Here is a 144,179-nt window from a genome sequence, read left to right on the forward strand (position 1 = left end):
ATTGTTTTTGCAAAATCGACGAATAATTTGATTCAGGCGTAACCTAAAAGTTATTTATGAGCTACAAATTATTTTTAACTTAAAAGATTTTACAATAACTTAAGTTCATCTAACTATTCGCAATTTGATTTTTATAAAGTTCATTAAAAGTTATTCAACTTTTTACTGCAAAAACTTAATGAGGCCACTTTGGATTTCAATGTGCACTTTTGCAAAATCTGCGAACTTTTAATTTGCTATTATTTCTAAGTCTCCGAGTACGTGACTTGTGATGCCAATTATGTTCTACTCCTTCGAGAACTTTCCATATTCTTTTATTTTGGCCAGAGACTAGAAGGTTTTAATAAAGTACTAATTAAAACGTTATAATCAAACTATGTTAAACATTATGACATAATTTATTAATATTTACAAAATTTACATTTTAAAATCAGGTGGAAATATTTTCTAGACGACTTTTTCAGACTTATTTTGGATTTCTGAAAAAATTAAACAAAAAATATATATTAGTCATATTATGTACAATTTTAACTTAAAAATTACCGATATCTTTAAAAGAAGTCCAAAACCGTAGTTTACAACCCGATACTTTAAGTTAATTATCTTAAAACTTACCAGGAACATCATCATCAGGGACCTCGTTCCAGGGCTGTCTCTCGCTGGTGCCGAAGATGATGAAGAACGTGTTGGAGACGACGTAGATAGCCGACGACAAGTAGAATACAGTCCGCCATTGTACCGGGTCAGTCTGGAAGCAAGGGTTCTTATTAAGTACCTGGATAATATAACTTTCCTTTTATTCTACTTTAGTCAGTGACATTGATAATTATTTTAGAAATGGGCTAAACCGAGTTTGATTTTCGACACCGATGCCATTTTGTCTTCTAGTGCTAAGAGACTCCGGTTAGGTTCAAAAGTATTTCTGAGCACCCGATACCTCTAGTATTAAGGTAAAATAAATCCATACTAAAATGTTGATAATACACTAGATTCTTCTTCTCGTTGGAGTGGTCGTAGTCGCGAGATGTATGATGGGTCTAAAAATTCTTCGAGGATTGTTTTCTTAGCAATTTCCCTTCATTTTTGTCAATGTCAATAACCAAAACCAAACTGATAACCAAAATAATTTGAAATAAATAATAAAAATAAAAGTACAACATGCATCTAATTCAATGGACTTAAAGTTATAGAAGATACAAATCAATCAAAGATTTTGAAAGTCTTGGAAACCAATTTATTCAGAGAACTCCAAAAAATCGCGGAATGACAGAAATTTGAAACATGGGATTCGTAAATAGTAAGGATTTCATATCTAGGAGAAAAGTGGATGGAGCAACAAGCAATTCCAGGAGGAGCAATGATGTGCATCAGTCTAACTTATTGCCTGTGCATATCAGAATTATCAGAAAATTACATATTAAAACAGTTGCTGGAATTTAGACCTGCAACTATATGCATAATAATTCAATCTTTGAAACCCTAGTTCACATAAATACATAGACCTTTATTTAGTCCTAGCTACCGCATTAGGTTAAGTAACCTGTAATGGTAGATTAGTGTAATAATTAAATAAATAAATAAATAAATAAATAAATTTTCGCCAGTTAGAGCTGTGAGTATATTGGACTAGGGTATCAATCATAGCTTTCTTATCAGATCTGAAGTCGCACTAAATAATTTTGGGTTTTATTTGTGACCTCACCTCGTCCTGCAGTATGAGTCCAGCAGCAAGAGGGGCGATGATGGAGATGATGTTGGCGAAGCAGTTGGTGATGCCCATCATGGTGCCCGCGAAGTTAGGGGCCATGTCTATATGCACCAGCTGGTGGACAAACATATTTAAATTAGTGGATTCATTCTATGAGGCAAGGTATTGGGAAAATATTAGTTTAGGTAATACTAGTTCATCATTTTAGTTAAGTTCAAATTTGTTTAAATAGGTTTAGGTCAAAATTATTTCCATTATTGTTTTGGTTAAAATTGAAAATAATTAGCTACATACACGCAATGCAGTCGTATGCAAGAACAAAATTCAGATGAAAGTTATTTGACAATGTCTAATTTTTCGTGCATTCCATTTGTAGCAACAGTTGAAAACAACAGCTACGTTCCTTTTAATGGATACTCAAAATAAATGTATAGTTCAGTTAGTATCCCTCACCATGTACCCGCTGATGTGCCCGGCGTTGAGTCCGACGACGAGCGTGAGCATGGTGACGGCCAGCGTGACGTCACCGGCCGGCACGTACGAGAGCCCGATCAGCGCCAGCGCGGGGCCGTACTCACCTGGGGGGGGGGGAGGGGTTTAATACTCCCTAGAAATGATACGGAAGAGGCCGCGAGCAACAATTTTAGTATGAAGACGTAGAGGATGGATTAAGAAGCTTAAAATTAAGTTATTGGGATAAGACTAACTTTGGAAAAAAACCATCTTATTGAAAAAACCGCAATATAGCATTATAGTAAATTTCCTAAATGAGATTTATTACAGAAATATGACCAGGAAAATAAGTCTTAATCAGCTGCAAAAATAAGAACTTAATTTTTTGTATTAAGTATTTGCGGGCTTGGGTTACATAAACAGTTATACGAGAAATAAGTAAACTTATAACTTCATTATAAAAGGTTGTTATTTGGAACTTACCAAAAGAGTTACTAAGTTTTCTGCATGTACTGATGGTAACCCATTTCTTCTTCAGCGCATAATCTGACAAGAAACCGAACGGGAAGCTCAGAGTGTACATCGCCAGGTAAGGAAGCGCTGACATTACACCATTCTGGGAATAAATGATAAATACGACATGATGCATGGTTTTGAAATAAATCAGTATCATTTAACATCTACCATTTTAAACTCATAATTGACGTATTAAAATGTTGTAAACATGCAGTGGTGGATTTCTTTTCATTCAAGACATAATAACCACATAACATATTCCCTTAATTTTTAAAAGCTAATAGCTATTTTTAATAGGGTTTAAATATGATAGAAAATCTAACAGGAATCATCCTTGTTTAGAGTAGATGGGCAAGTTCCCAGACTGCCAAAAACCTATGATTCTTACCGATTTGATGTCAACGCCTAAAACTTGCTTCATGTATGAGGGCATCTCCGTCATGAGAGTCCAGAATCCCCAGTTATGTCCGCAGTGCATGATGATCAGAGAAATGAACGACAAGCTTGTTGCTATCTTCTTCCATGGCGTTTTCAATTTCTGTAGGAAAAGAAATTGGATTTTTTTATAATATTTTCTGTACTTAAAAGGAACATAAACTATTACTATGGGCATATTAGTCAATTATGCATGGAGAAACTACACTAAAGATATTTTCGGATCCATAAAATCAAGATCAAAGCTCTATTTATCATAAGCGATAAAGCTTTGAATCCTGTCAAGAGACCGTCGATTATTTTAGAGAAAGGGTTTATTTTCGTGAAACTATAAATTTTAACCTAAAGACGTTGTGATGGCAGTCAAATACCCTTGTTATCTTTGTAACAGGGTCAATAGAACGTTCTGGATAATTTATAGAGATGGCAATAAACCTCAAAGGTGGTTAATGCCGATTTAGACAAGAATATTGCTTCAACATTTCCGCATTACTATCTCGTCTAAATTTTAATAGCCATCAAATGAATTGTGTAATAAATTTGTTTATCCTATTTCGGACTTAAAATTGGAGTGTTTTAGGATTTGCGTGCATAAGCTTCTTATGCACCTGAATCCACAAAAATAAAGAGATGGATCATTCCTTTTAATTAGTTAGACGGTTAAGTTCAGAATATAGAACAACGTTAAGCGTTCACGAGTTCTTGATGCATAAAAATAATGAAACTAACCCTTTGTGCACCAAGCTGACCTAATGAAGTCTGGATGTATCGTTTTTCATCTTCTCCAATCATTTTGGAGTCTGCAGGCGAGGCCGAGCCCAGGAACACGTAGAAGACGACCCAAATAGCCCCGAGCGTGCCGTTGACGTAGAAGATGGCCGGCCAGCCCCAGTACTCCGCTATGAAGCCGGACGCCATCAGCTGCAGGGCGGTCCCTAGCTGGGCGCCTGGAAGGGGTGCGAAGAAAAATTATCGAGAGCTAGCACACATGACCAGTTAGTAAACAGTAGTAATTTGAGCAGTTTCACAAACATGCGAAAAAGAACAAATACAAATATTTCGAAACATATTGCACATAGTGCTCAATTGGGGTAGGGGTATTCATTAATCAGTAGTTCGTTCTGTTCAATTAACGTTATAATTGTAAAAATGTTGTTAAAATATACTAGTTTGTCACGTCATGACTACTCATTTTCGGAATGTATAGGTATTTAAATAAAAAAACAATTCAACAATTTCATTTTTTGCAATCACGTACTACCACTAATTTGATAGCATATACTACAAGGTCAATCACACGTGATCAATAAACAGCAATCTCTTTTACGTTTAGCACGTGAACAACTTATCTAATCAGTCACAGATCTAATCGAAGTGATTATCAGACACCTCTTCAACATAAAAGATAGGATTATCTGCTCTTACGCTTTTTGAAGTTATCTGGCCATATTATATTCACGAGATTTAGATAGCTTAACTTATATACATGATACTGATAGAAAAAAATGATAGTCATGAAAAATTTATGACATAACATTTGTTTTGCTTTGGCATAATTATAATAAAATCGGAGCATAGTGAAGCATTAGGACAATTTAAAATGAACGACGTGTCTTCTTCTTCGTAGTACCTCCATTAAAAATCCGAACCACCAGAACAGACAATAACATAGCCACTACATTTTCGGACCTTTACCAAATTATCGCAACAAAATACAGTTCCCCATCGCGTGAACCTCTGCCCAATCATGCGGTCATCAGAATATTTCCGGGGTTCGATCCTAACCTCATTACGATCGGAAATATTTTTTGCCACGTCACGGTTTGTTCCTCCTTAACCTCCATACAAAGTACAACAGTTATAGTTTTTCGTAGATTTATGAGGAAACTGTATGGTATAATTGGAAATACCTTGTATTTCTTTAGTGAATGTTTGTCGAGATATTAATTAATGTCACATTTGGATTAGTATTGTTAATTTCCTTTACCATTTCTGCTTTTGTTTTTTGTTACTGATGTTTCTTTCCCCTGTACTAGTATTTTTTCCTGAGCAATCACCGTGATCAACATTTATATACCGGAATAATTTAAAAACATTTGATTTAAAAAAAAACTGCCATATCACTGTTGACTTTGAATAAATTAAATATGAAAATGGTAACTATGAATAGCAAGTACCTTGTACCCAATATGTACCTAAAATTTCAGATAAAACTAATCTGAAATATTGACAAGCTATAGATCAGTATCGATAGCATAAAGTATTACGTAGGCCAGCATTTTGATAAAACATGTCCATTGAAAATATCAAATTCATCATCCAACCAATAAATAAATGTCAAAAACAATAGGACATTAGAAATAGATTTTACGATTAAAGTAGGAGCGTCTAGCGAAGGATACTCAATTGTGTTTTGAAATGACATGAAATAAGCATCAACATTTTCATAATTATTTTGTTGTTTGTAATTAAATTGTAGGTTTATTGAGTAAATATCCAGTGATTTGCTGCAAGCATCGAATCAACTGACTAGTATTGGAATGCAACCAATACATGTATAGTTTCATACTCTATGACGACTGTACTGCTCCTCAAATTCTCTTTTCTTCATATCATTTTCCTTTTTCTGGACATAAACATGCTCTTATTCGTACCAAAATAAGCTTATAACGACGTCCTTGCGACCAGTAATCTTCTATACGCAAGCCATTGACAAAACTCAAAGGCTACCGAAAGGTCTTTAATTTCCGCTTATCATGAAACCTTACCTCCATATATCATAGTTCCGAGACGGCTCTTTTCCTCCAACGGAACCCATTTGCCAATAAGGTTGTGCATCGATGGGTACACACAGCCTTGAGACAGGCCCTGGATCACACGACACGCGCATAACGCTTTCCAACCTCCCTGAAAAAAAGATTAAAATTTATACTATTACGGGTATTTTGAACTAGGATAGAGGGTTTGGAAGGATGTGTCTTTAGCTCTTGGATTGAAGAGCCTCGATAGACGTTTCATAATTTATTTATATATAATAGTTTTCGAATGGATGATTCGTACTTAAAATAATATTTATCGAAGACATTGGAGTCGGGTTCGACTTACGGCCTACTGTGTCAGCTCATGATTAAGGACTCCGGTTGGGTCCGAGCAAGTAAGATACCGCGATAAATAAGTGTGAGTATACCGCTGCATATTTTAAGTTTCGTATTATACCAATACATCGTTAATGTATTAAAAACGAAACGGGCTAGGCAAACTGTTAAAACGAAAGTTTTTAAACAATTAGAGAAATACATTACAAATGCGTTTTCAATTCTATGGATTTCGGAACATTTCTAACAGCCGAAAACTTATCTCATCTACAAGGTTTGCGGCTTGAATATTAAATTTATTTTCCAAGTTATTCCTCTTTGAGACCTTTACGCAATGCCTTAGTTAGTCTTAAGAATTCCAACTTCTTAACAATCAATTATGTTATTTGATGCAGTTCAAGCAGAAGAAATGAAAGAATTGGATAAAGGCAGACCGAAAATAATTAAGATAAGAATTATAAAAAAATATATGATTGGACACTAAAATTTTTAGAACATCATTCGCATGAGATCAAATACCGTTTTCAGCAAAGGTGTTGTAAGCAATTACTATCATGGTATTCTTCACCGTGTTATGAGAACAGAATGATCATCTTAATATTATACATAAAGAATCCATTGAAAACATCACATCTCATCAAATAATCAATTAATCGTTATAGTTATGGTTTCCCTCCCACCATTGTCATAACAAATGCGAGATTATGTTTACACGTCACAAGATAGTTACCTAATAAACCGGTGACCAAAATATTTATACTTCGTATTGATTACACTTCAGACTGTCTCCTCAATAGACTCATTGTCATCATGTGGCTGATTTACTCAACGCAACAAGGAAAATGTTTAGTATTAATTGTTTTTCTAAAAAACTGTTTGACGTTTTCATATCGTTAATCTCCAATTAACACAGAATAACACTTTTATTTCTAAATAGAAGTCAGCGCTGGTAGAGATTTCTTACAAATTAAGCAGCACTCCTGTACACATTTTTGTTTTGTTCTGATACATAATCAATTTCAAAGTCAAATGGTGAACTGAACCTGGTGATTGTTAGAATGAGACAAAGCTAGGCAGAGAAAGGACTTACATAATACGCTGCGATAGGTATGAGCAGTGTGACGGCGGAGTTGATGGCGATGCAGCCTGTCATCAGGATCTTGCCTCCGAACTTGGCCGCGGCTTCCCCGCTCGGGATCTGCAGCACCACGTACCCCCAGAAGAACGAGGACAGGATCACGCTCTGGGTTTGCATGCTCCAGTCGAACGACTGAAAAACGATGAAAGGAAATTAAGTAACTGTGTAATGAACGATCAACACTTCATAATGTTGGGCTACTTGGGAATATTGTTTGATTGACTTTATTCTAAGGACCAATTTTTTATACGAGTTTGGAACTTTATTATAGAATAGGTATTTTTACGACTACCGCACTAAGCAATTAAATCCTTGTATCCCGGCGAGAGTTTCACCTACATTAAACTCACCTGCACAAAGATACCCAGATTCAGAACAAGCGTTCGTCGATGTCACAAACTCTTGTCCTACGCGGGGATCGAACCCGCGACACACACACCCGCACCCTTGGACCTGACGTGGTGGGCTCATCCACTGGGCTAAACGTGCAGTCGAGGTATAGAGGTAAAATTGAACATAATGTGATGAATAATAATGAGCACACCGGAATACTGGTAGCTTATTACATGATTATGCAAAACTGTTTAATATTTTAACTAGTGCATAATTCAGTTAGCGTCAGTTCAAAGTTTGACACTAGCTCCAGTTAGGTAAACGTATGCAGTAATCAACTTAATAATTCAAATAATATAGCTCTTTTATTTCAACTCAATGTCAATATTAATATGTTTATCAATCTGTCTGTAGAGTATTCTGCCCTCGTGTAGAAGGACAATGGCCTAAGAAAAATAATCTCAAGAGGATTCCCATCCTCGTGGATAAATATATAAGTCCATCAAATAAATATTAATTGTTTACCGATGATATACTGAGAAATATTTCTGAATACCAAAGGATCGCGTGTTCATAGAAATAATGTTCTACGAAAATTAACTTTATTGCAATACACGAAAGTTCATGTTTGGATACAGTATCACAACGTGTGCTTTTTATGATGGTGAGTGATATTTTAACATACACGAAAACAAGTGAATGTTAATTTCAAGTTTTATTTAACGTTTTTGTTGAAATCGTATACTTAGGTTTTATTCATATTTCTAATTTACATCAATAAACTTATCTTGATTAAGTATTTCATTCAGTATCCCGTGTGCTCAGTTCTGAGACCAAATGACTCGTGGATTTTTCATAAATCAAAACGAAGTACTTATGATAGTAGTATGCACGTCATAAAGTCAAGATAAGTATTTATTTTTAAGGTTCCGAACCCAAAGAGTAGAAAAGTTGCTGTTTTTTCCACCAAGTTCTTATTTCATAGAAAAGAGTTTAATTTTATGTCAAATAAACTTTTTATTTTTTAGAATAGAATATTCTTTATTGCTGACGTTGGTCTGAAAGCTGCCCATTTAAAATGGGAATGGGCCGGCCACGTTTGTCGTTTGCCCGAAAACTCCTGGGCCAAAGTCTGTACCCTCTGGGTCCCATCAAACATAAAACGGCGACGAGGACGGCCTCGAATGAGATGGCGCGACGAACTGGATGCGTACCACAAACAGTGGATGGCAAAAGCAATAGACCGGACAGAGTGGAAGAACCTAAGGGAGGCCTTTGCCCTGCAGTGGGAAAGTAATGGCTGAAAAAAAAAAAAATTCTTTATTGCATATCATATAAGAACAGGATTGGATACAAGTCAATAGTTAAATGGTGCCACAAAGGGTGAAGTTATCGCTAAAAGCCGTGGTAGCCAGATAAAATTTGAGCTTCTATATTGTTGTTAAAAAAGAACAAGATTTATTAACTGTTGATATGCCATAATTTCATGATTGACCATTTTTCACCCAATGTTGCAACCCCCATTATTGACCGTTGACCTTGACCGTTTTTTAATATAATCCAATGGTGTTGCTGTATATTATTATACTAAGACTATGTCTCAAATCTGAGTGTTCTTAGTTTACCTATCTGGTTTGAATATTGGTTTTTTACGACCCGTTTGTGATTGTTTTGCCTTTTCTCAAGTAGGAGTCTTAACGAAAGTTTTGTGTTTGTTGATCTGGGATTTTCCTCCATATTTTGAAGCAAAACCCAAGGTGACACATGGTTGATTTATGGTTTTAGAGATATACACTTAAACATGTCCGATAAACTTTTTTTGAAGAGAGACTGTCGAGATTGAAATCAAATAGTGAACAACCGACGAAAACTGGATAAGATTTGATTTGGACCAGATTATGAGAATAGCTACGAGATCTTGATATTGACCAATTTTTCTTTGGCAGATTTGAAATGTCTGATATATTGGCCTGTTCGACAGGTGACATAGTTATGTTAGTGTGTAAGTAAATAGGCAGAATCAGACTTGTCAAAAAGTCAAGTGTATAAATCTATGAGATTTCTGTTAATGTTGACGCTCGTAAAAGTGTCAGTTGCCTTAGAGATAAATGTCATTGATTGTGAGAGAAAAAGATAGTTGTCACGTTTACACGTCCACATGTAGGAATGAATACACTAGGCGTGTTTTTTTAAATCTGTATAGGGCAGAGAAAAAATTACCTAAAACTTTTTATTCACTTTTTTAATTCAATAGAAATTATTTTTGTTCGTTTACTTATTAAAAACGGTAATCTCAAGAATTGGAAGATATTTTTATGTTGGAAAGCCAAATTTTTTTAAGTTTTAGTCTTCTAAAAGCCAGACATTTTTTTACCAGACGATTTCGGCATACAAGTTAGCGTAAGGCAGGAAGTAGCGTTGCAAGATCATTGAATTGAATGAATATGATCTTCCTTTTAATAATGATATTATACGAAAAGATCCGGTGAAGTGTAATCAAATGACCCTAGGCTAAATGAAAGCAAATTGCTAAAAATTGGTAATTATATAACCTTCCCTAACCACATTTATTTTACAACACATGTCATGATCTGTGAAAATTTTACCGTCGAGCTGTCACGGTAGCTATCACATAAGATACAACCTGGTGTTAGACGGCCGGACAAGACAGAAAGCGGAGTTTTAGTAATATGATTACGATTTTACCTTATGGTACGATAAAGAAAGGACATGATATGGCAGTAGAATGCCATATACTGCAAACAAATGCAATTACTATAATGTTATTTTATTTGACACCGTCAGTTGTGTGACAATCAACAACCAAATCTATACTAATACATAAAGCTGAAGAGTTTGTTTGTTTGAACGCTCTAATCTCAGGAACTACTGGTCCAAATTGAAAAAATATTTTTGTGTTGAAAAGACCATTCATCGAGGAAGACTTTAGGCTATAAACCATTACGCTGCGACTAATAGGAGCGAAGATACAATGGAAAATGTGAAAAAAACAGGGCAGGTATAAATCATAACTAATAATCTTCTACCCACGGGGACGAAGTCGCGGGCAACAGCTAGTTTTGTATAAACTGTATAGCTGAATTACTTGATCGATTATTATTATTTTTGCTTCGGTCAATGACATATTTATAACAATAACATACTGTTTTGAATAAGTTCCGATTATATTTAGGCAACATTAATTAGAATATCGATTACACGTCGTATTGTACGGGGACCTTGGTATCGGCTCCCAGTCTCCTAAGTATTGTTGTTTGTTAAACTAATTTCGTGTTCAATTGGAACCGTTGTGAAATGTGAAATCAGATATTAGTTTATTTGAGGCACATGTAGAGCGTTCCGTTGTGAACAATCGACTTAATTATTCTCAAGAGGATATACGTGAATGTGGTCTCGTTCTGTGACTGAATCAATTTGCGCATAGTATTAGGTTCAAATTAAAGCTAACCTCAACGTTTGAATCTATTAATATATTAATTTGCACTTCTTATACCACATATGTAGAATGACGGACTTAATGCCTGAGGCTTTCTCTACCAGTCAACAAAAGGGTTATGCAGAGATATCAAGAAGTAGGTGTAGAAAATAAAAGTCAACTTTGATTTAGATCTAAAATTGGACTTTCTGCAAGAGTCTCAATCACAGCTTTTCATTTATGTCAAGAAGTCAAGCTAAATTTTATTCGTATCGAAAATATATGATAATTAATATATTAAAGAACACCATATTTTTACTACTGCAAAAATAGAAACAGATATTTTTAATAACATTTCGCCAGAATACATTACAGTGTATCCAAACAAACAATTGCAATACACAAAAATACTTTCGTATTTGTTTCCCAGCGATAGCTCTCACAATTAGATCCTTTTCCAACATTTGCATATTATACGCTTAAAAATAATATTAAAATGTACCCAGCGTGTTTTTAATGGTGATCATGTGGAAAATAATGTTATTTCAGGTAAAATATGGGTCACTTTCACCCTGTTAAATGCACATACATTATTTCGCTCCTGGATAAATATTTATAACGAAAAATTCATATTCCTACAAAATATTTGCTTTTATTATTACTAAAGTGTTTCAAATAAAAATAATTTGTGATATCAGTTTTTCTTTAAGTATTTCGCTTGGAAACCTTGCGCTTTTTTATAGAATTTAATTACCATTGCTATAAAATAATAAACACTCGTAATTACGAATTATTATTACTACTTGTATTTAATGCTCTTTCCTACACCTTAATCATGGATAATGCGCAAATTTATCGTTGTCTTGAAGCTATACATCTAAGTTCAAGAACTCGATTTGAATCCAATATTGATCAATCTAGCCAATATTTTGATTGCTTTTTTATATAAGAAGATCTACATAATAAACTACTTTTATTTACTTGTCTTCTTGATACAAGGCGTCAATACAAATATTCGAAGATTACAACGTTTTTATCATTCTAAAACAATGTAAACTTTACGAGGAGCAACAGGGGAGGCCAAGGATTATCTTACAAACGTTCGAGTGTTTTATCTCTGAAGCACGTTCCGAACGTCAAGACTAATCTTTATTCGTATCAATATTGTTGTTTAGAGATATCGATGACAAATATTTACACATTTTTTTCCATAATACATATTATAACCTTGTTACAGAAATGTCAGTATAAGACCTTCTTGGTTAACAATGTTTTCTTTTTTTTAATAGCTTTACTGAACCGAAATTCGAGTCATTCCAAATTCAAATTTAAGATTTATAATAGGCCAGAACTTCTGTCATTAAAAAACATTACTTTAAACTTCGAATACTTAGTTCAACTATAAGATGAATTGAATAATCTGTGTTGTAAGTTCAATAACTATATTGCTCTTGCTAAAAGAGGGTTTTGCTCACTTATTATAAAAAGTGAAGGGCCTTTTCAACGGCTGAGTGAATCGCATTTACTCTCGCTAGTAAATCAATATTGATTCGTGATTGGATGCGCCCACGGGATCTTTGAGCATACTGTAATGTGGGTGGAAGAATACGGTGCTATTAAGGCAATGAGAAAATTAAAGAAAACTGTTGAAAAATCTGACTTGAATAATTCGATTTCTCTTAACTTAAGCTAGAAAGAAACCTCATTGGGAATTACTGAGTTTGATTAAGTCGTTGAATAAACTCGAACACGAAAAACTGTTTTTCTTCAATAAACTTTAAAATACAGTTCTTTTTCGTGTTCAGAGGATTCATTTATTTTATAAAAGTATATTCAGTATTCAATATAGTACGAGTATACTTACTAATATTGAGTAAAAGACGTCTAACTTTATTTTAAGAAGATTAAGATTTAAATTCAAATGACAATAATTATTTAGACAAACTGACCAGTTGTTAAGGGTTTCGATTAACAAGAGGCATCCAGCGGTTAAGTCAAAGGGAGCAAATACCAATTATCCAATTAATTGAGTGAGGTTAAGTTGTGGTTTTGGGGAGTTAAGACGGGAGCAATGGGCACTATAGTATTGAGGGTTAAGATATTCATGGCAACTACGTCATGAATATGTCGTTTTCAATGTAAGGCAGGCTTTTCTTTTTGACTTGATAAGAAAACATAATTTTGTCCAGTCCGATGTAAGCAACTGTCTTTTAGCACCTCTTAGATTCTAGTAAACGTTAGTTTTAGTTGAAATTATCCATCTTAACCCGTTATAATATCTCGTTTATTCCTAACTTAGACCTATATAGGCATTGAGGAACCATCACCACCCTTTCAAAGTTAGACTGCTGTGGTAGACAAAACGCGATGGTACAATAAACAGCGTGGAGCGCCGTCTCTCTATCGCAGTCAAGGGTTTTACTGTCATAATTGGTGGTGGGACTTCTAAAGCCATGGCAACTAAAACTCAGAAGCAAATAAGAAGATAAGCTCAAAATTGTATTTTCAGATTTAAGCTGCTAGATAATGTAATAGAGGTCAACTTAATTGGTAACTAATGCATTGACCCATAAGTGGCAGCATCGAGTCAAGGCCGATATTCAAATGTTTCCATTGTATTTAATTGTCAATATTGTCCGCTTCGCTACACTTCCCGTGTATTCAATAATACAGATATGTAGGTAGTACTTACATTTTCATCGTCTTTATCAGTCATGGCGACTATAGCCATGCTGACGTTGACTCTCATGGCGAAGGCGAGCACGATGGAGAAAAACAGCATCAGAGCCTGCAGGTGCCGGACACCCAGCATCGGGCCTGGAACCAGATATGGAAATCAACATCATCATCATCAGCCCTCATTCGTCCACTGCTGGACATATTACTTATTATTTATTTATTAAAAAGGTACATGGTAAAAACATTAAATCTGGTGCAATGTCCAACAAAACTGTCGACATAGTTTGTCTGTTGGATCTTAGGCCATCTCATAGGCCTCCCCAATTGCACGCCATCGAGATCTATCTTTAGCTGCTCGCATCCAGCTCCAGCAAGAATTTGTTATATACCACCACAATGTGACGCTCTGGTACCGTACTAAAAGTACGCATAAACATGGAGGTCTAGATACAATTTGTAAAGTCATGAATTTGATTGGTGAACAGTTTTTGTTGCAAATATGTATTTATCCAGCCTAAAAATACGGAACCCTCAGTTTTGAGAGTCGCACTTGACCTGTTTTTTTATAGTTAGTCCAGCTAAGTTTAACACGAATAATGATGATAACATAATTTCGTATAAAACCTGTAATTACATATCTACGTCATGCCAATCAATGTTAACAACCGAATAATTAATCAAAATAGACCTATTAGTAACAGCAGGTTTCTGAAACGATCTCGGATTGGCGAAACCAAAAATAATTTGAATGTTTGTCTCGCCAGCGGTTTGCTAGCGTAATTTCAGGTTGCGTCGATTGATTGGGATTGTACTAAACACGTGAATTGTGAAGAAAACAGGTAATATGAATTAAACAAAAATAAAAATATATCTGTTACTTCTTTTTTTCACTTGTTATTATTACTTTCAACAAAAAAAAAAGATTGATGACTAAGATTCTATTATGACACTTCATTAATTACTAAGTATCCGACCTACACCATATTTATTTACACTTGGCAATAAATCATAGAACGAGCCACGCTACTTCGAGTTCCCACCAAAATCCATTTGACATCAAAAGTTAATTAAGTTCGATTCTTAATTAAATCGACTCCATACCGACGCTGTATTAATGAGGTTTTGCGATTTCTGCATAATATTGTTGGAAACTCCAAGGAGGAAGTATTCGTATGACATTTGCGGTTTCTTGTTTGTAATTATTAATTATTTGATCGCGGCGCTGATGATTTTGAAAGGTGAAACTGTTTAACGAGAAAGTGTAATAACTTAAGTGGTTAGTTTAACAAATTTAACAATAAGATCTACTACAATCATTCTTGCTTTTAAAAACAATATATATTTCAGTCCATTCTTTGTATTTGCTGAACTACTGTCTGTGGGAATATTGCTGATAGGTACAATCTAGTGATTATGTCATTGCTTTGTTCTTTTTACCGTAACGACAAACCCAATGCTCGCGACATGTAGATTCGACCCCCATATAGGACAAGTATTTATGTGATCCACGAATGCTTGTGCTGAGTGTGGGCGTCGAGTGCATGTGAAAGTATTGAATTTCTTAGAGCGAGAGTTGTTAGAAAAAATCATACCCTGTTTAATTCTTGTGCGATACCTATGCGTTATTGGTTTTTAAATGTGCTTTAATTTAGTTTCTCTACGCATATAAGTGTTTTCTTAAATATTAGTAGTCGTTTCACTTGCACTTTAAATTCAACCTTTTGTTTACTATACATGTATTTAAGTGTTATAATGTGTTGCTTCATTCGGTTTAATTGTCTTTAGATGTGAGGCCATATCTTCTTAAGCCATAACAAATTGATGAATCGACTAATATGTAGTACAATTTATATAAAATTTGCAACAAAACTGTTTACATCCAAGCTTCTGGTATTTCAGCCATTGCTTGATTTGAAACGGTAATTACATTTGTAATACTTTGTTAAAGAAAATTATACGCTGAATACCATATTTTAAACTGTATCAAAGCTAATTTGGCATGATATTATTCATTATTGTTTGTTTTTCTTAATCTATAGTACCTACACTTGATTGTACTCATAACTAAATAATGCGTAATAGAGCCACAAATTGAACAACTCCTAGATATTTATAAACTTTTACATTAATTCATATAGCATGTGAGAAAATCACAAAAATAATAAGCCGTGTGTTTTCATTCCATAGTAGGTTATTAAATCTAACGACATCGTTACTGGCATTCCATTCCGATGTCTGATAATGCGAATATAATCACTGGCATCTGTTAACATATACATAGCTATGAGTACACATATTTTATCTAAAGTATGTGTGACATTACGGTCATATAGGCTCTTGTTTATTTATTATAACATGTTTTTTTTGTTGCCTTCAATGGATATGGATGTGGTCTAAAATCAATCTTTTTATAAGTGTCTACGACATATTCATTCAAGCATCATTCGTCTTTCACTCTAACGTCTTCACTTTTTTCACTGTCAAATATTTTCTATATTTCAATTCTTTTACATACGTCAAATTTGTAAAAAAAACATCAGTAAATCTATTTTCTGTAAATGAGTCTTTGTTTGTTTTGTTCGAAACTTTTTTGTATGCACGGCACAAATACAAAGAAGTTTGCTTAAGTGCTTGGCTGTTAGTCAATCTTGTTCACAACGTCCTAACCTAGATAGAGTTTCGTCGGTTCTTCTCCGTGGCAGTGACACTTTGTAACGTGCACGTGGAGTCATTGAACTATAAGTTAATAACGTTTCTAAAGCCTTTCTTAGGACTAATAAAAAAAAACCTTTTCATGATGGATTCTAAACTAATGCCGGGTGATGTCAATCACCCATTTTACTTATTGTCTGATAGGAAAAATACAACATTCTCTGCGATATAAAATAGAAAACTCAAAAAAAAATGTCATCACAAAGCAATTTAGATCACCTGATGATTATTTTGGAAAGGAAAATCATTTCTTCCTGTTTTACTTGAAGAAACTATTAATTTCCACGCAAAGTAATTGTGTTACACACATAAGTAAATTAATAAAATAACATACATGTTAAATTAGTTGTGAGGTAAATACGCATCCTTAGAGCTGTGTTGTAACATAGATGCATAACTGACCGGTTGTGGGTTTGAAGTCATTACTGATAATACAAACAGCCGGTAATAACCAATCTCGTAACGAGTTTATCTTCACGCTCTAGTAACCGGGTGAGGTAAGCTGATTTACAGCTCAAATTAATAAGATTATTCAAAAATCTGTTTTTATTCATATCTTTTTTGATATAATTATATTATACTAGCTGTTGCTTCCGGGTTGGCCTGCCTTAACGTCTTGATCATCAAAATTGGTTTAACCTTTTGGGAATACAGAGGTAACAAACATACACACATACTGAGTATACTTTCGCATTTATAATATTAGTGCAATGATTATTGTGACGTCAAAATGTATTCCCATTGTAACTATTGTGTTAGTAATACAACCTTAGGTATTGTCTTCAAAATACATTCTACGTAAACATAAGATATAATATAATTGAAAATTGAACACTTTTATAGTATATTATTGTTATAGTCTGACAATAACACTCGTTTTACAAAAAGAAAACAAAAAATCACCAACGTCTTTTAAAAATAAGTGTTTTATATGATACATCATCATTTACCTTTATTCAGGCTTCACCTCTTGCAGTAAACAGTGTGAGAGAGATAACGTACTACACATTGTAAAGTGCCATCTCTTTTCTACAAATCTAACATTACTTCCTTGCTAGGTTGGTTGAGAACTGCTATTAAGAATTTAATGGTCGCGTTAGCCATTACCTACTGCAGTCGTTAGTTTTAAGAACAATGCACTAAGAAAAAACACGTGCGAACAAACCAGCCAGTATCATAAACGTGTGTATCTACTGTCAAATAATAAAACATATATTTTTTAAATAAGATATTAATTCACACAATTCTCTGAGTTTATTCATGTTTTGTTTCAGTTTTTTTCTTTACAAAAATACTCTTGCAGTAAGGAATAAAAAATAAAAAAAAAGCAAGTGTTCTAGGCGGGAATCTGAATTGTGGTTCTAGCCAACTATTAAGTAAAAAATTTATATTAAACTAGCTGTTGCCCGCGACTTCGTCCCCGTGGATAAAAGATATAAGTTATGATTTAGCCCGCCTGCCCGGTTTTTTTTTCACATTTTCCATTGTACCTTAGCTCCTATTAGTCGCAGCGTGATGGTTTATAGCCTAAAGCCTTCCCCAATTAATGGTCTATTCAACACAAAAAGATTTTTTCAATTTGGACCAGTAGTTCCTGAGATTAGCGCGTTCAAACAAACAAACAAACTCTTCAGCTTTATATATTAGTATAGATTAGTAAATGGAGAATGCTGTGCTACACGGTTAATAGTTCTTTTCCCGAACTATTACCTACTTCAAGAGATCGTGACAAGCCCTATTTATTTCTTTATACTATAGACTCCGTTTAACTTAAACACATTATCAGTTAACAAGCTATTAAATTCTCATAATCGTTGATAGGTAGTAAATAAAGTATTAAAAATAATAATCTATTGGCCAGTCAAGGAAAACCCTCGTCAGAACAACAAGAGGTTTCCTTATTCAAGAATGCGTTAATTACGATTGTCTGCAGTCTTAACATCGAATTCGTAAGACGTCGTATTCGTCCATAAACTCAATTTCTGTGGACTAAATTTTAAGAGGTAAAAAATACTTATAGTTGTATTAGCTTATTACTACAGACAGGTAGATGCAAGTTGTCGTGGTCAATAGTATAGAAGGCCTTTCAATTGTAAATATTTTCTATCAAATTTTATTAAAAACAGTTGAATCAGTCATTCTTGAAAATAAAGTGAGACAGACTGAACCTCAAACATTTATTTTGAATTTAAAATGTTGGAAAATAATGGCATGGAATAGAATATACTTTATTTCAGGTACACCTTGGTGTTAGGTAACAGTTTTTGCTGACTCACGAAGTTTATTTGTAAACAGTGGAATTAGTTACATTTTATAGAGCAAAGGTAGAAGGGTTGATCAATAGCGACATCTTCGGGAAATTTTAGATAGATATATAGAGGTCGGTGTTTGATGCATTCATACTGGTTAAGGAAACTTCTTTTTTAAGAAAAAATGTTTCGTGTGTTGATAGAGCTGTTTGGGTGTCCGGTGGATTGAAGTGACAACTTAAACCCAAGTGTTCCTATGAAATCAAGCATCGTGAATGTATGTCATTGAAGAATTGGAAACGAGATACATGGAAGTAGAAGGATTAAATAAAGTACTGAAGAGTAATCTATACTAATATATAAAGTTGGAGAGTTTGTTTGTTTGTTTGTCTGTTTGAACGCGCTAATCTCAGGAACAACGGGTCCAAATTGAAAAAATATTTTTGTGTTGAATAGACCATTCATCGAAGAAGGCTTTAGGCTATAAACCATCACGGTGCGACTAATAAGAGCGAAAATACAATGGAAAATGTGAAAAAACAGGGCAGGTATAAATATAACTTATATTTTCTACCCACGGGGACGAAGTCGCGGGCAACAGCTAGTGACAAATAGAGAGCCATTTGAGCTGCGAATACGAGTCTAATGCATAAGATCTGAAGACCCTCGAATTAAGCTGCCCCTCATTATCATCAAGATAGTTCACATCAATGTAATCAAGGATTATTTTGCAGCTCTACATTTTGTTTATATTGATATCTACATTTATGACACACACAGTCTCATGTAAACCTGTTTGATGTGCCCGTAGTATCTATTTCCTTTTATTATCGAGTTTCTGAATTATTATTGCATAGGTATCTCATGATATCTGATCTTTAAGATAAATGGATGACAGTCCGGTAATCGCATTAGAATTTTACGTATACGTCCTTGACTTGTAGTAAATATTATATTTCATAATATTGCGATGAAAAAAGCTTTTAGTAAGAGCAGACAAGTATAAGAAAACTTCAAGCGAGAGGTTGAAGTTTTTTCCATAACTGCAACTAAGCTTTTGGATGAAAATCGTATTAATTTTTATAATTTCATTTATTAAAGTCGAAAGTTAGAAATGGAAGAATGCTCTCAATATAAAAAATAGTTTCTCAAGTTCTTCGAATGTATTTTGCCGGCCCAAAATTTCTCTGTAACAGAGTTAATAGGTCGCAGTAACAGATTGAGAAGAATCCAGCCAAATTTCATCTACAGAGGAGAAGTGGTAATTCATCATATAATACCGTTAGAGTAAAAAACTCTTTGGAAACTTGGAAGAAGTTAGAAGAGCGTGATTGGAACGTATGCACCCATTGTATAGTCCTAACCTCACATCTTCAGAAATTTATCTCTTTAGGTCTATACAAAATTATTAGGATAGTCTTAGGTCTTAGGACCTCACAAGTCACTAATTAACCGTCAAACATTATTGGTTAAAAATAAGAATATCTACTAAAAATGAAATTATTTTACGAGATGGCTACGAGACTTTAATTCAAATAGCACATAGTAATAAGATATTGTTACATAAAATACTTGAACTGTAGAAAATTTATTGAAATTTTTCGAAAAGTCATCGAATTTCTTTTTTTCCTGGTCTAGTAGATAGCAAATAAGTTATGAGTACGGTCATACGTTAAAATACATATAAATATAAAACAATTGATTGATGAAACAACTGAACAAAACGGTGAGGTTGACCGCAAACGCTAATGTTGACAATAAAGTTCGCATTGTCAATGTTATTGCTATTATTTATTGACTAAATTACTTTGGCTATAAATCTAGGTTTAAGTTGATCGTTTGATGTCATATTTAAAATAAATATCTAATTGAATACAAAGATAAAAAAGAACTAGGTTTAATAATAAAAAAAAAACAATTTTAAATAATAATGCATTCAAAGAAGAGCAGATGCGTCATTTGGTTTAACATTTTTGAATATGAATTGTTTATTAAATGTTTTCAAAAGTCAAAGATAGGTATCTTGTTACGGAATTAATTTTGCCTTGACCTCGAAGGAGAAAAGTAAATGTATTCAAATTAATCAATTGTAACATTTACCTCAATAAATGATAATAACTCGATCAAAAGTAATATGTACATATCAATTACGGTCCTACATTATGACAGCAGCTTGTTATACGAATACAAAAATAAACAAAAGGAACACCTGGTACTACAGTCGTAAACTATTTTGTTATTTCCAGTTTTAACACAACAACATTAGCCTTTTAAGTTATTTATTTTATTTGCAAATTGAATAAAAATAACATACCTTTTTTTAGTTCTTCAACACCCATTTTTATATTAAAATAACACGATGAAGTCACAATTCAGTAATAATAATAACTTATTTAATTTAAAACTTAATAGAATTTATATAATATAAATTTAATTCAATTTCGTATTTCGAATCAGGCACGCGGACCGCGTTCGGCGCGGGTTTTGCGCGCGCGCTACGTTGATAGAGTCAATCGTTTTTTTTCTTTAATCATAGGCTAAGGCATCGCTGTCAATGCCACGGACGAGTTATGCAACAAAGAAATCAATGTCGTTCGCATTGTTTATGGCATGGATATTTGCACAGATTATAATCATTATGCAATTCGTCTATGATTAATTTTTACACAATTTATGACCAAGAATAATGGATCCGTTTAAAGTTGTGAGGTGTTTATTTAAAACTTTATGCAATTCACTTTGGCTTGACAAATATTTGTATGTTTAAATGTTTCTGTAAGCAACAAAAGTAATTAAAGGTCATTGTTTGTCTTTGTCAATGTCATGTTTGAACACATTGAAAAAGGTAAGAAATGTTTTTCAAAATTATACTTATTTTTCATTTGATCAAAACCAAGTTGATTACACGGCTACATTGTTTTAAATTAGGTTCACGGTCAAGAAACCTCTTAATAATTTTCACTAGAAATTATTGTTTTAACTTGGATGGAAAGTTTCAATTAACAGGTATTGGTAAAATAATACACCGATACAGCCAATCGCACATCAAAAGTATCAAAAAAGCTTTGGAAATATTATTATGGCTATCAAATTAAGTTGCGTATTGATGATAGTAAAGTGCGGTCAACTGTATTTTTATTTTATAACGTGGAAAACATTTATTTACATCACATAATTAAACTTTAACCTAAATGTATGACATAACTTAAGTCTTTAAACTTTTTTGTCAGCATTTTTCGTGTCTGAAACAAAGAATTAAACATTAGTATTCTGTCATACACAATTACTTCACTCAGTACCTATTTAAAAAAATTAGAAATAATGTAAATTCATGTGATACGGAATATTTGAAAAAGTTATTGCTGTTGCAAAAATAAGTAGGAATAAGAATAAGTCATTTACAATTTGAGGTCCTTAGTCCTACCCTATTTCCAGATATCAAAATAAGATTTTCAGTCTTTATTAAAAACTTGATGTGTTAAACACGGCCCTTTTATGTGATGGGGTTGGTGATGGTAAGAGTTGAGGCCTCTTATAACAATCATCAGTAACCCCAAAATTAATTTCCACTAGTAGGTACTTTATAGTGGCAATATTAAAGTAAAAAGATACTTACCAGTATCATTAATTTCAGTCTCTTGAGGTGGATAGTTCCATGTTTGTATCTCACTGGTACCAAATACAAGGAACAACGTGTTCGTCACCACGTATATCGCGGATGTTGTATAAAATACTTTCTTCCAGTCGCTAGGGTTCGTCTGAAAACGTTAACATTGTTAAAACATTGGCTATTGACGATAGCTCTGCGTAAATCTACAGTGGACTTCCAGGAATATTTCAAAACCAAAATCTGTTTAGCCGATCTTCAAGTTCTATCGAAACTAACAAACTAATTTAATTTTATAAATAAAGGTCGTATTTCAAAATCTATTTCTGGACATATACATTCTTAACGTTACCAATATTTTCAACCTTTTCTGGACTATATGCATGTTCCATATTATTATGTTCCATAGTTTCAAGTCCAGTTGAACTGTAGCTAATGTCTGAAAGATCTGCAGGTTCTGTATCCATTTAGATATCTATTTTAAGTACTTCTACTTACCTCGTCTTGCAACATGAAGCCTGCAGCGAGCGTAGCCAATATAGATACGATGTTCGACAACATATTGCTTATCCCGAATAGAGTTGCGACGAAATTCGGTCCCATGTCTAAGTGCACCATCTGAAGGAGCAATAATAATGCTTAAAGATTAGAAGAAAGAGGCCATAGACACAAAAATAGACATGTCAACTTTTGAGATTGAAAACCGACTGGCAATCAACCAAAAGTAATCCTAGATTGTAGATTCCAATTTTCATTTTCACAAAAAAATAATAAACGACTCCCGCAGCAAGGACTTTAATCCTTGTGTCGCAGGGGTTTTACAAACATACATAATATATCACATGCACAAGATACCCAGACTCAGAACAAGCATTGGTGGATCACACAAGTGCTTGTCCTACGCGGTAATCGTACCCGCAACGGTTTTGGGATTCTACGATCGAGGGTAAATTTTTGTTTTTTACATACATACCATAACACCGGTTATATGCCCCACGTTGAGACCAACCACGATTGTTAAGACTGCCACCGCAAGAGTGATGTTACCAGCAGGCACGTATGACAAAACTATAAGAGCAATGGCCGGCCCATAGTGTCCTGAAAGAAAGAGACCACAGATTCAATTAGATTCAAAAAATGGTAATCGACACAAATTAGTTATCATGGAAAACTATTTCCTTAAACAATAAAAGTTATCCTTCATGTTAGTATAACAATAAAATTGTCCTTCCTCAAAAATTGACGCGTTATACGCGCATTTTGATTATTACGTCAAAGGCCTCTGGGAAAGTACAAAACATTATTTGTTAACAAGTTTGAACTTACCTATAGAGCTAGACAGTTTCCTTGTAGCTGTCACACTAAGTATCTTGTGATTCGGTAGATAATCAGAGATGTAACCGAAGGGAAAACTCAGGATGTAAACAGCCAGGTACGGCACAGCTGACATGACTCCATTCTAGGAAAAACAAATTTTGACTATGATGCTTTATTGCATTTTTTTCATTCATTTTACTACTTGCTCTCCTTGAAGACAGGCAGGTGTCTCTGTCTTTCATTTTGTCACAAATGTAATATGTGTTCTTGTATAAACTTACTGCTTTAATGTCAACATTGAGTATCTTGTTCATATAAGACGGCATTTCAGTCATTAGAGTATAGTAGCCCCAATTTTGACCACTGTGGAGTATTATCAAGGAAATGAATGGTATTGACGTGAAGATTGCCTTCCAAGGAGTTTTTAGTTTCTTCTGAAACAAAAGTGCAAATTAAACTAATATTAAAATGAAAAAATAGTCCACTGTTATTCTGTTTACATGTCATTGAACTAAATGCAGTTTCGTCGTTACTTAATAGGTTATGCCCAAGTCTAAGTCTTGTCAAGTAGTTCTGCAAATTAACTTCATAAGCCGTGGCAGAAACACTGCTTTGGATATAGAACTTGGAGCATTCACGAATGTTAAACTAGTTTAGTATACAAGCGCCCTTGATCTCATGCTTAATTAGTTTAGCTCTAGAAGCTAAATGTAAAGCATTTGAAGATGACGTAGAAGGAAGCATTTAGAACGATTTGCAAACTAGAAAGTATTAAATTAATGCTTCAAGTTGGTTCAATCTGATTTTCTCCTCGTAAGAGAGTGCATTGTGTGTTTTATTTTTGTACCTTTTCCTCACCAACATGTCCCAACGATGTTTGTACGTACAATCTTTCTTCTTTGCTAATAAACTTGGACTTTTGCGGAGAGTCAGATCCGAGTATGGAGTACGCGACCAACCAAATGATTCCTAGTGCTCCGTTGACGTAGAAAATGGCTGGCCAGCCCCACGAGCCCGCTATGAACCCTGACACTATCAGCTGGAAGGCAATCCCGAGGTGCGCACCTGAAGATAACAATCATTCAAACAGTAATATAGGATGAATCTACTACATATAGATTAGTCGTAGATTTGTACTCACACTTTTCTCTAAATAGGAGAAACAGTTAATACCTGCATTAATCATAGACCCCATTCGGCTCTTTTCTTCTATGGGCGCCCATTTTCCAATTAAATTGTAAACCGAAGGTGTGAGGAACCCTTGAGATAATCCCTGCACGATGCGACAGCCGCAGACCAGTTGCCAGCCACCCTAAAAAATAGCAAATGTTTTTATTTGAAAAAAAACTGATGGTAAAAGACACTTCTTGGCTAGATGACTAGAATATACAACCGTTACTAGTTGAAGACATCACTAAAATGTATGAAACTGATAAATATTACAGCCAAGTACGACGCTGAGCTAATACCGCTCCTAGGTGCTGTGTTGTCTTTTTTATATACAACCGTTAGAGACTTATAGAAAATTTATCATCTCACTTGAAAGCAAATTTATTCGCATTGCAAAAGCAAAGGCGTTTATATTAAATACAATCTACTAGAAAAAAAATGTTCTTATAAAATTTGCCTTTAAATTTTGTTATATGACAAACTATTGTAAATAAGACACAATTAGTGATAACTAGTATGCTTATACGCGGTTGAAATTTAAATTGAAAAAATAAATCCAATTCTCTCAAATACAAATAAAATATTTCATAAGTCGGCCATGCGTCTGTCGGCTTAATATGAGATTGTGGAAGTCAACGGAGCGTCGCCTATCAGGCTGATATATGAGCGACTAAGTAAACTCAATGCCTAGCTTATTACTCCTTATGAAGGCAAGATGAAGTGCACGAGATGCAGCAAAAAGGACGAGTGTAGAGTGTCACTCGATGAGATTTCCCATTCGTTGGTTGATAAGATTTTAAATGTTTTTTGGACTGAAATATGAAATTTCATCGAAATTATTGGTATAGTTAAACATTAATTGAAAATATAGCATGGATAGACGCGATCCATTTGTCAGTGTCTCCTTTGTTTTAATTTTCAAAAGTTATCTTTCAGCTATTGTGTCTCACGCAACACAACTAGGATCTAAATTTAATTTAAAATACTAAAAATAAAATCACACATGAAGACGTCCATAAAATGTTTGAACTATTTTTTTATATGAGTTATCGTAACCTTAACATAAATAAAATTGAGAAACAACTAACATTATTCGTATGCTGTTTTTTTCCAGGTAAGTACAAAATAACAAGTAATTGTTTTCACAACCTTGAATACCCCAAGGGTAAAACAAAAACTACATCAAAATAATTAAATTAAAAGGCGACATTACTACAAACACATACTCACATAGTACGCACACAACGGCAACAGTAACGAGATTACGGAGTTGATGATGACTGCCAGCGAGACGAGGAGTCGTCCTCCAAACCTGGCCGCCAGCTCACCGGCAGGAACCAGAAGGACCACGTAGCCCCAGAAGAAGGATGATAGGATCACGCCCTGGGTCTGCATGCTCCAGTCGAAATACTAGAAAAAGCGTTCAGGTAGTTCAGTTATCAGTTTGAGGATAGACTTCGGTCTAAGTTCAGCATTTATTTTAAACCTTCAGTTTTGGAAATAGAAATAACAGCAAGGTTTAATATCTTGGTGAATATAATTATTCGATAAAAAAGTTTTTCAGTTGATGATCAAAATGCACGAGCCTTGAGATTCTATGAATGGATTTGCTTGCGTAGATTTGATAACAGACAAGCAAAGTACAACGATGTGATTTTTCTAAATTATTTGTACTTTCTTAATTATGCTAAGATATTGCTATAAATCGTTAAGGAAAATATCGTTTAGAAACCTACCTGAATTTCAAATATGTGCAATCTCCAACCCACAGCGTGCCAGCTTCGTGATCAATGCTTAAAACCTTTCCTATACGAGGCCTGTGCCCGTCCAGCGTCGTATAAAGGATAATCTTATCTAACTAAGGGTTCCATTTAAACTCTATAAGCTTTTATTTTTATGTTTTTAATATCAAATGCACCTGAAGCATTTTACTATCAGACAATGCACAACCATAAAGACTTCTTCACTTCTCCGAACTACATACCTCAGCGTTTAAGAAAAACTACATATACTTTCTCCATATACTTTGCAGTATATGGAGAATTTACATTTTCGGTGTCTTTTTCATAGATTTATTTTACAGAAGTATGTACTTACGTGGTCCTGTGAGGTGTCTGTCATGGCGACGATAGCCATGCTCATGTTAACCCTCATGCCGTAGCATATCATCATAGCTAACAACAGCATCACCGTCTGTACATGGCGTACCCCGAACATTGATTCTAAAACGACAAAAAATTCAAAGTTTGTCGAAATTAAATACCAGATTTTCTTTATTCCATTTTCTCTTTCTGAACGCCACTAAACCCGCAACACAAACGAATCCATTAAACACATAATAACTAATTTCGAAATTAAATACATTTAAATTTCAAAAAATGAGAGACAATAATAAATAAACACCGACAATATTTCAGAACGGCACTGTCGTAACTTCAAACGTCTGATCAGACTTTGGATGTTATTAAGAGTAAAAAATTTGACTAAAACTGTTCACCGAATCGATGTCACAGACGCAATAATGACACCCCACCTGCACCTGACTAACGCTTATTGCTTCAACAATTAACAATATTTATGTATCTATTAGACTAAGTTAGCTTATCTCTTTATTATGTGTTACTAAATACATTTAAATTAACTTACTCGGTTTCAAATTGATAACATCTTGGTCCAACATTTTGTTACTTTGTATGACGTTTGGTCTGGTATTAAATGTATTATTGTCCAATCAATGAACACGGTTTAGCTCCGTCTCGGTATTTAAGTGTAACGGTAAATAAAATGCTTTTCATTCTTGATATCGGTGATAGCATTCGGTACACTTAAGGCGCAGTGTTGTACAACTTGAAGTTTTAAATGAAATGTGCCTAAAAGTGTAATGTAAATATTTAAAATTATTTTTCCCGCGGCCTTTATTGTCTCTACTGAGAAAGTCGTCCTCCTAACAAGTTGTATGATTGAATATACATATGTTTACATTATAAGAATTATGTTTGTTTTTAGCTACTGAGACTAGTTTTGTTTCTTTTTGTGGAAACTTTTCTTGGAAAGCCAGCAACGAAGTTGAGTGGTTTATGGTGTTAACAAAAGATTGATTTTTATATATCATATACCTCCCAGACAATTGTTCTCCATAGCAACGGTTTCAAAATGTATAATACGAGTGATGATTTGAACATCTAATACACTTTCAGGTACAATCCAATAATTCTTTATTTTCAGTGAGTATTTTTCATATTACCTAAGATAATATTATGTTTAATCTAGTCATCAAAATTCACAGTCATAGACAATATTATAAATATAACTAATGATGAAACAATTAATTCAGTTGAATGCGAAAACCTGAACAAATGGCTTTCATCACATAAAAATAAATATAACTTTTGTATACTACATATTAATATAAGATCAATAAAAAAGAATTTCCACGAATTAATAGTAACTTTAAATAACAATTTACAGGATATAGATGTAATAGTACTAACTGAACCAAACATTAATTTTTCACTATTGAGTCTGTATAAAATAAGGGGATTCGATATTCATAGTTTTACACGCCCGGAACGAACCGGCGGAGGTGTTTTAGTATATACGCGCGTAAAATGGACAGCTCGAGTGAGTGAGACAGCGCATATGCCTAACAATCTCGCACGGGCGGCGGAGTACGTTTCCGTTGTACTCGACAGGAGCGGTAGTGATCCGATTAACCTACTATCCATTTACAGACCACCGAGAATAAATAGAAAGAATCATATAAAACAATTTTTAATAGAACTGCGTAACATTTTAGAAAGTTTACCAAAAAATAGTATATTATTTTTATGTGGAGATATAAATATAAATTTATTGAAACCGCAAGATACTGGTGTTAGTGATTATGAAAACTTATTAGCCGAATTCGGATTAATCAAATGTATAAATAAAACAACACGCAAAGAAATACTTAAAGGCAACATTGTAGAATCATGTTTAGATCATATTTATATTCGAGCGCCTTTAGCAGAAATTAATTCAGCGGTTATACAACAAAAAATATCGGATCATTACCCCGTTTCGGCCGTAGTGCAGTGGAACCGTGCACCGCTAACGCGAGCGGCCGGCGGAGCCCGCCCCGCCCCCGCTTCGTCCGTCCGTATTCCCGCGACGGCGACGGCCGCCGCGGCCGCGGCCGCGGCGGCCGAGCGCTCGCGGATTACAATACCTACCGTGCGAAGAGTACTCGATAACCGCAAAGTTAGAGAGCGATTATTAAATACCGATTTTAGCAGCCTTATGAATATCGATTGTCCTATAGAGTTGTATAATGCCCTTAAACAAATATTTGATAACATATATAACGAGTGTTACAAGACTGTAACCGTTAATAGTACTTCAAGAAATAATAAAAGTTGGGTTACTGAAAAACTAAAAACTATGATTAAGGAGAGAGATAGACTGTTTACAATATGGTGCAATGATCCTAAAAATATGATTAAAAGATTAGAATACACAAAATATAGGAATAAAACTACTAAAATTATATCTAAATGTAGTAATGAATATGACCGACAGAGTATTATTAACTGTAATAAAAATATAAAGAAAATATGGGATAGATTAAACACGCTGTTAGGTAAAAATAAACAATCCTTAGATAATGTAATATTGACAAATATGAATGTGCATGGAAACATTCAACATGTAACTAATCGGTTTGCGGCTACTTTTGACGAGGACATCCAACAAATTAAACATGTATGCAATGAAAAGTGGTTAAATAGGAAGAATTATGTCAAAAATCCAGATCGGAGTATGCGATGGCAACCTGTGAGTGACGAATATGTAAGTAAAATAATTAGAAATATGAATGCAAACAAATCACCTGGCATCGATATGATACGAATGTCTGATCTGAAAATGATAGGTGACAAAATGAGCCCTGTGATCTCCAAACTGATAAATATGTCTGTCAAACAAAATAAATTTCCTGAAAAATTAAAAGAGGCAATAATACGTCCTATTTTTAAAAAGGGTAAGCGTAATATATATTCTAATTACCGGCCAATAGCAATATTATCGAGTATGGATAAAATAATTGAAAAATGTATTATCAACCAACTATCAGATTACTTACAAATAAACAACATATTAAATAAATCACAACATGGCTTTCAGAAAGGGAAAAGTACGAACACACTATTGTCTAAATTTACGGATGAAATCAACAATTACTTGAATGATAAAAAATTTGTAGTCGCTGTATTTTTTGATTATAAAAAAGCTTTTGACACTTTAGAAACCAATACTTTGCTGAATGCAATAGAAGAGTGTGGAGTGGGGCAACCCTTGAATGGCTGGTTTCAAAGTTATCTCAATTCACGTTCTTACCGGGTGAGGGTTGGAGACACATATAGCCTTGAGAAATCAGTTAAATGCGGAGTACCGCAGGGCTCAGGATGTGGTCCGGTTTGCTACCTGATGCATGTAAATAGTCTGTGTGGGGTGCTACAGCATTGCTCAGCATATATGTTCGCGGACGACTTATGCGCGCTACGCGCCGGTACCGACCTGCGCGACACGTGCCGCGCCGTGCAGGAGGACGTCGACGCCGTCGTCAGGTGGTCACATGACAACGGCATAGTTTTGAACGCAGACAAAACCAGATTATTAATAATACATTCTCCCTATTTACCCTTAAAACAAATACCCTGTCCAATAGTTACTCATAGTTTCGAATGTTTACACAATAACCTCGTTAATTGTCAATGCAAACCAATACAAAGAGAAAAAAGCGTCACCTACTTAGGTATGAAAGTGGATGAGCACCTCTGTTGGTCTGAACACATTGATCTCATAATTAATAGACTTAGAATAATACTAAGCAAGTTTTGTCAACTCAGCTACCGTGTCCCCAGGGGTACACTTAAAGTCCTTTATAACGCATTAGTTGAACCCATCTTGGACTATGCTCTTGATTGCTATGGTCTTACATTTAAATCACATATAGGAAAACTAGAAAATATACAAATAAGATTTATTAAATTGATTGTAGACAAAAAAAATAAGACATAAATACAGAGACGACTACTATAAACTATTTAAAATATGTAAATTATTACCAGTAAAACTAAAACACACTTATCTAATTGCAACAAACAACCATAGCAATCAAAAGCATACATCACTTCTGACGGTAAACAATAATTATAATACGAGAGCGATGACCTCGGGTAAATTTGTCGTCCCTAGAGTTACCAATGTCTATGGAGACAGAACGCTAAGGAAACGTATTCCATATATCCTCAACAGTTTACCTGCGGACATCAGAGATGAACAAAATAAAAATAAATTTAAGTCTAAATTAAAAAAATATTTAATAAATACTCTGCCATAATAACACTCCTTTATAAAATTAATATTAAGTAACACTATGTTAAGTTTATATAATAATATGTATAATTTAAGTTTATCTATAAGTTTATATACTTTTGATCTCGCAGACAAACAGTGTGTACTGTTTTGTGAGACACTGTACTATGTCATAAGAATAACGTGTACCTGTTATAACTGAATAAATAAATAAATAAATAAATAAAAAAAAATACCGGGGTTAGTGGCGCAACAGTTGGCAGCGATCAGCAGTAAAAGCAAGGAGATCAGTTAAATGATTGAATACTGTGTAAATAAATGTTACAATTTTATAAAAAAAAAATATATCACGAGAATAGATACAAAAATGTGTAGGTATTATTTATCCCGTGTTAGTATTCGCTTTAAGCAATAGCTACGATTTTGTAATAGACATCTATCTCCTAGAGCGTCCGAGTTCAGTGATAAGAGGTTTCGAAGTACTTTGATTACTACGACATGTAAGATAATAATCACAAATCATGTGTTTTTTATCTCACACTAATTCTGCAACAAACCGTTACGAATCAAGTTGTCATTTCATTGATAAACTCTTAAGAGGAGATAAATAATAAAGGATCAATGGATTACAATGAATGAATGACCAGATATTGAAGTGCCGGCTTGTGAGGTGACACATTAATAATAAGTTATTAATTTATCAGATACCTGGGCATTGTGTTGCCCAGGTAACTGGGTTGAGGAGGTCAGATAGGCACTCCCGCCTTGAAAAATATAGGTAGGTACTTAACTGAATCTGGTTAGAGTGGAAGCCGACCCCAACATAGTTGGGAAAAGGCTGGGCCAATAATTAATATTTTATGAGATAAGAGTAGTGTACAAGGGAAGTTTAAAGATCAGGTATGATTTGAAATAGCAATATTTACCATGGCCTGCTCTGGTGTGATTTCTTGTTCTCGCTTGTCAAACCAAATAAATTTTAAGTAGGTCTTTGAGAGCTTGCATAAATAATAAGTATTTCTGTATCCCACATCTACACGAGAATCAAATCTATCTTTTTGGTGGCGAGTTGTCAATATCTTAATTATCAACTACCTAATCGGTTATTGGTGGAATCCATAAAAAAAAATCTATTATAAAATATAAATAAATCATTTTTTAAGAATATTGTTTACATATTTTTACAGTAGTAAACATGTCAAGACACCATTCCCACACCATCGAACTTCAAAGGCCATTGATTTTACGATGTTTTGTATTTAATTTCATTAGATAATAGTTCATCAACAATTCAAATACACTTTGTCTGTAGTACAGCGGTTGTATAGTAAACAACTATTAGATAACAATACGCTAGAAATGCTGAAATATATCCAACCTTACTTACTTTTTTGGATGAATTGCATTGGATTAAAAAACAGTTCAATTCCTCGTGATAATTCCCATCCATTCCATTCGATCAGGTAATGAAGAAAAAATAAATAAATAAATGCGGACAACATCACATACATTGTTCTGAACCCAAAGTAAGTTGCTAAAGCACTTGTGTTATGGAATTCAGATACAACGAAGGTACCGCAAACACCCAGACCCGAAAAAATGTAAAAATGTGCATTTTTACACTGACCCGACCGGGACTATCGACACCTTGAAACCGGTGCGTGCGCCACTCGACCACGGAGAAAACTTCTTATCAGTGGAACCCACCAATTGTTATTACTCCAAAATCGAGCAGCTTTTTTAAATCGCTAGGAAACACTAGGCTTCTAGGTTATAATTTAAACTTTGCAACGCAACAAGTTGAGACACTTACAAATCACAATACTCTAAAAATGCAATCAATTTAGGCTATTCGAGTGTCTGTACCAAAATCACTAAAGGCGCCAAATTCTATCCCTACAAATGCTATCAAATTGTGCATTATTTTCTGACAGTTCTGAAAATAAAACTTGCTTTTCTTAATTAAATTCAATATCAGTCGTTCAATGCCGATCAGTTTTTCAGACACATTGTACTCGTCACCTACATTCTGTAACTGAACCAGTTCCAGATATGACCTTGAATAAACAAATAAACCAATTAATTTAATTAATATATCATGGTCCTTCATTAATTGTCTGTATTCACAATGCTGAATGTTTTTCTCACCTGCATACAGGATAGTGTTTAGATAAGAAAAATGGTAGTAATTGTTTTGATGCGATTGATTGCTAAGTATTACTTTTATTAAATTATATTTTTTTTAGTCAATACTTCTGAATGGACTAAGACCAACTGGCTTCCCCCTCGAGGCATCTTTTTTGTTTGGTAAATTAAGTTGAGTTTTGACTATGTACTACTGTGTTCGGCATACTGAAACGTCAAAAATACTTCTAAGTATATATTTCATATGTACCTATATAATTATGTGTAACTTAATTCTATGTTGATTTATTATTAAAATTTCCTAAATATTCAAAAAGCATAATTTTGTAAGGTTTTTCAGTTTATTCACTTTATGCAATCGAAGAATAAAGTGCAAGATAGAGAACTCAATTTAAAACACACATTTATATTCAGGTGATATTTCTTCTACTGGCGAGGAAAGGAAAAATTCTCTCAAAGGTTTCAAGTCACAAAGGAAAGGGAGATAAATGGACATAATGAGTAACACAATCCTTTATAGAGAGACAATAGAGGTTCTCCTAGAATTTTATGAAACTGAAGCGAGACATAAAATGTCTGAGTCTCTGCCATGTTTTTACAAACTGCAGTGACAAAAGAATTTCCTGAAATAAGTTTCCTTTAATATTCACAAAGATGGCTATTTTCAAAGGAAGCTTAAATTTCGTTACACAAAAAAGAAGCTTGGTTAAATCGAAATTTCACTGAAATCGTGCGCATCATTGCTGGGTTGAAGTGATAAAAACGATGCAATGTATGTAAAATTATGCCATCGGAAAATTTATCAAGCAAATAAGGGTTCACAACTCATGTAAAATGACGCATTGGCTAAAAAAAATGTGAAGGAAGAAACTTTTTCGTAAAAAGCTTAAAAATTTGGTCGGCCTTTGAAACATATCCTTCGGACATAATGAAATTCTTCCGTCGAAGGAAATTAATCGCTACTCCGTACTTTCACTGGACTCGCCTTTTCCGGGTACAAACATTTGTTTCGGCTATGAAAAATCTAACGAAAGAAATGTTTTGCTGGAGGAAAGTTTTTCAATTTAAATTTTTCCTATTGTCGCTTTTAATGACTTTAGGTCATTACCGAGTGCTGGATATTAGATGAAATTGAATAAGAATTCCATTTGTTTTTTGGTCGTTTTGAAAGATTATAAATGTTTGTTTTAAACGAAATCTCATCATCACACTTTACTAAACGCAGGTTGTTGTGTCTAGAAATCCCAGATAGGCGAGTATTATCTAGTTCACATTTCCATGGTTTATTGTAGAAACCCAAAATCACTTACTTTGCCTTTACAATTTTACGGTTCACTATAATTCTTTCACAGGGAAACTAGGAGCATTTTTCATCCTCCTAAAACACATTTGTTCGGGCAAAATAAATTGAATGCATTTAGGAGTGTATCCCAACTTGGGACATTAAACGTCGGGTTTCGGAGTGAAATCTCTTGGAGTGCAATTTATGCTGGAAACTCGAAATATTCGTTAATCATGTCGTCTAAGCCTGTGACGGTTCCATTTATGTTGAACACTTGAACAACAACGCTTTCTCAGCAATGTTACCTGCAAAAATCTCGTTAATATTTGTCTGCATTTCAAGAACTTTGAATTTAAAGTGCTTTTGTTGTTTGTAAGACTGCCAGACTAAACTTCTTGCAAGATTCATGTTAAAAGGTGACGTGACTATTTATAGTTTGTATTTCGTTTGTTACGACAAAACTGAATAAATAATGTTCTGTCAAATGGTGAAGCAGAAGAATATCCGAACTCATGCGGACTATTCTTATTGGCAGCAAGGTTACAAAGTGATTATTGTTAAATCGTCTTGTATTTGTACCAAATTACTTTAAATCCGTCTACCTGTTTTATATTTCGGTTTTTTTGGAGGTTCAGTTCCTTAAATGAAAGAAGTTTGTACTTATTGTTTTACTATAAATTAAAAATACTTCTACAATTTAGGCTTCTCAAGCATAGCTTTTCCCTCCTCACAGTCCTCTGTCTCTTGCGGTGGATCGTTCCAAGCAGCTTTCTCACCGGTTCCTAATATCACATAGACCAGGTTGGTCAGGAAATAAAATCCAGCTGCCATCAAGAAAACCTGTCTCCAAAGGTAGGCATCGTTCTGAAAGACAAGAGGATGAATGTTTTAGTCAACTTCATCGTGGACGTGATTTGTAATGGACTGTCTAAATATTAAGCAAATATTTTTTTATTTCACTATACGAATAAATAATCTCTTCGACGTATTCAAATGTTTAAATATGATATTGTTTCTAATATTATTTTCTTACCACATCAGTAAGAATAAATCCAATTATTAAAGGTGCGGTTGAAGCTCCGATGTTCGATATAAAATTGCTGATACTCATCATTGTTCCGGCGTAGTTTGGTGAAATATCAATGTGGTTCACCTGGAAAAATAAACAATTCTTAACACGTTTCTTTGATACTTATTAGCACGGGATTAAAGTCGGTATAAAAAAAGAACTTACATGGAAACCCAAGTGAGATGATATCTTAAAAGCGCAGGTGAACACCAGAATCGATTCAACGACGTAAATATTTTTCGGTGCATATGCTAATGCAATCAACCCTATAGCTGCTGGGATGTTACCTGAAATAATAAAATAAGCAAAACATTAAATAAACATTGTAAAATTTAAGTTTTACCAAAATGTAGCTATTGAATTATCATTGTTCACTACCATTATTAAGTCTTAAAACTCGAGCATCTCATTTGAAATTATCTTATCTTCACCTACAAAAACATTTTTAGATAAAGCCTAGTGAGTCATTATTACCGCAAGAATTGGCGAGCTTCCTTGTATTTGTAACACTTAAAATATTCTTCACAATCAGCATGTCAAATACGTAACTGAAGAAGAAGTTCGTCAGCCACATCACCAAGAACGGGAGAGCAGTCAGCAGACCATTCTAAAATAGAAAATTTCAAGGCCAGGTTGAAAGAGCTTAACATTTTATATATATTTAAAGTAATTTAACAAATATTCTAGCTTACCGCTTTTATATTGACTCCCAGAATTTTATCTAAATAGGCCGGAACTTCTGAGTACAAAGTCAGCTGGCCCCAAGTTTGACCGAAGTGAGCCACTATAATAGCGTACATCCCTTTGTGGCGGAATATGCTTCCCCAAGGCACAGCCATTTTCTGCATAATAGATAACAGGTTATGAACACGAATGTCACTCAGCAGTTTATTTACTTGCAAATCTACTTTACGGCATTTTCCACAGGTTTGGGAAACTTAAGACACAAAGTCAATGAAATTAATTTCTGCACCTTTGCCTCCTCTCCTGATCCTAATTCATCTTCAATATACTTCCTTTCTTCTGCAGATATTTTTGTATGTTTTCCGGGAGTGTCAGCAGCTAGCCACCACAGCAAAAATCCAATAATTCCAGATAAGATTCCATAAAACCTGAATATCCCGGGCCAGCCCAATCGAGACGAAGATATAAAGCCTGTCATCGGCAACCCGAAAACGGTGCCAAGAGCCTGGCCTGAAATGTTTAATACATAATATTAGTGTCCACAGAATATAGACGAGGAAAACTGCATAATACATTCTTAGAGGAAGAAATTCCGTCGAGATCAAAATATTTAACCAAGTAGCCTAGGTAGGTTCTAGTGAAAAAGATCAAATAAAAACAAATACGTATATTAAGTAATTGAGATTCATTACCTCCATACACAAAAGCGGCAATTCTTCCTCTTTCTCGAAGAGGAGCCCATTTTCCGAGGCACGTGTGCAAGCCTGGGACAATGCAAGCCTGAGTAAGGCCTTGCAATACTCTGCACACTGCTGTGCATATCCAACCTCCCTGAAATTAAAGTTATTCATACACAACTCATGCTGTTTTAGGATAGGAGTATTAATGTTGACATTAAGATTCAACTTACGTAATAAGCTGCCAACGGTAGCATAATAGAAACCACGCAGTTGATAAACATGGCACCAGTAAGCAAGAAGCGGGCTCCAAACCTATGCGCTAACTGTCCAGCTGGGATCTGTAGTGTCATGTAGCCCCAGAAGAATGAGGCTATCACTGCATCTTGCGTTTTCTTATCCCAATTAAATGTCGGGTACTGGAATATCAAAAATGAAATAATTTTAGAATAATCTGCTTAAATTTATTTTAAAATACACGTCACAAGCGAATCAAGATCTTTTTAAGCAAGAAATAACATTGAAATAGCGTTCATGAGTGAAATAGATCAACATCAGTCGGTGCTCTGTATAGATCATCCAGCTTCACCCATTTTTTTAAGAAGTTTATTGAATTATGGAAAATGGAATGTACTTACTGGAGGAGTCAGCATCAAAGCATTCAGTACTCCTTGAGGTTGGAACTGCTTAGCGTCATCTATGATGGAGGTAGTGTTGTCATCTGGCTCAGCATACTTTGTCATGGCCACTAATGATACTCCCATGCAGGCCCTCATGCTGTACGCTATAGTCAGCGTGCAGAATAAAATGAAAGCTTGCTGATGTCGGTAACCCCATTTTGAGACTGAAATTTATTAATATGTATTATCGTCTTCGCTTTCACTTTTTTAATCGATCTCTTTATGATAGTTCTTGTTGCAAATAGTGCGTTATTCTAGTTGATTTATTGCCAAGATTTATTAAATATCTTCTTGCTAACAATTTGCTTGTAATAGTAGATGTTATTGTTTTCTTTTCCTGTGTGGTCTTGACATTCAAATCACTGAGATCTATTGCACTTGAGATAATAATGATGTTAAGGAAAATTCAAATTATGACTCTAAATGATTTATAGATCTCTGTTTTTATAAGTAAAATGTTCAACTTGAGTTTTTGTCTTATATCTTGGAACCGTTTTATGACGTCTACTGCATGAATGTAAAACGATGTGATTTTCGTTACGTAATATAATTTTTGTACGCAATAGAATCGGGTTAAATAAATTATATACTATTTTTCCTTATTATAATTGATAACAAATATTATGCGTCATCAAATAAATTATTTACGCATTTGCATTTAAAGCTTACATTTATCTACATAACTCAATCTATCTGAACCCCGAATTTGCCAAAACTAGTCCAACATGAAAACGAATTCCGATAAAAACTTTTTACTCACCGTCAAAATTGTTTTCAATTTCTTTCTTTTCCATATCTTGCTTTTCAGACATCGTCAATGGTTTTTCAAAAAATACAGCATTAAACGGCAAGTTTTAACTCTTCGTGATGTATAAATTTTTGTGATTGTTTTTTTCAATCGTTTGTGAATGACTCTTGTTAATCCGAAATATTTAATTGACTTCATCCACGTTTTTGTCCACTTTCGATTGTTTTACTAAATTATTTGAGTACTTGGTCAAGAGTTAATTTATGGCTTCTATTCGGCTTGAAGCCAGGAGACGTTTTAATCTATGTTTCCATTTCTTAACTGCTTTTTATGATATCTTCCTTGAATGAACTAAATGTATCTATAAATGGATCGTTCATCTCATTGTTGAATAATTATCTGATTGTTAAATAGTTTGCTTGTTTGTTATTCGTGTTTCCGTTATCTTGTGCAAATACGGTGTCATACAGTGGCGTTGCATGCGACATGCTGTGTTTGGATAAAACTCTCCGTTTATTTTGTGATTTTTGAAACTAGCTTCCCGAGTGTATAAACAGCATTTTGATACAGATAACGATAAGTGAGACATCTTTATAATACGTAACAAGTTAAACTTTGCTACTGTCTTCATAAAATAATATAATTTTAATTGGAATTCATCGAGTTCTTGTCAGCAAAACCTAGGTTTTAGGTTTTATCTTTAAAAACCTAGGTGTTTAAATAGATTGATAAAAAAATGTGCTAATTAAATAAATATTAGTATGCAGTATAATATACATCAGATTCTCATACATACAAAATATAACCTGAAAACAAAATGAAAAAACATTTTTTTTGTATTGATTTGTGACCAAGCCTATTTGGTGAAATTGATTGTATTTTTTTATACAAAATTGGGCTAGTAAACGTTACTCAGAAAATCAAAATCAAAAAAACTACCAGATTTTGCCTCGACTCCCATTAAATATCAAAACCATTAAACACACAAATACAAACAAAATAATACCCATTATATGTAAGTACATGTATATAGTCGTATCCTTGGTCCCGCCCCTATGGCTTTTAATATGTACTCTAGAAACCTAAATAAACGGTTCCGGAATTTATTTGCATTCGCACTCTTTCCTCATTGATTCAACAAGAGCCACTACTTACACCCCTATCATAGTTCAGCTTGATGTATCTACACGTGTAACTGTCCCAGGTTATTTGCACAACGTATCTCATTTTCTCGTGAAAAAGAGACAACCAATCATTATTATATATGTCATTCCCATTTTTAGATTCGTGACATAAAGATTGATCAATGCCTACAGGTGGTCCCAGATTTAGTCCATTGAATACTTATTCACCTTGCTTTATCACAGGCAGGAATTATTTTATGAATGCTGAAGTCAGAAAGAGGAATGGTAAATACATTGAAAATAGACAAACTATGATAAATAGCAATAAATTATTTTTTGCGCAGTGGATAGTTTATTTGTCATGGCGCATAAATTAATAAACTTCAGTCTCTTCAGTTTTTTCCCCAATGGGTTTTAATCTCTTCAATAGATCAGTTCCATCAAAGATTAGGAATTTAGGTAACACGACAAACGTTAACAATTTATAACATTATTAAAATAGTGAGAATTGTTACAATAGGTGCAGAAAGGAACATGTAGTAGTTTATTATCAAATGTATTTAAGGGAAGATTTTAAAATCAAAGGATAAAAAATCTATAAATCTATCTATTTTAATTTTAATTGTAAATTTCTTCGTTCTTTTGATTGGCCGTATTCAGGTTTCTAAATAAAAATAAATTAATACTTTTAATTTTTTTTTAATCTAAATTTTAAATTCTACAATTTAGGTTTCTCAAGCATAGCTTGTCCCTCCTCACAGTCCTCTGTCTCTTGCGGTGGATCGTTCCATGCTGCTTTCTCACCGGTTCCTAATATCACATAGACCAGGTTGGTCAGGAAATAAAGTCCAGCTGTCATTAAGAATACTTGTCTCCAAAGGTAGGCGTCATTCTGAAAGAGAAGAAGATGAACATTTTAGTCTTCATCATCATCATCGTCATCAACCTATATTCGTCCACTGGTGGACATAGACCTTCAAAATTTCAAGTCTTCATTAATCAGGTTAAATGATCACGTGTTTGGTGTAATATTATGTGGTTTAAATAACTGTAGTTGTAACAGTCTTTTTTCATTGAGTTTTTTTTTTATACTCGACTATTTAATAATATTGTCACTTACTACATCAGTCAATATGACTCCTATAATTAGAGGCGCTAGTGAAGCTCCGATGTTGGACATAAAATTACTGATACTCATCATTGTTCCGGCATAGTTTGGTGAAATATCAATATGGTTCACCTGGAAAATATAAAATCCTTACAATTTTGATTCGGTCATTGAATAGGATAAAATTTCGTAAGAAAAGATATTTACGTGGAATCCTAAGTTAGATGATATCTTGAATGCGCAAGTAAACACCAGAATCGATTCAACGACGTAAATATTTTTCGGTGCATATGCTAATGCAATCAGCCCTATAGCTGCCGGCATATGACCTGAAATAATAAACACAAATATTAATTGAATGTAAATGTGAAAGAAAAGTTAATACTTTTAACATTCTCTCATTTTACTTCCGAAACATCAATAATAATTAGTGATTTTTTAGGTTTACGCGAATGATAGACATTGAAACATCAATTGTCTGTACCGTTATTTAGTCTTAGAACTAAAGCGTCCTAAATATAAATTGTCAATATTACCGCAAGAGTTGGCGAGTTTCCTCGTATTTGTCACACTTAAAATATTCTTCACAATCAGCATGTCAAATACGTAACTGAAGAAGAAGTTAGTGATCCACATCACCAAGAACGGAAGAGCAGTCAGCAGACCATTCTGGAAAAAACCCAAAAGTTGACTCAACATTGAAGAATTTTATAAGGTAATCTAATCAAATGTTTATAACTTACCGCTTTTATATCTACTCCCATAATTTTATCTAAATAAGCCGGAACTTCTGAGTACAAAGTAACCTGCCCCCAAGTTTGTCCGATGTGTGCAAGAATGATAGCATACATTCCCTTGTGTCGGAATATACTTCCCCAAGGCACAGCCACTTTCTGTATTACAAATAATAGGTTAGAATCACGAATATGACTGAACGAATATTCTGAAATATAGTTTATTTACTTGCAATTATATTTGAAGATATTTTCCACAGGATTAGGAAACTTGAAACACAAATTCAATGAAATCAATTTCTGCACCTTTGCGTCCTCGCCTGATCCTAATTCATCTTCAATATACTTCCTTTCCTCGGGAGATATTTTAGTATGCTTTCCGGGAGTGTCAGCAGCTAGCCACCACAGTAAAAGTCCAATAATCCCAGATAAGATTCCATAAAACCTGAATATCCCAGGCCAGCCTAACCGAGACGAGGATATAAAGCCTGTCATCGGTAACCCGAAAACGGTGCCAAGAGCCTGGCCTGAAATTTTAAATATAGAATTAGTATCCACAGAAGATATACGCATTGAAGATGAAGACTAGTTCAAAAGAAAGACTGTATTACAAATGGTGCACTCGTTTGAGATCAAAATATAAAACAAATAGATTGATAGTTTCCATCAAATCGGAGAGACTTTAGTAATAGTGAAACATTACCTCCATACACAAAAGCGGCAATTCTTCCTCTTTCTTGCAGAGGAGCCCATTTTCCGAGACACGTGTGCAGGCCTGGGACAATGCAAGCCTGAGTAAGGCCTTGTAGTACTCTACATATTGCTGTGCATATCCAACCTCCCTGAAAAATCAAATTTAATTATCAGATATTTTATTTTTGGACATAGAAAACAACATTAGCGAGCTTGGCTCTTTAAATGTTTTATTGCTAGCAGGGTGAAATCCTGCCCATCTAGCCAACTGGCATTTCTACACTCGTTACAGTCAAAGGAAGACATCAATTGTTTTCCATGTATGGGGATGACAGGTCAAAATCACGTGACTTATACAAACGAAATGTCACTTCGAGTATTTTCTATGTGTGATGTCTATTCGCTGTCTAATGTCTTATGTCTATGTCTTTTCAAGCGTTTTCTATGTCTAAAACTGTCTAAAGGAGCTGTAGGAGATTGGCAATTTTATTAATACTCAGTACTTTAATCTTTTGTTAGCTGTATGCGATTATGTTGACAACAATACTTACGTAATAAGCTGCCAGCGGCATCATTATAGAAACTATACTATTGACGAACATGGCACCAGTAAGTAAATACCGAGCACCAAACCTATGAGCTAACTGTCCAGCCGGGATCTGCAGTGACATGTAGCCCCAGAAGAATGAGGCTATCACAGCCTCTTGCGTTTTCTTGTCCCAGTTAAAAGTAGGATACTGGAATACCACAAAAAAAATATATATTATAGGTTTTTTCAAATTCATGTTCTATTCAAATAAAAATCTTCAGAAGAAATAAGTTAAGGTGCACCACAATATCTGGTTCTTCACCTATCACTTCCAGTCTGACCAATATCGTTCTTTATGGAGTGGTTATTGAATATAAATTGGCAAGTATGAAGTGTACTTACTGGAGGAGTCAGCATCAAAGCATTCAGTACTCCTTGAGGTTGGAACTGCTTAGCATCATCTATGATGGAGGTAGTGTTGTCATCTGGCTCAGCATACTTTGTCATGGCCACCAAGGATACTCCCATGCAGGATCGCATGCTGTACGCTATGGTCAGCGTGCAGAATAAAATACATGCTTGCTGGTGACGGTAACCCCATTTTGATACTGAAATTAATTAATATTAGTGTTAATATGTTCTGATTTGTGTTAATATGTGCAGTCAATATTTTACAAGTTTAATAATTTTTGTTTATGTCTTTTAGATACAGTAACGATTTGTTGAATACCTTATGTTGTATTAGTCATAGACAATGTAAATGCAGTTGTACTATTTTACTAGTAGATGTGATTGTTATCTTTATGTGTGTGATCTTGATATCTTTATTTAGTGACGTCGACTGCACTTGACTTTATAACGAGATAATAATATCACAGGAAATAGTTACGAAACTATTTTGTTTAGATTCTTGAATTTCTAAATAACGTAACGTTTTGATTGGAGTTGCGCCTTCTAAAAGAAGACGGTTTTAAATACTGGGTATTTTAATGTATGGACACCGATTACTCCGAGTTTCCTGATCCGATTTACTTGATTTATTAATTGACGTGATTTATTTCGAAAAGGTATAGGTGCTATTCGGAACCTTAATAATTTGATTGAGTTTGGTCGAGGTGCTTGTTTATTATTTCTACAATTAGTTTTTCTTTTAAGAGGACTTGTTTCTAAAATTGAACTAAACCGACTTTTAAAAAATTGCCTTATGAATATAATTTGTTATTCAGTTTAATTTTCACTTTAAGAACTGATTTTTCTAAGATTCGTTTACTTTCTTGATTATTTTATTTTTGATCTAACTGTGTTATTTTAAATACGTATAATTAAAATTGCGTAAAATTCATTCGACTGCGAAGCTTGTTGCAGTTTATCAAAGGGTTCAACAAAGAATTGACTCATAATATTATTGAAATGTCGTACCAATGTTAACAGTAAATTGTGTTATACAGGTTCAAATTAATTTTGATAACGATATTACTCGTCATGAAATATATTGTATTTATTGGTTAAAAAAATATCATGTAAGTAGTTCAGGGTATTTGAAAGTTGCTAGTTAGTTTGCTAGTTAGACACGAAGAAGGTTGAGGATAAAAACTTTTTACTCACCGTCAAAATTATTCTGAATTTCTTTCTTTTCAATATCTTGCTTTTCAGACGTCATCGTCAATGGATTTTCAAGAAATACAGCATTAAACGGCAAGTTTTAAATGTTTGTGATGAATAAACCTTTGTGATTGTTTTTGTCAGCCGCTTGTTAATCGCCTTCGTTAATCCGAAATATTTAATAGACTTCATTCACGTTTTTATCCACTTTATTTTTTTTTTTACTGAACTATATAAGTACTTGGTCAAGACCAAATTTATGGCTCAATTCCACTTGAAGCCAGGAGACGTTTTAAGCTATATTTCTTTTTCTCAACTGCTTTTTATGATATCTTCATTGAATGAACTAAATGTATCTATGAATGAGTCTTTCTTCTCATTGTTGGATAATTATCTAATCATCAAATTTCCGTTATCTTTCACAAATACCGTGTCATAAACAGTGGCGTTGCATGCGATATACTATTATTTGTACAGACGTTTATTTTGTCATTCTTAAAACTTCCCGAGTGTATGAACAGAATTTTGATAGAGATAAGGATGAGTGAGATCATCAGATTTCGCTTTATTATTATTATTAGTTTATATTAATGTTTGAGTGCATCGCCGGTGTTTGAGTGCTCAGGCCGCATCAGTTCCCGGTTCGAGGTATAGATCGAAATTCGCTGTCGGAAATGGAAGAATGATAGTTGCAGTAGCGAATGTGGAACCAGCAGCGCAACATGCACTGCTCAATGTATCACTTGGTCTACGGTGCTTGGAAGGAAGTCAAAAAAGGGTCAAAGAGCAGGTTTTTCTGGAACCTTCACCTTATACATGTACTTAAGGAAAAAAAATCAGGCAGGTAAACCCTGAGGATTCAAAATACCGAAGCCATTTTAATATCAGTACCATGGGTGGCATCAACCAGTCTTTCATGTCCGTGGATCGACGACGGATAAAAAGTTAGTCGTTTTCCGTATTGATTCTTAAGGAAAGAAAAGTCTCCTAATATTGAAAAAGAACCATAGAACAGTTATCCATAGAAAGAACTTATTCGCTAGTTATGAGCGGGATTTGCTTGAATTACACTTCCAACTAAAAAGATAAGGCGAGTATTCCGGAGCTCGATGACACCGTCACGGATCACCCTATGACGGCTGCTGAATGCATGCTTGATATGAAATAAATGGATCCCAAGATACATCGATTGATATAAATGGAGATGGTTTTAAATGGATCGGAGGAGTTTTAGCTTGTACGTTATAGAAAACAGCCAGCCGTCTTAGAGGGAACTTTTGGCTGGACTAAACAGAGATTCGTGGGCGAACTTAATTAGATCATTTTAGGCAAAATTCATCCACACTTTCCACCCATCACGGAAACCACTCTTTCCAACAGACTTATTAGAAATCCTTATTTCCAGTGATTCATGGCAGTCCTTCAGCAGACCAAGAACTGGTCTTAGGAGTTTTGAGTTTCGTGATCAACTTAGATGGTTACTTGACAGAGATCTTTATGTGTCATTACAAACAAATTTTGGGTTCTTCGAGAAATTTGTTACTGCGAAAATATCACACCCGTCTGGTGTTGATATTGACTTCTCTGATTATCTCTCTGATCCTACGAACATGTTTTTAATAATTTTGGGTGTACTGCTGGTCCTGCGAAGAAAATATAATCGCATTGCGTGTAGATATCAGACCGTATCTTTTGAGGCGGCGTCTCTATTAGCATATTTTTCACGCAATACTTGGTATAAATAAATGCGAGAGTTTACGAAATCATTCGAATCATTTTTTGAGAAAGCTGTAATGTACACAACAGATTTTTATTCTGAAGTTGCATAAGTTGCAACTTGAATTACGTTTAAAGCGAAAAAAAAACTGACAAAAACGCGTTGAACCTATTTTAAAACTTGGTCCACGAGAGAAAAGCTTGTCTCGTACCCACTCAGTCAAATTCTTAGCAAGCTTGGTTGAGTTCGGAGAGTATCTGAATAGAACAAGATAGGATAAAAACCACTACCATTATTGTGGTTGTATTCAGGTGAGCGGTCCCATGGATCACAAAAGAAGCCCTAGTTGCGAAAATTAATCGAGACCGCTGGCTGCAGCAGTGAGGACTATGTCCAGATTCAACGGATTGGCGGGCAGCTCTTTTTGTTGAACGCACATAATATATCGTGACGATAGATATTCGCATAACGTATCGTATTTTTTTATTTTTTCCCGGAAAGAGGAAGCAAGCAATTATTACTTTAAGTCGTTCCTAATTTTGAATACGGAAAGGCTGAGCAACGTTAATCGATGCGAATAGGCAATTCTAGATTTCAATATTTGGAATTCAGATTCACCCAAAATATTTTCATTTACAATTTTTCTGAGATGCATAATAATATATAATTTAAAAATCATGTAACTAAATATTTTTTTGCAGTGGGTCCACCTTAGTGAAGACAAATCCATTCACGGAACTCTAAGGCCATCTCACCGTCATGAAATAATCTTGGACTAATGAAAATTTATAACAAATTCCCCTTATTATCATCGTTATTTTAATATGTCTATTTCACGGTTGGGAAAATATTTGTTTGAATTCATACAACGTGAATAAATAATTTTTATATTAGATATAGTACGTTTTATTGTACCAACATGGTTCATAAATTGAATCAGAATATTAGTGAAGAGAACCGCGAGCTGTCATCTAAATTATAATACAGATACGTAGAATCATCGCGTAATATAGATTTATGCGTAGCCATTATGCTCAATAGTGGAAAAGCGAAATTGATTAAGCGGATTTAATAGGCTTTATCCCTCTAACTCACTTGTCTATGCAGTTTCAAAAACCTCATTGTTACGAGATTTTAAGATTCTTATTTTTATATAATTTGATTGACATTCATACAGCCAGGCTCTAGTTTATTTGGCTAACATACGTATGTGAACGTGTGAAAATTCTAAATTATTAACATCTTTTTCTTCTCTAGATATTTTACTCGACTTTCAACACAATTATAATGTCGGATAACTATCCGTGGCGCTCGGAGTCCCCGATCGCATTAGGTACTAAACAAATAAACAAAACATAACTACACTAACATAAATATTATTCTATGAGGTTGTATTCACTGGTGGCATGCAAATTAGAAAAAAAGCGGGAAGTGACATTATACCCCCGTAGTACTGGAAAAAATATTGATAAACTAACGTATTCCCTTTGTAATTTTCGTCGTTATATTTTTTTTTTTAAACGACTCCGGCGCTAAGGAATTAAATGTTTGTGTCGCTGGAAGCTCCACACACATACAAGTAGCATGCAAAAGATACTCAGACCCAGAACAAGCGTTTGTTTCCACAGATAAATTGGCATGGTGACCTTTACAGTCGGCTAAAATTGCAGTCCAACATGACATAAAAATTGAATGCACCTGAGTCCGGTAGAAAAAAAAGTTGTTTAAAGCAATCTAAGTTGCTGCCCCTACTTAAGAGAATGAGAAGGCAGACAAAGTGGCGCCTTAACATGTTGCGTTACGAAGCTATTTACAATCCCATAAGCTTTTATAACTTCAAAAGAAATAACCGTTCTTTAGTTTTGTGATGTAAAGATTGTGGCGAAACAAACGTATACGGTTGGTTGTGAAATATATTTTTTACAAAATATGTATTTTTTTATTGTAACAATGATAAATGTAGTTTGGCCTGTTTAGCAAGAGTGGTACTTCCATCTACTTTCTACATTCCTTGTCTGTCGACAAGGCGTCGCACGTCCTTTGGGACTGGGTATATTATTTGTGCTACCAATCCAAGGCTGCACATACACTGGCGAATATTTCCGTGTTTACATAGAGCAGTAATGATAAGCAAACACATAGTTTTTGACGTTCGTATTTAAGTATTCTTGTAGCTTTGATAATAATTACATAAATGTCCAGTGGCCGTCTAAGTAATGGTCGAACAATGTTATTAAAATTTTCAGAAAACTGGTCAAGTGCGAGTAGGAGTTCTGACACTGAGGTTTATGTCCAATGAAGCTAAAAAAAACAGATTGACTAGATAACGAATTTTGTGAAAAAATCTAATTTAAAAAAAATGTATGACTGTAAAAATTGTTGCTTAACATCAAACTGTATGTTTAGTTTCTTTTGGTATGGGGTCAATAGAAATACATCACAATTCCACTCTCGAACTATCACGGTTCTTAAGACTCAGGCCAGGCCCAGGCCGATGGACTCAGAAACCGAGGTCCGTTTTTGACCTTTGGGTACGGAACCCTAAAATAGCAAAAGACCGAACTTATAAAAACCATTCAAATTATTTTCATTCTAAGTTAAATAAAAATGTTAGCACACGCCATAAATTATCATGTTTGAGCATTGAGCATTATTGTATGAACGTGATTAGTTCTTATCAAATTGCAAACACCAGTTAATTCAATGCTACTAGTTATCTCAGATGTCTTACTATTGACTCTTACTATGAGATAGCTACGTATTTCAACCGGAATCAACCGATTTTTTTTATCTATCTGCAAAAATTTTCCGTACCTTTCATAAACGTGAAAAGTGGGCGTCGGCTGAAACGTTGTGAAAACTTGAATAATAATCAAAGAAAAGTGATTTTGACTGCATAGATTGAATAAGTATGCAGTTTGATTTTATGACCTCCTTGGCAGCAAAAAAATAATGATTCCCCATTTCAGGGCCGGTAACAGATTATAGATTTTCAAGTAAAATATCTTTCACACGGCTCCAATAGAAATGGTCAATTTTAGAATTCGGCTGCCTAAAATCCGGTCCGTATTATTATTTTACATTACATAATATTATTCATGCTCACAATTAAATCAAAGTTATAATTTCCCCATGTTTTATACACTCTCCTTTCTTGTTTGTTTTTCGTTCCGGTTGTTTTTTTTTAACTCAATTTTGGGGCACTTCCCGATAAGCCAGCAGGCTGAAATTTTCAGGGTAGTTTTAAACCGTATGAAAATGCAATTTACAACTATAAAAAAGACTGGACCGATTTTGATTAAATTTGAATGGAGTGACGTTGAAAAGCGTGGATTTTTAGATTTTTTTTAAATCTATTACTTTTTTCCATTTAATCTTAATTTATATTTATACCTAATAGCTATGTATTTACAGAGCTATAAGATTTTCAGTTAAGATCAACCATAAAAGTATTTTATCTACATAAATTATTGCGCAACTATTTCTCCTTCAAATGACATCTGACACTCTTTGTAGATTCTTCTGACGAATGTGTGAGGAATTCTTCTTTATGGACTTTAATCATACCTCATTTGAATCTTTACAATGCATGAGTTTATCTTTTCATGAAATTTTATTTGCACAAGTATTATTTTTTATACGTCATGTGAAACGTAGGTACTATGTTATTTAAATGTTGTGTATAATAATATCTACAATTGATACATTTCAGAAAAACATCGAATTATTTACTGTAGTTATAATCTTAACAAGTCTCCTAGATATCTGATTTCTAATCAAGAATTTATGCTCAGCAAAAAATAGTTACATAACGAACGACACATTTAATTTATTTGATGATCGAAAGGTTGTTACTGCACTATTGATTCGTTTTAGAAATGCTTAACTAACTGTGAACTACAGATGTATTTCCTTACTGATACACACCTTGAGAATAATAAAACTCTTGATTCATGGTAAAAGTTTGAAGATATATTTTTGATTTAAAATTTATGCGAAATTTTGAATCATCATCATCATCATCCACAGCCTTTATCCTCCTACTGCTGGGCATAGGCCTCCCCTTTCTCGTGCCAATTTCTAGTCTAAGTTTCTACGTTCTGCTAGCCTCATCCAGACTCGACCCGAGATCTTTACTATGATGGACGACCGACGCTTCTTTTGAATTGTTTTGACCAACATTCTGTCACCTAACTAAACACAATAAAGATTATTTGACTTCGAAATAAAAACGTTTCACTCACTCAAACCATATAAAAGATAATAAAGAAAATCATGTAAAAAATATTTATTAAAATTAAAACATTTTGCAAGTACATACACTTGGCATTACTGCATTCATTCACGCTAAAGAAATCACTGGGAAATATCAAAATCACAAGGCGCTTATCAAAGTTAATGGCATTTAGTTACATTTTTAACGATACCTATGGCCTAACAACAAAACGTGGATATTAAACACAAGTTCTATTTTTTTAATTTTCGCATCATGTGCTTGATTTCTCTTTTTTATCTTCCTCATATTCTGGTTTCATTTCTTCCAAACACGTATCTGTAAATTACGAACGTAATCAAATTATAATATGAATATTATTTTATTTTCTTAACTTCTTGAAGTAAAGATCTGATTTAAAATTAGGTCAATTATCAGGTTTAATTAGAGCAGTTAGAAATGCTCAAACATAAGAAACGAGTCTTAAAAAGTTTTGTCTCAAAAAAAAATAGGAAAGTAAAACTAGTAAAGAATTAATTTAATTTTAAATACTTATTTAAAAGTTACCCCATAGAAGTAAATTAAGAAGAGAATAATAAAAATATGTATAATGCAGCTGCATATTTCTAGTATAAACATATGGGCTATACATTTTTGTATGAAAAATATTTACCATTCTCATCAAGGTCGTTCCAAGGCTGGACATCAGCTGACATCCAGACTACGAAGACAATATTGCAGAGAAGACTGATAGAAGCTACTATGAAGAACATTATACGCCACTGTATTTGATTTCCCTGAAATAATATATTTTGTTTGACTTCCTTATAAAACCCATCACCACCAGAGTCTGTTAGTTTTCATTCAGCAGATCTTACATGATAGACCTGGTGGCTAACATTTAAAATTTGGTGGCCAACCAAAACTGAACTTTGATTAACATTTTCAAACTTTCTAGTGGGGTGCTTAATCGGTGTACACTTGTGCACACAGACTAGCATGAAGAAAGTGGGAGAATGTAATTAAAAGTCTATTTCACTAATTTCACACAACGCCATCTAGTCTCAAATTGAGAGAACTCTGTATTATGAGTACTTGACAACTGATAAACAGACATATATGTTTATAAAAACATATAGCCAAGTTAGATCATGATTCTGCTCAGCAAACAATATTTTTTCCTATATAGGAATTGAACCTCTGGTATAGCAGTCAGGGCAAGTAACCACTTGACCAATAGGCTAGTCAGAGTTACCCGTAGACCAGGCAAAACTTAATTAGTTGTAATACTTACGACGTCGGTGACTACATGAGAGACTAGGATGGGCAGCAAAACGTTGAAGATGTTCATCAACATGTTCCCCAACATCATGAGAGTCCCACTGAAGTTCGGGGTTAGGTCGATGTGGTTCACCTTAAATGAGATGACGAAATACATCTATAGGTGAAAGCTAAAAGACCTTAACTACTAACTTTTTTGTCATTTTTATGTTTTAAATTATTTTTATTTAGAATACCAGCATTGATCAAATGGTAAAAGACATTAAGTCCAATAGTCGCTTATTTCGCAGATGTAAAATTATAAATAACATTAAGTCCCTAGACATGAATATGGATATGAACATCTTTAATGAGCTCTACTGAATACTTCATAAAATGTGACTTAAGGTTCTTCACTTTTCACCTACAGACATTAGGAACCTTGATTTTAATGTATATGTTTGGATGGAAGTTGGTGATACGGATTTTGAAATGATAAATTTGAAGTTTTAATATGCAGCAGGAGACCTACGTAAAACGATAGGAATTTGAAAAAAAATACCTTTATACACTAACACTAAAATTAAAATTACCAATTTAAAATCGACATATTCACATCACATCAACATCATTGAGATTATTAATGGAAAGCAATTTGTGTTTCGTTGCTATGGATATAAACTGAACGCCTGTCAGTTAAATACGTTGGTATTTTTTAGAATTTACGATACATTAACAAGCTCTTACCATCCATCCTACGTGTATCGCCACATGAGCCGCCATGGCGAAAACCAGACAAAACAAGGCCACATATTGGTTTGTCGTAAATGATGCGAGCACTAGCGGCAAACATATTCCGATTTGGGCTGAAATAAAATCGCAATTTTATACTAAAATCTCCATACAATTTTAAACCTAAAAGAAAATATAAATTTATATCTACCAGGAGTTTGTGGCTACAACTAGATACGGTCGGTCATGGATGTGACCATCTATGTCATAACGAGTTCTTCCATATTTAGGAAGCCAAGTAATTTATGATTGACAGTCATTACAGGGTAGTGAGAAGCCAGAAAGTCTGACAGCAAGACTCACCATGTTACCCTGGCAAATGGGTACTAGTTACTCCTAAGTTAGGCAGATTGATTTCGTCGTATCTCTATAATTTTGTTTAAATTTTTAATTTAATATTCTCTCGAAAACTTATGTATAAAAATGGTGCTTGGTAAAAAATAATAATAATTATTATTTAATGTTGTATAAGCTCACCGAAAGTGTTGAAGATTCTCCTCGCGTTTCTCAGTGAAAGTATTTTATTGTTTGTGAGGTAATCTGATATCATTCCAAACGCAAGGCTTGTGAAAAAACTGGCAACATACGGCAACGAAGATAGTAGACCACTCTGAAATTTATTCAAACCAAATTTATTTGAACCATCACCAAATGCTGACGACAGTATTAGAAAGGAGAAAATCTTAAATTGCTAAATGGCAAATTAATAGGTATCAATTTTTTTTTCTCTGAGAATTTAATATTGTGTCAAGAAAATACTTACGCTCCTAACATTTATGCCAAGTATGTAGTGAATATAAGAAGGCATTTGTGTGAAGTAGAACACGAATATCAACCCACTGCCCACATGCGTAGTCAGAGTAGCCCACATCGGCCGAGATCGGAGGATCGCTTTCCATGGAGTTTTTGGTCTCTGGAAATCAAATAAGAAAACATGAGTTACGCAAACACACACCTGGATATAAAACATTATAGTTTTTAACAAAACCAAATACTAATCCGACTGCTAGACCAAATAAGGCTTGACGGACTTTTATCAAACATATCTAGGGCACTCAGAAACAAGTTATACAAAATCAATTATATAAAATCGCTCAATGCGTTCGGTTGACTATTTGCCTATCAGAGCAATCTTGCATACTGGTGATCAAAGGTTATGCAAGACAGTCATAGGTTGGTATTATATATAATGGATCTTAAAGAGAACTTACCTTAATCCGTGGTTGCTCATTACAAAAATGAAATATATATAAGTTATATATATATAACAAAAAAAACTTCTCTGTATTTTAATAAATTTTCAGTGGTAACAATTATTTGAATTAATTATCTTCTACTTGTTATTTAATATTCAGATTGATATCCTTGTAGGCACCACACAACAAATATTTTAATTAACCAAAGAGAAGAAACTACACACAATATTTAGGTTAACTAAACCCTTGTTTAGTAAACTAAATTTTCGTATATTGAGGTAGTAGAAGATACAATAGTATAGTTAGCTTGAGGTTTCGAAATATTTCAATTGTTTGTTCTTTTTGTCCCACTTTTGAACTGCTTTTAACACTGTTATTTTATTAAAGTTGTGACGAATTCAAAACTCTTTTTTTATAATGACTACCAGAGAAGATTTAAGTGTGAATTTATGATAATATATACTACTACCCGCGACTCCGTCCGCGTGGTTAAAAAATATAAGTTATGATTTATACCTACCCTATTTTTTTTTACATTTTCCATTATATCTTCCTATTAGTCGCATCGTGATGGTATATAGCTTATAACCTTCCTCGATAAATGGTCTATTCAACACAAAAAGATTTTTTCAATTTGGACCAGTATTTCCTGAGATTAGCGCGTTCAAACAAACAAACTCTTCAGCTTTATATATTAGTATAGATATAGATTATAACCTCTAATTGAATTCAAACTGACTAAAATTTTCTCTCATGGCTATAATATGGTACAAGATGTCACCACTCTATCGTTTCAGTTTAGCCAGTAAGGATTTTTGTAGCTTTAGAATCATAAATGAATTAATAAAAAACTTACCCTGACTTTTCCTTCAACAATACGTCCCATGATGTAATTTGTTTCTTCTGGGCTGATAGAGCTGTGCTGTGCAGGCGTGGCGGCACCGAACACAGTTAGTACGAGGAACAAGGCGAGGCACACCATGCCGACTGCCCAGAACACTGAGGGCCATCCCCACCGGCTGTCACTCAGGAGACCAGACAACTGGAACGCTATAACTGTTCCTATTGTGGAACCTGACAGTACAGACAATAATACGTATAAAAAATGATTCATCATCACATACGTTCTAAGTTTCTAGGAAATACATTTATTGAAAAATCTGTTTGCCTAGATATGGATATTGTTTACAAAACCTGTAAATTTTTCAGTTGTTGTTGTTTTCAGTTGTTCAGTATGAAAGTTTGGAATTTTTCATAGGGGTCAAAGCTTTAAGTGTATTAATTTTAACGTGACACTAATGCGCCTGATAGAAAAATAGACCGTTCCACAGAACCCTATAACTCCTGAACAAGACGCTACTCTATAAATATTTAAACTTCCTTAATATCAAATTATTTTTAAATCATAAAATAACGTATGTGAGATTGTTCAAAGTGATCTAATCAGTTTAAAAATCTATTTGTTGTGAGAAGACTGACGTCATTGAAGAGCACTTATTTAGCAAAATAAAATATCATTATCGTGAAAAAGTGTTTGTACCTTATCATCAGTAAACCATTGTTACATAAAATACAAATTAAATACAACATCAACTGAAGTCTAATATTTATGTAATGGATACACCATAAGTCAAATAACAAGGTTATGTCTGTCTCCAGTCTCAAGTCATCCTTACTTTAGTTATAAAGACTTCAAACTTAAAACAGGCTTACTTAGCAACAGACTGAAAGCACCGATACTCATGTTGCCAAGCTAGTTAAGTTCAAAATTAGATCATACCTGTATATACATAGCTGGTCAAAGTCCCACGCTCATTAATCGGTACCCACTTTGCGAGCAGGTTCTGAATGCTGGGATACAAACCAGCTTGCGACAGGCCCTGTGCGATACGACACGCGCAGACTGCCTTCCAACCTCCCTGGAAATATCAGAACGTACGTTTATTTTGACTGCACGGTTAGCCCACCGGGTTGACGTAACTACGCCAAACTCAATGAGTGCGACATGCCGCGGGTCGAACCCGCGTAGGAAGAGCATTTGTGTGTTCAACACATGTTTGTCCTGTGACTGCATGTCTTTGTGCATATGACTTGAATGTTTGTGGCACATCCACGACACAAGGATTAAATTACTTACGAGTAGTGCGGAAAATGTTAGGTGCTTCATTGGAATTATTCAGAAGAAAATCTTTGGAAGCTTATTGTTTTGTATTTAAGGAGTCCGCTCGTTGTGTTCTCACTAAACACCCAGCAAAGCTCTGGGAGGTTTTTTTTATAAAAAAAAAACTGAATGAGGATTGCAGAAATTTGTGTTTTGGTTCTGTTCCTCATGTGAAGGAAAAGTAAAGTATTCCCGTGAGTGTAAGTGTATCTCAAAGTTAACGCCGGGACTACGTCGGTCTCTCCTCCGCAAGGAAGATCATCTCGTTATATATTTTTCATCGATAACATGTCATAATATCATAGTCAGAGGCATATTGATGAAAATGATTGAAAATGAAATTTGAACTTACTAGATCCGTGAGCCAGGGTGTCATGACAGACACTAGACCATTTACAAGTAATGCAATCTGCAAAGGTAATTTTCCACCGAACCGTTGCGTAAGCAATCCAATGGGAAATGTCATGATGCAATAGCCCAAGAAAAATGAGCCTAACATCATTTCTTGCGTTGATTTTGGCCAATCGTACGTCTGGAATACAAGAACAAGGTCCTATTATGAAGAAGGAAATCTAGGATCAAAGTTTCAATAATTTCCAATTTCGGTCCCTTCAAGATCTTAAACAAGTAAATCGAGTATTCGGGATTGGATAATTGAACTTACAAAAAATGTTGACCGACAGTAACGTTACCTTCTTGTAATCTATGTAAGTCATGAAACATAAGATGACGCGTAACTAGAGTCCTTATTATAACGATTTTAAAGTTACTGTTAAACGGCCTATATAAATTAAAAACTTTTTGATGTTGAGACGGACTGATGACCAAATTTTAAGCCAATGATCAGTGGTTGGGTACACGAAGAGACTTAGGTCAAAACAAAACAATTGATTTATGGTGATAGTAGTTCAGAAACGTATCGATTGGAGATGATGGCTCAAATATTTGGCAAACGAAATATTTAATTTAGATACCTACGTAATCTGTTTCAAGGATAAGATTGTTAATAAAACTTACCGTATAACGTTTAGCTGTAATGTTATCTAAAGCACTTTCATGTATCACAGTATTATTCAGCTCTTTAATAGTTGCATTGTATTCAGTAGTTGCATTTGTTTCGATTCCATTTATAACATGATGTTCTACAACTTTCGCGTTTCTATGAAAATTACTAGTCATGGCCACTACAGTAACACCCATGTGACCTCTGCCTATGAAACAAACGACTATGCAAAGAAAGTATATGACTAGTTGAATGTATCTGACTCCATATCCATATTTTAATGGAACATTTTCTTTTTCTGAAATAAAAAAATATTACTTTTTAACAGTTGGATTCGTGACTCCACCACCGCTTCAGTTCATGATTAAGGACCCCGGTTGGGTCAGAAATTAGTCAAGTAACGCCTATAAACTGTGATGATAGATTCATCTATTGTATATATATTGTGTATATTGATACTCGAATATATTGTTAAGATCTGTAACTTACATATGCAAACAATAAAGATACTTTGACTTTTAATTCGACTTAGTATCATTTACTACTGATTGACTAATACTGGACCCCGAGTTCAAAAGAAAACTACATCAATAGCTATTCCACGATAAATTAAAAAAAAATAAACACAATCAGTTCATGGAGTCTAAAGTTCGGTAAAGTAACAACAATTTGACAATCCTTAATCCTTTTTGAAGTCGGCACAAAAAGAAAGAAATTTGAACTCATCTAAACATTTAGAGTGTTGACATGTAAGGCAAGTTACTGCATGTAAGACATTAAATACAACGGCGACTGCTCCGCCAGCTAAATCTGTTTTACAACTTAAGTATTTTGTACTGCACTTCACATTATTACTGAATTACGGCACGATAATCACTGTGATTATTATTTTAACTTTTTTTTATCTAGCCCACTGTGTCCCACTGCTGGGCAAAGGCCTCCCCCAAATCCTTCCACGATTCTCTATTCTGACCGTCTATTTTAACTTTAACTTCTATTGTTTTCATAAAACACTTACCAATTACACCATCTAAAGTAGCAACTTTACTATATTCATAATTCTGTAATTTTTCATTTTCGCTCATTTTTACTAAAGGTATTTTTTTATGGTCGTTATCGAACACTATTCACTGACAAATGAAATAGCACTGACGATTAAACTTGAATGATGTAAAAATAGTATTAATTGCATTGTTCATCTTATATTAGAAAAACTCACAGACTGTCTAACTATTAGAGGTTCCAAGTAGGCGTTAATTCTTATTGGAATAAACTATATGACGTTGCATTTATGTTAAACAAGCCTTACTAGACATTAGATAAAATAAAACCATTTTAGTTTAGTCTTAAATAAACACACACCATTAGACAGGTCCGAGACGGCGCGGTATAGGTAATTGTGTAATGTAATGAGTGGTGTGTCTATTGTGTTTTGAATGTTTTAGTTTTAGGGTCATCATCATCCATGTCTAGGAACAATCATTTTTAAATTATAATGACACTAGTGATTTCTCGTCAATAAATCATAAAGCAAAATAAAGGGTCATTCAAACTAAGTAATTTGCCACCTCTGTTCATTCATAACTCTTTATCGGGTGTGTCTCTTATCTAAGTTAAACGTAACTATCGCTACTGTATTAAGCTTTGTCGCTTTGTTTAAACTAAAACAATAGAATGATAAACAGAAAACTTCTTCAATAGCACAACGTACCGTTACAATAACTTTTCGATACGCAAACAAACTCGAGTCTGTCTGACAAACTTTTGTTCTATAATTTTAGTACATAAAAATTACTTGCGATTTCCTGTGGTTCTGTTGAAACTATGATTTGCGTTAATGAGAATGTGCTACGTGTGATTGATAAGTGTGAAATATTTATTTGCTAATTTTATTACTGAGGATTTTCTCTCTATCCGTCTGTCACTAGGCTGGTCATCAGTTAATACTTTCACGGGGCATGGCAATACATTACACAGTTCCTTACGAGGTTAAGAAACGGCGTTACGGCCACTCATTTGATCAGCGACCAGGCTTTGTTGTAATTTTGTTTCTTTTCCGCTGAACATAAAATCTTAACAAACATAAAATTGAATGCCTTTAAATCTATTGTTTATATTATCTTAATATCTATTGATTACTAATTCACGACCCCCACTTTGTCTTCGCCACTTAAAGTAATTAACGTTTATAATATTGTGGTAACGCGACGTGTAACAAAACTGTGTCCTAGACTAGGACTCCTACTATTAGTCTGTTAAGCATTAGTGTAAACATCGTTCAACAAGACTAAACTGAAAAATAATCTATTTTCGTCAAAAAACCTTTTACTTGTCTTCTTTTACTCGTTACGAGCGGACTCAGCTCATACAGCCACCTTCCAGCTCCAGCATCTCACGATCTCCATGTCAATAAAATACCGAGAAGTGGATCAAATTAAAATAGATTTAATAACAGTCGGAGAGGTAGTTGAAAGCAAATAAAATTTTGTAATAAATTAAAAATTGGCCCTCCTTATCAGTCTTTTTTTTATAAACGAAGTAAAAGCAATGAAACCATACCACTTAAACCTAAACTTTATTAGTCGAGTCTAATACAGACGTTGTGTGAACTTTCCTGAAATAATATTACTCTAACCTAATATAGAAACTATGCCACAGTCAATCAGTAGTTAGTCGCTACTAACTGAAGCTGGATTAAACTCATCAATCATAATTGAATTTCGAGGTAACCTAATGTAAGTTTCCATGAATTAGATGTAACAGAATCAGTCCAGTCTGGAGAGCCTACCACAACTTAATAGTTATTGAGGATTTGATAAGAGATTCTATCTCTACTCCTTATATTGTGCTGCCACACCTCCAATATTGAAAATAACTTTAAGATATGGCTTAAGGCCATATAGCCAGACTGCAGGGCCTTTCCCAAATAGGAATGGTTTGACAAAAAAAACACACCATAAGGTAATCTATGCAGGAACGTTTTTATTTATTTATAATTAATTATATTTCATTTCATTTTGATGATCACAAGTTTTGTAAACATTGGATTACATCGTATTTTTCATTCACAATAAAACTAAGCAAATAAAATACTCCAAGGCAACTATAAAAGATGTCAATTAATTAATTAACAATGATTCGTGACAGAAGCAAAATAAATAATTGCATTTAATCACCTAACATTATTGGAAATAAATATAATTGGTGTCTTTAATAATTATTAATTAAGACACCGTCATAAAATACGAAAGACATTGCTTTTCATATTTATAAAAATACATCGCCTAGATGAGTGGTAGTTTTGCATTTTTAAATGTACAGAAGAAATCAGTGACTGTACGAAAAAGAACACAAATTTCAAGTAAAATCTCTTCTTCCATTTTAAATGAAAACTGATAGCCTAGATAAGTTAATACAATGTATTTTTTTTGACAGATGATGTGACTTTGGCTTGTCAGTTCAATACATTGTAGTGATTTAAACATTGTTAGCGCTTGGTAACATATCGTTTTAACAAACACCGTTTATTATGTTTATTTGTTGGTAAATCTGTAAATTTTCTTTAAAACTTTCTGTTGATAAACATTCAGTGGACTAGAAATCATTGGTGATCAATTTCAGCCAAAGTTTTTCAGGATAACATCCGTAGATTCATTGACAATGAATGATGAACTATTTGAATAATACTTTTCTATGATGAATTTTTTAATAATGATTTTTTATTTAGTAATATTTGTATGTACATATGTCAAATTAAATATTTCGCAGTACTGGGCACGGGACTTTCTTCAAATAGCGATTACAAAATGCAGCACTGTTGGCTCGGTCAAACACTTCATTGTTTTAGGTTTTGCAAGTTTTTCTAAAACGGTACTACTTATCAGTTCATAAATATTGCGATAAAACTATGTATTTCTGAATTAAACAAATATATTATGTAATGTAAAAATAAAACACCATCATGCTTATAATTGTTTATCTTAGCTTAATTTACATTAAATTTAGACGTTATTATCGTATCACATTTTGCAAACTGTTCTTTTTGTTCAGTCCCTTGTTATTTTTGTCAGTCATCTCCTTTTCATCAGCGTCTGGAAACACACCTTCATGTAGTACTTTATAAGGTAAAGGGTTATTATAATATGTACTAATGAGACAATTTTAATGTATTCTACACGAGATCTCAAAGTTACAAGTGGCTGAAAGGATTACGTCATTAATTCGATGACCAATCCAATAGCGACGCAAATTAAATTTGTGGCTTATGTCATAATTGCATTTTAGCTTTCCAACGAAGTAGTTCATCGAAAACAAAGTATTAAACCACATTTTTCAATAAGCTTAATTCATATCATTCATTAATTTTTGACCAGTATTTGTTCCATAATTGTGGTCAGTTCCTGTCTAGATTTAGATGTTTCCTTGACAGAAGCAACGAGACATAGCTTGTTCCTAGCCTATTGCACGGTGTAAGTAACGCGACGTGACTATGAAATAAATTCCAGTGAACAATATAATGGAGAGGACCAATGGTCCTTGTTGGACAGACAAAGCAATTACGTAAAACACATGGCCTCTGAACTACAGTACTATAGGCGTGTGGTCCAATAAACGTTGAGCAACGGCAACGTCAAGCTGCAGTCGTCCACAAACAGGCCGGCCATTATACAAAGTTAAGACAGAAGTTCAATTCAATGTTGCTGTAAATAAAGTTCCAAGTTGGTTTTAGTAATATAGGCAAGTACGTATTGCAGGACTATGTCAAAAAATATACACTTTTTGTTGAGGTCAAAATGTAAATTTTATGCATATGAATATTGAACCGTCTCTCCACCACGTTAAGAAGAGTTCAGTTCAGAACCACGTTTGGACGAAGTAGATCGTCTGCGTGCATTTTTTGTATTGTTGTAAGTCACAGGAAAGATCTATGTGTCCCCGTTCGTATTGTCGACGTATATAGCGTTTGTTTGCTTGTATCTTAAAGATCTCGCATAAATCCTATACTCTAATTACAAACGATGTTATAACTAAATTTTCTATTTGGTTTTTCGATTCAAATTTGAATTGAATCGGAACAAACCACCAAATGTAAGTTAATGTGAATTTAATGTTGCCATGTATGAATAGAAGAAAAAAAGTTGGGCAAAAAATATTTTTGTTACCTCTTTGTCATATGAGTTAATGTATTGTATTATCTTTACCATTTTCTTCTTCGCCATAAAAGTTCCACGGCTGAACGGTTCCCTTTGCAAACACCACGAAAATAGTATTCGTAACAATCATGAAGGCTACGATTATTATGAAAACGTACTGCCATTTTCGATGATTCGTCTGAAACGTAAATAAATATATATTTGTCAAAGTTATATAAATCACAACAATCGAGAGCCATCTGGTTAGATTTAGATTTTGGACACTAAAATTTAACCATTTTAATTTTTCCTAGTAGTTGAGGTCACACAAATAATGGAAAACTACTACCTAAGTGTCGCATCTAGTCTAAAACTCCCATCACTTCTAGTTATTGATGCTCTCAATAGATCACGGCCATAAAACTGGGATTCTTGGCAGAACTTACCACGTCGTCCATCACGATGTTGGAGACGATCACCGGAGCAAGTAACCCAGTGAGGTTGGCGATCATATTGCCAAGCGCCATTATGGGGCCAGCGAAGTTCGGGGCCAAGTCTATTTGGTTTATCTAAAACAGATAATTGTATTGTACAGATGCACACAATAACAATAAGTTACAATTTGGTGAAATTGTAAAAACCTATGCATTTTCTACAAATATTTTTGGTAAAGGCCTGACCGGAATTGCCGTGGCAGATAGTATCAGAAAAACACAATCAGCTGTGCACGATACATTATAGTGCAGAAACATATATTTACTTTCATATCCTAATGAGACGACCATCCGAAACGACTGGACAGAGTTAAAGCGTCGTTGTGTAACATAATTAACATAAGGACCTATAACTAACAATGTTATAACTAACAACTCTCATATTTCGTAATATGAGAGTAGTTTAAAAAAGCAGATATAAAAAAACACTATTAAAACTTACATGGAATCCCACATGTACCCCGGCATGCAGACCAAGTGATATAATAAGTAGTATCACAGCTAACGCCGTACTGTACACACAGCTGAATGCTAATAAGAATAATCCTGATAGCACCATCGCTGAAAAGATTAACAACACAAGTATTAAAGTTAATACTAATAAAAGGAAGGTAGGCCCTTATAAAGAGATGACAACGTTCATAATGATAATGATACAAGTAAAGATAACATTTGAAAATACATACCTATACTATTTGCTGTCCTTCTTATATTGACTACAGACATAAGTTTTCTATTGGCTAAGAAGTCCGCGAGGTTTCCAAAAGCAATCGCCATGAAATATAGTGCTATGTACGGCAGCGACGAATATAATCCATTCTGGAAAGTTTAAGAAAGTTAAATAAAATAAAATTGTTTCAACTTATGTTGAATTATAAAATTGTTTTACTTTTGACTTTATATAAATATTGAGTCAAACTTGATGACGTTAAATAAAAAAACAGTCAACAAAATCTCTTACGAGGTAGCTCTTTTTTTTCAGTCATAAAAACAAATAATTTAATCTAGTACACAGACTCGAATTAGGCTTTTGTGCCAAGAACCAACTAATAAAAGAGACTATTTGCATAGTTAGTGTTATACATCTCGTGTTCATAATGATCTTTAACCTTCATATCATAGTGTTATTATCTCTGAGGAAACATGATCTAAGATAATTGTAAAATAGAGTCTTGTTGTGGAAAGGCCAATGACATTGAAAGAGCATACGTTTTAGGAAGGTATAGAAATCAAATTAGACTTTGTTTCATTTCAATCTGATCAATGACATCATATTTAAAGCTTTGAAAGGTGGTCAAAAAAGGTCAGAGTTTTTAATATTTTATATTATTTGGGAGTTGAAATACTCTAATTGAAAACCTGCAATGAGTGGTGATCAATGCTCAAAAAATTTCCACATGCGGAAAAAGGCATGTGCCTATTAGTGAGGCGTACATAGGCTAGGTATTATAAATCAAAGAAAACATACCCTCTTCAGGTCCACTCCAAGAATGTGGTTCATGTAGAGCGGTATCTCGGTCAGGATGAGCAGGTACCCGATGGCACTGCCCGCGTGTGACGCCACCAGGCCCCACACCGCTTTACACGTCAGGATATGACGCCATGGAGTTTTGCGTTTCTAAACAGACAAAATCAAAATTATGTAACAGAAGCAGAGCATTTGGGTGTTATTTAGTTGATTTGAAGATATTTTTAGGAATCGCTCGACTGCCATCGATTCACGCCAAATGATTTAGGACTCCGGTTGGTTCCAAAACTTGTCAGGCCATCCCGATTAATACGAGTGAGTTACCCTTTAAATAAATAATTATGAATCTGCATCAGGAAAGTTCTTCTAACATACCAAATTGCTGCAGCCTTGCTGTATAAAATACCTATCAATTATTTCTTGCTTGTAAATAAATTTGAATTATATGTTGACAATTAAGAGTACGCCTACCTTGGGAATCACATCTACAGCCCCATCATGCAATATGAATGCCATCTCCTCCGCCGAGATGGTGGGATGCTCGTGGGGACTGCCGACTCCCAGCCAACCGAGAAGGAAGCAGCAGATCAAGCTCAGCGCCCCGAATACCCAGAAGGACACGGGCCAGCCTAACATTGGACTTCCAGCGAATAGCCCTGACAGTTGGAAGGCTATTATGGTACCGGCTTGAGATCCTGTAAAGAAGAAACTGTTTATGTCTGGGACAATATTTTAATAAGAAGACAAAGGAATTCTTGTTTTCCACAAAAAAAAAAGATAATTAGGTAGCGATCGTGTTGTGAATAGATTTTTCCTATTTACAACATCCGAAATTTTGGTTTTCAAATAATCCTAAATGCGTTTTAGTTAACATTATGTTACTTAAAATTAATCGACTTTTTTGCACCATATACTTTCTTGGTATTAAGTATCCTTTTAAGACTCACCGGTATACACGTAAGTGCTAAGTCTTCCTCTTTCACTTAGAGGCACCCACTTAGCCAACAACGTGTGGATGCTCGGGTACATAGCTGCTTGCGTCATACCCTGGAGTAATCTGCTAGCAGACATGGCGATCCAACCTCCCTGGAAAATGTGAAGTGAAGTGTGAAAATAGTACATTCAGCAATAACTGTTGATAGAATTCGATTTATAGAGTGCCAGCATTTTCAATGATATGTCGGAATTTGTATTAGAATATCCGAGCTACGAGTATGCTGGGTGTGAAGCGTATTTTGTTACCGAATAGCAACTGGGATTGATTCGAATTGCGTACAGTTGTTTTGTTGATGATGTGTAGGAATTTGTATTTAGTATACCTGAATTATGCTTGGTGTGAAGCATATTTTGTTATCGAATACCGCAATAGTAACTCGTATTTGTTGATAACGTGTAGTTGTTGAATGCTGGCCGTATTTGTTTGTCGGTATATAAATTAGTCAGTATTAGTCAGTACCGCTTTAGCGGCAAAACTGTTCAACCGATTTTATCAGATTTCAGTTTTTAACTCGATATTCGCAAGCTGCGCTAGCAAAAGCTCGTATTAATTAAATATTCGCGCATTTTTTTACAAACGATATATTTTAATATAGACTATTGCAAACTGTCTTTACATAATTTAAACCAACAAAAGCAAAATGGAGTCTTTAAGCTTTATTATTTACTTAATTACGGATCCGGATATTTTCTCTTCAATACGTGCTTTAATAAATATTTTCTATTATCTGGCTGATCAGGCTGGTCTGCCGGAAGCAATTTGCAGTACCTTTGTACATTACTGTTAGAACGTTGTGTCCTCTGTAAGCTTGTGTGTACATAAATAAATAAATGAACAAAATACGACACTTACCACTAACGGTATCCAGGGTGTAAAAATGGACACTACTCCGTTAACTGCTAGAGCCAGCATGATTGGACCTTTGCCTCCGAACCTCTGCGCGGCGATACCCATAGGGAGGGTCATGGAGGTATAGCCCACGAAGAAGGCGAATGTGATCATCTCTTGAGTGGATTTGTTCCAGTCGTAAGACTACAAACAAAAAGATAAAAGAAAGAGAAGAATTAATACATGTGCCTCTGGTTAACCATAGGGAGAAATCAATTGCCAAAAAAAATCTTATACACTTGAATAAAGAATACGAAGATGTTAAAAAGAACTTTTTTTTCGATAAGTTATCGCGTCTAAATAAATTTCAATCATCTCGTCGAATTTTCAATAGATAGATATTTTTTGAAAATATTTCGACTGACATTCAAATTCAATAAATCCAAACAAGTCATCTACAACAAGTGTTATCAAACGCACATGTATTTCGAGTACACAATTTCTATTTATAATATTATCATTAACCAAATAATACTCACGCGATAGATATCCCACTTGCTCAGGTTCGACCTATTACAAGCAGTTTCATTGGAATCTGTTCCGTTTTCCTTGCATCCGGGGGGCTGGATCATGGCCACCATAAGGACGCTTAGCTGTGACCTGATCGTGTACATTACCGTTAAGCTGATGAAGAGTAAGAGGATTTGTACGTGACGCACGCCAAAAAACTTTGGCCCATTTTGAGGTTTGTGTGGTTCTGAAACAATAATAAAGGGTTTTTATGACAGTGAAGTGTTAGGCCTTGCTTGTGAGGAAGTCCTTTAGATATTTTGTTCTGTGGCTAAACAACTGGCAAGAAACTCGTCATGCTCAACTTCACGTGGTTCAAAATACGTGTATCACAAATAAAACAAAACTGAACAAGGATAGACGCATGTTTTTATATTAACGACCTTGCAACCAAAACAATCATAATTCTTCAATGCACACTAATTCACCAACCACTCAACATAATTAGATTAATTTTGACAAATACTTTGACTGTAAAAACTTTAGGTTCTAGCACCTCAAGCACTAGGCTGTATCTTAGGCGTCTCCTGATTATACGTTCGTTACCTTATATAATTTAAATACTATTTCGTATGCATCTAAAAAGTTAAATTGACAGAAAAAAACACGTGTTTACTTGACTTGTTATTCAATAACTCACACTGCATTGACAGGACAGGAACTATGTATAAGGAAAGCATTAAGGCGCTTATCCGTTATTATTACATAGGTTAGGGATCAGCACATATCATTATTTACATCACACGATAATAGCAAAGGAAACAGCTGTTGGAGGATAACAGAAATATATAAAAATTGTTTACTATAGTAACGAGCTGTGTTTGCATGACGCCATAAATACTAAACAAGAATCAGAACGAAAAAATCTGAAGCAGTCTTGTCAATTCGTGTCGAAAATCAATTTTTTAAATAGTAATATTCGAATATATTTACTGTAATTTATTTCGGAGTGATAATCACGTGATAAGCACAGGTGGTAGTGAATTTAAAATTAGAATACAATCAAAAATCGTTAACGAACCCTGCTGAGATGATGGTGATGATGGTGATGATGGTTGATCATGTTAAAAGGAATTAGTGCAACCTGGACTTAATTGAAGAATGTTTTGCCGAAAAATGGGACAGTTCCAAAATAATTAATTGAAGTTGTTTTAGCGAAAAACACCTGGTACGCACGACCAATATCTTAGAATAAGAAGAAAATAAAGACGAACTTTTACGGTAAAGCTTATTAGATAGTATATAATGAAATCTCTTACCTTCATGATTCTCGTCAGTGGCAACAACTTTGTACACTACCTTCTCGTCAGCCATGGTTGTTATCAATGAGGCATCCACCAACAGCCTCTGATAGCCTCGTTTACTCAACATATATTTATTCCTATATCTATAAATTTGCTTACTATTTAACAATGTTTGCGCTATTCTACTTGTTTTGGAATTTTGATTAAGGAGATAGGAAATTTATTGCGTGTGACATCTTACCGTAGATAAGCTTTTCAAATACCTGAAGTGTTTCTGAAGCTGTCTAGACGAGAGTAGTTGACGACAGGGCGACCTTGAATTAGATGACATAGACTGAATCCGTCTGGTGAGATTGGTGTGTTTAGTCTAAAAAGAAACATTCGAAATCCTATAGAAAATATGGACCCAAAAGGACTTTCGGTTCAAAAGCAATATTATAATCATCTCAACAGAAAAGAACATCATTTTGAAAAATATAATTAAAATTGCTAAGGAACCGTAGATATATTACACACGTGTATTCTAGCTTATTTTCTTAATTTAAGCCACAAATAAACTTCCGCCAAGTTGACCTTGAGTCAAGAGTGAGCAATATTAGCAACAACGTGATAAAAAAAAACTTAAATAAAAATAATTAATTATAAGTCGAATACAATCAGGTACAAAAAGACCTAACTTGCGACGAATATTTTTTTTAAGTATTTTAACTGCATTCCTCCCAATAGTCTTGAGCTGAGGCGGTGATTAAGTGGGGTCCGGCGCCCCAGCGCTATTGAAGAAATTAAACGGGCCAAAAAGACATAAAAAGACACAAAAACAGTAACAGGTAACAGTTGGCCCAACATCCATAAATAGATATAAATGTGCTCTTTAATCGAATTTTGAAATTAATGAAACAGAACCTAAAGTTTGCAAATTAAATGTGACATTTCAGCCCATAACCCGAATATGAGTAACAGATTTCACTCCGGTCTAAGGGCCGAGACAAGCTTGGCCACGTCTTTTTTACGAAATTATACAATTTTAAAATTGGTTTAACGCGTTCATTTAGATCGAAAATCAAATTGACGTTATAGTTATGTTGAATAATTTTTAATTCTTCTCTTGTGCTATAATACTAATCGTATCCAGTAGCATATGGCGGCAGCCACCCCTCAAAATGACATGATCGCAGTTGTGGCAGCATTCAACAGTGCCCAACACGATTTACAGCGATGTTTCTCTTCCAGAACTAACTAATATTAGTTCGAAAGGTAGGCATATCTTCAGGTACGCCGGTGATATTCTCACAAGTGCCAGCGTACAGTAATGTATTCAGACGGGCATTTTGTACAATTTTGTTTTTGTAGTTACATAAAACCTGTTTTTATTATTCTTTATTATTTATTTCCATATAACTTATGTTATCCTAGCACCGATTTTAAATATATTTTTTTACACCACATTTTTTATTATCCTTATATTTTTTTCTTTAATGTAACTTGATGGTAACAAAGAGACTAGGAATGTTGATAATTAATTAAACACGTATAGTTCACTATGTAAAATAATTTATATAACTTCGACAAACAAGGAGTAGCAAATATCTGAAGAATGTTTATTTTATTAGATACATCAGCGCGTTCTTAAAAACAAACAAAATCATGGAAAAATACTTATTACACAATAATTATTCTACTTTAAAAAGAAGCTTGAAAGCAATGCAGAAGAATTGAACAAACAATAAATATTTGCTTTTCATGTTTAAACGCGATGCAAAAAGGTTGTACTATGATTAAAGATTAAATATAGATACTCAATATGTAATATTAATAACTTAAATTATTTAATTGACTTATTTTTTGATGTTCATTTTCTAAAATCATCGCACAGCAGCTTTATACTGGTGTGGCATCCTCTTACCTCCATAACAGTAACAACATTATATTAAAAAAGATGGTGATAGGCCCGCTGCGCACCTACATATGTATGTAAATTAATTTCAATGCACGCGTCGCTCGTTTGATTCCCGCGTAGTACAAGCTTTGATGAGTCTCGGTGTCTTTGTGCCTGTGGCTTCAATGTTCTTGAAACCTTCCGCGAAAGAAGGATTTTATTAAATCCGTTACTGTGGTAGACCTTTTTTAGTAACAATAATGAAGCGCATAGCGCGAAGACCTTTTTGGCCGTGGCAACTACACTATTGAAATTTAATAGAGTATATACTAGATGCGTAGATCGTGAATTCAAAAACATAACAGCAATCAGATTGGTGGGCGTTGGCAAGGTCCGTAAAATGCTTATTGGTACGCTTTGAGTGTGGAAGATAGCGGATAGAATTGTGCCAGGCTAACGAGATCTTTATCAATACTTTATAAGTTTTAACTCGAATAACATCTAATCGCTAAATATTGGAGTGATGACTTAAATTGGGAGCTATCGTATGACATTGTCTGCTTCTTTGAAGAATTCCCATTCAGTTTTGAAATACTTTTGTCTTAAAAACTTATTATGTATAACAATAATATTGATTATTTAATAATTAAAAGTTTTGTCAACGCGTGAAATTGGGAAGGCCTATGTCCATCAGTGGACGCATATGGGCTGATGAAGATGATGACAAACGCTTTAAGCTGTCAGATTGAGCTTGTAACTATACGGGACCAAATGAAATTACGCTTTAAATCAAAATGTCTGGACATAGAACAGATACATTATAAAGATACGGCACAACTAATGGGTCAATCTGATTAGTAGTGATACTTAATGCTTCGCCCACTAATTTCTGTAGCTGTCTCAATGTAGAACTCGGAATGTGACATTCATAAAGGAAGAAGTACTCAAAAATAAAAAAGGACAAATATTTTTCCTAACCCTAATATTTACTGCTTCTGATTCATTTCAATGACGTTTCCAAGACAGTAAATCTTTACAATGGTAGACACCAGGCTTAAGTGTTAGGCGGTTTTCGTTGGTTATCAATGTTTATCTTGATTTGCACGAGTTGTCGTGATGGGCATGTGATGCGGCCTTGTCCCATTCAAAAAATCCCGTAAATAGACACGTCATTGTAAAAGATTGGCTCAATGTTTTACAAAATTAGGGTCTCAAACTGATGTCATTATGTCGCATCAATAGTATAATAAAGAAACTATTTCGTTAATTGTTTTCAAACTTGCTCTTAACTTTTCATCAGGAAATATATAATAATGTAAACGTTAAATAAGTGATCAGTTCCTTATCTTTCTTATCGCGTGACTCACAATCAAACTTCGTAATAGATAGCTCTTATCAGGTAGCGTCGAAAGACGCAATGCGAATAAAAACAAACAATAAAAACATGTATCTCGTATGTTTATTCTGTGATGTATTTTAGTCTTGGGTGTGAAAACACGTCTGGCTCAAAACTCAGATAAAAACTGTTCAGTTGGGCTTTTTTAAGAAATTGAACAAATTTATAAATTTACAATTTGGTGACAGACAGCAGCAGGATTCCATCTTTTCCCTACTGGGTACTAAACTCTACGAGCGAATATGAACAGTGAAGTATTAACTACCATGATGAGTTCGATCGTATAAAAAATCGTATCTAGAGTACTTTCTTGCAATTAATAGTGCTTATACCAACATTTTGGAAATGTTCGATTACAGTTAAAGTTAAAGTACCCACAATGGAATACACAAACCATTTTTGTGTTGTATTTTATTTTTACTAGATTTTCTATGACGGGATATCATGAAAAATAATATATCTAATATAGTTACCGATACTCGGTTCCTAATGTCATCAACGATGTCGATCTTGACTTTATTGGGGATTAAATAGCGAATCCCTGAGGACAGTACGCGGCCCTTCGCAAAATATTGACCTTATCAGAGTCCAACGGAAACCTTATATCAAATACCACCGTGATACCTCCCTATAAAGTCCTTTTTCATTTAACAGCAACGAGTGTCCAGGATTAAATAAAGCTTCTGCCGAATCGGATGGTAAAATTAAGGACGAAGTCAATATACTTTTATTAATAAGTATTATTGTTGGTACTAGGAAATTAAGTACAATATGTTTGGGTTTTACTACGACTAATTAATGTGATAAAGTTTCTGTATCGAAGGCTTCTGTAAAAATAATAACAATATAAAATTAAAAACCGAATGTCAAACCCTACACCTCCCACAACTTTGAAATGGCTCAACCGATTTTTACCAAAGATGTCTAACTACACTCGCATATATTACATTCAATGTTAAACAAACTAAATCGAAATCGCTCAATCCGTTATCGAGTTACGATGCCACAGATAGACAGAAGGACATAAAGACAAACATGTCAGACTTAAAACATGCCTGTTTTTCTTCTTGTCTTAAAAAGGACATAATTCAAATTTAGTTATTAAACCAATTGTAAACCAGACATACCTTAATCAACCAGGATAAACTAAAGCGTTATCTAGAGGTCAAGTGCAACTACACTTAAATGATTTTTTTGATGATAAATTAAACTATAATTCCATTTTCGCAAAAAAAACCGACTTCAAATTAGTTTCAGTATTGCGTTTTTTGTAAAACTTTGTAAGTGCCCTTGAACATTATTTTTTTTCCAAATATAACCTTTGTAGTGAGTACAGGCGTGATAATATGTTGTGTGATGGCGTAAACAATGCTTAGATATGCTATAGCAACAATTGCGGTTAATCTGCTGTTATTTATTGAAGAGTTCTTCCGATTTCTACAAGATCCCATCATCAGATATTGAAATGGTGATAATGGGACCACACGGGAAGCACAAGCTTTCAAATAAAAAAAGAATCATGAAAATCGGTTTACCCAATCGCAAGTAACGAGGTAACAAACATAAAAAAGAAAAAAATATAGTCGAATTGAGAACCTCCTCCTTTTTTTGAAGTCGGTTAATTAAATAGGCAAAAACTATGTCCGTATATCATACTGTAAAGTTTGTAAGCGTTGTCATGAATAAGAACAAAGATTTCTTCATTCATTTAATTCATTTAATATGGTGACTGGTGACTTGCTGTATCTACTGCTATTTTTAGTCTGTAGTTTACTAAGCCTATTAAATAAATGCGGACAACATCACATACATTGTTCTGAACCCAAAGTAAGTTGCTAAAGCACTTGTGTTATGGAATTCAGATACAACGAAGGTACCACAAACACCCAGACCCGAGACAATGTAGAAATGTGAATTTTTACATTGACTCGACCGGGGATCGAACCCGGGACCTCAGAGCTAGCGACACCTTGAAACCGGTGCGTACGCCACTCGACCACGGAGGTCGTCAAAAAGAAGTGAATCATACTTCAACATCCTTAAGGACTGACTTATTTTGCAGCATTTCTTTGACTGATTGATTTCTTCGGCATTTTTTGATTCATGTATTAATTTTGTATCATATTGAAAAAAGAGACGGCGTGCTGGGGAGTTTGTTGTGCTATCCCTTTTTCATAGCAAGAGCACTTGAAAGCGGTGAAGGGAAGGTGATACGGGGTTTTCTCAATATTTTTTTTATATATATAGCCTGCTTTTGATCCCATTAGCCTCCTCCTTTCTCTTCCACACCTATCTATTCTGTGCAAGTTCCGGCCACGTGCGCCCCGCGTATTTGACTAGATCGTCGCACCACCTTCGTCGAGGACGACCTCGTCGACGATGTCCTTCCTCCGGCGTCTAGTGAGTGGCGATTTTTGCCCAACGGTCAGGCTGCATTCGCGCGTCGTGACCAGCCCACTACCACTTTAGTCTGGCTAAATATATTTCTTTAAAATTAAAAAGTGCTACTAAGTAGCCTAACTTGAATAGATTTTTATGTATTTATTCCGTACATCGTCATCCCTACACCTTCAGTATTATGTTCAATCTTGTCTGCTGAACCTTTCATCTTTAAATAGCTTCTATCTTTCGCCAGTATCATCAATTTATTATTTTCCCTTAAAAAGCTACTGTATGAAATTTTTACCGGCCACTTTTCAGCAACAGGTTGTTTATTAAAATACATGCAGAAAACGTCTTGTTTCCGAGGGATCCATTAACGATGCCTAACCTAAACAACCGGTAATTAATATAACCTTCGCAGCGGAGAGCGGACCTCATAAATACCCGCCATACGGTCTATTCCTGGATGCCTGGATAATGAAATCAGGTAATTGCTTCACCCACAGCACAAAATATGAATACAAAGCGTTTAGTTTGTTAAGGTACGAGGTTTTATCTTTTTTGAGCAAATTCATCAAGGAATTTTTGAGCAAAATTTTTTGGTTAAATTGAAATCCATGTACCTAATACTGTATCAGCGGACTTTTTCCTCATGGTATAGAGGAAGATGCGGTTTTATTGATCGTTAAGGTCTGTTTTTACATTTATAAGTTAGTTCTGTATAAAATAATCACAGTGTACGAATGTCATTATAGGGAAGATTTGAGCATTGATCACTGCGATGTTTATTTCCAGTCGTTTTGGTACTACTTTCCAAATTCAAAGTTTTTATCGATAAAATAAAACAACTGACATTGCAGTATGATATAATAATTCAATTGTCAGAGTACTGTGTCCAGTTCGTTGTGTTTTACTCCCATATTTGTGTGACCATATTCTTCTAATTGCACTTGGTGAGCATCTGGAAAAAAATACCTTATATTATGTCTTCAGCGTTACTTTGCCGGTGTGCAAGCGAGACAGCAGACAGACCTGCAATTTAATGCCACGCCGTCTTGCTTTAACAATGTTAGCGATAATCTTGCTTAATGAAAATGATGATTCACGGAATCAATATAACCAAAATGAATTTATTATCTTCCAAGTTTCGACTTATTTTCAAGCCATATTGTAATTCAGTTATAGTTAAGCTATCATAAAATCAAACCAGGTCCTCTAGTTTTTATAGAAGACTTATGGTAATTTCTGGAGGTTTTATAGGGGTTAACTTCATCCCCTTAATATCCGAGCTACGTACCCATGGCACTATTGAAATGCCCCATCTGTCGCTTGCTGTTATTAACGTGATCCCAATATTGCCTCTCGTTGCTTCCAAACGAAGTGTATACAATGGTACTGACTATATATAGAGTAGACAATGTCAGCATTATAACCCTCCAATGCCTCAGGTCGGCCTGAAATAACAAAAAGAAAATAAGTTTAACTTTAAGTCGTCACAAATATTTTATTTATATTCTATGTGGTTTTTTTTTCTGACTATCTTTTTAAAAATTGTTTAGTAATTATAATACAAGCTTTGCTTAGTTTGAGACTAGATTTCGTTGTTTGAAAGTAGCGGAAGTTGGGTCTAACCATGTATGATGAGAAACAACTCCTAAATATTAATTGATTACGGACAAAGGGGTTAGAGACAAATATAAGTGTTTCTACCCATTTAGACACATTTGCGTTTCGTATACCAATAAGTCTAAAATAGTTTTCCATCTTTTTTGCCGTCATCAGAAGGAATAGGTTCTACAGTTTAGGTCTATTACAACAAACGATATTTTTGTACAATTCAATTATTTTCTAAAGTAATTCCAAGAATGGAATAAAACACTTAACTAAGTAGGTACAAACTCGAGACAACCATTCGGTACAAATTAAACAAAACAAATCTTTATTTAAATTGTATCAAATTTTGGTAAACATTTAGAATCTTTTGTTTAGCCTCTAGACGTAAACACTTTAAGTCAAAACAATTAAAATCTTTGCGAGCTTAAAAATGTTTGTTCTGTAAAAAAAGATATCATTGTGTGATTTCGAAAAACTGAGAAACCTACCACGACTTAATAAAGGCGTTATGTTTTACAGTTCAAGAACCAAGGGCTAAACGGTCACTGCATCGTAGGTAACATCGGAACATATCATCTACATTCAGATCTTACTTCATTTGCTCTTCAAATACAGGATAGTGGTACCTACCATGTTATCACCTAGTATGAGCCCTGACACGAAGGGCACTGCTGTCCCCACGAGACTGCTCACCGTACAAGACACCATCATTAACGTGCCGGAGTAATTGTCAGACATGTCTTTGTAAGTGCTCTGAAAACAATAGGATGGAAGGGATAAATAATAATTCAAACCTAAGTTCCTCTGCCACGAGAAAAATCTAGATCATAGGTAAAGTTATGAAATTGACATTATTTCAAATTCAAATGATTTTTGCAATTCTACTTATAGATGCAAGGGTACAATTAGCTTTGGAAAGGAAAACATCGTGTATTCACGTAAATTTTCATTTTGCTAACGTCAAATCCGGAGTAATAACAAAGCAAGTTACCAGTAATCCACAAAATTGAAATCCTAGCAGCCCCAATATTGCTGTGAGTATCACAATTATTGACCTGCTCCATTCGAGCGGTAAATTTGGTATCATTGTTAATCCCATTACGATCCCAAATGCACCTGTAAAATTAACACTATTGAAACAGCCTGCAGAAATAAAAATTACAGCTTCAAACAAAAATACGTTTCACGGTCGAAAATATCAGAGAATTACCAAGAAAAGACTATTTATATTTTATCTGCATTACTACAACTCAATGAATTCTGGTATTTATTTACTAACTGGTATTTATAATATTTAATGGTTGGTCCTAAGTATAAATAAATAAACACAAAATACACACCCAATGCATTAATGACTTTTCTGAAGAAACTGGCATTAAAGATATAGTTGAAGTATTGTATCGAATAAACCCAGTCAATGATTGGACTGATGATGAGGTATGACAACGACATCGCTATGAACGGGAACATGGAATACCAAGCACTCTGAAACAGATCATTTAATAAATGAAAGCCTGTCAAATGTGGCATGTGGCAAATGTTCTGTAAATGTAGAAATTAGTTTACGAAGTCACGTCCTTAATTCCTAATAGGAAAGAAACCAATATTTTCCAATACAATAATAAAAAGCATCCGATTTTGTTAAGTCAGTGAGACAAATTCAAGTGTATTTCCTTGTGTCGTGGGGGCTTCACTAGTAGTCCTGGAGCTACCGAAAGATTATTTAATAAAGACTATACCTATTAATAGTACATGAGAATATTTACATCTTTTAGAGATAATCCGTACATCATCAGGTAAGCTGGCAGATGAACTAAGAAGAAAATGAAAACAGCGTTACAGGCTGCATGAGCACCGACCAAAGCCCATAAGCGAGACGATCGAAGAATCTCACGCCAGGGCCGCTGTAGTTCCTTCTGAAATCATTAAAATAATAATTCAGTTCATGCTCGATGTATTCAAGAAATCTACCGTACAAATAAGCTGATAAAAAAATGTGCTAATAAATTGATCATCCGACCCAATTCATGTTTGTACCTTGGCTCATCCTCAAAATTAAACTAATGATGCTAAAAATGATGCTATCACAATTAATGAGCCTGGTGTCAGACAGATGGCTAGATGGTCGGACAGAATTCTGAATTTTAGTTATAGGGTTCTGATTTTACCCTTTGGGTACGGAATCCTAAAGTTAAAAGAGGAAAAAAATATAGGAGAAGTAATGGGATTTACCTTAGTGTCTGATAAGTCTAACATTAAATTTTTCTGATTTCTAATCATCAATTTACCTTGCGATAGTAATTCAAATTCTCTTGAATGAATTCTTTCTCTGCGTCACCAATCGCCTGGTGTTGGTCCGGTGAGCTAGCCGTTAAGGCTCCAGATATGACCGCCATGGACAGTCCCAGCATCGCCAGTACGTAGTACACTAGTTCCCAGCCTAAAGGCGCAGTCGTCAATTTCCCTGATAGAGGTAAGGCTAGGATTATTCCTATTTGTATGCCTGGAATATGAAAACAAGATCGTTTGTCATTTATCATTTACCTTAAATCTTTACGGGGAAGATTCTGTTTTTATGTTTTTGAGGCGGACTACAATAAAATAATTATTTCATACGGGTTTACGCACGCATATTTGTCAAAATAGCTCGACTAGATTCAGAGTCATTCGGATTAACCGGAGACCTTTGTCAAAAAAGTCGTTTTATTTAATGACGGAACTAGCCACTGTAGAGGGTCTGAGCCTTATTGCGGGAGCTGATAGTAGGCCTCCTACGACAGTTTGACTTCAAATGTTCCTGTCTTCAGCAGAGTCAAAGAAAAAAACACTGTTTGTAACGACAAAGGTTAAATGGAAATTTGTATTCACCAAAAGTACAAAGATAAAAGATTTTTGCAAAATGTAACCAAAAATTATCTAAGCCCCTAGGAATGTGAAAATTATGCGAGCCATTAGAGAATTAAATATATTTATTGAAACAATGTTTCCTTAATGAATATTAAAATGTCTGAAGACAGTAAAGTACAATATTCTTTTTAATTACTGCCTTGCAAATTTTGCTAATGTGTTATTAATTATGCAAGGCAGAAAAATGCGTTCATAGACTCAACTTACAATTAATTAACTTCTGTAATGAAAGCTTTAGAAAAGCTTTTTCTTTCATCATAAACCGTTGAGTAAATTATCCTTTTATTATTAATTTTGTATAAATAATATGAAATGGGTACAATGGGTTCATGATACATTTTACAACCGTTCAGATGGTATTTGGTATGTATAATGTTAAGAGGTATGTGTATGTGGGGTAACAAACTATCTTAAATCTGTAGAATTGTAGCAAAAAAAAAATGCAAATTGTCTTCAAGTCATCAACTCTGTACCTCCATAAACGAAATAGTTGAATATCCTCCTCTCACTGGGCGGCAGCCATCGCTCCAGTAATGTCTGGTTCACAGTGTTGAAGCATCCGTGAGACATGCCCATGAACAGCTTGGCGTTACACGCTGCCACCCAACCACCCTGAAAATATAAAATTAGACGTCATCACTTTACATGTCCATATTTTAAACTGTCAGCTGTAGTCGACATTTTCTGGGCTGGTTACTATGAGAAAAAACGTCGGAACAATCTTAGGGGGTCATTGTCTCTTCTAAAGTCTTTACTGGCCTTTAGAACAAGAACCAGATCAATCTAAACAAGCCTGTGCCAGTGACCGGTTCACTAATCTTGGAAAGTGAAATTCAAAAACTATGTTAAGACCAATTGGCAGCTATTCTGCAGATTACAAAAATAATCTATAATCACTGAGGAGCAGTAATCTCGGTATAATAGTTGTAAAATTAAAACCACTTTTACGTTTTGAAGTACCTCCACTTTTTTGAAGTTTGTCAATAATGCCACTAATACTTTTAAACTCAAATGTATGGATGTATAGATGTTGGTTCCTCTTAAACACAAAAACCCTTGAACGGATTTAGTTTTTATCCCGATTTTGTGTTTCCGTGGTGTATAAACAATAATTAAAAATACTGAATGCATTTTTATTAATTCGTCACGTCTCCTTTGAATATTCAATTTTTTAACAAATACTTCATTTACTTTATATGTAAGTATTATATTTAGCAGTCTAAAAATAAAATCCTAAAATAATGTTTGGTCACAGATACACCAATACTATTTTATGAATCACATACGTTTTGTGTTATGCAGAAGCCGAACGCGCCATTCACTACGTGTTTTGTGTACAAAATAGGAAACTACATTTTCTCTCAAGAGACTCTCCCGAATATTTGCCATTCTAAGATGGAACTCCTCCTACCTTAAAAGAAGGGTTGCCCAATTTTGGGTTCGGGTTAAGAATGTAAGTAGGTTTGCGTGTCACCTTGTTGATAATAGTTGGCATAGCAACACACAGAGCTCCATTGACGAGGAAGATGGTCGTCGTCAGCAACTTCCCTCCGATCTTCTTGAAGTACAGCTCGGATGGCAGCAGCATCAGAGCGTAACCAAAGAAAAATGATGACAGAACCGCTCCCTGGATCTTGCCATCCCAGTTGTGGATCTGGAAAACGGAGGATATTGTTTTGATTTGGGACAGGCTAGGATCTACATAAAGGTAATCCAAAAAAGATTGAAAGGGTCTAGAGAAAGATAATCCCAAAAAAATCGGGTGTCTATATTTTATTTATGTCTGTATGAAAATAACGAAGGACCAAGCGAAGTACTTTATCCAGCGGAGGACAGGCTGAGTTGATTCACCTTAGGTCTTTCATAAGCTATTTTAATTACCGGTAACTCTTACCTGTATATAAGTATCATTTCTCCGTGTCTGATCATTCACCGCCAGGACGGCTACTCCCATACTCCCTCTGATGAAGCCCACAGCCAGCGAACTCGCCAACATGTACATCATCTGTACATGTCTGATGCCAATCTTGAACCCTGACAACAATTAGGTCAACAATAGAGATTAACTTTTTTCCCTCTAAAATGGAAACTTCGCAATTTGTATCTTCACTTGTAGCATCACTATCTGGAATATCAGTGTCTTATATTAAAGATATATAGTTTGTTACATACAATACAATAGTTTTACTTACCAGTCTTAGTAATAACTCCATAACACCCATCTTGGAATTGAAACCTCAAAAATTCAACATCCATGTTGATCAAAAACAAAATAACAACATTTCACTAACAAAGACGCCTCACGTTGGCTGGTTTTAAAAAAATATGTTGACATCGAACACGTTATCTTTGTTATCACCATCACTACTTCTAAAACAATGAATTGTTAACTAAGAGTAAACAAAACTGATTTTCTAAGCAAATAAACCAATCTCTTAAAGTTAGTCCGGACCGCACATACTCAACGGATTAGCAATTATATCTACGTCTCCTTAAGGTTCATTTTCGGCTGAGAGAGTTAAACGCAAGAGATTTCAATTCAGAATGTCAAGTGTATACTGTTTAATAGATTGTGTTTGACTTGTAATTTAATGGCAGACGTGATAGATAAATGATACGTATGACGTATTGTTCAAGAACCAGGTAGAGGAAAATTATAAGCTGGCTGGAGAGAGCGTGAAGTCTTATAAAAAAAGATCAACAAATAAAATAAATCCTTTTGCTTGGTAAGAATACATTTTGGGGTATTTTTATAATCTCTTAATGTCAATGAGGTAGTTATAGAGAACCAAAAAGATTCTGTTTTAAAATATTCATTTTTAAAACGTCCCCACACAACTATATTGAATGTAATAGTATGACAAGTCTACGCATCCGTTGAATCTTTTCTTATTCAACAGTTGAAACCTAACAATACCTGAAGGTAGGCATATAACTTCTCAGACAGCAAACAACATTAGACTAATGAAACGTATCTTTTATCTTTTTAGGAGAATACTCCATGTAGCCTCAGGTTAGTTTTCTTGAGAGACAATTGTACAGTTTCTTATTAAATAAATGGCAGCAAACTTGTCTTGAACAACACATTATGGAGAAGTTAAAAGAGCTTTTAAAGACGTCTGAAAGTTGTCTTAAAAGGAGCTTACATAAATGCTTTCAAGCTACTTATATCATTCTACCAACTACGACGATTTTAAAAGGAACGAAAAAGATGTATCATATCTCTGTCTCTCGAGTAATTAGAATTGCTAGAACGATGATATTCAATATACAAAATCAATTTAATCCCCAAAATTTTGGACAAGCAATCATCAAACACACGGCATGTATTCCAAATTTAGCAATTGCTTGAGTCCTACGACCGTACGATTACAACCCTATTCTAGCTAAAACTCTCCTCGTTAAACATGCTTAGTGTACCTAAGTGCTTATACTCACATTACCTTGTCTCGTCGGTGCTTCACGTTGCTACTGTAAACACAACAATACGTCTTTTGTCTTCCAAAACAATTTTCACACATTTCACTAAGAGTTCTCATTTTAATTGTAATTATGTTTTCTCTTTGTTCATATTTCTATGAATTGCCACTAGCATTATTTACACACCAATCACGTTTCTAAGAATAAGTGTTTTAATTTGTTATAAGTATGTATTGTTGTTTGTGTGTTTGTTTAATTGAAATTGAATGCTAATTGGGATTATCATTAGATTTTATTCACAGAACATGACTTCTCTTGTTGAAATGGATTATAAAAATTATATGTTTGGGACGCAGATCTCGTATCGGTATTTTTTAATTGAAATTCCTTACAGGACAAGAAATAAAAACAAGTTTTTATATTCATTAGACTAGATTTATTTTATTTGTGAGTTATATTAAAACGTACATACAGTATTCATAAAAAAATATTTGGTACATTTTGTAGTTTCATTTTCCTCATAAAATTGAGTTGCTCCTTCTTATCAATCCATCCGCCGTTTTCTCTATACATTAAAGGGTCTTAATTCTCATTGACGACACTATATTAACAACTAATAATAGATATATTTCTTGCAATATTAATTGAGTTAGATCACTTTCCATAACTTATTGACTATTTGCTTCCATTTCTTTTTCTTTGCTCTTTCCCAATGGTTTCATTTCCTCTGCAAAAAAATAGTAACAGGGTTAATGCAGGCTTATAATACAAATTGCGGTAGTTTGCATCGAGTTACCCATGGTCCATAGTATAAGGGAAAGGTGAAGTACTTCGATAGTTTTAGACGGTAAGAACCCGGCGTACCTCTCCACCTTCCCCATAGCAAGTCTATGAGGATTTCCCCGAGTCAAAACAGGCTTATCGTGGAACCATCAAGTTCACTACTGAGCTTCCGATACCCATACTACGATACGAGATCTTTTGTCGTGGAGTAGAGACAGGGTACTACAGTGCATGCATCGTTATTTTTTTGCCACATCAACATAAAAGTGTTGCCAAATGATCAATCATAGCATAAAAAAAATAACTTTATTAAATGTCAATCTTGTTACATTACCTGGATCAGCTCTCTTCCTGTCATTATAGTCAGCACTATCCCAAGGTTGCCTTTCTGAGCTTCCAAAAATTACGTAGATAAGATTTGTCGTCACACCTATCGCAGCTACCAGGAAGAAGACTATTCGCCAACGACTCATGTCTGACTGTAAATGAGACAATTAGTGATGGTGTTAATTATTTAGGCAGAAGTTTCATGAAATGAAAAGAAACTTTAACCATACCAATAATTAAAGAAAATAAATTTAAGAAGGACCCTTTTAAGTAATGGAATTTTTACTATTATCAAATTGTCTTCAATATTTTTAAGTAAAAAGATTCCTAAGTTTGTTTCCAGACAACTTTTGGAAAGGTTGTTATAGAATTTTTCGAAGATGCTTATAATTTATATGTCAAGTAATAACCGGATCGTTCCGTAGTATGATGCTGGTGACGACTGGCGTGGTGATGCTGCCTAAAGACCCAGCGAAGTTTGTAAGAGAGAGCATCACACCGGCGAACTGGGGTGATAAGTCCAAATGGTTCACCTGTAAGTAGGGCAAAGGAAATTAAAATTTATGTAAAAGCAGTAAGTTGCATTCTCATTTGAACATTTTTCTATAATTGACGTCATCAGCAAGTTATTCGGAGATAAAAGCAATGAATAAATACTATTTGAAAATACAGTGATTTTTACTGGTAGGTAATTTCTGTTTGAACTGTAATTTTTACGTCAATTCTATCATGTTACCTAGCTACCCAACAGAAAATTGAATTTGGTCATTGAATTTTATTGTGTACTCTGAAATTGTCAACTGTGACAATATTGTTGTGTTGAACGAATAATACAAATAAAATTCTATTTTCTGTTATGAAATGTAAATATTTTAGCTCACCATAAACCCAACTCCAGTGAATCCAAATAGGAAGAATACTGAGACTAGTATCGTGATGGCAATGTTTTTGTGATCCGCGCCCAAGAAAGCTAGCGCTATGATGCCCAATGCAGCGCCGAACAAAGCTGAAAACAGTTAAATTTATGAGAATTTGATTTATTAAGATTACCTTAAAGGGATTTTTTCTCAACCTTTGTTGACAATATTATAAAAAATATCTCGTGACTCACCCAAAGAGTTAAATATCTTCCTACAAGCTGTCAAAGATAATAGCCCACTGTTGATCAATTTCTGGCCCACCATAGCTGATCCGAAGTTGCCTACCCACATGCCAACAAATGGTAAAGCCGACAACGACGCACTCTGAAATAAAAAATAAACATAAAGAAAATAACTTGGCAACACAAAGACCACCCACCAAAGTATTTTTCTACTGTATAAAATAATTAAATTGGTTTCTCTTTGTGTGCGGTTCATCGCATTTCTCCCTAACACACTATTCAGTGAGTCAAAGTTTTCAAAGAATCTGTTATGAGCTATTTCTTTATTTTAAGTCTAAAATGGTTAGGTATTTATTTAAAACTTTTTAAGTAGACTAGAGAAACATTGTGTGAATAACTTCTGTAAGACTTCTAAACAGATTATTTTTTATTAATTTCGGTACTTTGATCTAAACCCACGGCAAAAAATAATGGAATACTTACACTTCTAAGGGATATATGCATGCCCTTTTCCAAATAAGTTGGGAGGTCCACAAAAAACAACGTGAATGTAAAATAGGCACCGATGTGGGATGACAAAATGGCCCAGAATGGTGGAGTGGTCAGTATAGCCCTCCAAGGTATTGGCCGGTTCTCCTAAAATAAAAAAATCATGATAACCATCAACAATTTTAGCTCCAAATTCATTACAGTTTTGTTTTATTTTCGTCAATTCAGGGAAGTACCGAGTACACTGCTGTAGTTCTAGGAATAGAAGATGTATTCAATTTTACATGGCATTAGAATAGAAACAAATAGAAAACCGCGAAGTTTGAACAATGGGGTGATTTGACAGGTTATCTCTATACGCCCACTACTACTCTATGAGACCCAGTGTCATATATGTGCCATATAATATTGATCGTAACTTTTACCGAAACCTTTAAAGAACACAATCAGCGAGCTACAAAATCATGACAATTACCTTTGCCCCAGTATCAGAATTGAGTCCCAATTCGATATAGTTCCTCTCTTCCTCAGTCATCATGGAGTGCTGCGCCGGGGAGCTGGCTGAGAACCAGTACCAGAGGCCGGCGGTCAGGAACATGATAGCTGACGTTACGTAGAATATCATCTTCCAGCCAAGAGCTGTCTCAGCCAGAAATCCAGATAACGGCATCGCTATAATTGTGCCTATTTGAGATGCTGAAATAATTAAGCATTTTTTTGTTTATTAATATGTTCAACGAACTTTTGAAACTTGAGATTTCCTAAGCTAAATAAGGTAAATCCAAAAAACTATATTTATATTTAGTATTTTTTTTTTGCTAGCGTCGAACAATTTTGTTTTACTTGGGAAGATATATTCAAATGAGTTATCTAGACTGACTAATTAGTACTTTTACCTAAACATTTCAGAGTTAATTGAATGTTACCTGAATAAACGATTCCAGTGTAGGATGTTCTCTCGCTGATTGGGAGCCACTGGCCGAGGAGAGTGTGACTGGCGGGGAAGAGACACGCCTGAGAGAGACCCATAGCTACTCGTGACACACATACTAACCACCAACCACCCTAGAACACAAAACAAACTTATATTTAAGTACTTAATATTGTAATTTGCTTGGCTCACCCTGTAAGCTGATTTAAGTATAGTGAAGAAAAATCTCTATACGAGAACGCAAAGTTCGCTTGAAATCAGTTTATTTTTTTAACAGGAAACGTATGAGTGAAATATTCACACACAATAATGGGATTTTGCATTAACATGATTAACAATTTACACATCTGTAAATTCTGTTACAAATCTGTAACAAATTTAATATGATGCAATTTCAAATTCCAATTTGATTACCCTGGCAACCCTAAAGTTAAGGATGGGATGTGCTTTGGAAATAGATAAATAAGGTATAGGTATTGTCGTAGTTATTCAAATTCTATAGTAATATCTTACCACGCTTGCGAACGTCGGGAATAATCCCGTTAAGAACACATTAGACACCAATGCAACCAGTATTATGGGTTTTCCTCCAAATTTCTTTGCCAACAACCCGCCCGGGATCTGCATACACATGTAGCCCCAGAAGAACGATGACAATATCAAGCCCTGTGTCTTTTTGTCCCATTCGTAAACCTGAAATGAGATGATGAAAGTATTAGATTCTGAAGCAAGATGCTAATATTATTACCGAAGTAATCAAACCTCATTCTTAAAAAAATACATGTCTTTTATTAGAAAGAATCTCTTGTAAAATTTATTCTCACAAATAGCTTTGGAAATATTTGAAATGGTTAAAACTACTTTTAGCGTGAGTCGACTATTTTTAATCAGTAGGTATTTAATGTCTAGTAAGTACTTTAATATTTGAACATAGAAATACTTAAATAAAGACAAATGTTTCTTTTCATATAATTATCATTATAATATTTGCTGTAGACTTATGTGGTAACAATGATATCTTGGTATTATTAGCACGACTATCAGTAGAAACTAAAATAGGTGCAGTTCGCATACTTTGACGTCAAACTTTGCCCTGTCCTTTTGTATAGATGTCGAAACTAATTAAATTTAACTGAGGTTGGTTCTATTAAAAAAACTTTATTGTTCTTAGCATATATAGGTATTTACTAAATGCTCTCGTTCCAAGGTTTGAGTCATGGAACACGGCATTTCTCAAAACGCTGCTAAATAAGTGAAATATTTGCATAATTTTCACCTTATTTTTTAGTTTTATTTGATCTAACCAGCTCAAACTAAAACCTAACCAACCGACCAAATCAATTTCTTTCATTACGACTGAAGACTTTTCAACTTACTTCAATATTAGGATTATGTTGATGTTGAGTGTTGGTCATGGCGAGGATCGCTACCCCCATGCAGCTCCGCGCCAGCAGCATCGCCACCATCGCGAACGACATGCAGATCATCTGAACATGGCGGATGCCGAAGCCATGGTCTAAACGAGTTGTGGTTGAAAGAGTTTGGATTAGTACAGACAATATTTGAATTGAATTTTGTATTTAAGTTGTAATATATAGTTTTCTTTAACGGAGACACACTGGAACTGAATTGTAGTTATGGGAATGACAATAATAAACAAGTAAGCCTGATGACGTGTTGTGAAATTGTAAATGTGCTTTAACAAGGACAACTTGGTACAACTCACACACGGTTATCTGATCCCAAGCTAAGCAGAGCTTGTGTTATGGTAACCAGACAACTGATAAACTTACTTATATATTTCTGAATACATACATATTATAGATAAATTACACCCAGACACCAGAACCAATGATCATGCTCATCACACAACATTTGTCCTGGGCGGGAATCGAACCCACGACCTCCGGTATAGCAGTCAGGTTCACTAACCACTAGACCAACAGGCCTGAACTGAGGAAATGTTTCCTAAGTTAGATAAACATATAATCAACTAGCTGTTGCCCGCGACTTTGTCTGCGTGATTCTCAAAATGAGAAAAACTATGAAGTTTAATAATAACGAACACTTTTTTTTATATTTTAAGCTTGCTTTTTTATTTCTAAATTATAATGAATCTTGGGCGGCCCAAAAACTATCAAATGTTTGAATCAAACACATTTCATTGTTTACGATACTATCCTGGTGTCAAATATTTCACAGCTGCTTTAATGACTTTTTCTTATTTAATCCCAAAAAGAAGGGTTTATAACTTTGACATATCTGCCTGCCTGTCTGTCTGTGACATCATAGCTTCCGAACGAATTGAACTATTTTAGTTTTCGTTTAGACATGTTTGACAAATCGAGCCATTTAAAAATGGGGGGTGCAAGTAGGAAAAAATAACAGAAGGTATAACTTGTCTTAGCACTTCTGCTAAAAAAGTTTTACTTTCGAAATTTCCATTTACTTATTGGGTGATTATGAGGTAACATAAAATTATTATTGTACTGTAACCAAAGAGTTAAACCAGAACCATATTACTGAGGCGCCGGTGTCCGTTTGTCTATCTGTCACCTGGCTGTTTCTCAGGAACAGTGATAGCCAGACAGTTGTTATTTTCACACACGATGTTTTCTGACTTTATAAAGAAGATGTCAAATTATTTTTGTGGACGGAGCTGGTGAAGTGAGAGTCGGGCTCGGTAACTGTGGATTTTACATAGTGTCATAAGATATAAGATTTTTCAAAATTGCACCCAGATAAACGGTTTCCTGAAACACGTTATGTTTGATTGTCCTCTTAATATTAAAACTGGTCTTCCTCACAAACATTTGGAATATTTCCAAAATAAAAAAGTTGGTAAACGTGTTATCTTGGCCCCCTGGTGTTTTGATCATGATTTGCCTTTAAATTGCTAATAAATAAATAGCGTGATATTAAAAAAAATATCAGTCACCCCTTTTTTAAAATTGACTATGATAAAAATCTAAAGTATAGCATATGTGTAATTTGTGATGTTACGACAAAGCAAAATATGAACATAAAAGTGACTTTATGTGCATGAGTTCTATTTACTGTACCAATTTACAAAGAAAAATAACGTATTTTATTCGTTAACCATACCTGACGATCATTGAAGTAAAATACCGTCATCCCTACTGCATAAATGGAACTTAAATAAAGATTACATGAGGTTGGTTATGAGGTGACGCTGTCGATACCGACGGCCAAAATGAATTTTCCAGACATTGTATGACGGATGTAAGTGCTGATAGCTACACGCTATTATCAGTCTTATTGGGGAAATTTCCAAAAATATGTTCCTAATCCTCGTCGGCTTAGGGATCTCAGAGACTTATTCAGTCTCGTTCCTTCCCTTGTTTTTACCAGGCTACGAAAGAAGAAAATTTTAAATAAGTAGAGAATACAATAAATTGTTAAAGGATTTTTTGGAATGACCACGTGTGCGGTCTCTATAATGGCGGATGTTGACCGATCAAATCGTTAAAATATTGAAAAATCCCAGGTATCATTCTATTAATAGATACATAATGTATATTCATTGATAACTGAATTTGTTGCTAGTTGTTACAGATAAACCAAGGTAATAATTAACTGTGTCGTTCAGTAATTTTTTGTTATGTGTAATTATAGATGAGATCAATGTGAACTACATGCAACTTTGGGTTGAGTGTCACTACGAATGTTTTGATCTTGAAGTAGCATCGCCAACATTACCGAGCTAAAAACTTAGGCATATACTCCTATCGTAAATAAATACAAAATCATATTACGCAATTCCACATTTGAACTTGAGTCATTTTAGTACATCAATAAAAATAAAAAGAATTTAAGTTCCTCTCTTTCAAGAATGTACCGATTACGGTAACAATTGCATAAAAAACCTATTAGTTTATGTTTCTTTTATTTTACTTGTAAAATAGTCGCGGTAGGCCTATATCAGACTTGAAAGAGAATAAAATGACTAATATTGAGAAAATGATTTATTTTCGAAAAATCCTATTATTGCTCTGCCAAAAGTCTTAAGATAAATAGCGTGATGTTTTTTTGTGTAAATTGATAACCGTGCTGCCTACTACTCAATGGGGAGAAAATACACCTCATAATTGTATTACACGATGTTACGGGTGAGTCCAAAAATTTAAAACTTTACTGCTCATGCCCCCTGCATAGTAGCGTTATGGTTTTTGTATATTTGTTGTATCATGTGTACGCTAAGGCTCATGCAAAATTTGAACGAAATATATTCAGTAGTTTATGAGATAATTTGATATTTGTTTATAGATATAAAAGGCTCCTGCTCACCCCCTGTAACGAAAAGCGGGATAATAAGTAAAAAGTATGTTGACCGGACCTCTTGTTGATATTCTCTGAAAATTTGAATCAAATCTATCCAGTACTTTCCGAGATCTTTCCGGACATACATACAGACAAACAGACAAACAGACAAAAATTCTAAAAATCATATTTTCGGCATCGGAATCGTTCGTAGACCACGCTGCAATTATTCTTTTTAAAAAATATTCAAAGTACAGTTTTCACTTTTCTACAATTTTATTATAAGTATAGATGAAACGAATTTAAGGCTTGTATTCTCGCTAGTGACCTTGTGCATTTGGACGAGTGCGGGTTTGATTTAGATGCAGTATTTATACGGGACGCATTTTTAAATTACTATAGAAATCAGACATATTTTTAAAAAGTAGAAGTAACCAAACCAAATCATTTTCCTTTGTATTGCAAAGCAGTAGATATTTTTCTAATGTTCTTTTATTAAAAACTAGCTGTTGCCCGCGACTTCGTCCCCGTGGGTAGAAGATATAGGTTATGATTTATACCTGCTGAATTTTTTTCACATTTTCCTTTGTATTTTCGCTCCTATTAGTCGCAGCGTGATGGTTTATAGCCTAAAGCCTTCCTCGATAAATGGTCTATTCAACACAAAAATATTTTTTCAATTTGGATCAATAGTTCCTGAGATAAGCGCGTTCAAACAAACAAACAAACTCTTCAGCTTTATATATTGTATAGATATAGATAAAGCAGTAAAATGGTTTTATCTCTACGAATTGGAGGTGATTTGGGGAAGAAGGTGAACACGCAAGGAATATCGTCAACGCAGGTTGATTGACGTTCCAATATGAAAGCAAGAAACATTGAAAACAGATTATTTTTTTATTACTTAGTGCAATTATTAAGTATCGGATTTCGTATTAAGTTTCAAGGTATATTGAGAAAAGCTTCGTTAAATACGTCTTTACCTTGGGCTTCTGAGTTTTTAATTTGGCTGGTGTAATCCAATAATAAATTAGATTTATTTTTCATCTAAAACACTTTTGGTTTGTGGAAATTAAAATCTAAGTTGGTTCTTTTAAGTACTCATCCGGCACCTGTTTCTATTTCTTGAATAATCAGGAACAATAAAAATCGGTACATAACGACATAAAAAGAATGAATCAATTCAAACCACACAGGCATTTAACATTTTCGGAAGGAGACATTTCGTAGCTTGATTATTCCAAACATGAGGTTCATTCTCGTATGTTTGTTACAAATGTATAATTACATTAAACCTGCTAAAAGCTTCTAGGGTTTCAATTGTAATTATCATCCATAATACACTTTTGTTAAAATATTTGACGCGGTCAAATTATTTGTATAGGATAGGACGTGTAATCGTTTTTCATTGTTTGCTTGGACCCTTGTAATCAATTCCTTGGGTCTGTTCGGTCCCGTTTGATGAATATGTTAATAAAGATTACGTGCTGTGTTCGATGGAGATATAAAGGATCAGGTTTTTGGGATTGTTTTTTGTTCCAGTGGATTTGGTAAATGTTGTTGTGTGTAAGAACTGAGAACATGTAAATTAATATAGGTTCACTTGTTTTCAACCAGCTTTGCTGTAGGTGTATGCGAACTTCTGATGGTAATATTGATATTTTTATTGGGAATGCAGGTCTATATTAAGCTGATACAGAGAACATTTAATTACACCTAGAGTATTCAATAAACGGGGTATACCATAGAGTAGAGTCATTTTAAAAAAAGATAAAAATATAGTACTTACATTTAGTGGTCGTTTCGTCAGAGGCCGCAGCCTCATATTTCTTCTGATCACTCTCCGTCATGTTAGCGAACTCCTTCACTTCTCGACTGGTAATGAAAATACAAGTAAACCGAAACAATTTATGAATACGAAACTTTACTACGTTAAGTTCAACACAAAATCTCAGTCTTATCTTTTGCTACATAAAGTTGCTTATGTATCAACCGTGGCAGAGTTACGACTCTTATGAGTGACATATGTCAGATACTTTATCAAAAAGTCTACAATAGTAGCATTAGCTTTTAATTTACAAATGATATGGAGATTTAGTTTTAGGTATGAATTTTCAGTGGGAAATACCTAAACGTGCAGTAAGCTTCACCCGTTATGGCCTATGGCAGTAGGCTGTCTAGACTAGTCGGGTTATCTTGTCTAGCTTCAGTATTATTTTTTTGATTGGCTGTACAGGACTGCCTATTCAAAGGTCTCTGGTCGGACATCCCAAAATACGTATCGACTTTTCGAATCGAATGTGCTTTTAGATATAAATTTCGTAGTTTCCGTCGGAAAGCAAGTAAAAATATAGATTCAGCGTCTAATCTCTCTCCGGTCGTGTCCCATTGCCGTCCCACTTTGAGGAGGTACGGATATCTGTGTTTGCGAACACATATCGTCACTTTAGTATGTCCAGTGCAGCTGTCTGGTGTCATTAGCTGCCCATCCAAAATCGGTCGTGGACGTTAATAGAATTTCAATTATTTTTGTCTTAATTAATAATTTCTTTAGAAAAAGTAGGTATCTTACCTTGCCTTCCATTCACTACAGCATTGCGTTCATTCAAACACAATTGTTACTATTGATCACATCTTATTTCACAAATACACCGACGGAGTTCCAATCGGGACGGAGACTAAACATGTCAATACATTATAAGTAACTTCCGTTTGTAACCGAGATAGGAGGAAGAAAGGTATCGTTATGTACAAGAGTGGTCAATAACATGTTCCGATGTCTTATCGGGTCGCAGTTATCAACGACATAATAAATAAACAGTTCTGACACAATTGTATCTTAATTTAATTTATTAAAGGAATTCATTAGCAGCTCTTAGCTGTTTCATTTTAGGTCATTGAAGTTTTATGTTCATTAAAAGTAGTTTCTAGCATTTAAACTTTACTTAGTTGCTTATCGGTTTTTTTTAATATTCCAACCCATTGCCTTTTATCACCGCTCGTAATGAAATCAAGTCAGTTAGTACCCTCTCTTCTCGTTCACCATTTTTGATTATTTCTTTCGAAACGTCAGGCGGAATTGTTACATAAATAATTAATCGATTTAAAAAAAAAAATACCCACGTTTTTAAATGTTCAGTTCATTAAAATTTTATCAAAATCAGGTCGAACCGTTTTCATTGTTGTATATTGCATTGTCATCGGGTTTCAGCCTGGTAACTTATCGGGAAGTGGCTCAAAATTGTGTTGCAAAAATCAAACCGGAACGACAAACAAACAAACAAGACAGTGAGTTTATAAAAACATGGAAAAAAATTGGAACTATAAAACTGTCCTTTATTAAGTGTAAATATAAAATGAGTATGATATTAAGGAACTAATTATTGAATTGTTTGGATAATCGAGTGGTATTTCGAGCTAACATTATATTAAGAACTATAACCGGCTGCAGTTTTATTTCTCGCTCTCGACAGTAATTCATGTAAAGCCCTGGTAAATTTGCCTTTTTTGCATGCATAAGTTATATTAATGGTAAGTACATAGATGTATACTTACCATTATATACTCTGGAAAAAAATGTTCTCTATCCAGATTGACACAGATAGACAGTTTGTCATAAATCAACAAGAATTCTAAGTTATTTATGTCTGATAGGAGAATGCCCATTTTTGGCCATGAAACGCCCAACGACATGCTTTTGTATAAAAATATGTCTTGTTTTATGTTAATTAACCACGGTATTAATTTATCAAAATAAGATGGCAATATTTTTGTGAAATAAAAAGTACCGAAAGGATAAAAAAGAAATTGTTGACATCTGTAATTCATTCGTTTGTCAATCATTGTTGATCAATTCAAAAGATGATTTTATTTTATGATTTTTATAATAATTAACAAGTTAACAAGGTTTAACAAGCGCACTGCTGGCTGAAATACAATTTATTTTTTAGTTCATAACAAAATGCTACTGCACAAAACAGTATAACTATAATTTTGTACATATAATATGGGAATTATTTGAATTTATTTTGGTTTCTTAAAGGGCCAAATATAAATAAAGTCAAAAATGAATATTTTTATTACGTTATACTCCTATTTGGGCATGTCATTCGTAGGTTTTTTTTTATGTAATAAAAGAGAAACAGAGACTTTTTAGATTAATTGATTGTTTGTCTGTTATGTGACAACGTCGAATCTTTTATGACAGCGTGAACTAAATAAAAATTACAAGACACATTCGTTTGCATTTGTATTGTTTTGCTTTCTTGCGGATTTGTTATTTAACGAGAAAGCTTTCTTCGGACCCCGAGTTTTTTTTTACCCTGCTGACCACGGCCTGAACATGGATCCCAATCCCGCTTCACACGATGACCCCTGCATGGACTTGGACTCGATACCCACTGATAATGACGACCCCAGCTCTCACATCGTCCAGAGTTCTTCCCAGCCCTGAGTAACTCATTTAAGAGGACGAGGAGAATTTTGTCTTAAATGTCACGAAAATATGAAGACAATTTTTAAAAATTGCAAAAGTGCGCATTCTTATACAACAATGAATTTGACCACAAAGGTAAATAGTTGATCAATGTTACCATGTGTCATGTCTTCCTTTAAGCAGTCCTTGATTATGAATATATTTATAACAGTAAAAATAATGTGAAAATAAAAACCAGTTTTATCTTAACAACCCGGACTTTTTTCTAAACTAATTCCTTAACCCTTTGATTCTTTAATTTGCACGTTATCATTTCTGTATGCCTATCTATGTGTGCATCTAAGGCCGAGGTAACTATGGTCGGGGGGCTTTCCCCATTGTGAGTTTATTGCAAGTGACAAATAAATGAAATAAAAGTTAACTAGTCTATGACTTTGTTAGGAAATGCAATAAGCGTAACTGTTAAATAAAAATATTCTAAAAACATTCATTTAAACACTGACACAATCTCGGAGGAAAAAGGTCTGTCAATAAAATACTTTATCATGTTCACATTAAATAATTTATTAATTTAAATAATACTTAATACCTACTTAAAAATATTTAAAGATCTTACCAAGGCTTAAGGCTAAAAAAATTATCATACACCTTCGTTAAATATAATATTACGATCTAAATTCCATGAATATCACGTTTAACATTGATAGACCATGATTAATTAGTGATTAGGACACGGATATACACATTATCAAGATTACAATTATTCACTAGAACCCTTAGTCATGATTATTGCTTTTTAAATATGACGTAATCGATGCAGAATTCAAGAAGTTCGGATGGATGCGCGCTGCCCAGGACCGGGATGGTTGGCGCTCTTTGGGGGAGGCCTACGTTCAGCAGTGGACGGCGATAGGCTGAGATGATGATGATGATGATGAATCGATGCAGAATTCAATCACTTTTATTTGTAAGAAGTGACTCTTGCGATGCGATTTGCTTTCTCCTTCTCACAGTCTTTATTTATTGTTTTTTCATAGTTTATGAGCTTGTTTCCCTAATTATATTTCAGTCTTTATTATGAATTCTTCTATAACGAAGTCTTAACAAAATTGTCTTCGTCTTTTATCACGGAAACTGGGTTTATAGATTCTACGGGCTTCCTTGGTCTTTTGCTGGTACCTGTAAAATATAATGTTCTCAGTTACACTTTGTTCTTAAGCAATGTTTTAAAAGCATTTTCTGTAAATAGATTCTGTTTTTAGACTACCAATCTCAATTGTGAAATATTAAAAAAAATAGAATTACTACTCTAACTAACGAAATCAACACGATTAATGATGAATAGTATTGCCTAATTTAATAGCACTGGAACACTGAGAACTGCTATTATCCCAAAATATGTTACTAAAGGGGGCACTAATTGTTTTTTGAAAGTTTGTATAGAAACCTTAACTTACCATTAAGAATCTTTTGGATGGTGGAGAAGGGTGCGTCGATCAAGACGCTCAGGATAAATGCGAAGAGGAATGATATGGAGATGTCACCAGCGAACCTGTACATCTGTGGACAAAATTATATAAAATTTCATTAATATCAGGAACACAAATTGACCAAGAAAAACTTGACAATATTAATTAAGTATTTGTAACAATTGCAGGCGAACTCAAGGAAACTTACATTTTTGCTTTCGGTGTAGTAGTAAGTCTTCAGCCAGCTTCCAGTACCAGTGAATATAACGGCCATATGAATCAGATACACGGCGTACGACAGACGAGCTGGTAGCTTCCAAATTTGGAGTGAGAGGAACCAGTTGATGGGGCCTGTGAAACGACATTATTATTAAATAAATATTAGCTTAAATAAAAAAAAAATCAATTAGATTTGAAACGTAGATATTATTAAAACAATTCTGCTTACCGCCATAGCCGTGAACACAGGCAAAGATCAACCAGCCCAGACCAATGGCCCAGATGGAACGCATGTAGGAGTTCAGGAAGTTGTCAAAAGTCTGAGCGGTGTGGTCGAGCTGCATCACTGGGTAGATGGAGAAGATGCAGAACGCAAACATGGCGAAAGAGAGGCACCACAGGATCGCCACGCTGATCTAAAAGGATAATCCAAATATACAACAAATTACCTAAAGCTATAAGGGAACTACCACTTACTAAGTTTAAAGGGGCCCTAAAGAAGTGGCTTATTGAAAAATCTTTTTACAGTATCTCAGACTTCATGAGTCACAAATAATAAGTATTTTTGAAAGGTACATAATTGTTTGCTTTAGATTTAATTTGTTTTGGTTTTTTGCTTAGTATGTATTAGTTTTTGTTTGAGTTAATGATGTAATGTATAATTTTAGAGTGTTATTTTTTATGTTATAATTTTAAAGAATTTTAAATATATTATTTAAAAATAGAATATAATAAATAGAATTATAATTAGAAACTTAGTGTACCTACTTAGGCCTAAACCTAAGAAAATATTTGCATGCCTATGTTATGGCGGAATGTGCTGAACCATTTATTAATAATATATTACCACCAATATTGTAAATCATGTTTCAAGCAAAGAATAAATTATTTATTTAGTACATTCAAACTGTAGACAACTATAACACAATACATAATGAATACGTATTATGAAGAAGGTAGATTATCCTATGACAGTAATACTCACTTTAGAAATCCTGATCTTCTTATCTTTGCACAAGTACAGTAGGTAGCCGTAAACCATTCCAATAAAGAAAGGTGGAGCTCGGGCCAAAGTGTTGAAGTAGTAGTATTTTAGATAATCTGTGAATTCAGCTAAACGGCTGAAAATAACAAAAAAAATATTATTAAAAATTTCAATGTAGTTTCTTTAGAAGTAAGATCAAGGTTACCGATTGTAGAAACTTACCTTGGGTTAGCTAATGCAGCTGAGAAGTTATATAAGAAACTAAACAATGATGAGCCCACGAGAGACAGTAGAACGAAGGCGGTGAGAACTATCCAAGCGAGCTTCTCTCGGCCAAACAGGAAGACCAGGACTAGAGGACACACTATGTAAAGCTGAACATCCACTGATAGGTACCAGGTTTGTGGAAGGCACTGGAACAAAAATATCAAGTATTAGAAATTTGACACTATAACATTCTCTTACTTTTTAAACGTTAATAATATTTGGAACATCACAATATACTTACGGTATTCAAAGGATTCACGTAGTTCTGAATGTGCAGCAGTGCAGACCACCAGTAGTTTCTGCAATTTTCTGTGGCCAAAGCCTGGTTGATCCAGTAGGGGCCGTCCGACGCATGGTTGAAGAATGAAGCTTGGAGCAAGACCATGGCTGCCAGGAGTGGGAACATCCGGAGAAGCCGGTTCAAGTAGAACAGATGGATTGTCCGGATAAAACGCCCTGTAATAGAGAACAATTATGTTTAGTGATGATCGTCGATTGATGGAAAATAGCAATTCTTAATGACTTACATCATGTCATACACAAATTAGTTTTTAAATCGATGTAATTAAGTCCATTAACTATTCGGAATACAATGGTGATACTAATAATGAATGTAAAACAGACACATTTCATACAGCCATTTTATAAATAAAAACACATTATTTTTTCTTTCTATTAAATTTTTCATTATACTCAGTCTGGACCACCAATAAAAATCCATCATAAATCTAAACGGACATACAAACTTCATTTCGTGTTATCTTCAAACCACTTTTAGCTAGCCATATCAGACTATTTCGGTACAATGTAGTATCTCTCAAATGTGATAAAACTAATGACGATATTAGAGTGTGATTTGTAATCCATAATGGCCTTTCATAAGTTTACGGAAATACCAAGTTTGCGAAAATATTGTAACTGTAACATTATACTTCTATCTTATAGTATATACTAGCTTTTCGCCCGCGGCTTCGCCCGAGTCGAGGTCGGCTATATCGCGTTTCCAAGAGAACTCTTCAAAATCCCGGGAAAAACTATCCCATGTTCTTTCTCAAGGTCAACTCTATCTCTGTACCAAATTTCATTAAAATCAGTTCAGTGGTTTAGACGTGAAAGCGTAACAGACAGACCAAGTTACTTTCGCATTTATAATATTAGTAGGGATTTTAAATTATAAGGTGCAAGGAAACTTACTTCTGGAGATCTTTCCGATGACAGTGTAGACTGCTAGGATACCGCTCAGCATGAAGAACGTGTCTACAGTAATAGGCGCTGAAGTCACCCAGGTGCTGGAGAAATATGATAAACTCTGCAAGTGAAATATTTTAATTGGTTTAAAACGTAAGGTATGGATGTTCATTTAGTCCTTCGAAATTTTATAAAACGCAAATAAAAATGATTAATAGCCCTGAACACTGATTAGCTATGAGCTCTTAATCTTAAAGATTTTCGAATATATTACGAACAGATAATGTTTGGAAAGTGGTACAATAAAGATATACTTACAGCCATAAATTCTACTGTGTTATGAATGAAACCAATTAAGGTCATGCTGTACGTGTGTCCGACCACGACCCATAGCATGGAGATGGCTCTGATGCCGTCCACGCATTCGAGCGTCCCGGGGGCGGAGCTGAAGGTCAACGTACGACGGGTGTTGGTGTAAACGGAGAAGCAGGCGTATAACTGATTGACCTGCCGGGCATCTGGAAAGAAATTGTTATGTTTTTTTAAAACGTTCACACAAAGATTGAGGAGATTTTGGGGTCAAGAGATTTTAAGGCTACAATTATTTTTTCATAAAATATTTTTTTATTCAGATGTATAATATATTATGCGCCATTATTGTAATCTTACAAATGACTTTATCTATATTATTATGTATACAGTTAAGTAACTGCGCAGTGGCAGCTGTAGATACAGCAAAACAAACAGTCTTATATGATTGGCAAACTGTATTATCAACAACTGGAATATTAAATAAAAATCTGAATGAAAAAACATGACTTGTTAAACTTACCCCGCTTTAGAACGAACGTTTGATACAAATCATAGCAAGTGCTCGTTATTGTCAGAAGTCCGATAAAACCGAAGATTACACTGGAAAAAATGAAGGTGTTAAATGAAAAGAATGTTAACAGAAAAATAAAAAGTTTGCCATATGAGAATTTCCAAATGAAGATACTTACATAGCGACTATATCAGCTGTTGCAAAAGGTTTATCATTAGGAAGCCGGCAGTAGTACTCATTATAAGTAAAGTTCACAAATGGGATCCTTGATTGGAAGAACTCGATCGCATGAGTAGGTGTGCACGCTTTCGGAATGCAAACTCCTATCATTGATCTAAGGTTTGCTGTTATGAGAATTGGGAAAACCCTGAAACAAATATTATCAATTATTACTTGCCGTATTACACAATATTAAACAATGATTTTGTTGCATTGTGTTAATAAAAACAATATTCTTAGAACATTTTATTAATTAATCAATGTTTTGTTCCAATTCTATCAATATCAATTTAGGTCAGATTTTATTATCATTATAATATGCAGGAATTATATTAATGTTGTTAATCCCACTAGATTTATTGTGTACTAAGATGTACGTACCTTGACTCAACTGGTTCACCCACTCCTGATATACCTCGGGCGTAAGCTTGCAGTCTCATGTAGTTTGCATATATCTTAGCTTGTTCTTCTGCGGGCGGGCCTGCAGGGGGGTCACCTGGTGCTTCTGTGGGTGGGGCTGCAGTAGGGAAGATTGGCAGCCAATCTTCTGGCCAACCATCCCCTCCCGGAATGGATGGGAATTCGGGAATCTCAATAGGATCCTGTTGCAGAGGAACCTGTATCGCACAGTATTTCCCTTGGATGTCTACGTCCTGTATAACTTTGTTAATGCCGAGGCACTGGTAGTAGTCTCCAAAGTCGTGCCAGTTCCCTTGCATGAAGCCACTTGGAAACCTACCGCTGGCGTCGAGAACTGGAATAAAAATATAATTTTATTGAAAAACATGAATATTTAAAAAATATGGGGAGTAAGTTAAAAATATGGAAAGGAAATGTTAACGAAAACGTCAGTTGTGAGTAAGTAAGTTTGAGTTGTTCATACATGGTAGGATAATTTGAGAATATTGGTTATTTTAAAACGTAATGGAAGTGCTATTGGAATTTTTCAAATATCTGACAGTATTATGATGTCACTAGCGATAATGACTGAAATGTTCACTAATACGGATAGTCGTTCAAGATAGTTAGTTGATTAGCTCTTTATCACTACAATCACTTCGGAAAAATCAATTAATACTTGTATATTCTTGATTTTTTACCGTGACTTTGCGAATCATGGCAATTTTTATCGTAAATTATTATAGAGTGCGTCTGAAAAATAACGTGAGCTGAAATCACGTGGAATTATTTTACCGAGAATTAGGTATGAACAACATTTAGATGTTCTTTCTTTTACTGTCAGCTTAATATTATGAAGTAAGGAGGTAAATAGAGAAGTAGGAGTTAACGATTTGAGATATAGATTTGCAGTATTTGACTAATTATAAATACAAATGATAAAATGGAAATATTTTAACTTTCGACCATTGACCTCTGCATTTTAGTTAGCAAAGCGAACGGCGGGCTAAGCCAGGAGTCGCACTTGCCCTGTCTGAGGTCCACAAGCGTTCGTTTATCCTCTATACAACGAATGTTACATTTGCGTTTCAAGTTTGAACTCTAAAGCTTTCACGTTATGACTTGTTTTGGGAAATTACTTTTAATGTTTAGTTCTTATTGAACATTTGCTTTAACTTAAGTTATACCGCTCTCTGTTGTATCATAATCACACGTATATCTTATCGGCAACCGCCGTTTATATTTAGTAAGTGTATCGTATGTTTTTTATTGCTTATTTTCACACCCACAATATAATAAATGATTTGTGGATTATATTTTATTGGATGGGATGTGAGAGAATTTATCACAACATGACAGTAGACTTGATTACAAACTTTTAACATGCATTTAGATGGAGAATAGAATGCAGATTTTTTTATATTAGTGTTACATTTGAGATGTCCAAAATGTTAAAAATCAGGTAAAGTTTTGTTTTATGGCACGTTCTTATTTGTTCCTCACCAAAATCAGTGGCCTGTACTGTATCATTGTAGATGAGCGACGGCGCATAACTTTGCATAGTGGTATCTCACTTCCACAATTGCCTCAATCTCGCGGCGGATTCGAAAGCAGATAGCAAAACAATTATACAATAACGTCTGTCTAAAAATCCTCAATATACTCTAATATGGCATTATCCCGTCTCTGCACTAATTACTATACGTTTTTAGATTAACATCGGATTAATATTCCGTATTAAGATAACTCGGGTCAGAGATTATGACGTATGAGTAACATTTCCACCTGCGCATTTGTTGATAAAGCATAGCCCATGTACGTCAATAATGATTTATCAATATAAATAAATGCATTTCAGATTGCATTCAATTTTTAGGATTTTAAAGTATTTGAGTCACATTTTTACTGGGTCAATGATTTTTTTGAGAAAATAACTATAAATAGAGGTACTCACATTCCAAATAGTCGGTGCCATTAGCCAATAGCGAGAGCTGCAGGTTACATAGTTCTTGGTTCAACACATCCTCGTACAAATCCTGGTCAAACGCACTCCTATAGTCCACTTTATCAGCACGCAATTGATTATTACCGTACACCCCATGTAGGAACAAGAAAAACAATATATAGGTATGAACACCCATCGCGTCCGATTCTACCGACCACTACAACTCCAATACGAAAAAAACCTTAGTAAATATATTTATATAAACAGCGATACTATTTGTTGGTACTGATTGATAACTCGTTAATCTTGCTAATTTATCGATACTGCTTTTTAGCAGTGATAAATAAATGAGTGTACACGCTCGCGGTAATCGTCTTGTTCCGATGATTAAATTATATCGGTATTATTTTTCCTTTCTTGGGACTTGGCAATAAGCAAAGAAGAGTGAAATGGATCCCGCCCAAACCCTGGAGTTCGACGGGTCAGGGATTTGATTTTATTAAAATTTCTTCGTAGTCTTAATAGGTAAATAAAAATTTAATATGCAAGTACTTAGTGGTAATATTAGGATCATATTATTTAGATTATAAAACCGTGTAAGTATTTGCAATTTTTCAATCCCGTACTCGTATGCAATAAGATAAAGAATATTTGTTAATCTATATATTCAAGATTTATTTATAAATTAAATAAATAGATTTATGAAATACACACCTGATTATGTTGAAACTTATGTTAATGAATGCACGAAAACAGTAACTTTTTCTGATCTTAAGTTTTATTTTCTCCCATCGTAAATTGTCAAAATATACAAAAGATAATGCAACTGCTTTTCAAGATTAAATGGAACGTGTCTGATTACAGCATTAGATTCAGCTGTTAATACTGCAGTGTGTTACCAGACCGGGAATTAGCACTAATCACCAAGCTTGTTAACTATATGTGAATTCCGATCCATTAAGTTCAAACGTTCCTGTTTTGTTCCTCTCTAAATGCAGTCGTAAGTTAATGCAATTAGGAGAGACAAAATAACAAATGGTCTAAAACCTGTAATTAACAATTTGATCTAGAATTAATGTTGACGGGAAATGTATTTTTCCATACATCTATGAATATGAACATGGATCACGAGTATAGACTACACAGTCTCTGAGATGAACGGCACTAAAAATAAGTCACAATGTTCAGAAAAGGTACATATACATATTTTTGAAATAGCTAACAAACTTTAAATATTAGTAGAAATTTATTAATGTGGAAAACAAATGCAAGTTCCATTGCGATATTTTCTTTTAGCGTTATTCATTTTACCAAGCATTTCATTTTCTAACCACATTAACGTTGGTTTTTGCTCTATGCCGCTAGGAAATATTCCTATAAAGTCTAGTTCAACAATAAATAACGGCCAAACAATGTGTTAGTGACGGGTTCCCGAAACTTCTTTGGTCATTTTTTACTCATTGCTAAAGCAAAAATTCCGCAGTAGTCGGTAAATATTATATTTACTGACCCGTTCCATTCCTTACCAAAAGCTTTTTGTTCAGATTTGTACATAATTGTTTTAGCGTGTATCGACTTTTTATAAGACTTTATTTAAGTGCTACATGGTTTACTGGCGTATCTTAATTTTATATAGGAAGTGGTTGAGGCTATCTTTCAGTAAATTGCTATTTCATTTCCTTATCACGCCTTTCTTTGAGTCTCAGGCTATCTGTCATTTTAAAGTGTAAACCAGCAACAGGTTGCAAATCATGGCGGCAGGCAATTATATTGAGCAGTCAAATGAAATAAAAAACAGGAACTTGGTGCTTATTAAATGGACGAGTAATGATGACCAGTCAGACAGTTTCTAATCATGCTGGAAATATTCCAAACACTTATTCTCTTTCATTCAATTTTTCTTTATTTTCAGATGTATGCACCCAATTCAAAACGTTTCAAATGTTTAAAAATACCTCTTCTTATTAAGAACCTTTATAAATAATACATGTTTTTTCCAAACATTATAGCGGTCAATTTGATATTAACACAATAACAAAAGTAACTATGACTCACATTTGGCGAAAATTATTTATCAACAAAATGTGTGTCTACACCTGCATTTTATGAATCATCAGTTCACCTATATAATAATTAAAAATCCCCCGACTGACTTAGATTCCGAATTTGTCATCGTAAATAGTATTTTTCTAGATCAGCCCTTTCATTGAATACCTTACTTATTTAGGGAGTTGTTAAGAGGAATGTACGATGCCGCCATTTTTACAAAACTATCTTTGTTTTTATAAAACAAACTGACAAAGATAATTTCGACTAATTCAAGAAATAAAAAAATAAAGCAATGAACTTGCGTCTAATTACTAGGTGCTACGATGTCACAGACAAACACACAGTCATAGGGACGTCAAACTTATATCGTAGGGTCAAACTTATAGAGTCCGGTTGTAATTGCGTCGTCGGGGTTAAAACTGTATAAAAGAGGTTAATGTAAATATATTTTAATGCTACTATAGTTTTTAATTTAAGCAAAATCCTACAGAAATTACTACATAGGATCACCAGTTCGAGGACCTCCTTGGTCGAGTGGCATACGCACTGGTTTCAAGGTGTCGCTAGCTCTGAGGTCTCGGGTTCGATCCCCGGTCGGGACAATGTAAAAATTCTTATTTCTACATTGTCTCGGGTCTGGGAGTTTGTGGTGTCTTGGATAACACAAGTGCTTTAGCAACTTAGTTTGGGTTCAGAACAATGTATGTGATGTTCTCTGCATTTGTTTATTTATTACTTCCATGAACTATGGCGTTGAGGTTTTCACGGGCACAGGTCTTTAGTAGGCTCGCTGGCATTTTACAATTTGCATACTGGACCTTCACTGCCACTTTTTAAGTGCTTTAGCGGCAGGAGCTTTTTATGTAGCTTGTATACTTTCCCTTCTTCTCTCAGACATCTCTATCCTTTGTGATTTCTGCCCACGTAAGCCCCGCACATCTGCCCAGTTTGAAACGGGCATGAGTAAGAAAAATAATATAAATCCCTACTGCAAACGGTTACAATAAAACAATCATTAACGTTAATGACCGTTTAGACTGAAATAATACTTGGATCAACATATCTTTCTGATGAGTCAACTTACCGTTACTACGGATAAGATTGGTTTTACCTAAAGGAACTAATGTTTCATTGAAAGGTAATAGAACGAGAAAATGTGAGGAAAATACTTTTCAACTGAGAAACAGGAAAATAGAAATATTCGATGAATGCAGAAACCGAGCACCATTGCCATAGTAACTACAACCAAGATAATAATATGGAAAAACAATTTTCAAGCCTTAACGTTTATGTTTTATTTTCTTTGTGATTAATGAATTCTTTAATATGGACCAAACCAGTACAATTGCGACAAGGTGGTCTTTAATAACAAAACTTTTTTTCCACCTTCTTTCTAAATAGCTAGCTGATCTAGCCGAAACTCCAGCATTAGATCAGCTCCTTGTCACCACAATACTAAATTGTCATGACTTTTACCTAAACAAATAATAAGTTCAGCTCAATTTTAAATTAGAAAATTGGTTGATAGAATTCAATACATACATGTACAACATCATTCTGGGCGCAGGCCTCTTCTCATACAGCGAATACAACCATAGGCAAGCTAGGATTGTGGCAAGAGTCATCAGGTATCAGAAACTTGTATCATCCATCCTCAACCGCTCAGCTTAGTTCAAGTATTTATAGTTCTTTGTATCAACAGGTTTATTGTTCCTGTATATATGAAGGGTACGTCACCACACAATTATTTATTTTATCAACGTGACGTGCGTATTTCTAAATTCTTTCGTGAATACTGATTAGTCAAAGTGACCTTTGGACTTTGCAATTAAACACATTATTAATAACGTTAATAGCTAATTATAATGGCTTATTTCATATTGATTGTGTTATCTTAACGTATTATCCTTACGTGAAATAGAAGATTCGATACTGATCTTATGTTAACGCCCTACTTGGCGTGGTGTTGCGATTGTATCTATTCCGCGGGTAATTAACTTAAATTATTATAACAATACAGTCTAACGTGTTTGGCTGTCTACATTACTTAGGTATTTTCTACTTTTGCTTATTTTCAACAATTATTTTGTTAATATATCCAAATAAAAATATATAACGATATTGATTTAAAAGTCAGAATTTTTGAAAAATAACTTACATACTGGATACTTGAAACACAAAAGAAAATGTGTGATGATCAAGAACGAAAAAACTCAGATTTTTGTTTGTCAGATCTTACAGTTAATTCATACATATATGATCAAGAATCTAAACAATATTTCCTTTACCAATTCCTTCATTATTTCCTACTTTTAATAAAGGCAGCTATTGGATTATACCGACCAATACTAGGTAAATACCATTAGGATAAAGTTAGTGAAACACTCACTCGTGCCAAAGATAATGACTTCTCAAACTATAATAATCCCATAACTTCGTCGGTTTACCATATTACTATCAGTTATTAAACGATTAAACTTTGATTGATTGCTATGTTATTGAAAACTATTAGAATATTAGAGATTATTTAATAAAGAATGAATATCGTGTGTACTTAGAGACAAACGAATTTAAAACGTAACTTGAGGGAATAAGGTTGAGATTTGTGATTCAGTGTTTTGTATATTTAATGTCATGCTGGATTAATAGTTTGTCTATTATACATTCCTTAGCACTCTAATCAATATATTCATTTCTTTTTTAATATTTTTCTGTGTAAGGCTTACTACTGTTTAACTTGCAACATGTGGAGGAAACACCAGTCAAGAGCGAATTGCACTCTCGCCACTAGAAAAAAAAATGGTTACCCATTAAATTAATGACTACGCACCGTTGATAGATAAATAATTTGTGCCTATTTCAACGATCATGATTCATGAGATAAGGTCTGATTTCAGACAAATGGATACACGAGAACCTTTGGGGTCGGAACCCTACAAAAAATATTTCGAATTAATTTGCTTTTCATACTAAAGAAACGATTCCCAAACAAAAGCGGCCTGACCATGTCTCTACACACAAAGGCCTTGTAAATCTGATTCCAATAGATTAGTATTCCACGTCCGTAGCCGGGACACTCAAAGGCGATATTTGTCCCAGGAAACTGTCCCTTTCACATTTCTGACATTCCGCACTGATTGTCCACCCCTGGTCTAAAATTCCCGAGTGTAAATAAAAATCAATCAACAAGGAACGCATGCGCAAAGCAATTAGTACACGAAGGAATTTCAATCAGGAAATATTTTCGATTTAGATATTTGTGAGTTGTAATGGTCGTTTGTTAGGGTTCCGCGCCTCAAGGCTGAAAACGAACCCTGCTACTGAGAGTCAGCTGTCTATCCGTCAGTCTACCGTCCATCCGTCACCAGGCTGTATAACATGAACTACGATAGCCAGACCGTTGAAATCTTACACAGATAATGAATTCCTGCTGCCGCTAAAATAAGAAATTGTTACTGTTACAAATTTATTTGGCCCTCATCCTATTAGACTAAAAACTGTAAAACGAAGTCGTAAAATACTATCATTCAATCAAATAGACAAAATTAAAAATGAGTGTACAATCTTACCGCATGTAGGAAGCCTAACATTACATCTTAAAGTTAAAGTTTTGTAGTTATAAAAACAAGTCAGCGCTATAACGACATACCTGCTTCCACATCCACAACCGATATAAACAGGTGTTGATAGGCCCAAGCTGTCAACACAAACTACCGAGTTACTTACAAACGTCAACTTAAATATCCACAATCAATCTGCAAAGTAAAGGTATTGAAATGAAACTACTTTTACGGATTTTATCGTGGTTTTATCATGGTCCTGGGCAGTCTGCCCATGATACCTGCAAAGGTGTCGAAACGTTGTGAACTAAAATCAAAAATTAAACCGCGATAAAATCCGTAAAAATAGTTTTATTTCAATGTCTAACATTCGCGTCAACCTAAGAAACCACTAAGTAAAGGTATCGTAGACTCGACAAACTAGAGTTTTGGAGTCCAATGGCCTCACCTAAAATAATAATTCACTTTCCACCATCGTAAAAAATAAAAACCTTTTCCAAATGAGTATAAAGTTAATGGGTTGTGTAGGTACTGTGTATATACAAATTCTCCTTCACAAAGGGTTGCGCTGGCATGCGGCCCGAACTCTCCACAAAGCAAAAAGCCTAATAAAAGTGACAAACAGTTTTGTAAGGAAGGTAACTTTAACACGAGGCAGAGAATGTGAAGGGACTTTATTTAAGAAAACTATATCTAAAATATATTTATTTTATCTCAACTTAAAAATCGTAAAACAATTTCAGTTTTTATTATTAAATGATGTAACGGTTTACTCACGCATATTTATCGGGGGTGCCCTACTAGTTTCGAACCCTTCCAGAGTCCTTAATCATGAGCTGACGCGGCGGGATCGCGACTTGAAACTAGTCGAGCACCCCTGTTAAATACGCGTGAGTAAACCGTTACATCATTTAATAATGGATCAGTCTCACGATAGTTATTATAAAAATTACAGTCTTATACTACAGAAAATGATTCTACGTAATAAATACACGATACTAGAATAGATATATTTTTATGAATAACAGGTAAGGAAATACTCTTCATTATCCTCAAAATTATATAACGATCAGATATAGTTCAACAGTAATTTTCTATTTATGTCTTTACAATGTTTTGTCATACGCTTTAAACTCTAATAAAATTTATCGGTAAAGTTGTCTATCTAATCCTTAAGTACTGGATTGTTCATACATTAATTTTAACTCTGTTATCATGTCTGCCTATTGATAATACTTATTTGTCTCTAATTTCAGTTTTTTATTGTGTTTTTAGTATTTTTTATGACTCATTTTATGTCCGGTTATCAAAGTGCACTTCTTATTATTTTTATAATAAGAAAAATGAATGCGATATGACGTAAATTAACTGTCTTAAAATACACGGCTTTTTTTAAGGTCAAAAATTAAATATGATATAGGTATTAGGTGCGCCTATTTTGTAGGTACAAGGTAAAACCTTATAAATACACCCATTAGAATTAAAACAGATAATAATGGATTAAGATTTCTATCTAAAGCAATATCAGTGAAACCTTGGCAAAAAATGTAAAAACTAAATCAGCTCTAGCCGTCTTAATCTAATAGGTAAAAATGTAACAAAAGAATCTCTAAATGGAATTACACTAATCTGATAAAATCGTTCCGGCTTTTAATCACATTTTTAATAAGAATATCATTTAACAGAATTTTATTACATCGATGAATAATACATAATTTAACATTACCTAAATTGGACATCACTTTCCTTAAACTACTCCACTGTCATACATTTTATCTAAAAACAACTTTTGATCGAATCATCATCATCACTGGCCTAGCCTTTTCACAACTATGTTGGGGTCGGCTACCAGTCTAACCGGTTTCAGCTAAGTACCAGTGTTTTACAAGGAGCGACTGCCTATCTGACCACCTCAACCCAGTTACCTCGGCAACACGATACCCCTTGGTTAGACTGGTTGTCAGACTTTTCAACTTTTGATCGAATACATTGTGCAATTATCAAAAACCGAGGAACTTTGCTCTATTAAACAGATCGTATCGTAGATATAGGTTTACCGTGCTCTACACTTTGTACTACATTAAAACAACATTTGTTTATCAGTAACCGACGTCACAGATACACAAGACTGTAGTTTATAGATAGTGAGTCACTAGATCTGACATGCCTACTGGATTGTGTCATAAAATGTGGGGATTAAAAGAAAATGTTAGATTTCATGGTGAATTTATATTTTTCAAGAAATTAAATATTATTCATTCATAGTCTTCTGAAAACCCGAAAATTAAAATTCTAATTCATTTGAATATGGCTTTTATTAATGCAGTAAATTACTGCTTTATAAGGCCGAAAGCAATATAAAATACCTGACAAAATATTCAGAACCCGTCAAACCGAAGAAAAAGCTAAGCAGTAGTAATAAAACTCAACACGAAATTAATATACATAAATACATCAACGTTTCAATCTAAATCCAAGACAGCTCTTGAAAGGGAACAAGGTTTAATGTATCTTAAGGAACCTCCACATGACGGCGACGTGACGCGCCGAGACCACCGAATTGTCTGTGAATGCGTAAACACTTCCAAACAATCTCGTTCAACGAAAATATTAAGAAAACTCTTCCTTCTTATACGTATGTTGTCATGACGTTGATAAAGTAAGAGAACGTGTCTGCGCCGTGATGTGATATTGTTCGCAGACATTCTGCTGAGTCAGCGGTTGTATAAAAAAGCCATAAAGAAATTAAATTGCAATCACTACTTACGAGTGTGACGTGTGACGAATACTTTCCTGATATATTATCATCGATGACTGTTTCCTGAAATCTGTTTGTATCAGCAATTCCGGCAAGCCTTGAAATTTGCATCATCTAGTTGAGCTAATAAAAAAAGTTTGGGACCAATAAGTGTTTTGTACCTTTTTGACTTGGATGACTGTGAAAAAAAAATATCACCGGTCATTGTTTTTAAATAAACATAAACGAAATATTAGAGATCAAAAGTTAGAAATTGCAACAGTTTAAAATCCAGCATTACATAACATATTGAAGTAACTAAAATTAAAATGATCCTAATTTTAAATGACGATAGAAAAGCGACTAAAAATACACAATACAATACAGAAAAAGCGAAACATTTAGCAATAAATTGGAGCACAAATATTGAAATAGCAGTTCGGAACAGTGAATAACCGGATTAAAATGGCGACAAATAATTAGGTGGGAATAAAGTTTATTAGTTGCATTTCAGTGGATATTCGCTGAGCGTTGATCATGATTCACGGCTCAATAAATTTGCTCGCACTCATATTAGTTACGTCTGAAGTTCCAACTACTGTGTTGTAATGGCAGAAAACTGTCTAGGAAATAGTTTTGTAGAATTTATTGGAGTTCGATTTTAAATTTACACTTCTCTGCGGTGTGTTTCGATCAAGCTTTTACACAAAATTGCTTTTGCAAATATGTGTAGCTTTTGGTGGAATCGAAAATTTTTGACATGTTCGAAATTTGGATTAATGGCATAGTTTCCTTTCTATTCTTCTTGCAAATAAAAGAAAGAAGTTACATTTAGACCACCTTCGATATCTCACAATTACATTTTGATACCTATGGGTAGAATTTCCAAATGATTTCTGATTAAACACCGTCGGGTTAATTTGGAACGCTGATTAAGAGCCACATAGCTCCACCCATGTGCACACAATGCTCGCCAAACAATTCGGAGCGTAAATCTAATAAATCATTTGCGTACCGTTTAGCAACAATTCAGTTCCACGGCGTGTGACGTCACGGCATGTATAACCTCTGTAATTGTGACGCATTGTCCTCCACACTGTACTCATAGAAATACCGCTGAATTATAGCCTATTGTTCAACATATAATGCTTGTTCATTGCTGTATTTTAAAACTATATTTGGTGGTTTTGGTGTAATCATTATGTTATTACGAACTTTTGTCAGTGCTGGTTATATTCAGCAATGATTCAAACTCCGCGGTCCGAAAAGTTTGAATCATTGAATAAGTGTATATCTCGGATTTTCTCTTCAAATTTGAGGATAGGAAGAAACCCTAAGGAAATCAATTGATAAAATTTTTAATTTAATTCTTTATGTAGGGAGTGTCATACAAATAAAGTAACTTTTTAATTAGACAATTATATAATTACTGAGAGAGGAAAAAACCACGAAAACACTCATCGTAATATCAGACAGATTAAAACCTTTGAAATATTACTCACTTATCAGTAATATCGTAATCGTCTATATATTGTAATTTAAAGAAAATGTTACGTTTTCTTGACCGTTATCAACAAATACTGCTTAAACTTGAGGAATACCTACAGCAATTCTGACATCCATAATGTTGACTAATTTTGGTTTCAATGATAAATGATACGTGCATCTATTTATTTTATGAACATTCATGATGACTGTGGATTTTCTTTCTGTTTGCATTCAGAAATGACACGTGATGCATACGTGCTTCATCGCAATTTCAATAATTAACGGATTACCCGCTAATCGATTCCCCTAAACTTTCCGATATGAATCAAAGTCCGCTGTCTGAAAACGTGATGAGTTTGTGCTATCTTATTGATTAAGTAAATATAGCTGCACGCAATTTTGCACCTTATGATGTAACTGCAGGCTTCGACTGTAGAAGGAACGTCCCTTAACCCGTTGTTTTTAAGAATACAGTAAAATTAAATGTCATCAAGTACTATCATTTTTGGAACACACTGTTAACATGTGTGAAGTTATCGCAATACGTAATATGAATTATCAAATTGACTGATTTTATTGATAACAAATTTGATAAATTTTGATAGTAAACCATTTTCCTAGATAACGGCACTATAATATCTAAAAATTTTAAAAAATGTCATGCAAAATAACAACAATGTAAGGGTTAAAGTCAAGGGTGAAAGTTTAAAATCTTTTCAATTAATGTAAATATTATTTTTGTCCAAAGGAAGGCAACAGCGGTAACAATCACGTTACCAACATAAAACCTTCTTTGATAGATCTATCAAAAAACAATGGAATGGTTACAGTTGTCCTAAACTTTAGTACGGTCAAGGCCCTCGTAAACTTATAATGAGGTCGAATACGAAACAAGAACAAACCCTCCGGGACAGATGGTACTGTTAACAAAGTGCTGATTTTTCTTTCTGGCAATGTCATCCAATGTTAATTGATTGTCCGGGATTGTCGGCTGACTTTCAAATTGAGAATTGAGCAACTTATTCTTTTCCTTTTTTCGATATGTTTCAATTGGTTTGAAGATTATTGGATCAATTGTTGTTTGATTTCCACTTTGATCTTTATCCCAACATCTTTTGTTTTGGATTTAAATGAATTCTGAAATTGTTTCTTTTTTAATTCTCATTTTTATTCCAACTGTAATCTGGTCTTCTCAATTCTTTTAAAAAACGCGATTAATATGATGCATGTAACAGCGAAAACAAAATATCAGTGGAAAATCAGACTTTGCTTCGATTCCGTAAATAAATGTCTAAAATTGTTCAATTTCGGGCAATTTCGGCAGATTCTTTCCAGTACTCGTGTAACTTAATTACTTATTGGCACCAGGGAGAGGAAAACCAAAAAAAAAAATTAGGCAGAAGGTTCATCTCATTCAAATCAGAAATCACCATCTATGAAGAGTAAAAAGGCACAATTAATAGTCCACAAAATCATTAGACGTGAATTAGCTCCATATTTGCTCTTATTACATTTTTCATTATGTTTCTGAGTACGCTCGTACACTAGAGTAAAATTTTGCCGCTTCCCAAGTAACCGCAGTAATTCTGTACTTTTCTGTTTAATAAGAAAACCTGGTGTCCCGATCACTTTATAATGCTAATATCCAGATTATTATAATAGCCTCATTTCCATAATAAGAGACGACTAGAAGTTGTCTGGGGAATGCTTATTGGCGGTCCAAGTTTTTTCCAGTTCCTCGCGATTTCGTGCCTACTGCGATGTCAGAGGAATATTAATGAACGTGGCTGCGTGACTTAGGAGTATATTGGACTTAGTTATGAATTATTATATTATCAATTCAAAAGTCCTATTTGAGAGTTCCGTACCCAGAGGTTAAAAACAGAGATCTATAGTGGTTTCTTAGGTTTACGCGAATATTAGACATTGAAATGAAACTACTTTTACGGATTTTATCGCGGTTTAATTTTAGATTTTAGTTCCCGACGTTTCGAAACCTTTGCAGGTATCATGGTCACGGGCAGACTGAGATGGCGTTCGTCTTGACAGGAGATGTTGCTCGTTCTACCTTCATATTTTAATTAATTATTTGTGGTCCGACCTACGCAGTATGAGCTCACTGTGTCTTGATGTCTTGCAGCGCTGCTCTTGGGTTTGGCCTTGAGTTTATTTATTATTGGATCCCAAGTAGGTGATATCTTCCAGCCATCTTCTCTATTGAAATTAGGGTGTTTTTTAATCTCAATAGCCTCGCGAAACATCCTAGGTAGGAATTTGGATTCTTTAGCGAGGATCTGTGGTTGGTCAAATCTAATATAATGGCTGGAACCTTCAGCATGTTCGGCGACTGCAGACTTCGTTGAGCGGCGGTGTTTCACGTCAGCTATGTGTTCTGTTCTGTCTGCAGTCGCCGAACATGCTGAAGGTTCCAGCCATTATATTAGATTTGACCAACCACAGATCCTCGCTAAAGAATCCAAATTCCTACCTAGGATGTTTCGCGAGGCTATTGAGATTAAAAAACACCCTAATTTCAATAGAGAAGATGGCTGGAAGATATCACCTACTTGGGATCCAATAATAAATAAACTCAAGGCCAAACCCAAGAGCAGCGCTGCAAGACATCAAGACACAGTGAGCTCATACTGCGTAGGTCGGACCACAAATAATTAATTAAAATATGAAGGTAGAACGAGCAACATCTCCTGTCAAGACGAACGCCATCTCAGTCTGCCCGTGACCATGATACCTGCAAAGGTTTCGAAACGTCGGGAACTAAAATCTAAAATTAAACCGCGATAAAATCCGTAAAAGTAGTTTCATTTCAACAGAGATCTATTTCTTAAGCTCTACTATCCGTATGGATACCGGTCCGCCTATCCGTTATACGTGTTATAATCGTTACAGTTAGACAATTGACACTTTTACAGAGGATGTATTTCTGTTTTTGCTATCATTATAATAAATTAATTATGTCAAATTCAAAGTTAAGCTATGGTTGGTGCAGTAATAAATATTATGGGTAAGCATTGGTTTTAAAATTAATTTTCTTTTGCCCATTTGCAAGGAATTTTCAGTGTCGCGAATTCGTTCCGCACTTGACCGCAAGTACAACTGACATTTCTATAATATTTACATCTTGTTTGTAGAACATAAATAATGACAAAGAACACTGATAAAAAATGAGATCGCTTTGAGTAATTTTATTTCAATTGTGCATGAAAGCGTGACTGATTTCTGCAATAGACTGCAAATAATAGCTTAAAATGCAGTGGCAGGCCTCCGCCCCTCCTTTCCGGGTGGGATTATCCGAAAGAGCTATCGTAATAAAAAAAGCAAAAATTATGCAATGATTTGGCTAAAACTGCAAACAAAAAAGAAGGCCTCGTATTTTTTCACTGTTTTAAGAGTTACTGTAGCATACAGCGAAAGTAATAAATAACAGTTGAATTCCAAGAAAACGAAGTTATGAAAATGTAAACAATAGTTTCTTCAAGTCTTTGTAAGCAACCTCCTTGGGAGTGAACGAGTCACTTTATTACTTTTTATTCATCATAATAAGCAGTCCATAAAAATGCTCTACTTTCTCTTCATACTGAGACAGCATTAATTTTTCTTAATTAATCATTATCGTCTGAAATCGAGAGAAGAATATATTAATAACAAACTAGAGCTACTTGTACGTGTCGAGTGGTTAATTTTCAACTTATGGCACTATTTGATTTTTATTCAAATTAAATATCTAATATATAAAATTCCCGTGTCACGATGTTAGGTACCGTACTCCTCCGAAACGGTTACACCGATTCTTATGAAATTTTGTATACATATTGGGTAGGACTGAGAATAGGACAACATCTATTTTTCATACCCCTAAGTGATAAGGGTTGCTCACACTAAAAAAATTTTTTTTTTTATTTTTTGTACGAAATTATTTGTTTTTATAATGTGGCATTAAAATTACATACAACTAAAAAAATAAAATATTCGGCAAAACAACGTTTGCTGGGTCAGCTAGTTTTCTTATAAAAAGTAGACTACGAGTAAAACAGAATATAATATAAGGCTAAACTTCTTGACGTTTTGTTGTTTTGTCGTTATGGAAAAATTACTTTATAAGTCAATGTGTGACGTAATAGGTATCTTCACCTTTTCCTTACACGTACATATAACGTCTTTTGTTCAACATCACCCGTCAAATAATATGCATTTCAAAGGATAAAACAGTCAGGCCTCATAATGTCTAGCTAACCGTCAGCATGACATAAATACGTGTGCCAGCCTAGGTATTGGAACAGCATTGTTCTGCCTAAACAGGACTGAGCACAAAGCACACGCCACACAAAGAAGCTCAGGGGAGAGTTAGTCACGGAACAAACAAATGTGGATAAGGAATGACAAGATCACTCATAATTTTTCGTACTTATCGGGATAGCCCGACTAGTTTTCGACCAAACATGATTCCTGAATCTTCCTAGATTTATCTGTAATATATAATGTAGTATTGTTCTTTATGTAATTGTATTGTAGTTTTATTAAATAGAGCACGAAACTAAGAGTGGCCTTGCTTTCAACGGTATCCGGAAAATGCAATTGTCAATGTGTACATTGTGCAATGCAATCTTATATTTGAAATTGAGTCTTTATCAACATTTTTTTATTGATGCTAATTATTATTTAAATTTTGGTGATTAGATTCAAATCAATTTGTAAATACATATTGATCAAAATATAATATAATCAGTGATCTAAAATTTTTATAAAATTTCACTTGATAATAAAGTTACCGAACTTAAAGGAGGTTATAATAAAGTGGGTTATTGCACTAAAATAATATTGAAAAGGCTAGTTTTTTTAATTCGCTATGAAATTTTAAGTATATAGATTTTTTTCCGAACTTTGGAGTTCTTATCCAAATTTTGTATTCCAAGTGTCATGACAAGTTGTTTTACATAAAGGTAACCGAGAACTGTATTTAATTAACATCTGATACGAGAACCATGTGGTACTTAAAGTGGTAACTGTTATTGTAATTTAATAAATTGAAATGTTGTTTTTTAACGGAATTGAAAAATAAAATAATAGTATTTCGTGTTTATTTTAGATTTTTTATTTGTATTTGTAGTAGAAACATTGGCATTGGCATTACATTGAATTTTTTGATCGATGTTCAAATATTTGTTATACGTTGTTCATAAGTATCTTTGTAGCTTCGCAATTTCATACACGTTAATTGATTTATAATTGCTAAATTGATCGATGTTACATATATATTTTTTTTTTGCATTGACACACTAATTGATCGAATGTAATTGAACATAACATATGGTTTCTAATAATTGAAAAATGAAATGGATATTATACAATTTCGATTTCAATGTGCTATAAATATTTGTTAAAATATTTTAATCAATTTTTGTCCTTCTAAATGGCAACACTAAATGAAGACCGTATAGTTTATATTTTTAGACCAAAGCTTTCAAATCACAGCCTTAGACTGAAGTTAAAGGAAAGCTGAAAATCTTTTGTCCTGGTATGAGAATGAAACATCAAACATACACTCAGGCACTGGACAATATTCACAAATTCAAATACAAATAATAATGCTCTATCAGCGAAACAATACCACTTTTTATCCACCTGTAGTTTGAGCCTAGTGGCTACAGGAGTTTAACCACTCCACACTCTATCACCACAGTCTTGCTCCACAGACGTCACGATAAGCTCCTGCCTGCGGTCACTGACCTCATCAACACACAACATGTCGAGTCAAGTCCTCGCATTAAGGTCCCGACAAGATTAATGTGTTGAATCCGAATTTCCCCTTTTCTATTTATTGACCCCTAGTGATTGAAAGACCTTGAAATACGTAAAGAATTGCTACTAAATTTTTAGTGCTTTTAAAAGCGACGAATGAATTCATGTGTTGATCAACGTACGACCGTCTTATCCCGCCTTACAAGGCCTAAAGTAATCTTAAAAAAATAACAGTTTTTTTCTCGAGATGTATCCTTAAACCGATTCTGGCAAGTGATAATTACTTGGTAATATGCACGAAAATAATTTTATGCGCCTTGTAATATGAACCTACAACCTCTGACTTAAGAGTCCAACGGTCACACTACCAAGCTATCAGAATTGGCCGCACTTTGTAGACATCAAAAATGTCGACTGTCTGCCTAGCAGGAAATCAGACTAATTGATACGAATGGCTGATGAGTGATAAGTCTCATTACATTGTGGAATAATTTCATCAAAACTCAATTATTGCATAGCGATACCAAGATAAGACGCAGTGTCTAAGAAGCACTGTCTGTTGCAAATCCTTTTGGTTTAAGTTTCGAGGTGAATCGGACAGGCCTTAATAATATGTTCTGATTGATAAAAATGTATTGTTTGTTTTATTAATAAAGAAAGTATGCGTCATATTGGTCTAAAATTAACGGGGAACTGTTTTTGGAAATATTCTTTACATATTTTATTAAAATTGAAAGTAAACTATAACTTTCTTTGAGAAACTTGTTTATTACTGCCTGGAAATACTTTTGGGATCTTCTTAACACGTTGTGTATTACTTTGGGCTAAAGCCAACTATTTAAAACTCCTTATAAAGTGTACGAGGAGGAAGTCTTAAAATAGCGCCAGTAAATGAACAGGTGAGAGGGAAGAATTTGTTGTGGAACAAGCATATTATGAAGAAGAAGGCAGCTAAAAGTGAGAGCATAGTGATAAGAGATAGTGATAAGAGCGTGTATAAGAGCTGAAAAACAAAATGAAAGGATAAGGGGTGGATTGCTTGAAATAAGCCATAAGTAGTAGGTTAACGAATTTTAAGATGACGGAAGACGTAACGTAAGTAAGAGAACTCTTCAAAAGGCCGAGATTAAAATCAGTTCAGTGGTTTAGACGGGAAAGCGTAACAGACAGGCAGAGTTACTTTCGCATTTATAACATTAGTAGATTTTTTTTACTAAACGACTTTATAAGAAATCCCTGAAAGCATACAAACTTATAACTATTTCCTCAAATCAAGACTAACACACATAAGTTATTTGTGACTTTGTAAATGCTATGCTGCATGTTTGCACTTCTAGGTTGTGTCTTCATCGCTGAGCAAATTGTCACGATTTGCATACATATTAGTTTCAGTGTTTCACTTGCGTGGTGGAAGCATACTGACGAACGCAGCTGAGGGACTGTCGCTAATTACTTTGAAATTAGTGTTGTAAGTGTTACTAACGCGATTCTATTTGTTTGTATGCATTTATAAAGAGCAAGTTTCTTATTTCTAGATTAGTTAGAAACAAAAAAACTAGTTCTAATAAGACAATATACGCCTTTTTCAAATACTTTAAAAAAAATATGTTCTTTGTAATTGTTTTGTAAGAAAAGAAAGGTAGAGACCTGGTGTTAAAAAATACAGAGAGACCTCATGGAAGCCCGTGTGCCTGTAAAGATATCCCATAACAGACTAGCTTGGCACAGAAGAGAGACCCCGAATGATGGGAAGAAGTTAGACCAGGGAAGATGAAAAAGGTAATTCATTGAACTGACTATCAAATTTACTAGTTGAGTTATGAAGATATGATGCAAATCAGATATATAGTTATAATATAATATAATATAATCTAATATATTCTGGGACAACTCACACACGGTTATCTGATTCCAAGCTAAGCAGAGCTTGTGTTATGGTAACCAGACAACTGATAAACTTACTTATATATTTCTAAATGCATACATATTATAGATAAATTATACCCAGACACCAGAACAAATGATCATGCTGATCACACAACATTTTTCCTGGGCGGGAATCGAACCCACGACCTCCGCTATAGCAGTCAGGGTCACTAACCACTAGACCAACAGGCCCGTCATTTCCACACATTCTAGGGAAATCGTGAAATAGAAGTTAAGTAACTAATATTTAGTACTATATATTGTAAAGCCACCACCCGGCTTCGCTACCGATACAAATATTAATAGCTTTATTTCTGAAACAACTAGTTGCATTTGTTTTCAATTGTAGAATGACAAGCATAGTTCGTGCTCGACTCAAACCATTTCGTGTAATACATCACTTGTTTCTGCGGGAGACACGGTCATTAGCTACGATCGCGGCATGCGATGGATAGCTCATGAATCACTTGTGGAAAACAATCTGTCTTTTTTTTCTGCAGTCCATTTGGAGGTATAATTGGATTGGAGAAAATTTTTGATATATTATTTAGATACGAATAGAGGAGCTCGTGGCTAAGCTATAACCGCATAAGTGATTCGATCACAGGTTTAGCTATGCTTGATGCGGTTGGTCCGTAGATGGGTGACCATCTTTGTCATAAGGAGTTCCTCCGTGTTTCGGAAGGCACGTTAAATTGTGGGTCCCGGCTGTTTTTCCTACATCAGTCGTTACAGGTAGTCAGAAGCTGGAAAAGTCTGACAGCTAGTCTAACCAAGGGGTATCGTGCTGCCCAGGTAACTGGGTTGAGAAGGTCAAATAGGCAGTCGCTCCTTGTAAAACACTGGTACTTAGCTGAAACCGGTTGGACTAGTAGCCGACCCCAATATAGTTGGGAAAAGGCTAGGCCGATGATTTTTAGATACGAATGCAAGCTGATTTTATTTTAAAGTTTATTTTGTAAAACATGTTATTTGTAATATTTCATTAAAAGGTAGGTACGTGAAGGTATTATAAGATAATGTAGTTAATAATTTGGTTTTAAGTATTTGCTTCACTTTCCTGTAGAAAACGTATGGCATTCATTATCAGTAATATTTATTATTAGTCTATAAAACTAAATAATACTAGGACAATACAGTCGCATCGATAGCAGATTGTGAATGACTTTGTAAATATTTATTACAAAAAGATATAATAAACAATAGTTGATGCACCAGATTTGTTTTAATGAAGTTGACTAAAACAAAAACTATGTCGTGTCAAAAATGAAACAAGACACCATCCAATTTTTGAATGCAAGTCCAGCCGAATGGTTGAAGTAACCACGCCAAACCCACTGTGCGCGACGTGGCACAGGCTTGATCCCCGCGCAGGACAATCATTTGACGTGATCCACGCATACTGGTCCTGAGTCAGGGTGTCTATTTGCATGTGAATCCAATATTTGAGAAACAGGATTAAATTCTTTACTGTGGGATTCGTTTCAACTGTCTTTTTTTATTTTTCTATCGTCGGAATATCATTCTTCTAGGTTTCTAACTGTCTAAATGCTGGATAATTATCTCTGCCCCTTTACTCTGAGACTATCCATTAATCACTCTCACTTTAGGAAAGACTATTTCGGACCTTCTTGGACAAGATTAATTCCTACAACTAGAAGCTCTGGAATCGCAAGACAAGTCTTCACGTAGTATTTACTAACGACGCTCAGTTGAAATTCACCCTTAATGTCGTGCTGTCTTTCTCACTGTCACGTGACAAGACAAATAGACATTAAAGAACGTGACTTAGTTAAGTTGTTACCGTAATAACGAAAAATATGTTGTGGTTTCTTAGTTAGACATTGAAATAAAACTACTTCTACGGACTTTATCGCGGTTTTATTTTAGATTTTAGAATCTGCCCGTGATCATGATCCCTGCAAAGGTGTCAAAATAATAAAATCTAAAATTAAATGTTTTTCTTCTGTTTGAACAGAAACCTCAGAGTCGCAATTCCGACTCGCCCTTGAAGGGTATTTTGTACTTAGGTAGATATTAATACCCACTACCAGATTTGAGTGGTAACATTTACAAATACTGTAAATAAGTAATATAATTATACTTAAAAATATTGGGAGCAGTCAAAATCTTATGGAAAAGTTAAGTGTATATTTTCACCTTCAATAAATCAGTTTGTAGCGGCGCGAGATTGCCTTATCTTATCACTGTCTGCACACCACGTGAGATAGCACGTGTTTCGGATTAATACAATGAGAGAGCGATAATTAATTAATTATTTTTGTAATTATCTATCATAATGGCACATGAACAGGTATCTAAAGTGTTTGGCAAATCAATTTTACTGAGGAACGTGATGTTATCATATATTACGTATTTATAAAGTACGTCACAATTGTATTTGGCATTTATTTACTATTGGGTTTTTATAAATCAATGTACTATAAAAAATGCACTTTGCAATGATGTTCTTTACTTGGAAATAATCATTTCATCGATACTTAATTACCTGTTGCAAAACACAAATCACTTGTACGGTACTATTATATTTAATCGAATAATCGCTAACTATTTATTTTAATACCAAATAAAATACATCCATGACAATCAGTAATTTAATCTTGGCGAAATAACGCATAATAGTCATTACCTACCTACTAGACTATCCCGGCAGGTAAAATAAATAAAATTCGTCGATGTAAAATTCATACACAGAATGATGGTGTTGTAAAAAATACCAATTTGGTTGAAGTAGTTTCTTATTTCCTTTCCATTTAGTAAGAAAACTGGTGAATCGTGCATTTTACTTTGAAACTCTAACATTACAGAATACTTTATTACTGCAGCGAGTTATTCGGCCTATGTTCCAGTTTCGGGCAATCGTAATACTGCGGGTTTTTACAACCTGCAAACAAATATATCGTATAAAAAATGATAAAAATTTCAGACACTAATTGAGATCACAAAACAAAAATATTGTTGTGATAACACTTTATCGCTTTACCAACGCAATAAAATACAAAGAGTAAAAGAGTAAAAGCCAGTGTTTAACAGCAGACAGTGAAATATATCAAGTTATACGAAGCGTCGGGAACATCACGTTCATTACGAACACAATATATTGTAACGCCGCTGCGGACTTTACAAAAACACGAAAAATGTGCAACACGCAATGTAAATACGCAACCAGAGCGGGACTCTATACGTACCATTGAGTGTGTGTTTTAAGAGAGTTGGGAAAATACAATGTATTTGTAATGAGAATATTTGTGATATGTAGGCGTATTTAGTAGTTAGAGATATGATTTGAGAAAAAACTATCGATATTAGGTTCCAATAATAAGATAGAACTCTGTTCTGAAAGAAAGAGGCCTGTCTTCGCCACGACTTTATAAACTTTTACTAAATTAGTATTGATACATAGAATTGTCGAAAAAGTATTGTATCTAAGCATAATAATGGCTTGCATATATTTTCTTTAGTCAGTGATAAATGATAATTTACATTTAAAGAGCAAAAATTGTTAAGAAAATATACCAAAAAAAAAAGGAGTCGTATTTTTGTTCCTAGTTTTTTTTCCATGGTCCCGAATGCCAGCGTGAAATGTAGATATGCCTGAACTCTGTAAAAGATAACGTACTGACTGAGCTACATGCAAATTGGTCAGCACGTTACATTGAAATTCCGAAGCCACCTCACCGCACTCCATTCCAATATTCACGTGGTATTTGCCTCCCACAGCGAACCTACTATTACCGCCGTAATAAACTATACAAAGTATTTTCATAAACCACTGCAATCTCTAGAGAAAATATATCTTTAAGTAAGAATTCTTTAGGGATCGCAGTTTTTGGTCGGAAAATAAACGTTTAATTAAAACAAATGCATTCCATTTTTCATTTTAATTCAGTCGTGAATATTTTCATTTTTGCCCGCAATAGTGTATTTCACATAAAATATTACACCTAGACTCGCCATTTAATTTCTTGCAATCTTTTCGCATTTCGTTTTTTTCAGTAACTTATAATAAAACTTGCTATTATTACTTTAAACATTTAAAAAACATTTGATCCTTATGCATTGTAACCTCCTTATAATTTTACGACCTTGATTAAAAAAAAAGTTGTCATCATCAACAGCGAACCAGTACAGTCGTGACAAGAAATCCTGTACTAATCTAAGAAGGATCAATCAATCAAGTGAACATTGACAGTGACGTCACAATCCTTAAGATGACAGCTACGTACAGTCGGTTACACCTACTTACGTCTACTTAAGTCCCTTTGACATGTCAGTGCAAACACAACGTAGGTTACGTGCAACGGAGTGTGTCACTAGTGCATTATATATTCGAGGAATTGAATTGATAATCTTGAAAGAGTACCCGTTTATGTGCTGTACTGTTGGTAGATAGTTTTTTTAAGCAATCAAATACAAAATAAGCTGAACATAAGAGAGTTGAATATCGTGTGTTTGGTATTGGTTCTTGGTATTTATGATTGTTATCAAAAAAATATGATAATTATAGAGCGCTGTTTATTAAGCCATCTTGTTTTAACAATTCTGCCTCATCATCCTACCTTTTTTCTAACTGTATTGTCAGCTTCTAGTCTTATCAGATGCAGCAGTGACCGCCTATCTAACCTCCTCAACCCAGTGTTACCTAGGCAACACGATACCCCTTTAAGACTGGTTGTCAGACTTTTTAGCTTCAAAGATGCGTAAATAACTATTTAACGTGCCTTCTAATTAGTAATAGGTGGACGGCGGCCAATCAATAAATACGGGCAAATTCATAAAAGTAAACATGTTTATAATGTTACATAGTATTTGAATACAAGGTACAGTGTACACGAAAGCAATTTATTTTCACAACAAAGAGGTCTTGTTAAAGTGCATTGTTTTATGCAAATAGCTGGCAATTATGAAAGTAACTTCTTACACTATTTATTATGCACTGTTAGTTTTATGGTTAAACGAAATAAATGCGACTGCCAAGAGCATGTAAGAAATTAAACCTAATTTGTTAATTTAGTAGTAAGGCAAACACGTTTATGTTAATTCTTGCAATTTATAATAACATTTTTTAGGAACGAGTAAGAATTAAACTTGTAATGCAACTAAGTTTTGACAATAATAGTATAATAGTTTTCCGTGATTAAACTTAGAAATCTATTGAGTAGTATTTTACAAAAACACAGCAACTTGTTAAAGTGTTAGAAAAATTACCGAAATTGCAATCAAACAAAGAAATTTACTCTTTGCTTTTGTCTTTTTACAAAAATTCATAAAATGTTTTTTTGACAAACATTTTCGGAACACGGCTTTCCATTTCAAAAAAGATTAGTCACCTATGAAGCTGATGGCATGTCATAAAAACCTTTTTATACTCGCTTTATTGAGCCCACCTCGTTACTGGAACCCAATATTATTCTCATGTGAATTACAAAATGGTTTTTTGATAAGTGGGTCGTGTTTTGTTTTCGTAGGCACCATCCGATGATACTTAAACCTTTGATCCGCTTTTCTTTCGTTTATTTTGGATTAGGTCTGAGTAAACTTGTATTAGGCCTTGTCAGTTGATTGTAAAAGCAAATAAAGCCTTAAGTGAATCGCTGTCGGTAATAATCTCATGAAGAATTTTTTAGGTTAGGTTAGGCGTTCGCTTTTACGTAGCTCTAAAAATGTTTTTAATGATGAAGTAATCATATTATAAACCATCATTTTATGGAATTGTAACTAAAAGTAAGAAAAGTAAGTAAAGTTTTCAGTTTTAATTTAGGTAATCACGTCTTGGTCCCTTCAGATATTATGGTCACAAGCAATACCGTGTTTTTTACACATTTATTATGTTCAAAATACTGTAAGCTAATGCCCATTTATCTATAGATTTCAAACTTTAAACTTTCTTGACGTCAAAGAAAATCTAGGAGATTAAATACTTCATCATTTCGGACTGACGCGACGGTTAAAAGATGTTTTCCTCAAAAATATTATGAAACTTGAGGATTTTTAATCAACTTTTAATTTTGGTTCCTTTACATCAAGGTTGGCATCAAAGGTTGGTAAAAGAAAGTTAGCTTTACTCGAGTTTAAATTTTAATATTTTTGGTAAAACAATCTGTTAAACATCGGATACGTGCTGCATGCATCAAGAAAAAATATGTTTAGCGAAATAAATAATAAAGAAGAGTTTTTTTTACATTTCATCATACTTATTTTTCGCAAATTTCTTGATAACGTTGTCAAAATTGTCAAAGAAAAAAATGTTTTTTTTCGTTCGAAGGCTGTAAAAAACATTATTAAATCTTATTATTGGATAGTATTTTTAATTACATTCTTTCAACCATGTATATCTGTATTTTTTTTAAGAATAAAACAACAAAATCTGTAACATAACATATAACAATATCAAAAGTGTTTTATGTACCTCAGCCAGGGCAGGTACCTCGTACAAATCATTTTCACCTTAATTCCTTATTGCGGTGAATAGTTGCCGGCTACAATTTTGGCTGATACCCAACTGCTGGCAAACTGAAGTCCTTATCATGAACAGCAAATGATAATGTCGGGAACTAACTTGTGTCGGCTCATACGTGCTCCTGCTAGTCGGTACGACTTCATAGAGCCTACGTCCTACGTGACAAGCCAAGCTACTGTGATGCGAAGCGATGTGTAAATAATCTTACTAATATCTTATTTTAATAGTCCATGAATATAATTTTTATTGGAGTTTCTAGATGAAGATGCAGTACGGAATGACTCATGGTTATAAATATGCGATGTATAAGAAAAAATGTAGTTCTTTTTTTAATTAAAAATGATTCTAAAGGGGTTATTTTCAATGTCTGACTTCTCCTATACGATGGGTGCGTTATGCGTTTTAATATTTACAACTAAACATTACTCTTTCATCGCATCGTATAGCTGCGCTTCTTCAGGTAGGATTTGAGCAATTCATATTAATAACACTAGAGAATAGTTGTAGCAGAGTCGAGTGCAAGTAGCTAGTAAGTTGTTCAGAATAGTATTAGAGGTAAGTGGCTCTGTTAGTGGCAAGTTGAATGCGCCTGCTGTCAATGCTGAATACCGCAACTATAATTAGTAGTGAGTAACTTGGTACTGAGTTGCAACTAGATTAATTAGTGTTAAATGGTATCTTGAGGTAAGTGGATTTAATGTAACAATGTGGTGTGTGCTGAATAGCTTCAGGCAGGTGTGTTGGGGTGTGTAGAGATTGGAGTAGATGGTTCTAATGGTTGGTTAGCTACTGGCTGTAGTCATCGAGCCTTTATTCTAAGCAGCCGGGACTTTAGTAAGAGAAGAATCTATAACCATTTCCAGAAATGCTTTTAGTCAAACTAAACAAAAAAGGATTAAAAATAAGCATTTTATTACACTTTGTTATAGGTACCTGAAAAATGTACGTGAAAAAGGCCCAATGTAAAATTTCCAGTGTTAATTTAATCTACCGGGAAACCGGGAGACCGGGAGACCATTTTCAGTACTAACGCAAAGGCTTCTCATTTATTTAATTTGACTTTAATTAAAACGGCCACTGACCAATTACATTAATGAATGCAATACAAATTAAACGTTTATAGCCGTCTGGCGGTGGGCGGGGCCAGTGGACCGGTGGTACTTTACCGTCAGGTTTACACAGGTATGGTGAGGAGTTAGTGCCCTGACCAGCTGTCATTATATTTTAAGATCAAGCTGACCCTGAAATAATGTGATAGTCTACTGGTGTTGCATAACTGATTTTTTAAAGCCGGTGAATCTTACTCGTAGTAGTGACCAATGCTATAATGAAAGCTGTAGGTTTTGCATTGTTTCCCATTTTGGGAATTGAAGCACCAACAACGAATTAGTTCAGCAATTATTTATTGATATCTTTAATCTCTGTCAAAATAAGTGTAAGAGTTAAATGAAAAATAACATAAAAGTAAACATTTCGAACAAAAAGTGAATAGTCAGGGTTCAAGATAACATAGGTAAACAAACGGAGTCTTTGTAAAAGACGATTAAGTAAAAAAAAAGACCCAATTTGCAGTAAAAAATAATAGAAAAACATTCAGATCAGATATAAGAAATGCTTACTATGTAGGTTGAATTCATTACAAAACAAAAAAAAATAATCATTACACATGTACTATCTAGGAAATTATCGTAACCATAAAATACTCCGACATAAATAATGATTAATACAATTACACCCAAACTTTCCTGAAGCTTATTTGATAATGTTAATTCTTTAATAACATTTTGGTTGGTCCTCACAAAGGAAAAACTTCTCGCTCGTCACAATCCACTCTGATGTCTCCTTTCATAATACAATTACAATGCGAGCTCAAGTTTTCGATATAGTAAAGTTTTGGAAACGAGTTATTTTGTACTTTGATGAGGAAATGCAAAGATTACATTAACTCATTTTATTCACTTAGATCTTTAACTTGAGATTTCAAACGAAATTCAATTTTGGAGTGTTAACCAATTTTGGGTTAAATTAATTTCTGCGTTAATGTAAGTTCAAATTTAATGGGTTCAAGGAAATATTTAAATGAAATAAGATTTATACATACAATCAAAATACATCTATAATCTTAAAGTATGTGTTATACTGCGATTCGGCAACATTCATACACAAGAATGGTATAGATAAATAAAATATCACAATTATTTTATGTCCATTTGACTAGTCAACAGCGGAGTCAAATTTGAATAAAATTTCAATTTAACTCATCTGTCATTCACCATTTTACATTATCCTAAGAGTCTGTTCTATCTCCGTCCATTCATCTTCCTATCGTATCGACTAAGCGATCGTTTAGTCATGACAATATCAGAACGAAAGCCATTTTCTATTTATATATTTTCGACGATAAAAGATTTATAGCTTTTCAAACTCTAAAACGTTTTTCAAGTTTAGAATAGAATGTAAATTTCTCGGATTGCATTTGTGATGGAAAATGCAATATGAAATCGAGTTGTGCAGTAAAATAGTGTCGCATTAGAGTGTGGCTGCAGCAAACTTACCAGGCCACATCTGTTGATAACATCGTGCAGTTTGTGTTACATCGCTGGGTTAATCTTTTAGTGCCTGCAGTGGTACGTGCTGACCCGTCAATGCATTCAACAGCAGATGTCACTAACGCTAGACAACCCGTGTATTTACACACATATACATTATTAGAAAGTTTTTAGCTACATTAGTGCTATGTTCTCTAGTTTTCTCAACGACAAGAAATTTCAATAATTTGCTTGGGAAAAGTAACAACTCAATATGATATGTCTTTGGAAAACACGTTACTCCTACAACAAACTAGCGTGGATAATAGATTTCCAAGCTATGCACTATAAAAAAACACGATTTACTTGCGAATGGGAGTTCATAAATCCCCGACATGATGGAGCAACATGCAGTGATGCCAGGATATCGCTGAACTAAATAAAAAGGTTGTATTACTTGTTTTGCAGCCCCGGGCTGATTTATGGGCCATAACAGACCAAGATGGATGGCGGGACAACCTAACGATGCAAATTGCATACAAATTTATGAGCCCTACTCTGTTTGTAATAAGACCTCTTTATGTAATGTGACCTCTGAAACTTTGCAAATGAATCACTCAAGTTTCAGAAATGGTTTTGAGGATCGAAACTTATTCTTCCGTGATAAAGATGCTGGGCCATGCAGGGCTATCTTTATCGAAGCGGAAAAAAATGAATGTATTAACTTCAATTTGCGCTGAAGGTGTGCGATGAATACCAGCAAAATTTTCATTTTATCCACCTAAATAGTGCTCCATCAATATTTATTTTCGGTGAATATAAAGTAGGCAATATTTTAGGCTTTACAAACTGTTTCCGAGTTCTATTTGCGCCCATATCACGTAAGAGCTCTTGATTGAATTCAAATGAGAGTTTTATGATTACATTTCCCCAAACTGATTTGTGTAACGTTTGCCGAACGTTGATGAGTAAAATACTGATGAATGGTTACTTTTTAGATAAAATTACGAATATCCTGTAAAGTTGTAATCTACAGCCTTGTCCGCATACTTTTTTTAATCTATAATTAAATGATAGAGTAAAAGAGTCGCATCGAGAATTACTTTCTATCGCAAAGGGTTTTGCATACATTTCGAAGGCTCAGGACAAGTATTCTTGCTTCACACAAACGCTAACAGGGTTCAAACTAGCGACACATCGCGCAGGTTTGTCGTGGTGGTCAATCATTTGGCTATCCGAGCTATCAAATATACGTATGTTATGTAAAACATTCATTGTACTTGTGATTGTCATATCCAAGAAACCCTCAGAACAAGCATTACATTCTATAGCTTAGGAAACGTTTAAAGAAAATACGATCAGTTCAAGTTACGCTCATCGTCCTAAATCTCAACGGACTGGAGATAAAATAAATTGCAAGTCTTCTCGACACCGTGAGTCTGCAGACACCAGGCTTTAGTAATTATCCGCGTCAACCGGCTTTTAAAGTCTTCGTAATCCTCTTAGGAACTTCAATATCAGTATGTATAGAGCTGTATATGTGACGTCACGGGTTAAGTAGCCGAGTTAGTAAGTTGGGAGTTGTGCACTCCGTGATGCGATGATACCGACACACTGATGACAGGACGATGCAGCTGTCAGATAATTAATGTAGTTTACAACAATTACAACTCCACGCTGGAGCTGAGGATCATGAAATAATAGGTACTTTACACAAACGGCAAAATATGTCAGTCTATCTGCTGCATGGCAGATGTTGAACGGTTATTTTGATGTGATTTTTTACAGAAAGGCAGTAAAAGTGGAGATAATTACTAAAATATATTTTTGGGGGATCTGAAATTATTTTTCAATTTATGTTACAAAATTAAGTGGTCCACGACATTTTTTTAGATTACCGAAAGGTATATTTTAGAGGACTATGTATAAATGCAAGAGTCAATCCAGTAACGGAAATAGTCGGCCATCGAACGTAATATACGGGAGCGTGATATCCATTGCGCATTTAGAACGAGCCGCCATGCGACGACCAAATCGACTCCCGTTGCAAACCAGTAATGGATCCCTTTGTGATCGTAACGACGTAGTCGCCTGGTGGCAATCACTTTAAAAGGAATCGATGGAGTTTAATCCTTTTGCTCTAATTATACTTTCTGGAAGTTCTGACGAGTGTGTTTTAAACTTACGTTTCTTAGGGTTTTTTGAGATATAAATGATAAATCGCAATCAATAGCAAACGTTTTCTAATACGGATTATTAAAAATACGAAGCTTGCTTGTAGGTATTGACAGTATCAAAAGTTTGAATTCTGTAATCCCTTAATTCTAGCTCCCACTTGATCTCCTAGTATACTATTTTTTATTATTTTTTCGTTGATATTGAAACATGAAACAAAATGTTCATCATAGAGTGTGACACAACGTACAGAGTAGCAAAAACGCAGAAGCTACATAATTAAAATAAGAGGGAACAACATAAAAGCCTCGGTCGTTTTCACACCAGTAATGTTTTGTTTTTTAGATAAAAATTATAACATCTGCCGAGCCTCGTTAAGGGGTTAAGCTTAATTGAGATGGCGTAGAGTTATAAATTAACTTAATATTCAGAGGTTTACAAAGTTAAGGTAAGAGTATTTACGATGTCGCGTTGCGTAAAAAAGGAGACCTGCGGGTTTTACCGCATTCATTTGTTTTCTGATTAATAAAAACCACATGTAACTACATATGCATCTGATACATAAACATAAAACCGTCTTGAAATAAAAACTACCAAGTGAACCTTGATGTAGTTCTTTTGGGACCAAATGTCAAACATCAAAGATGCCTCGAGAAACTTCTCCTTTTTGAAGTCGAAGTCGGTTGAAAGTGGATACTATTGCGTAATTGTTCTGTAATAAAAAACAAGCATTATGTATGTAATTACGTATATCAGTTATCTTATGTACTCAAAATGCGAGCTTTGCTTAGTTTGACTAGATGTCTCTGTGTAGAAATTGTGGAACATTATGATGATATTTGACTAGTCCATAACTATCGGACAGCTTTTAGATCTCTACAATTATTACTACTGCTCATAATCGTCACTCTGCTAAGTCCATTTAACTCTGCCACTATTTAGTAGACGATGGGTCTGAGTTCGTACAATTTGCCAGCAGCCGATATCCGGTCATTATGCAGTTTGATTTAAAGAGCACTTATTGGTTTTCTCTGGATGTAGTGGTTAAAGAAATGTCGCTTTCAGGAATTATTAAATTTAATTTCTAAATTGTTATTGTAGGCAGCAAAAATAAAAGTGATAACAATATGATTATTCCACTAATCTTCACTTTTCTTCTAGGTTGAAAACTAGCCAGCTCCAGATTTGCTGAGGAAACCTGAACCGGCGTGCGTCGTCTCCCACATTTGGTCGGTGCAAGCACCAAAACGTCTCTACCTTACATACATACACACATATACATACATTTGCTGTAAAATCCGACCCATTCATATCCAGTAAATTGAAACAAATTGTATGGTAATGTATGTCATTCGTTAAAATCAGTATAGCAGTTAAGTAACAGCGAACAAAAATACATAGTTATTACATAATTACAACAGAAATATGAAATCTACAACTTAAAACTTTTAAGTATTAAACAGACGCTCCTTGCACATATGAGTATAATTATCTGGAGGAGTATATATAATTATCATGATAATATATTATTTTGAATGAAACTTATAGTCTGCGCTTTAAGGACACTCATAGTTTCAACTCAATTAGCGCACTGACTATATATAATAACTTACCGCGCAATAACTATATTGAGAAAAAGTATGCTTTATTAAATTACTTCGGCTCCGCTTGCGTGTAATGCAAATATATTCTGGAAGAACCAGGAATTTGAAAATTTGTTCAAATTAACATTTTGAATCAAATAAGGAAAACAGAGAAAAGAAAAAAAAAGACAAAGTTTCTAGATGGTATCTTCTGCTGGGATTCTCGAGGGAAAAATCCTCGAAGGGCGAGTCCAACAGGCACGGTTTTCTGCAACGCCCTATTTGTGAAAAGCTAATCCGAGTGTTTCCTTAAAGCTTGGTTCTGATCGACCAACTTTATGCCGGGCGAGTTAAAAATAAACGGAATGAACGTAACTCTCGCTACTTTATATTCCAATTTGGAGAGTACAACCTCAGGGTTTAACAATTTACATATTTTTCAATATCTGGATAAAAGTTTAGGAACATTGTGAGCCGGCTGTACTTATTGTTATGACTTCCATTGTATTTGTTTCAGTGCCAAGCAAAAATTCTAAATCTAAAACGCTGGTCTCTGTAACATAGTTAGAATAAAAAATAACTACATCTATTTTGCAACTAAAAGCCAAGAAAATATTAAACATTTCATTCAATAAGATTTTTACAAAAACCTCTTTCGCATAAAAAGAAAAAGATTTATTTTAGAATCTTTACCAAATGACAAAAAGGTTTAAAATCCTTTCGATCTACAAAGATGATAATAAAATGATTTCGAGCGCACAAAGGTGGCTAATCGCATCGTTTGTCGCACCTGCGGACTTAGAAAAGCTATCAAAAACTAGTTCACTGGGAGACTATTATTATTGGGGATAGAATATGCATTCTGAATACGTAAGCGATGGACCGAATGTAAATGAATTTGACCCTTATTGTCATTAATATCAGATAGATAGCGGCAAATTATTCCATGCAAGTATTTTGGATAGGGATAGGTATGTTGTTTAATTAATTATTTATGCCTCTTCTAAACCGTATTTTTCTACAATTTATGTATTTGAAGCAAAAATATTCAGTAGAGCATGCATTCAGTATTCTGAAACAGTAACAATAAACTTAGAAAACCTCGTTTCTAGTTATTTATAAACGGTATGTTTTTGTGTTGTTGGTAAGTGGCTTATAAATTACATTGTGCGGCAACACAAGCCGGTGGTTTGCCGATGCAAGTTAAAACAAACGTTTCTTACGTTTATCTCACAGAACATTCTTTTACAGGAACGTTACACAAAGCGTTTAATTTCCGTTCAAGTAGTGTGCGTGGGATGTGAGCGGAGAGCGACAGCGGATACTTGACTCTCTTTGTTGGAAGCAAATATTAGAAGCATTGTTTAGGTGTACATTTTTGGGAAGGCAAGGATTTCCTCGCACAGACTTCCTATTAAGGAAGTGGGCTTTTTTCGTGGGACGAGGCCGAAACGCCTGCCCATTATTACACCAGGATCAACAATTACATAAAAAACAAGCTGAATGGCGATGCTGTATGCCATAGTGTTTTAAACATCTTAATTTTTTCTTTCAGAGTTTTTGATAGTGTTGCTTGTGCTAGATTAGGTACATACTTGTTGCTAAATATGTCTAGATAAGTAAACATAAAGTTATCAGACCTCGCGGGGCTATTCCTTGGGCCACACGACTGCAGGCCTGATAAGTATCGCGCAGACATCGTTACCTAAAAAAGCCCAGAATTTGTGAACGAATAGCTCCGGCTGAAGCAACTTGTTATTAAAATTGTAAAAGTTATTGTTCTGCTGTAATTTTGCTGAATTTGTTATAAAGTTTAATAAAAAAATAAGTACCGTTTGACCCGCATGTTTTATTGTTACGTTTGGCATAATGACAGAATTTAGGAGGTAGTAAATCCTTGAGACAAAGCGGTGCCTCGTGTTTTATCAGCAATCTTAAAACAGTTAAAAATGATGATGTTTTTACAGAAACAAACCTCGGCATCGCTTTTTAAATGATCAAAAATGTCAATAAAACTTATGAATGTATTAAATGTCCAAAATAGTTAGAGAGCAATATCATATAGTGAATATTAGTTGTCGAGTTACTATGTACATCCTCAAATTATAACCTTCTTCTGCATTTGTCGCCAATTCCCAATCATGCGTCACGTTGACAGCGGACCTCGTTGTCAAGATGTTGCCGAGACTAAAGGATGCTGCAGATTTACTCACTATTAATAGAACAGATTGACATTCTATTAGCTGCTGAGAGAGTTGAGTAACCCATTGGGTAAACATTTCTATGACATATACTGCGAACATTTAAAAAAAAGGGACGATTTTATTGATAAAAGTTCTTCCAAGAACTAATTTAGCCAAGCCTCTTTTCTAAGGCACTATCTAACAAACTAATTTAAATTCCGTTCCACTAATATCCCTATAGATTTAATCAAAGATAAACCTAGTAGGAATGTTATTAATCTCCTGAGAGGAGCCATTTGTCCGGGCAAGTTTACAGGACTCCCTTGACGGGCAAGTTGGGATCAAACGATAGTTGCGATGGGACAATCTTTAATCTTTCTGGCCGAGTGTTCCACGCTAACGACCCCCGGGACACCCGGAGCCGGTATGGAGAGCAGAGTAACTAACTACACGTTCAGTTGTTCAGTGATGATTGCTTGTAATTAAAAATGTCTTTTAGGAGATATTTTGTACTTTTGTCAAGCATTTGGTGAATTTGACTTTTAGGTTGTGGTTTTTTATTGTGCTGGACAAGAGAATTTTTCGGTAATTAGCTTTACTAAACTAAATGATCAATAATGTATTTACTTTAAAACAAAGTAAGAAAGCATTGAAATTAAAACATTTTCAGCTACTGGCTGTTATCATAATTATCAAGCCACGTTACTGTAAAGACGTGTCTAAATATTCCCATCACGCTCTCCAAGAAGTCGGCGTGTCAAGATTAACTTTCCTCCAGAAGAGACCCATTTACGAAGAAACTTGAATATTTATGTCGGAAGTGCAAAAGTGAGGAACAATTTAAATTAAACAACAAACTTGAAATAGTGTTAACAATTAAACTCTCGGTTAACAAGCGCTGGGGGTCTACTACCACTTATTGAAGTGTGTCTGTTACCGTGCTGGGAGGGAGAAAGTGCTCTACGCCGTGCATGGTTCTGTCTCGCTTCCACACCTGCAACAGTCTTACAGTAAGCTGTCGTGGTAGAGGCGCTGTTCGCCGCTAGTGAGGGGATACTCCAACACATTTTAACTCCGGTTAAGTTTTGTTACTCTCTTTGTTATCTATTGTTGGTTACGAGAGCCGGATATGAACTTCTTATGTAAAAGCTATGATTGTATCTACCGTGTTTGACTTTGACCTTCAACAAATATAATAAAAGATATCTGAGAGAAGCCAATTATTATGCTCAAAGTTCAAAGGCATATTCTCTTCATAAAGGGTCTTAATATACCTAATTGTATACAGATAAGTTAGTCAAATTCGCAGACACAGGCAATGATATTACGAAAGAAGAAATACTAAAGACAAAATTATTCCCTAGGGAACATCTAGATTCAAGATGGAATAAAAATAGTAATCTAGTATGGTCTACTGTTTCATAGATCACAAGATAATATGTAATAATCTACGAACAAATGTGCTGCTTCTAACTTCTTTCGTACAGTCATTAGTGAGCTCTCTAGCTCTTTCGACGAGAAGAATGATTCGAAGAAACCGACCAAATATATCTACAGTATTTCTACAATAATAATGCGATGTTAATAGAAGACAGTTAGGAAATGACTTTCCTCTTGTACTTTGATTTTTTTCTCATACTGAATACTAAATTGACAACAGTTGACAGATTTAAATTATGAGGATTTCGCAAACGTCTTTTTGTCAAGTCTTTCCAGCTGAAATAGTTCCATTTAAATTTGTGAATTAAGTTGTACTAAACCACAAAAGGCTTTATTTTACATGAATCAAGCTGAATTTGAATAATTTTAACAATTCAAATTTACTTTACAGCTGTTATTAGTTAACGAGTTCTGGTTGTGACAGGCGGCCATTTCTTTTGTCAGTAAAAAGTATTTAAAAGAGACTTTAACTTAAAACGTTGAAATGTATTAAAACAACTGTTGATATCTAAGAAAATGGTTTTAGTTACCTCACACTAACCCATCTTTACACGCTACTTAATACCTCACCTTAAAGATTAACTATTGTAGGAATTACGATCGAAGATAAAACGCTATCATAATGAAAACCAATTTTATCGACAATGAGGAAAGAAAATAAACTGAATTTCCCGAACACAAAACACATAAAGGAGGAAAAAAGCAATCACTTCACGAACATTAACACTTATCAATAGAAAAAATATAACGGCGGGTGCGGTACAGCTCTAGTTCGCAATTTGTGCAACAATAGCCGGCTCGCACCTCTAGCGCGGAAGCAATTCATAATAGTTGTAGCGCTCGAGACGGAGATACTTAGCCGAGATTAAGCTCCAAATGCTACGCCACTGTGTACATGCTACTAAATTGTATTATTGTATTACACGATCGTGTATAAATACTGTCATTTGTTTTAGTTGTCAGTTTGTAATGCGTTTGCAAGCTGCTGATCAGAACGTTATTGGATTTTGTAGCAGCAGATTTGGTAGGTAATTAGTAGGGAAACCAAGTAAGGATGGAAGTTTTTGCCGCGATCATAGATCCGCGAACTTTTATCGATATAGGCTAATAGATAGTTTAAACTAATTATGAACTTCTTTGTCTTTTAATTGTCAACACTGTTGGTCATGGACCATATTTTTAAACTTCCTACGTTTCGTCATCATGCAATTGTAATATGTATACATTTTTTGCTATTAATGCTTGTCAAACGTGTACTGTGCTTAAGGTTTGCTTACTTTACGGTACACAAACATTTATTTTTCATCCAGTAATTACAATTCTTTACAACTTCATTCAAATGCAACCACCTATAATAATAAAATATGCAACTTTGCCAACCTTCTTAGATTTTATCGTCTACAGGCAATAAATTATTTAAACCCGTAGTCAAATGAAAATCTTGACATGAGTGTTATAAGTATAGTACACGAATAGATTTATAAGCTTTAAAACCGATTTGAAAATTTTCTAAAACAACATTAACTTTTTGTAATTTAAAAGTTTTAATATTGGTTTTACGTTTACTTTGCACAGCAATTTCACCTATAGAGTAAGGAAAAACAGGACATTGATAAGTAATTATTCAGAAGAACAAAAATTTGATCATTATGGTTTAAGACAAAATAAATACGGTACCAGAGTATACATGCCGATGACAAGATTTGAGTTAGATTATACAAAGTAATTTAAATCCAGTACTCAACAGTGCTCTGTACGTAAATACGTATTGCTAGATTAAGTTTCGTAAGTTCTAAGCTCCATTTTTTTGTCCAGTCGTAGTTTGAAGTCAATCCTGACCATGATTCCAATAAATAATGTTGCGTGAGACACGCGACGATGTTTAATCCATCATTATTGCTTGACTGAATGGCGTTTTACAATGCCTGAATGACAGTTTATTTATTCGTTTTCAAGAAAGCTATAAAAATTGGCAGGTTCGGAATAAGATATCAAGCATCATTATATATTCGGGACACGCGATTATGATGACAAAAAATAAAACAAAAAAGGTTTTGCAAAAATATTTGCAAGATTTTTGGATTTTTTTGTGACGTAGGTACATTACAAATTGAACAATATTCTTTACTATCTTATTGTTTCTTTTTTACTATTAGTCGTCAAACTGTCGTTACTTATACATGATATATAATGAGCGTTTAGCACAGGCAAAACAACGACACTAGGCCTTGATAAATGACTGTGTTCCAAGTTGTTGACTAACGGTATTCACCCTCTTTTGTTTTAATTGATTACCTCTTCACGTACTATGCGAGAGTGATCATCACTTTATAAGACCTATAATTTGATGACGGTACTTAACAGTTACAACATGTTCCTTGACCAGTTTTAGCCCATTCTATCGGTCCCATGCAGGGACGTAAGCCACTGCCTGGCTGAAGACTTCGAAAATGCCTCAGATGTATTTGTAAGTATCAAGTTCATTGAATTGGGAATTTCCTGTTTTTAGAATTCAATTAAATGTAATGATAAGTTGTTTACTAAACTGACGAAGACTGTAAAAACCAGAGGGTTAAACCAGGCACTAGAATATAAAATAAATTATCATTTATTGGGTTGTCCTCGTGTCTGATAACATAGAGCTGTGTTCAAACTGTCGCATGACTTGACTGCGACAGCTATGCAAGTTTGTTGGACATTTCTATCGTTTTCCATTTCTACGGCAAATAATTACGGTATATCTAACATATTTATCAGTTTACCATACGAGTAAACTCAACCTGCCAAGAGACCATTCACGTACCGCTTTCACAGGCCGTGACATTTGATCTCGAGAGCACAAAATAGTTTTCATACGTTCATTCTTGTTTATCAACAATAGCAAGTACTACACGCTAAACCTCAGAGATAGAACAATGTTTTTATAATAACTATCGTGAGACTGATTCATTATTAAATGATTTAACGGTTTACTCACGCGTATTTATCGGGGTAGCCCGACTAGTTTCGGACCCAACCGGAGTCCTTAATCATGAGCAGACGCGGCGGGATCGCGAGTTCGACTCGCGACCTGCCGCGTTATCGGGCTACCCCGATAAATACGCGTGAGTAAACCGTTAAATCATAGAACAATGTTACTAAATAAAAGAACTCTTCTGCCCGATGGATGAATCTATTAACAGGCCCTACAGCTAATCCTCACTGAGTGCGGATTGTTTACTTAGCATGTTCGTGCGTGCATAGGTAAACATAGTCCGCCACTGTCACGCAGTCTAAACCAGTCGCAACACCAGTGTGAATACTCTTTTACCTTAAAGCGTGTTAAAAACTGATGATGATAGATGCATGCAGTCAGAAATTTGCGATTCCGTACAAATATTTGTTGTAAATTTCGTTGATCGTCAAAAATAAATTATAAAGAACAATCTAAATAATGATAATGACGCGATTAAAAAACAACAACTGAGCGCAAAAGGAAAAGAATTTAAAAATTATTTGTCTTGAAAAATTATCTAATTATCTTCCTTTGTTTTTCTAGCGGAGTTCAACAAAGTTTAGTCAAAACAGTACTTATTTGGTAGGAGGACAGGAGTTAGGTATTTATTTGATATCCTTTTACAAAAACACAACTTCAAGAAATTAAACAATAACAAACTAAATACTTATTACAAAACTTTCTGCTGGACCCTATTTTTTTTTGACCCGGCGACAAAACACCGAGATAAAACCTTATCTTTTGCAAAAAGCATATAAGCATTTGAAACTGTTGTGTTTACATACATTTATAAAATTGTATTAATTGCCAACTGTAGTTTGACTAAACAAGATGTTTCGTTACGGGTCATTGTTAACATTACTTTTAATTATTAGTCTCGCATGCGCTGCCCCAGGTTTGTTCAATTATAACTTATACAACACTCATGTTTGTGTATTTTAAGTTTTCTAAACGTAAAAATAATTGTGTCTTAAGAAACCCAGCACGCAATTGTGAATTATTGACGACTGTTTTTCCGAAATACAATGCGTTTGACTTTTTAAGTTTGGAAGTTTTAATAAATTTAGCTTTTATAGTTATTATTATTTTATATATAGCCAAAATAAAATAAAAATTACAGCATTGTGAGATTTTATTTAAATTCCAGATCGTACTGTATCTCTATATCAAAGTGTTGCTGCAGAGACTATTCAGGATTCTAAGTTCGGCGACAAAGCTTTCACCATTAGAACATATTTGCCACCGTGAGTATAATAACATTGACTGCTGAATCTTTTTCTTCCTTTTTTCATTACCAAACATCCAAAAATCATGCCCAAAATATAAACAGTAAACCAAAAAATAATAACATTAAATTCACTATCACATCATTAGTTCATTCACTAATACACGAGATACATGCCAATAGAGAATTTGTGGAAATATTTGTTTAAATATGAGGTGGCAGTAGGTCCTAGTTTTGCCTTTTTTGCCACCATTTACCATTAATACATTTGCACTAATTTTAATGTTGCTCTTCGCATTCCAAACTTGTGCTAAATGGTATCGTAAATATCTTTTCAGGTGTGGACTACTCCAAAAGGTCATCTCAATAGTTATCTACCAAAATTGCGTGTGAGATAAAGTCAAAGCGAATTACAAATTAAACTTTTACAGTAAGTGTAGTAATAGCCTTGTTTTAATTATTGTGATTAATCTATTTGTATGAAAATTCACTATCAGTGTAAACCTTGTTAAGGTGTAATTGTTGAATGTATAGTAAACATTTAAACGAAATTACAAAAACCCGAACGCCCCGGCCAAATCATCAAGTTTATAAGTTAAATTAGCATTTTCACGATGTATTAATTGTATCGAAGTTTAATACGACATTGAAGGCTTCGTGAACTAAATTGTCGTTGACATAGAAAAGTAACTGAATGTGAATTTCTTAAGTAGTGTATTTCTGAGTGCACGAAATTTTAATTCTAAGAATACTTTTTATTTATCTTCTTTTTTCATCCCTAAAAAATCATATATATATCGGATAAATCACTGCTGGTTCTGTCTTAAACGAGGTCGAAAAAATCATTTTCATTTTTGATCGGGTATTTTCGTTCGACAGTCTAATAATTTAAATTTTTGTCTCTCACCCTCTTATCAAGTTATTAGCAAATTTTATTAAAAAATCTTAATAATGACTTGAATCCCTTCAGACACTTATTAGGTATGTTTATGTTCAGCGGAAATTGTAATTCTGTTATAAAATGAAACGGTTTGTGTTTTCCGAGTTTTTTAACTTAATTTATAATTTTTCACAATCAATGAGACACTTTTAAATATAAATTATTAACAAAATTAGGGTTTTTTAAACACAGACGCTTTTCTACTGCTATGCAATGGTCTCTCCATTATAGTCAAGATGTCATAAAATCAGTTTGCAAAATGTCATTACATCTCTGTCATAAGTAATTAAGCACACAATGTCTCGGACTTGCAAGTTATTGTCAGCAGGCGGGCCTAACTTAGTTACAGTGTAACAAGGTCAACGCGAAAGTTTCTCACTGCGAAGACAAATGGCGCCGCCTCGCTAACTAGTAAGACTTGTCATTTAACTTGTCCACACAGAGTTACACGCACGTGTATGCTAGGGCTCACGTAACCTAGAATCCTAACGAACGTAATCTAGAGAATCTAGGCTTCAAGAGAATTTAGGGTCAAAATGCCTCTGCACATTTAGGCCCGGACACTAGCTGTTGCCCGCGAGCCCTCCCGTTACAAATAAAAAATTATCTCAGGGGAACATAAAACCTATCCTATGTGACAATTCTGGTTATAAACTATCGGTGTACCAGGTTTTGTCTGAATCCGTTCAGAGGTTTTTGCGTGAACGCGGAACAAAAATCAATACATACAAATTTTCGCGTTTTTAATATTAGTAGGATGTTAGGTAAGTGATATATTAAGTATTTAAGCCGCATAAGTGTCGTTGAGCTCTTAATCATTAAGATAACAGGACATGTAGAAACTATTGTATGTTGAAATACGTTGTAATGTCTTAAATCAAGGGATTAATTATACTCAACATTTAAGCGACTAAACTCATAATACGTAAATTACGTCAGAGAAAAATTATTCACCACATTGCTTGGCTAATATGTGAATCTGAACCATACAGGAAGCTACTCAAAAATTACAAAAAAAAATCGACAAGCCGCTTCAGAGGAGGCTTGTACAAATGCAATAAAATTATGTTTTTTTTTAAATTTTGAAAACGTGTATTTTTTTCGTTATCTAAACTACTGTGTCCCACTGCTGGGCAAATGCCTTTCCAAAATCCTTCCACAATTTTAGATCCTGACCACTTTTCCTAAAATAAGGAAACGACCAAAAGTTAAATTAAAACAATCCCGCTACCACGAACACCAGGTTTAATAAATCAAAGAAAGGTAATCCTCATTTGGAACAAGCGGTTTACGTTTGTTTACAAATCCCGTTGAACCGAATCACTAACAAAACGTCTGACATTGGACCCCTGTTATATTGGTAGAAGGCCGTGTTTGCCCTAGGTAAGGGATAAAAACGGAATTTCGCCAAATTTCACCCTTCGCATGAAAAATGGTCACTGAAAGTTTTGCCCGACAAATTCCGAGCGGCTTGGTAAGCGACACTGGAATGTAAAATTAGGGAATGGGAATTTTTAGGCTATTCTTCATAGTCTTTCTATGAAGAATAGCCTAAAAATGTGTTATTTTTATGTTTTTGAGTAACTTAATTGTGTACTAATTTGTTTTATTATATGAAATGAACTGTCATCTTGGCCTTCTTTTCGTCTGAAATATATTTCTGGTAAGAGGAAGGTAGGAGTGGAGTAAAAGGTGGGTTTCAAAAGAATATTTTTAGAATATCTGTTCATTCTTACCATTTTGTACTATAGGACAGACTCTCGTCACGGATTTTTTTCATTTGTCTTTGTGCAGGAGTTGTTTTAAAAAAATGACTCACGTTTTGATCTGAGCGACTAAAAATTGGGATTTTTCATCAAAAATCCTGCATCCAAAAGTTATTAGTTACAGTACAGTTAGTCTCCGCGACATCAATGAATGCGACTATCCAATGTCTACATGCTCTAAGATAAACTACAGCCTCTGTTAGGTTATTTAGGCTAGGGATTGGCTCCTCCGCCGCGTTTAGGTGTTATATAACGAGTACTTATGTACCAAGTGAATTCTTCCTTTTTAAATTAGTAGTAAATACAAAGAAACAATATATATAATCCGGAGTATTATAATTACTTTACCCAACTGCTGTATTCTTCAAGTTGTACTTTTAAATCTTCTTTATTTTTATCGCTTTGCTATGACTTTGTCTTTTCAAAGTTCGTGTACATGTTTTTAAAATCATCGGCGTACAATACATATGTAGGCTGTCTTTGTTTTTCGTACGTAGGTCTTCAATCTATTCACGTGACAGTGACCGCACGCGGCTACCTGCTCAATGTAAAAGGAGTTACTTTGTAGAGCGGACCCTAGACCCTTAAGTACTTTTTCAGAATTCTGAACCTGAGTTCTAGAGAGGCAGATTTTATTTGTATCTGCCCTAAAGTTTGATTCAATAATGTGCCTTCTATACAGAGGTTTTCTGTATTTTGAACATTTATGAAATTTCAGTATATTTTTCCTAGTAATGTCTATTCTTTCATAAAGACATATTTTATTTATCGTTTACTGCATGTTGCCAGAGGAACATAGAATCGAGACAAAAACGTTCTATGCCTTAATCCTGGCTATAAACTATCTGTGTATCAAGTTTCGTCTAAATCCGTTCAGTAGTTTTGTGAAAAGATCAACATACATCCATACATACAAACTTTAGCGTTTCTAATATTTGTAGGATAATGTACTTTAATGAGCTTATTCTGTACCTGCGTATTAGCTCTGGAAGCCACTCTCTTGTAACTTGAAGAGTCAATACAACGTCAAAAGTTCACTCTGCGTCTTATTCAGTAGCTTATGAAAGATATAAGTTACCAAGGAACATTATATGGATGTTACAACAAACTCTATAAATCCTTTGTTTCGTTTTGTCGACAAGTTCATAGTTCTCTATAAGTTATGAGGCTGTCATACACCAACCAGTACAAGTAAATTATATCAGGTTCATCAATTATTCTTAGGCCATTTAAGATGAGGCGAAGCCTTAGGGCTAGTCATATACACAGAGTTTCATGAAATACATCATAATTTATGATTTATTTTAATAAATCAAGAATGTGAAATTCTGTGAAGTTCGTCTCCTATGAATTCGATATTATTACTTATTTCTAGTTTTATTTTTTTCGAATAATACGAATTTCGTTCTTTATTTTTGAACATGATGAACAATTATATAAGAGGAGCTCGTGGATGTGCTATAACCGCATAAGTGATTCGATCACAGGTTAAGCTATGCTTGGCGCGGTTGGTCCGTAGATGGGTGACCATCTTTGTCATAGCGAGTTCCTCCGTGTTTCGGAAGGCACGTTAAATTGTGGGTCCCGGCTGTTATTCCTACATCTTTGACAGTCGTTACAGGTAGTCAGAAGCTTGAAAAAGTCTGACAGTATAACCAAGGGGTATCGTGTTGCCCAGGTAACTGGGTTGAGGAGGTCAGATAGGCAGTCGCTCCTTGTAAAACACTGGTACTTAGCTGAAACCGGTTAGACTGGTAGCCGACCCCAACATAGTTGGGAAAAGGCTAGGCCGATGATGATGATGAACAATTATATAAAAAAGCTTATACACAGTATAAAATATAAATTGAACGAATTCATTATCAGGCACAGGTTTTTACCTACTTTAGGCAAAATTTACTCAGTAGGTAATTCTAAATTGCTTAACATGATTTTATTGTTAATTGCCCAAAAAAAGGAAATAAATGATTTGATTAAACATCTCGACACCGTGTCAAATGTGACTCGATGATCAACTATCGTAGTTTGATCTATTTCGAATACGTTAGGTTTATACCGTCAAATATCTGAGTTTCAATCATTGGTGCTGCGGCGTCAGCTATTCAGGCGGTTCATGGAACATTCCGGGATGCGTAAAGCCAATATCAGTTACCGAGCCGTGCGTTCAACAAACAAAAGAACTGCAGCCTGAAATGTGAACCTCAAATGTCTGTTAGGAAATGAATATACGAAGTAGTACCGATATCAGAATTCTACAGTAATCTTTAAAGATTTTGTTAAAAAATAATTTAACAAAAACTCTGTAGTTTTTACGTTCGTAATCACTTGGAAACTAAATTAGGATGCTCAATTAACTTTTAATACATGTTGATTGTTCAAATGCAATAGTATTTCTGTTGTTTTATAAAATAAAGTGTCGACTTCATCTACTTAAAAGATTGTGGATAAAGCTGGAATGCTAAACTTGCTTTATAATGCCTATTCACTTTACTAATTCACACGACATAATGTGGTGACGACAATTACAGTGCCTTCTT

General features: G+C 34.4%; 8 protein-coding genes and 1 long non-coding RNA gene across 12 annotated transcripts; 1 reads left to right on the forward strand and 8 right to left on the reverse strand.

Moving 5' to 3' along the window:
- Positions 1-382: 382 nt before the first annotated feature.
- On the reverse strand, positions 383-21,273 carry LOC113499076 (putative inorganic phosphate cotransporter). Its single transcript, XM_026879418.1, has 11 exons — positions 21,069-21,273; positions 13,807-13,931; positions 7,298-7,477; positions 5,881-6,019; positions 3,842-4,059; positions 3,066-3,215; positions 2,645-2,777; positions 2,162-2,286; positions 1,703-1,822; positions 616-748; positions 383-479 (listed from the first exon to the last, which is right to left on the reverse strand). Exons 1-11 carry the CDS (start codon positions 21,091-21,093, stop codon positions 448-450), a joined length of 1,380 nt encoding a protein of 459 aa, XP_026735219.1. The 5' UTR covers positions 21,094-21,273; the 3' UTR covers positions 383-447.
- Positions 21,274-22,335: 1,062 nt separating this feature from the next.
- Positions 22,336-27,744, reverse strand: LOC113498823 (putative inorganic phosphate cotransporter). Its single transcript, XM_026878965.1, has 10 exons — positions 27,495-27,744; positions 26,946-27,070; positions 26,079-26,258; positions 24,852-24,990; positions 24,526-24,743; positions 23,960-24,112; positions 23,688-23,820; positions 23,335-23,459; positions 22,860-22,979; positions 22,336-22,512 (listed from the first exon to the last, which is right to left on the reverse strand). Exons 1-10 carry the CDS (start codon positions 27,526-27,528, stop codon positions 22,336-22,338), a joined length of 1,404 nt encoding a protein of 467 aa, XP_026734766.1. The 5' UTR covers positions 27,529-27,744.
- A 7,538-nt stretch (positions 27,745-35,282) lies between these two features.
- Positions 35,283-44,621, reverse strand: LOC113498824. The gene is made up of 20 exons (XM_026878966.1): positions 44,281-44,621; positions 43,078-43,283; positions 42,698-42,883; positions 42,157-42,295; positions 41,760-41,980; positions 41,463-41,612; positions 41,256-41,388; positions 40,927-41,048; positions 40,732-40,851; positions 40,334-40,503; positions 38,500-38,594; positions 37,698-37,903; positions 37,293-37,478; positions 37,075-37,213; positions 36,672-36,892; positions 36,391-36,540; positions 36,173-36,305; positions 35,864-35,985; positions 35,663-35,782; positions 35,283-35,493 (listed from the first exon to the last, which is right to left on the reverse strand). Exons 1-20 carry the CDS (start codon positions 44,333-44,335, stop codon positions 35,320-35,322), a joined length of 3,048 nt encoding a protein of 1,015 aa, XP_026734767.1. The 5' UTR covers positions 44,336-44,621; the 3' UTR covers positions 35,283-35,319.
- A 5,645-nt stretch (positions 44,622-50,266) lies between these two features.
- Positions 50,267-57,711, reverse strand: LOC113499072 (putative inorganic phosphate cotransporter). The gene is made up of 11 exons (XM_026879413.1): positions 57,638-57,711; positions 56,634-56,917; positions 55,969-56,148; positions 55,236-55,374; positions 54,312-54,529; positions 53,023-53,172; positions 52,737-52,869; positions 52,215-52,333; positions 51,502-51,621; positions 50,881-51,004; positions 50,267-50,546 (listed from the first exon to the last, which is right to left on the reverse strand). The coding sequence occupies exons 1-11, from the start codon at positions 57,702-57,704 to the stop codon at positions 50,482-50,484; spliced, it is 1,599 nt and encodes a 532-aa protein (XP_026735214.1). The 5' UTR covers positions 57,705-57,711; the 3' UTR covers positions 50,267-50,481.
- A 2,869-nt stretch (positions 57,712-60,580) lies between these two features.
- On the reverse strand, positions 60,581-67,515 carry LOC113499071 (putative inorganic phosphate cotransporter). Of its 2 annotated transcripts, none has more exons than XM_026879411.1 (11): positions 67,368-67,515; positions 66,078-66,295; positions 65,563-65,742; positions 64,661-64,799; positions 64,185-64,408; positions 63,714-63,863; positions 62,932-63,064; positions 62,688-62,806; positions 62,198-62,320; positions 61,821-61,950; positions 60,581-60,710 (listed from the first exon to the last, which is right to left on the reverse strand). In XM_026879411.1, exons 1-11 carry the CDS (start codon positions 67,477-67,479, stop codon positions 60,631-60,633), a joined length of 1,608 nt encoding a protein of 535 aa, XP_026735212.1. In that variant the 5' UTR covers positions 67,480-67,515; the 3' UTR covers positions 60,581-60,630. The 2 variants fall into 2 exon arrangements, with proteins under 2 accessions (XP_026735212.1, XP_026735213.1); XM_026879412.1 differs by lacking the exon at positions 67,368-67,515 and adding an exon at positions 66,655-67,312.
- Positions 67,516-73,859: 6,344 nt separating this feature from the next.
- LOC113499074 (putative inorganic phosphate cotransporter) lies at positions 73,860-79,862 on the reverse strand. The gene is made up of 11 exons (XM_026879414.1): positions 79,720-79,862; positions 79,422-79,561; positions 79,002-79,181; positions 78,001-78,139; positions 76,909-77,123; positions 76,387-76,536; positions 75,961-76,105; positions 75,612-75,736; positions 75,251-75,373; positions 74,304-74,460; positions 73,860-73,967 (listed from the first exon to the last, which is right to left on the reverse strand). Exons 1-11 carry the CDS (start codon positions 79,781-79,783, stop codon positions 73,888-73,890), a joined length of 1,518 nt encoding a protein of 505 aa, XP_026735215.1. The 5' UTR covers positions 79,784-79,862; the 3' UTR covers positions 73,860-73,887.
- A 1,597-nt stretch (positions 79,863-81,459) lies between these two features.
- On the reverse strand, positions 81,460-91,936 carry LOC113499075 (putative inorganic phosphate cotransporter). 2 transcript variants are annotated; one of them, XM_026879416.1, is made up of 12 exons: positions 91,438-91,936; positions 90,650-90,735; positions 85,956-86,095; positions 85,093-85,272; positions 84,575-84,713; positions 84,124-84,344; positions 83,643-83,795; positions 83,169-83,301; positions 82,939-83,063; positions 82,468-82,590; positions 82,065-82,209; positions 81,460-81,674 (listed from the first exon to the last, which is right to left on the reverse strand). In XM_026879416.1, the coding sequence occupies exons 2-12, from the start codon at positions 90,708-90,710 to the stop codon at positions 81,616-81,618; spliced, it is 1,479 nt and encodes a 492-aa protein (XP_026735217.1). In that variant the 5' UTR covers positions 90,711-90,735; positions 91,438-91,936; the 3' UTR covers positions 81,460-81,615. The 2 variants fall into 2 exon arrangements, with proteins under 2 accessions (XP_026735217.1, XP_026735216.1); XM_026879415.1 differs by having other exon boundaries at positions 91,433-91,936.
- Positions 91,937-94,024: 2,088 nt separating this feature from the next.
- Positions 94,025-101,051, reverse strand: LOC113498634 (O-acyltransferase like protein-like). 2 transcript variants are annotated; one of them, XM_026878721.1, is made up of 13 exons: positions 100,819-101,050; positions 98,847-99,219; positions 98,425-98,613; positions 98,256-98,335; positions 97,742-97,941; positions 97,430-97,544; positions 96,477-96,691; positions 96,191-96,381; positions 95,969-96,104; positions 95,213-95,399; positions 94,973-95,115; positions 94,753-94,855; positions 94,025-94,474 (listed from the first exon to the last, which is right to left on the reverse strand). In XM_026878721.1, exons 1-13 carry the CDS (start codon positions 101,003-101,005, stop codon positions 94,383-94,385), a joined length of 2,211 nt encoding a protein of 736 aa, XP_026734522.1. In that variant the 5' UTR covers positions 101,006-101,050; the 3' UTR covers positions 94,025-94,382. The 2 variants fall into 2 exon arrangements, with proteins under 2 accessions (XP_026734522.1, XP_026734523.1); XM_026878722.1 differs by lacking the exon at positions 94,025-94,474 and having other exon boundaries at positions 94,764-94,904; positions 94,937-95,115; positions 100,819-101,051.
- A 37,468-nt stretch (positions 101,052-138,519) lies between these two features.
- Positions 138,520-139,365, forward strand: LOC113498979. Its single transcript, XR_003401056.1, has 3 exons — positions 138,520-138,606; positions 138,859-138,955; positions 139,275-139,365. It is a non-coding gene; the product is annotated as an uncharacterized LOC113498979 (long non-coding RNA).
- Positions 139,366-144,179: the final 4,814 nt, after the last annotated feature.

The sequence above is a fragment of the Trichoplusia ni genome, chromosome 11 (assembly GCF_003590095.1).
Source record: "Trichoplusia ni isolate ovarian cell line Hi5 chromosome 11, tn1, whole genome shotgun sequence".
In the NCBI taxonomy this organism is placed as follows: Eukaryota; Metazoa; Arthropoda; class Insecta; order Lepidoptera; family Noctuidae; genus Trichoplusia; species Trichoplusia ni.

Excerpts from the sequence above, each read along its gene's own strand:
- LOC113499072 (XM_026879413.1), bottom strand. The coding sequence starts at position 57,704 with ATGAGCGAAAATGAAAAATTACAGAATTATGAATATAGTAAAGTTGCT. Across the intron at positions 54,530-55,235 it reads GACCAGCTATGTATATACAG|GTTCCACAATAGGAACAGTT; the intron begins GTATGATCTAAT and ends CTGTACTGTCAG. Across the intron at positions 51,005-51,501 it reads CTCATGTAGTCACCGACGTC|GGAAATCAAATACAGTGGCG; the intron begins GTAAGTATTACA and ends ATATTATTTCAG.
- LOC113499075 (XM_026879416.1), bottom strand. The coding sequence starts at position 90,710 with ATGACGGAGAGTGATCAGAAGAAATATGAGGCTGCGGCCTCTGACGAA. Across the intron at positions 86,096-90,649 it reads TGACGAAACGACCACTAAAT|ACCATGGCTTCGGCATCCGC; the intron begins GTAAGTACTATA and ends CAACTCGTTTAG. Across the intron at positions 81,675-82,064 it reads CAGGAAGAGAGCTGATCCAG|AGGAAATGAAACCATTGGGA; the intron begins GTAATGTAACAA and ends ATTTTTTTGCAG.
- LOC113499071 (XM_026879411.1), bottom strand. The coding sequence starts at position 67,479 with ATGTTGAGTAAACGAGGCTATCAGAGGCTGTTGGTGGATGCCTCATTG. Across the intron at positions 63,065-63,713 it reads TTGGAGTGGACCTGAAGAGG|AATGGATTATATTCGTCGCT; the intron begins GTATGTTTTCTT and ends TAAACTTTCCAG. Across the intron at positions 62,321-62,687 it reads GGGTACATGTGGGATTCCAT|ATAAACCAAATAGACTTGGC; the intron begins GTAAGTTTTAAT and ends TATCTGTTTTAG.
- LOC113499074 (XM_026879414.1), bottom strand. The coding sequence starts at position 79,783 with ATGGATGTTGAATTTTTGAGGTTTCAATTCCAAGATGGGTGTTATGGA. Across the intron at positions 77,124-78,000 it reads CAACTATTTCGTTTATGGAG|GCATACAAATAGGAATAATC; the intron begins GTACAGAGTTGA and ends TTCATATTCCAG. Across the intron at positions 75,737-75,960 it reads AAAAGTCATTAATGCATTGG|GTGCATTTGGGATCGTAATG; the intron begins GTGTGTATTTTG and ends TTAATTTTACAG.
- LOC113498824 (XM_026878966.1), bottom strand. The coding sequence starts at position 44,335 with ATGACGTCTGAAAAGCAAGATATTGAAAAGAAAGAAATTCAGAATAAT. Across the intron at positions 42,296-42,697 it reads TGCCGCTGGCAGCTTATTAC|GGAGGTTGGATATGCACAGC; the intron begins GTAAGTATTGTT and ends TTGATTTTTCAG. Across the intron at positions 38,595-40,333 it reads ATGCTTGAGAAACCTAAATT|AAACTTGCCGTTTAATGCTG; the intron begins GTAGAATTTAAA and ends CACGAAGAGTTA.
- LOC113499076 (XM_026879418.1), bottom strand. The coding sequence starts at position 21,093 with ATGGGTGTTGAAGAACTAAAAAAAG. Across the intron at positions 6,020-7,297 it reads TACCTATCGCAGCGTATTAT|GGAGGTTGGAAAGCGTTATG; the intron begins GTAAGTCCTTTC and ends TCTTTTTTTCAG. Across the intron at positions 2,778-3,065 it reads TAGGCGTTGACATCAAATCG|AATGGTGTAATGTCAGCGCT; the intron begins GTAAGAATCATA and ends ATTTATTCCCAG.
- LOC113498634 (XM_026878721.1), bottom strand. The coding sequence starts at position 101,005 with ATGGGTGTTCATACCTATATATTGTTTTTCTTGTTCCTACATGGGGTG. Across the intron at positions 95,116-95,212 it reads CTGTGTTCACGGCTATGGCG|GCCCCATCAACTGGTTCCTC; the intron begins GTAAGCAGAATT and ends GTCGTTTCACAG. Across the intron at positions 94,856-94,972 it reads ACTACACCGAAAGCAAAAAT|ATGTACAGGTTCGCTGGTGA; the intron begins GTAAGTTTCCTT and ends TTTTGTCCACAG.
- LOC113498823 (XM_026878965.1), bottom strand. The coding sequence starts at position 27,528 with ATGTTGGACCAAGATGTTATCAATTTGAAACCGA. Across the intron at positions 27,071-27,494 it reads TGTTATCAATTTGAAACCGA|AATCAATGTTCGGGGTACGC; the intron begins GTAAGTTAATTT and ends TTGTCGTTTTAG. Across the intron at positions 24,744-24,851 it reads GGGGTCTATGATTAATGCAG|GTGCGCACCTCGGGATTGCC; the intron begins GTATTAACTGTT and ends TGTTATCTTCAG.